Source organism: Lagenorhynchus albirostris, chromosome 10, assembly GCF_949774975.1.
Source record: "Lagenorhynchus albirostris chromosome 10, mLagAlb1.1, whole genome shotgun sequence".
NCBI classification, from domain to species: Eukaryota; Metazoa; Chordata; class Mammalia; order Artiodactyla; family Delphinidae; genus Lagenorhynchus; species Lagenorhynchus albirostris.
In genome coordinates this window covers 83,010,384-83,139,982 of record NC_083104.1, presented here as the reverse complement: position 1 = coordinate 83,139,982, position 129,599 = coordinate 83,010,384, and the positions used below count along the sequence as shown (strand labels likewise).

The following is a 129,599-nucleotide window of genomic DNA, read 5'->3' as shown; positions in this document are numbered from 1 at the left end:
AGTGGAATAAAGTCAGAACTTTGGATAGAAGAGGAGGATAGGAAAAGAAGAAGGAAAAGATACGGTGGTTTGGATAGGAATGATGAGAAGGAAAAACAACGTGTTTCTTTTTGGTTGTTCCAGATGAAAATATTGGACATTTTGAACACTGTTACTCAAGGTTTTTCTAGAGTTGATATATGCTTCTGCCAAATAAAGGACTAAAATATATGTTTGGCTAATAATTAGAATTTGAAATGAGTTTGTTTTAGCCCCATCGTAGGGTAAATAACTACTGTAGATCTCATACTATTATGAAAAATAGTTAAATATTCTGCTTAAATTTTTTCCTCCTCATATAAGAATACTCCAATAATTTTTTAGACTATTTATAGAATTATAGTGTCTTATATAATAGTGGAACAAGAAACTTTTCTTACCATTTTGACCTTTTGGGTTTCTTTACTATTTATTTCTCCCCAGTTTCCGTTTCCGTTGCTGATACAAGCTGAAAAGATTTGTATCCTTAAAGGGTCTCCAAGTGATTTTATCTATAACATAAATATGGCCTACTTTTGTGTCTTTGGCATGTCCAAATTATATTTCATATAACTACTTTGTTAATTTTCAAATTTTTTGTATACATAATATATTCATATGGTTCAAAATATTTTATGTATAAAGGCCCTCCCTATTCCTATCCCCAGCCAACCAGTTCCCCTCAGTACAGGCTACTCATTTATGTTATTAGTTTCTTGGAAAAATAGAATTATTCGCATTCTCTTTGCCAGATACCATTCTAGGTGAGGGTCTGGGGAGGAGCCCATCCCTTCCCATGTAGAGAAAAATTTGGCCACGCCCAAAGAGAGGTCTGGCCTTTGCCCTCAGCTTTTGGGAGGTAATCTATATCACATCTAATAGTAGTGTATTTGGAGGGCAGGGGGTGGTGGGGTTGGCCATTCTCTGTAGCCATGTCAGAAAAACCAACCATGTGATTTACAGGGAGGGCTTCGGTTCACTCAGTATCAGTCAGCCTAGTGAGTGAGTTCAAGCATGTGGGTGGTCAATCACTCATGCCTATGTAATGAAGCGCCAATAAAAATTCTGGACAAGGAAGGTTGAGTGATATTCCTGAGCTAGCAATAGTCTGTGTGTATTGTCACACATCGACAGCAGGAGGGTAACTCATCCTGAGGACAAGGAAAGTCTTATATTTAGAACCCTGCCAGAATCTACACTATATGTCTCTCCTTTTGGCTGATTTTAATTTGTATCCTTTTTCTGTAATAAGTCATAGCCAGTGAGCATAATAGCTTTTGGTGAGTTCTGTGAATTCTTCTAGTGAATTATCAAACCCAAAGGTGTTTTTGGGAACCCCCTCAAACTTGCAAATAGTGTCAGAAGTGAGGACAGTCAAGGGGACTTTGTTGTTTGACTAACTCCAAGTATAGAGCTAAATACCTCTTCCAATTTGACAATGCTTCCCATGCAATATATATATATTGTAATATATCAAATAAATTAAACTCTTTCTAGAACCTCTCTTTTTACCTCTTTTTCTAGGGCCTTCTGGGAAATCTCAAAGCCAGTTTTAGCTGCAAATGATGTACATTAGGACTTGATTTGAGGAAGAAAAATGTCAAAAGTTGTCAGATATTTTGAACATCTAATTAAACAGGATCACATATTATTGGAAAATGATACTTGGCTGCCTAGTTAATCAAAGTGACAATAAGATTTTAAAAGTAGACATAGAGGACTTCAAGTTTCTACCCCAATTGTAAAAAGTTTGGAAGTCATCACTCCCTACCTCACAACAACAGGAAAGCTAAGAAAAATTAAAAACTAACAACTCTTCTTAGATATATCAGAGAATTGAGTCACAGGGAAACATGCTGACAAAAAAACAGGAGAGACAGGCAGATCCCATGAATCACAGTTACCAGCGGATAGAAGCCCAGGAGCAAAAGCTCACAGCTGGAGCCAGTACTAGTTGGAGTATCCAGTACATAAACTCTAATTGATATGCTAAGAGGAGAGGAAAAAGAATCTATAAAATGCTCAGTTAAACCCAGAGAAGGCAGAAACAGAGTGGAAGACAAAGAATAAAACAAAGAATAGGAAAATGAATAGAAAGTAGTTACAAATATGGTAGATAGTAATCCAACAATAGCAATAGTCACATTAAATATAAATGTTCTAAATACACTAATAAAGAACAAAGACTATCAGAGTGAATAAAAAGACAAGATACAACTACATTGTTATCAGTTGAATTGTGTTTCCTCTGCTCCAAATTCATATGTTGAAGCCCTAACCTCCAGTATTTCAGAATGTGGCCTTATTTGGAAATAAGATAATTGCAGATGTAATGTGGATAAATGCAGATTAATTAAGTTAGGATGAACTTATACCGGAGAGGAGGGGAATCCTAATCCAGTAAAACCAATATGACATCTCCTTATAATAAGGGGAAATTTGGAAGCAGACATGAACACAGGGAGAATGCCTTGTGAAGAGGAAGGCAGAGATTGGAGTAGTGCATTTACAAGCCAAGGAACACCAAAGATTGCCAGCAAACCACCAGAAACTAGAGGAGCTCACAATTTATATTTATAACTAATCTAAATACTCTTTCAAATAACACTACACAACTTCATGGGTAGTGCAAATACCTCATAACAGAATTTTCCCAATTCCTTCCTCCCATCAATTATAACATTGTTGTTATTCATTTCAATTATCTATAAGTTATAATCAGTGAATACATTGTTGCTATTATTTTTAGCAAACTGTTATCTGTTAGATTGATTTTAAAAATAAAAATAAAATATTTGATTTTACCTTTATATATTCCTTCTGTGTTTTGGGTTGAACTGAGTTTCTCCAAAATATTTTGAACTAATAAAAATTAAAATACAACTTATCAAAAGTTGTGAGATGTAGAGAAAGTAGTGTTTAAAGGGAAATAGACAATGAATGCATATATGAGAAAAAAAAGAGAAATATCTAAAATCAATAAGCTTCCACCAGAGGAAACAAGAAGAGCAAAATTAAATCCAAGGGAAGAAGAAGAAAAGAAATGACTGTAAAAATTGAACTTTAGAACTGAAATTGATCAAATTGAAAACAGGAAATTAATGAAAAAAATCAACAAAACCAAAAGCTTGTTCTGTGAAAAGATCAATAAAATTGATAAACCTTTAGCCAGGTTAACAAAGAAAAAAAAGAACACAAAATTACTAATATTAGAAGTGAAAGAGGGGCCACGAGTACTAGATAATAAAGGAATATTACATATTATTATTTATGCCCACAAATTTGATTACTTAGATTGAATGAGCTAATTCTTCAAAAGATACAGTTAAAATCCCAGCAAGTTACTTTATGTGTATTGATAAACTGATTCTAAAGTATATATGGAAAGACAAAAGATCCAGAATAGCCAACAGGATGCTGAAGAACAAGGTTGGAGGTCTGACATTATCCAACTTCAAGATTAGTTATAAAACTACAGTGATCAAGACAGTATGGTACTGGTGAAAGAATAAACAAATAGATCAATGGAACAGAATAGAGAGTCCAGATATAGATCTAAACCAATATAGTCAACTGATCTTTGACAAAGGAGCAAAGACAACTTAATAGAGAAAAGACAGTGTTTTCAACAGATGGTTCAGGAACAGCTAGACATCCACATGCCAAAACAAAACAAAACAAAACAAAAAACAGTCTAGGCACAGATCCTATGTCACAAAAATTAGTTCAAGTAGATGATAGACCAGACCTAAAATGTAAAATATAAAACTTCTCTAGATAACATAGGAGAAAATCTAGCAGACCTAGGGTTTGGTGATGACTTTTTGCCATGCTGCATGGCTTACGGGATCTCAGTTCCCTAACCAGGGATTGAACCTGGGCCAGGGCAGTGAAAATGCTGAATCTTAACCACTAGACAACCAGGGAACTCCCATGACAATGACTTTTTTAGATGCTACACCAAGAGTATGATCGGTGAAAGAAAAAAAGTGATAAATTGGACTCCATTAAAATTAAAATCTGCTCTGTGAAAGCCCATGCAAAGAGAATGAAAAGATAAACCACAGACTGGAGAAGATATTTGCAAAACACATGTCTGATAAAGGACCAATATCCACTATATGCAAAGAACTCTTAAAACTTAGCAATAGGTAAACAACCCAATTTTTAAATGAACAAAAGATCTGAATAGACATTTCATCAAAGAAGAACTACAGGTGGCAAGTAAACGTATGAAAAGATGTTGAACATATATATTTAAGGATTTGTAGATTAATACAACGAGATATCACTACATATCTTTTAGTAGGCTAAAACCCAGATGACTGACAACATCAAATGTTCTTGAGGCTGTGGAGACAGAGACTCACTCATTGTTAGTGGGAATGCAAAATGGCACAACCACTTTGGAAGACGTTTGACAGTTTCTTACAAAACTAAACATCGTCTTTCCAGATGATCCAACAATTGCACACCTTTGTATTTACCCAAATGCATTGAAAACCTATGTCCACACAAATGTCTGCACACAGACGTTTATAGCAGCTTTATTCATAATAGTCAAAATGTGGAAGCAACCAAGATGTCCTTTGTTAAGTGAATGAATAAACGGTGGTACACCCATACAATGAAATATTATTCAGCACGATAAAGAAATGAGCTATCAAACCATGCAAAAGACATGGAGGAACATTACATGTGTATAGCTAAGTGAAAGAAGTCAGTCTGAAAAAGCTACATACTGTATGATTCCAACTATTGAACATTCTGGAAAAGGCTATAGAGACAGTGGAAAAGGTTGATGGTTGTCAGGGGTTGGTGGTTTGTGTGAGGGATGAATAAATGGAGCACAGGAGATTTTTAGGGCAGTGAAACTATTCTGCATGACATTATAATGATGGATACGTGACATTATGCATTAGTCAAAATCCATAGAACTGTACAACACAAAGAGCAAACCCTACTGTAAACTATAGACTTTAGCTAGTAATAATGTACCAGTATTGGTTCATCCATTGTAACAAATGTATCACACTAATGCAAGATGTTAATAATCGGGGAAACTCCGAAGTGGGGAAAAGATGGTATATAGGAAGTCTCTGTATTTTCTGCTCAGTTTTTATGTAAACCTAAAAATTCTCTAAAGAATAGAGTCTAGTTAAAAAAGTAAACATAGGAGGTAATGTAATTATAAATAACCTTAAGTGTTTCGAAAGTGGAAAGACTTTGTTATCTTAAATAATCAAGACATAATAAAAAGAGTGTCCTAGTAGTTAAATTCTGCCATTTTAGGAGGTAATGAACTGAATTGTTATCATAATGCAAAAGCATGTAATGGTGAGGGTTGAGGGGTGGATTTTATATTTTAACCCCAAATGCCAAAGGTAAACAAAAACTGGCAACAAAACCAAACCAAAATAGTGCTCAAACAAGGAACCAAAATCAAATCCTTACCATGCTACAACTGACACATGTCTGGAGCACAGGGTCCAGGAGCTGGACTCAGTGAGGGATCTCCAAATTGCCAGTCAGGAAAGGGCCACAGCAGGCGTGCGAGGACCCGGTGCCTGGATGGAAAAGATGGGTGTCTGAGGTGGGCTATGACTCATGGCAACAAACTGTCAAAGACAAAACCCAGATAAATGAGATTTATTTTATTCGGACTATTGCATACAGGAGAGAACTCCAGATTCAAAGATCAGTGTCTCTGCAAAGTGGTTTGCTTTAGATTTTTATAGGGAATAGTAGACGAGTTACAGGTGAAGTTATTTACATTGGGAATTGCTCGGAAATCTCAATCAGATGAATAGAAAATATTTATCTCTGGGTCTAGTTACTTTTAAGGGGATTGTACAGAAAAGGGTTAACATAGAAGCCTGAGATTGCTATTCTTAGAAAGATCAGCTTGCAAGATGGGCCCTTAGCTGGCATCTGGAAACTAAGATTTTGAAATAGTTCCCACCATTTCTTAAATGACACAAGTGGCTCACTCTGCCTAAACTGTGCAAACAATATGGTTTATCCTGAACACTTTCTTTCTGGGAGCTCTGGTACATGCTAGGCAGCTACCAATAAATATCTGCACACTGAGTCTCTAATGAATGAATTTCCCTTGTGGACATTTCCCATGTGTTGTCTTTGCACTTATATACTATATATATATATATATATATATATATATATATATATATAAAACGACTTCTATTTATAGATTAGAATGTTATTGTTGTTAATGGTGCAGTAGGTACTGACTTCGGGATTTCTCATTATTCATGGTGCTCAGTTAATTAGGCTTTAATTACAACAACTAAACATTTCTAAATATTGTATTTCCATTTTCAAATAGTTATGATAGCACTTTTCTATGTAAAATGGTGTAAGAAATAATTTTATTAGGATCAGTGGGTTCTAATAATGTCCACATCAAGTATCCGAGCTCTTTCTTCTTGATAAAGACAAAGACTGTGTCTTTGCTGTGGCTAACGTGGGTAGTATGCTGGGTAATGCTTTAGTTCTTTTAAGATGAGGTCCTAAATTCAAGCCCCTTAATATGAAATTTGAGCTTAACTTCTGCCTCTGAGAAAAATTATGTAGGACACGAAATCTTAAAACTCCCACTACAACAAGAAAGAAGGTGAGATGAATCACAGTTACAAACATCATATTTGTAAAACATGGGAGTGTTATGGAAGCAATGAAGACTGTATGAATTGGAGTTTCAGAGAATGGTAAACCCTTCTGTGGTGAGCTTATATTAACTGGATTTTTTTCTTTTGTTTTGTAACATACTGAGATTAGCTTGTAAAAGGACTGTTCTGGAGGAAAGAGAAGCCCGAAAGGATTTCGTTGGTTAAGGGAGCTGACATGATAATTTAGAAACTACAGGATACCCAAATATGATTAGTTTCCCTAATGAGACACTTGATAGACTGGGGGACTATACAAGCATACTTGGGGAGTTTGGCCAAAGGCTTCTAAGGACAGAGTAAAATCTTCCATAATCATACTGTTTAAAACAGAAAGTCCAGCTAGAGACAGGCCTCTATCTTGTACACACAGCTGCTCTCCCTTTCAAGATGTTTGCTAGATTTGAAGCTGTAGGAGATAGGAGACTAAAAACTCAAAATATCTGAGGGCCAGCATGTCATCTCCTACAGTCTTCCACAGCTAAAGAGACAAACATCTGTCAGGGTAAAACAATCAAACAAACAAACAAAAAATGCTCAGGAAATTCAAGGAACAAGAACAAACTAGACATAGTAAAGATGTGAAAATTTAAACTGCATGATTAGCCAACCTCACCAAATTGACATGTCTAAAACAATATATAGAACAGTGTTAGAATGCATATTACTTTCAAATGTACATGGAACATATATCAAAATAGACCATATAATGAGCCATGAACAAAATCTCCAAAGACTTAAGTTATGTAGTTTATACTCTCACATCACAGTGGAATTAAATTATAAATCAATGAATGTATCTAGAAAATCTCCCACTGTTTGGAAATTAAGCAAAGAACACATTTCTAAATAACACTGGGGCCAAATAAGAAATCAAATGGAAAATATAAAATAGGTAGAATTGAATGATAATGAAAATATGACATATTAAAAGTGCTGAGGTGTAATTAGAGCAGTGTTGAGAGGCAAATTCATGTCTTTAAATGTATATGTTAAAAAGAAAAGGTTGAAAATCAAATATTTAAGCTTTCATCAAAAGAAGCTGGATAAACAAGAGCAAATTAATTCTAAGAAAGTAAAATGAAGAAGATGCTAAAAATAAGAGGAGATATCCATTGAAATGAAAGCTAACACACAATAGAAAAAAATCAACAAAGCAAAAATATTAACATCTTTTTGCCAATGAAGTTAACGATTTAGATGAAACGATTTGTCACAGAGTGAAAAATGCAATTTGCCATAGCTGACACAAGAAGAAATAGAAAATCTGATCTGTCCTATATCAATCAGAGAAATAGAATCTCTAATATGAAATTTTCCTACAAATTAAACTTTAGGTCAATATAGCTCACTGGTGAATTCTTCCAAATATTTAAGAAAGAAATAATACAAATTGTACACAAATTCTTCCAGATAATATAAAAGGGAAGCTTCCCAGCTTACTTGATGAAGTTAGCATGATCCTGATATCAAAACTTGACTAGGACATTATAAAACTAGAAAATTTCAGGTCAATATATCTCAGGGAAATAGATGAAAAGTTCTAAATATTGGTAAATTGAATCCAGCAACATATTAAAAGAATAATCTATTATGACCACATGGAACTCATTCTGTAAATTTAAGAATATTTGGTTTAGCCTGTAAAAAACAATATACATTACCACACTGAATTTTAAAGGAAAAAAATTATATGTATATCTCAATAGATGCAGAAAAATTATTTAATAAGGTTCAATCCCCATTCATAATTACAATTTATACAAACTAGGAATAAAGGTATCTTCTTTAATCTAAAAGAGTATTCTGGAAAAAAAACGCTACAACTAACCTTATGCAATGGTGAAATATTGAAAGCTTTCTTTGAGACTAGGAATAAGACAGGAGTGTCCACCATAGTAACCTCTATTCAGTATTGTACTGGATGTTCTAAACAACAGGTAAGGGGAAAAACAAGTATAAAGACTAGAAAGAAGTAAAATCAGCATTGATCACACTGACATGATAGCATACATACAACCATGATCTACTAACAATTATCATTAATAAGTAAATCTAGCAAATTTACTGTATATAAGGTGGATATACAAAAATAAATGGCATGTCTCTATACTAACAATAAGCAATTAGAAAATGAAATTTAAGAAGAAATGCCATGTAAAATAGCATTGTTAAACATCAAATGCAGAGCAGTTAATCTTTTAAAACAACACTGAAAACTTCCAAACATTGTTGAGAGAAATTAAAGACTTAAATGGAGGAATCTACCATGGTCCTGGCCAAAAAATCCAATCTTGCTAAAATATTAATTCTCCGCAAACTTACTTATAGATTTTATGCATCACCAAGAAAACAAAAACCAAAAAACAAACAAAAAACTGCTAGCAGGATTTTGGAGGAGAGTGGGAGGTGGAAATTGACAGTTGATTCTAACATTTATATTGAAATAATAATTTTTTTAAAATCCAGAATAGCTATGGCAATCCAAAGTGAAAAAAACAAAACTGAGCCCCTATATTATCAGATATTATTACTTATTTTTAAGTTAAAAAAATTAAGACAGTGTAATATTGGTGTAAAGACAGACATATACCAATGGGACAGAATAGAGAGCCTAGGGAAAAAAAAAAACCATACATATGCAGTTCCCTGTTTGATGACAAGGAGACATTGCAATTCAGTGGGGAAAAGATTGACTTTTCAATAAATAATGCTGGGTCAATTGAAATCATATAGTAAAGAAAATGATTTCAATCCTTATCTCACACCATATATAAATTGAAAATGGAATATAAACTTAAATGTTAAAAGTAAAATACTTAAACTTCTAGAAGAAAACATAGAATAGCTTCATGACTTTAGTGTAGGCAAATATTTCTGAACTAGGATGCAAAAAAGCACTAACTGTAAAAATTGGACTTCATTAAAAGTCCAATTGGACTTCGTTAAAACTGAAAAGTTCAAAAAAAACCCCAAAAACTGAAAAGTTCAAAATACAAAATTAGGAGAACTAAAGGTGTGCCACAAATTAGAAGATATTTGCAACACGTATACCTGACAAAGGACTTGCATTCACAATACGTAATGAAGTACAAATCAATTTTGTAAAAACTGGCAATCAACCCAATTTTTTAAATAGGGAAAAGCATATGGGAAGATGCAAAATATCATAGTCATCAAAAATGCAAGTCAAGATCACAAAGACCTATCACTACATCCTGGCCTGAGTAGCTAAAATTAAAATAACAATATCCAGCAGTGGCTAGGCTGTGAAGCAACCAGAAGCCTCATACATTGTTTTCAGTAGTGAGAACTGGTACGTGCATTTTGGAAAACAGTTTAGCAGCACCTAATAAAGTTAAACATACATATATCCTATAGACCAGCAATTCCACCTATGTATCTATCTAATAAATCAGTGATTATGTTCACCTAAAACCATGCACAAGAAGGTTCAGTGCTTTTTATAATAACCCTAAATTGAAAACCAAATGTCCATCGACTTCAGAATGGGTAAGTAAATTGTAGTATATCCATAAAATGGAAGTCGATACATAGGAACAAACTGCTTTTAACTACTTTAGAAAACATAGGTGAATCTCAAAGACAGTATTGAGTGAAAGAAGCCAGACATAAGAATGCGGAGTCTACCTGATTCATTGTAGAAGTTTAAAAACAAATGACAGTAGATATAGTGAAAGAGTTCAGAACAGTGGCTTACTTTGCGGGGGCATCAAATCAGAGGGAGCAGGAGGGAGCATGCATGGTGACAAAGGGGTGTAAACTTGTAAAAATCAACACGCTGTACACTTAAGATTTGGGTACTTTACTGTATATAACTTATACCTTAATAGAATAGAAAGGAATAAAAAACGACTGAAAGAGTAAAAGATATTTAAGCGTCAAGCTAGAAATGATCCCAAATGATGTTGTCTTATGTATCTAGGAAGCTTACCCTTCCAACAGGAAGCTCTGAATCACCACACCCCTATAGCTATCCAATTCGTATCCTTAAGAACAATACATAAATTTTCTTTTATCACTGTTTTTTTGTTCTTCCTATCATACTCAGGAAACTTTGAGTATGTTTCCCCATTGTCTGAGTTTTTGTTGGTACAATTATTTTTGAAATGGGAAATACGTTACATTTTCAGAAAACAAGGCAAAAATTTTTCTCTTTTCTTTCTGAAATGGAAGAGGTTGTTAAGAAAAGACTATTTAAAGGGAGTAGCTGAGAAAAACCTAGCCAAGGGGTAGCCGAAATAGCTCAGTTGGGAGAGCGTTAGACTGAAGATCTAAAGGTCCCTGGTTCAATCCCGGGTTTCGGCACTTATTGAACACCCTTTTGTAATTGTGAACTAGGAGATACTGACCCAATACCAAGTGTCCGTCACCTTCAAATATATTGTCCCTAGTGCCATTTATACAGTGAGGAGTTACATACATTTACCCTTAATTTCCATGGCAAAAAGCAATTCTATGCCCATATGCATAAATTCTTCCACAGCTTCAAGTAATTCCTTGCGGTAAAGAAAAAAAAACCAAAAAAAACCCTAAAATACCCCACAAAACTTAGTGCTTTATTTAGTTTGCACCTAGATGTTATTAAAGGCATCTGTAAGAAGCAGGGCATAAGCACTTTAAATTCTCCACTTACTTACAGTAATTCTTTAGGTGTTCAAATTACTAAAACAAGCTCATTCCTTCGCGAAGGCTTTCTATGTGAACATCAGGGATCTATACACAAACTGTGGGATGTACAAGGATCTTCAAAAGCCAGAATGTGGTTGATTTTGACAAGTACAGAGGACGTGTGACTGCAGAAGAGGTGTCAGATAGATGTCTCTTCTGTGATTTTTGAGCACCTTGAAGTCTTAGCTCTTGCAACCCAAGACAAGAGCTCTTGAAGACTAGAGGAATAAAACTTAGAAGACTCTGGCGGAACTTGAGCCAGTAACGGTTGAATATTTACCACTAGAAACCCACACTTCTCTCTTGCGCCAGCGTCGGCCTAAAAATCAACAAAATCATCACTTGCTGATTCATTTAGCTTTAAATTAATATATTCGTTGAAAATTTAACTAGGGGTCAGTCAGCATGAAAGTTCGAAAAGTAGAAAAGAAATGATACAACCTCATGAAATGTAAAGGGACATTTCCCGAGGCTGCAGGAGATTCCTTCAACTTCACATGTTAAAAACTATAGCCTCACCAAGGACCAAAGAGCACATCTCACTTGTTCTATCCTCTCCGACCTAGTGCTTGGATCCTCTGCTTCTCAAAATGGAAGTTGAGTGATACAGAGAATGAACATTTGGGTGAAAATTTTAATACCGACTTGAAAAAATTAGGTCACTAAGTTGAAAGTCATTAAAGAGACGTTTGCTATTAGTGATCCAGTAGGGACATGCTTCTAAAAACCGGAGGCTCCCTTCATTCACGATTGAAAATCTCATAACACTGCTTTCTCCACAAATAAACTAGACAGCCTTTGCATGAAAATTTCTCCGTGGATTTTCTAGTCCAAATAAGAAGAATTGAAATCGTGTAGTTTCCTCATGAAAGTCTACGAATGTGGTTTGAGGGAGCGGGGGAAAAGAAGTTCCTTTTATTTTTCAAACACAAAAAATGCAAACGAATTTACTTTCTTGAAAGAGAGTAACTTTCAGAGTAGCAGGTTAGTTCAGTTGGTTAGACCGTGGTGCTAATAACACCAAGAGCGCGGGTTTGATTCCCGTAGCGGCCAGTCGAGGTGTGGTTTTGACCTTCTGGTGCCTGCCGAGTAGGCACTTAGAATCCAAAGTACGTATTAACTCCGAAACGCTGCTGCTCAGAACAGGAAGTTCAGATATTGTCTTCTTTGTGAAACAAGAAAGCTATGTATTTTCGTTTCGCCTTGGTTGTTGTAGCTTTTCAAAGTAAAAATAACTTTAAAAGTTCAAGTTTATTGAAGAAAATTGAAGGAGTAGTGTGAGAACGAGACGGTTGTGTTTTAGGGAAGGATTAAGGTTAAAAAGAGTTACGAAATGTGCCTGCTTAGTTTTTGTGAACCTTCAGGAGACAGTATTATTTTGGCGCTTTAAACGAGTTTCAATCGAGAAAAGAAAGCAAGCTCAGGGTGGCCAGCGACTGAGTTGTTTAGAGCGTGGTCCTAGTAGCAGCAAGACGCGGGGTGTGTTCCCATAACGTCTGTGCTTCGTTCTCTTTCCTTATCCCAGGCAGTTTCCAAGGTAAATGCCCGCTCCACGTGAGGTTGCACTTGGCTTTCATGGAAGATCTTCTCTCCCTTTAGCAGTAAAGAGCTGGGAACGGGATAAGAAGCTGTAAGACGCCAGTTCTCCTTTCAATCCGTTCACAGCCCAACAGACTTGGGCCCCCGGAGGCAGCGCGCTAGGTGGTTCCTTTCATTTCAGCCTCAGGGGCTCCTCATAGCGCACGTCGGCAACTTCGATAAATTTACCTGCGGTGCAGAGCGAGGATACAAGCTACACCTTCGGAAATCGAGCCACATATTAAGATGCTCTTTTGGTTTAGTTTGAGAAATGTTTCCCACCCCCCACCCCCCTCCCGCCTTGGCAGTGATTTCCCCCCAGCCTCTCTATTATGTCTCCACACAGAGAAAAGAGGCAGGTCTGTTCTTTGGAGGGGCCGCTCCAAAGCTGCCTTCCCACGTCTTCCTTACACGCTCATCTTCTCCTGGGGTATTTACTTTAAAAAAATAATGGGGAGGGCACTCCTCTTGGTTCTTCTGTCCACTGAGGTCCGGTTTCCCAGCTCCTGCCTACTTCCAGAAGATGGTCAGTTACGGCTGGTGAGGGAGGGGGAAGAGGGGCATTCGCCGGGCTTCAGAACTGAACCCTAATGGGCCCAACTGAGTGAGGCAAGGAGCCTCTCGCATCCCGCGTCCACAACAGCCGAACCTTTCTTGACTCAACCTTTCCCCAGGAGATGTCCCTTTTCTTTTTGCTAGTAGCCATGCGAGGAAAGAGCTGTGCAGGGTAGTCCTCTGTGAGTGAGGACTCTTCCCAATGGGAAAAAATATTGATGGAGAAGATACTGCCAGGAAATTTTTTTTCGTTTATTTTTCTTTAAAGTTTCTTTGATTTAAAACCCTCCCTTCCAGTGGTCTTTTTCAGCCAATATCTTTTCTCAAGTTCAAGAAGTGATGAAAGGAAGAAAATTTTCAGGATGGTCCTCTGATGCTTCTGAAGTCTCTTTCAGACTCAACTGACAGAAGGTGAAGGATCACTTCCACGAAAATACTTTCGAAAGACTTTAAAAATTGTTTCAGTATCCTTTTGAAAAAAGTACCTAGGAAGATGAAGGAAAAACTGAGCTTACCAAGTCAACAAGGAGTAGAACCTAGAACCTTCTGATTGGTAGTCAGACGTGTTAACCATTGCACCATTGGCCCCTGCTGAATGAGTATTCTCATGTTCATATTTTCATTACCATCCACAGTTTATGCCAGCTAAAAGAATGATTGCTTTTTTTTTTTAATTGAGTAAGAGGTTAAAACCAGAGACTGTATGGACTTTGGGAAAGCATGATTTCTTTTATGCTTTGGTTGCATAACATAGATTTACATAAAATGTTTTCTTTGAAAACAATGGTTAATCTTCACTTATTCTCTGACTACGCAGTTGAAAACTTGTTTGGTGCTTAGTATGCAGCAGCTCTCGTTGCTTGAACAAATCTCTATGAACTCAGTTATCTATTCACTTTTCCTCACTCTATTTCACATCCTTTCTTACCCAGCTTATATTACTGCCTGGTTTTGAGCTCTTCATTCCTTTTTTTTTTTCTCAGAATATTCATCTGCCCTCAAAATGCAATAAGGAGACAAGAATTCAACAGAAATATACATTTTAAGAATCTCATTTGAAAAATAAACTTAGAAAACAGAATAGAATTGGCTTAAAAATGTACTTAGCTGTTCAAAGTAGGCAAAATAGCTGAAAATGCAAAAGTGCTTTAAGAGTGGTTTAGTACGTTAAGAAGGAGACCAAGTTTTTGAAATTCAAGGCAAAGTCAGAAGTTAAAATGTAATATATCCTCTCTGTGCCTCAATTTCCTCGTTTGTATAAAACGCTTGTCTTAAAGAGCGTGTAGCAAATATGATGGAATATTATCTTAAATTTTTATGGCTCTCACCAGCAGCCGCTGATATCAGGACAGACACTGAAGGTTGCTGCCTGGGAATGCTTTAAAGAAGCATTCTTTATAATCGGCTCTCTACCATCACAAAGAGAAACGATTTTCCCAAATTCCGACGTCTCCTCTGTACAGTTTGCTGCTGTAATCTCTCTTAACAGATTTAATAACTTCATTTCATCGCAGCCGGTATTTTTGAGCGCGCTCTAAACCCGGTGAGGACAGTGGGGAGGCTGGGCTCAGGAGGCTCACAGAGCAATGAAAGGGATTGAAATCTGGCTGCCGCCCACGCTCTTTGAAAATTTGGGTTCTAAATCGGAACTGCAGCCTGAGGGATTTCTGTGAGGCGAGTTGGCACAGCAGTAAATTTTGCGGAAGCCACATCAAAAACGCTGTGAGCAGGATTTGAACCTGCGCGGGGAATCCCCATTGGATTTCGAGTCCAACGCCTTAACCACTCGGCCATCACAGCTCATCAGCTGCGTTTCTCTGCATCAGACTAAAGACAAGTATGTACTGTTTCCATGCAAAGTGGAAGAAGAGATAAGATCACGGACTTCTAAGTGTCCCCAAGAGAAACTTCTCCAACTCCAGGCTTGCTTATTTCACTCAGTGGCGATTTCGACTTTTCAGATATTTAGGCAAAAAAAAAAATGTTGGCAACATTTTTTAATACTTCAATTTTTCTTTCATTCCATGGATGTGGGGGAATTGTCTTGTTCTACCTATAAAATCTGAAAAACTTCTCACCACCCCAACTGCTACAGCCCTGCTCCAAGAAACCTTCATCTCTAACATGGAATGTTACACAAATCTCTCAGTAGGTTTCCCTTCTTCCACCTTTTTCATCCCTACAAAACATTCTATGAAAAGCAGTCTGAGAGATCTTTGTGAACCTAAAACACTTTATAGCACAGCTTTGCTCAAAACTGAACCGGCAACTCCTCATTTCATCAGAGTAAATGCCAAAGTCCTCACTGGGCCTACTGGACTGTCCGTGATCTCATTTCTCTGGTTGTACTCCTTCTTGCCTACTCTGCTGCCGTTAATACTGACCCTCTTGTTTTACATCGTATGCACCAGGCACATTGCTGTTTCAGGGCCTTTGCACTGACTGTTCCCCCTGCTGGTAATACTCTTGCTTTGATATATGTATGACTCAGCCCCTTATCTACTTCAGGTCTTTTCTCAAATATCACCTTATCAGTGAAACACGGCCATAAGTATAAACTCCCCTCATTCCAATGTTTCTCCTCCCCTCATTCCAATGCTTCTCCTCCCATTATTCCAATGCTTCTCCTCCCCGTTCTTTATTTTTTTTCCCATATCACTTATGATCATTTGACACACTTTAAAACTAGCTTGTTTATTTTGTGTATTTTCTGTCTCCTCTATGAGAGTGCAAACTCCAATGAGGGCAGAGATTTTTGTCTGTTTACTGCTAGACTTCCAGTACCTAGAGGAATGTCTGGTACATTTATTGAATGGATGACATTCAATAAATATTTGCTGAAAATGAATGAAATGGGTTTTAGTATCCCATTTTGCAGATGAGGAAGTGAGATGCAGAGAGGTTATTAAGTTTCCCAGGATCACAACATAATAAAACCAAGACAGAAACCCAGCATTCATACTTCCTTCCTAAAGATCTTTCTGCTCTTCCAGAGATGCCTTAAGGGTTAGGGATGAAGTTGAGGGGAGAGGATAGGGAAGCAGTGTTGGTTGACTTGGAGAAAGAGGAAGAACTACAGAGGTTGGGATGGTTCAAAACAAACAGCTTCCTCCACAAGAACCATGTATTTGACTAGAACTTCTCTGATGCTCACATTCAAAGGCAGCAATCTATATAGTGTGTCTTAGGGAACACTGTCTCAACATCAGGACCATTGTTCATACCCATTCACTTAAATGAAAAAATTCAAGTCTCCTTTGGTTCTGATATATTCATTTCCCTATTTCCTCCAGGGGAGCAATACCAATAACAAGCATAATGTTTGTGACAGTTATCTCTGGTTACTCTCCATATCCTCTGAGACTCTTCATATCTGGCTTTCTCTGCCTTCTCCCTAATCTGGTAAAATTGCTTTCATATTCTATGCTCAGTATCACCATCTTAATATCCATGTCTTTCTGTAGGCCCACCCTTCTTCTAGAAAACTGCAATAATGTGGAACACTTCAGCCCCAGTCAGTCATGGATGCAAATACTGGATCCAAATTTTACAACCTGGTGATCTTGAGCACTCCTCCTCGTCTGCATCTATAAAACAAGTAAATGATTGTCAATAATAACGGCACCTACCCCCTTACGCTTGCTTGTTAGTTTATACATGAAAAATCAATAACTACTTGATTTAATAGCTGGTAAAAAATGGTAGCTATTACTACTGTTCTAGCTCTTTCTTTCCCATTTTTAGTTTCAACAACATAACATGGGGAGGGAGTCAGAATATGCCACCCCAAAATATGCCACTTTGGCATAAGGATGGTTTTGAAGGCAATGGAGAAAAAGCAAACACAGGAAGGACTCTCAGCCCTCTTCCTCTCTGCCTAAAAGCAGGTCATTAATTTCCCTTTGTGTAGATGTTCCCCTCCCCATCTCCTGTACCAGAAGGAGGAGAACAACACTTATCACCAGAGATGGAAAGTCAACACCAAGATGACTGCACAACCAACCTTACTAAAATACCCCTTATCTTCTATTAGTTGCCCTATGTATTTACCTTCCCAGATTACTGCCTTTGGAAGCCCAAATCCCTCTTTTCTCTGTCTCTACTTCTCTATAATTTATTGCGCTTTGTTAAAACAGTATAAAATCTTTTCAGTCTAACTGCTTCTTTGGGTTTTCACTTCTATTCTGTGAAGTCTCTGTGCATGTAAAATTAAAATATTAACATCAATAAAATTTGTAAACGTTTTCTTTTAGTAATCTGTCCTTTGTCAGTTTAAATCATAGGTCCCAGCTACAGACCTAAGAAGGTAGGGAAAAAGTTTTTCCTCCCTTACACATGGCAGGTGCAAAGATCAGAGCTTTGCGACTTTGAAGAAAATACACCCACTTCCAATAGGATACTAAGGAATGAACAGGTAATGTGGAGCCAGGCGTACTCATGTCTGAGTCATAACACACACACTAGATCCACACTTAGGCCAGATAGGCAATCACTGCAAGACTCAGTATTTCAAATTACTGAGATACTGAGTCTTGCAGTGAAATTAGGAAAAGAATACCTTCCTCAGAGAATCATGGTAAGGGTTCAATCTTAACACCAGTATCTACTGAGTGTCTATTTTGTATCAGGTATATGCAAGGCAGTGTGGATTCATTGATGAGCAAAACTAGACACTGCTCTTACCCTCATGCAATTTACTACATTCCAGTGAGAGAAACAGACATTAAGAAAGTTATCACACTGATAAATGTAAAATGTGCTGGGAAAGAGAATACATGATACTGTGAGTAATACAGGACGTTCACTTAGGGATTTTAAGGAAATCTTCCCTGAGAAAGTAATAATCCAGCTGAGATCTAAGCACGAGCAAGAGATAACTAAGCAATGAGGCAAGCACAAAGTTCTTCAACTAGAGGGGACATCACGTGCAGAGAGACTGATTACCTGAAGACCCGTGAGTATGGAACACAGACTGCAAGAGACAGTGAGCTGTGACATGAGGGTGGAGAAGTACTTAAGAGTTGGTATTTGGAGCAGTTATACGTAATGTGTCATATAATATGACATCTACAACGTGTAGTGTGGTTCAGACTCTTAAAATGCTTGTTTCTGCCTCCTCTTGCCTTTATCTAGACAAAATATCCAGAATATGAGATCTGGTGTGACTTAACCTCTAAGGAAAAACCAGTTAAATTCCCCCAATAAGTTTGAAAGAATTCACCTCAAGGATCGTGAGAACCCTCCTAGAGGCTGGTAGGGGCAAATTCGGAGCCCCTGCTTCCCATTCGGAGATCTCAATCTCTGTCGCCCCCGTGTGGTCACTTCGTGCAGGCACGGATGTTAACTGAGTTGAACGCTTGCAAGACGAAATAATTTCCCTGAAGGTGGGTCTGGAAAGCGGAAGCACCCTTCTTCCTGTGTTATGTCCATTCCAAAAGAAAAAACTGTCCTCCTTAATGGTTTTTAGCAAAATATATCATAAAATATACACAAACAAGTCACCAAACTTCTCAACCCTTTCTTATTTCCGGGAAATCCCTCAAACTGCCCGAATACCTAACTGATTTCAGAAATGGTCAGGATCCTTCCTTTCATCCGGGACGGTCTCCGCCTGAGCTGGATGCCAGATGCCGAGTTTTAGGAAAAAGTTCCGTTGATTTCGCTGAAGAAAAGGAATCAACGACAAGCGAGGGCCCCGAGTCCGCCCTGAGCCTGGGGGTGGCGTGGGGGGAGGCGGTGGATCCGGCATTTCCCCCTGCGGGGGGACACCCACTGGAGTTGAATAGCCTAACATCAAGCCCCGCCGAGAAGCAGACCCAGAGGATCTTCCTGGGGTGGTGGGAACGGAGGGGAAGGGGCGGTCCCGAAAATGCGGGGAAGAGTCGCCTTTCTCCAGTACAGATACCCAGGGTGTTTTTGAGGGCAGGGGTCTTCTCTTACTCAAACCCCCCGCCCCTACTCCTCCCCACAACTCTTCTTCCCCATCTACGCCTGATGAGTTTTGGAACTACTGGATGGTATCAATAGGAATAAGCATAACTGGACAGTTGTGCGGTCGCTGCTCAGTTTCGAAGTGGAGCGCTTTTCTTCCTCTGAAGTTCAGGAGAAAGTCACTTTGCAGAAAACCCACACGTCCAAGGGAGCCGGTGTCTCCCGCGCAGCGCAGGCGGGGTCTTGTGCAGCGGGTGTCTCCTCAGGTTGACACCATTCGGGCCTCTCGGCCCTTCCAGCGGGAGGACGCCGAGTGCAGGAGGAGAAAGAGCGGCCCGCGACCTGCGCGGGAGGGGCGGCGGGGAGACCCGGGCTTCAGCGCAGGTGGCGTCGGGACGCCTTTTCATTTAAAACCCCTGGACCTCAAAAGAAGCGCAAATGTCTGTGTATGTTTTGAAGTCTGGCACCACAAAAAGGAAGCACAGGTTTCGTGCCGAAATGGGAAACAATTCAGAAGTAACAGTAGGAGAAGCCAGACCTGTTTCCGCCTGGTTTCGAACCGGAGACCTACCGCGTAGTTAGGCGAACGTGATAACCGCTACACTACGGAAAGTGGACACACATAACGAACATGTGAAGGTATTCCTTGATGCCCTAGGTCTCTGAAATTTTTCCTTTTTTTTTGAAATTAACAATATTATACATGAATAGAAATGCGTTTACCAAATATATCTACCACAATGTTCAGAAGAAATCTGTTCGAACAGCCAAAAAACTGGCATGCCCCTGAAGGCTTCCCAGAGAAAATGACACCAAATCTAAGACTTCATAGATGAAAAGAAGTATGATGGTTGTAGAGAGGTAGAAAGGGAATTTTGTTACTGGGAACTGAATGACGTGGGAATAGTTCGTGGAGTGGAGCGGGGGTGGGAATCCAAGAATTTGAAGCAAGGCATGGAAAGAAATGAGACTTAAATGGAAATATATGAGCCAGATCAGAGGGAAGAGGGACGTGCCTTCCAAAGAGGGGAAGGTAGATTTCAATCTGAATATGATGAGAGATTGGAGACTAACCTATAATTCTTGGAGTATAGACGTTATCATTGAAGGGTTTTTTTTTTAAATCAAAGCGTAGTTTACATACATTAAAATGCTCTAATCTTAAGGGTACTTATAGCTCAATGGGGAAAAAAATGTGACAACAACTCATTGATTCAATAAGTTCAGCAAATAACAACCAGGATAAACATAAAGAAAACTATAACTAGCCAAATTATGTTGAAATTCTTGAAAAACAAAGATAAAAACATCTTAAAAGAAGCTGAAGAGAAACGATACTACATGTTAGGTTAAACAAAGATTAAATGGAATAACAAATATTAATTCAAAGAAAGGTAGGAAAGGAGAAACAGAGAACAAGTAGGACAAATGGAAAAAAATTATGATGACCAACTTAAACCCAAATATAAATAATTGCATTTAATGTAAATGGAATAAACAATTAAAAGGCAGAAATTGGCAGGCTAAATAGTAAAATAAAACAAAGAAAAACAGGAGCCCTCTGTGTCCTGCTTACAAGACATACACTTGAAAAATAAGACAAAAGATTGAAAGTAAAGTGACGGGGAAAGATAAACCATGAAAACATCAACCATTAGAAAGCTGGTGTGGGTATACGATATGAGACAGAGTAGACATCAAAGTAAAAAGTCATACTAAAGATAAAGAGGAACATTTCATAATGATAAAATGATCAATTTAGCAAGAAGACATATCAATTCTTATATGAAGCAAAACTGAGAAAACTAAAACAAGAACTACAATAAGCACAATCATTGTTGGTGATTTTAAAGACCACTTTGAGCAGCTGATGAGAAATGGACAGAAAAGGGGAAATAAGTAGGGATAGAGAAGATGAACCATAGCTAGTAACCAATCAACTTGACTTAACAGACATTCAGACTACACGCAACTACTGCAGAATTCACATTATTCTCAAGTGCATATTAAAAATTCACCAAAACAAACAAGTGCCTTCAAACAAGTCTCAATAAATTTTAAAGGAATAAAACAATTTTTAAATGTTTTCTGACAATAACAGAAGTAAACTAGAAGTCAATAACAAAAAGATAATTAGAAAATTCTAATACTGGGAAACAAGCATTACACTTCTGAATGAAGTATAAGTACAATGGAAACTAGAAAATACTTTGAACTGAAAGAATGAAAATACAACATGCAACTAAACAGTGCTTAGAGGGAGATATATAGGTTTAAATGCATATATTAGAAAAAGAAGAAAGGTTTAAGATTGGGAAATTTTAAGGAGGAAATTATGTTTTGTATTTTAAGCCAGAGATTTTTGTCTGCTGTGTTGAGAATGGCTTCAGATGGCCAGTCTTGGAGACAGTGAGAACAAGAAGAGGCTGTTGTAGATTGTGGTGAAGAAGAGATGTTGAAGATCCAAATAGGAACCAACAGATGAACAGAAGGGAAGGACATCTCACATATGCTGAAGGTAAAATCAGGAAGACTTTGAGATAATTTGATTGGTCGGGTAAGGCAGTGGGAGGAGTCAAGTTTTACCACAGATTTCCAGTGGGATTGATGATCAGTTGAGCTCATGGTGTACTGTGCAAGTGGTACTTATGTGAAATGCAGGTGGCAATGGAAATATGAGTTTGATATTAGGGAGACACCTCTTTCAGACATGGATATTTTGAAAGATCAGCTCTAGGCAGGCAGCCAAGGAAGGGTCAGCTCCAGAGACTCCACAACAGAGACAAGATGTAAATGTCAGCTCTGGAGAGTGCTGAGTGCTTTCAAGTTTTCCATGTGTGATCGTGGTTTAGGTGCAAGGCTCAGAGAACTTTAAACTTAGCAATCTGTGGATGTTCAAGACTCCTAAGTTTGGTGTGCTGCTTATGTGGAATTGTAGACACAGAGAAGAAAGTATGGTAACAGGAAACAAGGACAGTTGAATCCAGAAGATCTCAGTTGAGTCTGCAGAGTAACAATGTTTGGAAGTAGTTTTCCATAGTGTAGTCGTTATCATATTCACTTCACACACCTAAGTGTGTGGGCACCAAGTGGAAACACTTCTTAATCATTTCTCTCCCCCCAACATTTTCCATCATCACCGTGCCTTACCTTCCACCTTTTTAAGGGACTTTCCATTTGAATCGGTTCACCAAACTTTATCCAGTGCCCAACACGAGAAATGAATAGCTGGCCATGAAGAAGAAAGAACCACACAGCTGGCCTAAGACAATGTCAGGCCTACACTGAGAGCACAAAAGAGGAGCTGTCCGTTTGAGGATCCCAAGCCAGGACACATTTAATGGGGGAGGAAGTTTGAATGAAGAATTGTTTAGGTCAAGAATGAAATAGCATTTCAGTTAGAGAGAAGTCCCTTTAACAAAGACACGATTGTGAATGTCCATGATTTGTTTAAAGCCGTTTTATAGAATAACGATAGTTTTATCATTTAGTACTATTAAGTAGTCAACATTTCTGGAGGTACAGAATATTACTGATTAGATTCAATTCCATTTTAAGGGGTTCTTTAAAATGTCAGTCTTCTGACACATTTGCATACCTGTTGCTCAACAAAGGTGTAATTAATCTGTTGGCCCATGACAGTGAGAAGCAAGAAGGCACTTAGGGTGCAATCATTGCTTGTAGAATTCTGTGCACATTTCTAAGTATGGGGGAGTGGGCATTTGTACAGTCTGAAAAATTATTTTAAGATATATCTTAGAATGCCAAAAGAAACTGCAGATAAAACAGAAACACATTTGTTTTTAGGATTTGATGTGTTTTTCAGAACTTTTATGTAAAAATCTGTCTAGAAAAGAGGCTAAGACTTCAGACCTCAAAATGCTTTTTATATCTGTCTCGAAACTCTTGTTAGATGCTTTATATGTTTTGTCACTAACCATTTTTCTCTTAAGATGGCATCGTATTCTTCTCTTTTCAAAAATTTCAGTGATGTCCTAGAGTCCAGAATCACTTAAAAAGTAGAAACAGCTATTACAATACTCAATTTAAAGTTTAAATTAGGGGTTTTTAGCTCTTTAATTTTTCCCCCTTACCTTCCTCTATTCTTCCTTTAGAATAGAGGTAAGAGCAAAAATGCAAGGGAAAATTGCAGGTTTACTAGGAGAAATGGTGAGTAGCAAGAATGATTCAATGGTAGAGTATTTAAACTCACCCCCATTGACCATGGGTCTCTGTCTTCAGTGCACTATCCATTGTCCCTCAAAGGTACTTGATAAATACTTCTACTTATGACCTTGAAATTAGAAAAGCCATTAGCCATTTAATAGTTCATTGTAAAAGAAAAAATTGAGTGCCAACTCTATTCGAAGTGTGTCTGAGGTTGAAAAAATAATTAAACCTCTCAGTAATCAGGCAAATCCAAAGGATATCTGAAAGGGCATGTATTTAAAGCTGTTGAATCCCCATCACTTGATCAAACAGTTGGATAAAGGGGCAAACCTCTGCTAGGCTAGGCTACCTATCCACTGCTAATATCATGATTCAGACAAATATTCAGAGTCCTTAAATTACTCTTGGTATGTATACTGGGAATGCTTCTCCGGTTATTATTCGACCTTCTACCTCTGTCCTCTTCTACAAGTAACCCGTTTTTCCCAAGCAAAGCTTAAGTCCTGAGTATTGGAAGATTCATCGGGTGTCAATTCACGTTGGAATCACCCAGAGAAAAATACTTTTTTACCACATTAAATCACTCAGCAGGGTAGGAGTAGGCCCCGCTGGGATTCGAACCCAGGATTATCCTGTTTACTAGACAAGCGCTTTAACCAACTAAGCCACAGAGCCTCACTCACTGTGGCATTTGGTTACATATCATTCGAACACAATTTTACACACCTCTGCTCTAATGAATCTAGTAACTGGTTTACCAGGTGATTAAAAAATATATATATATTTTAGAAAAGACACCTTGTCTCAGTCAAAACCAAGGAAAAAATGTTCTTTTGGAAGAATAAATACAGGGACTAGATTAAGATGACTATCTCCTCCTGGGAAATTGTTCCAGCGTGGACACCACTAGATTCACTAGACTGTAAACTCTGGCAGCAGGGGTCAAAGACTTTTGTCCCAAGAGAAAAAATGAAATGGCTTTCTACTAACCAGCATTTTGTTCAAACCACACCTGCTCTCTTCTCTGTTAGTGTGTTGAGGCGTTACTGGTTAAAGATTAGCACATGTCTGACACATGGTTGCTGGAAGAACTGTGTTTGTTGCACCTGTCAAATCATCCTCAGGATGGCAGCACTTATCTCTCCACTCCAGGAATGTTGACTTCTGATGGCTTACTACTGGGTTGGTCTCTGTGCACTGTCCTCAAGGGAAAAGAGGCACCTTGCTCAAAGTTATACCTGCCCCTGGGTGCAGCTCAAATCCAGCCTCAGTTCAGAACATTACTGAAGGGCCATTTCAGGTTCAGATATCCCAGTGAGATCAGCTGAGGCCACTGTTACAACAGCAAGTTCAACTTCTGCCTCCTCCCAATCCTACTTCCCTCACCCTCTCGCTGCTGTTGATTCTAAGAGTGTTCCCAGTAAAACTCCTGCACACAAATCTCCATCTCAATGTCTATTTTCCAGGGAACTGACCTATGACCAAAAGCAAGTGACTGTGGCCTACTATCAAAGTAAGTCTGAATGTGGCCAAATTTTCAAAAATCACTTAACCATACCAAGTACCCTAGTAAAACAGGAATGATGATAGTACTAATAATATTCTGCTCTACAAACTTTCAAAATTTTCACCACAGAACAAAACAAATGAAGACACCTGCAAGTTGATTTGGAAGATGTACAAATTTAGTGTAAGGTGCTAAAGAACCAGAAGAATCATTTACATTTATGATATTAAAAGCAAAGGATTGAAATAGAAAGTTAGAAAATAAATGGCAAATTTAGCTAGTCAAAGGATATGATTCTCATTTCTAGGGGGGAAAAAAACCCCATGAATACCAAATACTAAACACTTTATATACTAGCAGTGCATATCCGAAAGGAAACTATGTAATATATATAGATATATATGCACACATGTACTTATAAATGGCGGGAGAGAGCATAAAGAAGGCTTTTTACAATGTACACAGGTCAATTAACTTCTGAAAAATACTACTACCCCTAACTTAACAGAAATAGTCGTGGTGGGAAGGAGGGAAGAAGTAGAACCCAGCAAAGAGAGCAGAGGGTGACTCAGGAATTAGCTGCTCTACTGGCCCCTCCCTGGGTTGACACCTGCCCGCAGGTGGATCAGGGTGCACTTCGGCCTGGAAAGGGTGCATTTCTCAGTTATGCCTCTGGAAGGAGGTTTCCCGCCTCTTTCCACTGAGTTGCCCAACTGGGGCCTCGGCTTCTCCTTCCCTTTCAGATCCCAACGTTCCTCTCAGGTCCAGATAACTGACCTGACCCCTGACACGTCCTGGCTTCGACATCCTTTGTCTTTGGTTCTACCCAAGGACATGGCCGGTCAGATGCTCTTGAGAAGCCATCCGCAAGGTTCTTTCCCTCCCGCGGACCCCAGCCACTCAAGTGTTCGATGACCAGCACTGCAGCACAAAGGCCGTGACTCCCCCGCGCGGAGAGGGAGGCCCGAAAGCACAGCGGAGGACTCAGGGTCGCGGTGACCGCGGAAGGACCCCGGGGCCAGGCGGCCACAGGGTGCAGGTTCCCGGGTCCCGAGGCTTCCAAGAGGAGCTGACCTGCCTGAAATGGTCTCCAGGAGCAGAGAGGAATCTGGATCCCGCGCGCAGGAGCCGAGTCCTTCGAGGTCTGTGGCGGCTCAATGGTCAGTTCCGTGATCCACACGTCGCGGTCTCAGGAAGCCCTGACTGGGGACGTTGGCCTGAGTCTTCTCAGGCCAGAATCCGATGTTTGAGAAAGATTAAGTTTTCCCGGAAGAAGGACACTTCCTTGAGACAAAATAAGAAGATTTTTCTTCCCTCCTCATCCATTTCCCCAGCCAAAGAAGCAACTCTCTCTTCCCAGTGTAAACTGCAAGACAATGCTGTTTAAGTATCATTGGTAATGTGAAGAAAATTCATATTGATCCGGCCGGTTAGCTCAGATGGTTAGAGCATGGTGCTAATAACGCCAAGGTCGTGGGTTCGATCCCCACACGGGCCAATCCGGTTTGACCTTTTCTGTCCCCCAAAAGAGTAAACCTACCCTAGAATGCTAGAGTTCTGTACCTGGCGTCCGAACTGCAAAGAGGAAGGAAGAGTCTTTGAACGTAGTAGGACTATCACATTTCCTTCTAACTTCCTTGCTAGGGGGTTCTAGAACCTTGCTTCGGTGGAGTAAACAGACCCCCACCCCGCCCCCCGCAAGGCCTGGTACCTTCTCTAGGCTCCAGGCGCTTCTCCAACTCACAAAGCACAACAGTAGCAGAAACCTGCAGGTGAAAGGTACAACAGAGGGCCATTCTTTGTTTATTTCATTTTGTTTTGTTTTCCTGTAAGGAAACTATTTCTTGGAGAAAAAACTGGGTTATTTGATTGCTTCCTCTGAAAACAAATTGTAAAACCACCCATTCTTCATATTGCTCCCTCTGGGTCATTCTGTACTCCCCAGTTCCGTCTAAAGAAAACAAGATTTAAAAATAGAAAGAAAAATTGTCCAAAACTTAAGTAGAAAAAATGACAAAAGATCTTTGTTTTATACACTCTGCACATTTATACCAACATGAAAGGTATACATAACTTCAAACATTTTTAATTTTGTTTTTATTGCATAAATAAGACAATCACATGTTTAAAAAAGGAGAAACTAAAAATAGATACATTGGAATGTTTCGCTTCCATTCTTATCCTCCACCAGCCCTCTTTTCTCCATCACTTCGCATAGGTAAAGTCTGTCCTTAATTTTTCGTTTATCCTTATTGGTTTTCTTTATGCATATACAAGTAAACGTGTATATTGATTGTTATTTTTTCTTGTTTTTCCACACGAAAGATAGCATAATTATTTATTCACTGTTTTGCATTTGCATTTTTCTCTTAGTATATATTGGATGTCCCAAATTGCACTTTCAACTTTGTACACTGTCAAATCAGAGTTTATTTTAAAATGAGTTGGTCCTGCCAGCCAGAAGTTGACTGACTCTGCAAACTTCTTAACCATTGTACAAAGTGTAGGCTTTTCCAACCCAAGGAAGGAGGTGGTGGAGATGATAGCCATAATTTTCTCTTATAATGTGAAATAAAGCACTTTCTTAAGCCATATAATGTTCAAGGAGGTTTGAATATGGGCTCCCAAGCTGCTCAATAATCAAATAAAATTAGGTATAATTTCAACAAATATTTATTGATCTCTCTCACTTTTCAGCATGGCAATTATTGTCCTTCATGAAAAGATATGAAGGAAATATAGCTAATCGACAAATTAGAGTACAAAAAACTGTGTGCGCGTAAATATGATCTCTTAAAAAAAATACACTGCAACTGACTCTCAAATGATTCAGGGGGAAAAAATGAGTACATATGAAGAGAGAACAAAAAACCAAACAAATGTAGAAAATGTGTTAACAATTGCTGAAAATGGATATAGAGTATATAGGAGTTCTTTGTATTATTTTTGCACTTCTTCTGTAAGTCTGACATTATATATATATATGTATATGACCTTAAAAGTGTAAACTCAACGAGAATGTGTACACACATATATTAAAGGACATTCAACAAATGTGCTGACTAGTAATTCCCTGCAGATGGTGGAATTTATGGACCATATTTATTTTCTTCTTTTTGTTTAGCCACACCTTCTAAATTTTCTACAATGAACCTTTATAAATAATTGTATAATATAAAAAGAAAAAAAAACTTCAGAGTAAAACAAAGAGGGAGAAAAAAAATCAATCTCTAGGGTGTTTGCTCTCAATGTACCTCCTTTCCTTATTGGGGAACCAAGAAGAGGAAGTGAATTACTAAATAATAGAGTAAAATTCCTAGAAGGAATTACCCTGCCATAATAATGCAGTGCACATGGCTGATGCTCAGAGTTCCTTATCTGGGATAGGAGTTTTCAGGTCTATGTTACATATTCAATATTAGTGGTGAGATTAATATTAATTGAAAATTGAAGCAATTAATACCCTGGGGTATAAATCAAGATGCTATGAATTTGGTTATTTGAATAGGAGGGTCCTCAGAATGTAGTAATCCAGCAACAAAATGATGAACATGATTTTAAGAAGCAGTTTAGTGACTTAGTTAAAAGGAAGTTCTCTAGAGCTAAATGATGAGAATGCTGATTCTAAATTCTGTCCTTGGTTATTTGTAAAATGAGCATGGTTATAATACCCACCTCATAAGTTAGTTGTTATGTTTAAATATGTTAATTCATTTAAAATACATAAATAGTGTATTTTATTTAGACATATGGTACATATGTCTAAATAGTAAATGTTGAAAAACCAGAACTGCAGTATAGCATAGCAATTCTGGGATCAACCTTAAAAAGCAGGTCTATTTTATTCTCACAACACTACATTCATTCCCAAATTCAATGTATACTCTTTTCCACCTGTCCTAAGAATCAGCTGACTTCTCTCACCTCAGATCTAGTTCCTCTTTTGTTCATGCAAAGTTTTGTTCATTACTATTTCCTGGGTTCATTTTAGAGCTTTTTCACGATGAGTTTTTTTCCTAGCTCAGCCTTATTATCAAGGTCATATGCCTTTTGTTTATCACAAGCATGACATTTCCATTATTTCCTTGTGGAAGGAAGCTTTTAATTTTTGCTCAGGGATGGATGGATGGATTGCTTTAAATTAGTTGTTCTTTAAAAATACTGCTCTTATTCCTTCCAACCACACATTCTTCTCATTCCCAAAGAGTCTGCAGGTTGGAAGACTCTTTTCCCATCTCTTATCATCCTTTACTGTGGTCTCAAAGATGCAAATACATCAAAGTCCTTACAATCGAATGTTTCAATTTGCCATTTTCATTAAAAGTGGTTTTTGTACTTGTTACAAAAGAATTTGCATTGGTTCCAAGAAAGGATGTCCTGAAAGACAAGGTTCATTCTTTACCAACACAGAGCTTTCTTCTTTACTTTCTCTTTTAACGAAAAGTGGGCCTGGTGGAAATACGACTGATGAAATTCCTGTTAATGGTAAAGAAATTCCACGAAGTCAACGCTGTTAAAAATATTAACGAAGAGCCATAATGGGCATGCAGGCCTGTTAGCTCAGCCGGTTAGAGCGTGGTGCTAATAACGCCAAGGTCGTGGGTTCGATCCCCATACGGGCCATGCCTTTGATACCCCCATGGCAACCTCTGACAGTTTTCTTTGCTCATGATTCAAAAGGAAATCATAACTTCTTACAATCATGAAAGCTTGATTATGACCACTTAGATCCCTTCCCTACCTCTGAACTGATAATAGCCAGCAAGGGAACGCCTTTGCTCACTGGTTTAAACCTAAATTTGTAAATTAATCGCCTATAAAGGTTCAGGACATAGATATTTATCATAGACTAATCATGAATTGCCCCTGGAACTTAAAATGGGGGTAGAATCTCCTGAGTTATCCAGTTTATGTGCATGAGTAGTGCATATCTGAACAAAATCAGAATTATATTAAGAAGGAAAAAGGGTGAAATGGATACAAGGTAGCAACTGTGACCAGTAGTATAGACGGGCTTCCTCTACACCTCTGCCACCCCGTTGTAGTGCGCCTTCAATACACTGGGCCTGCAGCACTAAAAGCTACATTTCTCAGACCTCCTTGTCACTAGGATTCCCTGTGTCACGTAGCTTTGGCTGAGCAGACGTACTCGTGCGAGACTTTGGAGAAATGAATATTGTGAGATAAAACCTGGATAGCTCTTCTGGCATATGTCAGTCTAAATAAAGAGGTAAACTGAGGCAAGTTAAAAGGACAGAAATTGAGTTTATTTGGGAATAGCAGAGGAATTGCAATTCAAGAAACGCAACATGTAGCAAGCCACGGGTGGGTCTGTTGAGGGCTGTATTTACGGGCAAGGAGCGTAAAGGGGGGGAAGTCTAGCCAGATTAGCGGCTATCCATGGATCAGGAGATAAGTCTCTGTCTTCTGTAAATCAGGCATTTAGGGGAAATCAGTCCCTCAGTTCTTATCTTCCATTCTTCTGAGGGTGCATGTGTGAGATTCTCTATTTCATATCCTCTGGTTCAATTTTAGATTGAAATCCTTTCACACGTGCGTGGTTGTTGGGATATTTTAGTTTACCTGTAGCTACTGTCTAGGATTTTGTGGAACCAGAAGTGGCAGCAGTAAGATTTCTACCGAAGCATTTTCATGGCTGGGTGCTTCTGACAGTGTAGTATCCACACTTGATTCTGGTCTCCAAGAAACTCTGTAAACTCATAAGAAATCCCTTTTAATTTTACTTAATTAGAGTGGATTCTATTTTCTGAAACTGAGAACACTGATTAGCTATCGACATTGTCTGCTGCAGTTGTGGTAAAGATAAATGATGGGAAATAAAGGCCAAAAAAAATCCAGTTAAAAAAGCTGTGGTCCATATTTGAGGTAAAGTAAAACTTAAAGGAGTTTAGGCAATTGATGGAGTATAAGAGAAGGCCTTGACGTTGGGAACACTGTGAATGACTTCTGACTTTTTAGCTGGCTTTTGCACAGTGAGGCTTACCCATCATAGATCAGCCTACAGATCCTACTCCTTCATGGACCTTGATCGTTTTACTCATCTATCTGATTGACAGACACCAGATTTCTCTCTTTTCTTTCCTGTGCTGTCCCACAGCCATGATAATCTTTTCTCTTTACCCATTTCACTGATTACGATCCTTGTTTCTCTTTTTATATCTCTATGCTTGTCCACATTCCTTGATTTTCTTTTTGCCCCACTACTCCATCCTAGTACCATTAGCCACCGTTACCACTATCTGAGATACCTTCGCATTCTTACCTCTTTCCTACTGTCCTACTCTTTCATTCACATAAACTTCATACCCAGATATCAGCTTTCCCAAGACAGCTTTCCCAGACCGGGCCTGTTGGAAGTTTGTCGCCAAACCTTTGATGATAACATAATGCTTCAGATGATCTATGTCTATGGAATTGGTAACACATGGACCTTAGATACCTTTATCTAAGAGATATCTAAGGGATATCTTTTATCTAAGAGATATCTTTTAGCTAAGAGAGTTCTCCCTCAAGCCCCTCCTTGTTACTCACCTGTGACCTCAACAGGTTTCCAATCTGTGCACAAAAATAGGCAAAGAGTTTGCCTTTATGGAGCTTTCATTCTAGTGGGAGAGACAAACAAGTAAACAAATGAAGGATCAAGATAATTCTGAGTAGTGGTAGGTGTATTATACTTATGAGAAAATAAGACAGGGTGGTATGATGGAGAAGACTGGGTGGAAAACTATCTTAGATGGGGTGGCCAGGGAAGGGCATTCTGCAGAGGTCACTTTCAAGCTGATAAGGGAATGTGGAAAAAGTCAGCCATGAATGATTTGAGGCAAAGCACTGGAAGAGAAGGCACAGCAACTCCAAAGGCCCTAAAACCAAGTGACCTTGCAATGCTGTAGGGACAGATGGCCAGTGTGGCTGAAGAAAGCTGGTAAGGGAAAGGATCTAGTACTCTGGCTTTCCCTGCTCATATAAATCTTGGAACAATCTCTAGTTTCAGGTGGTCCAGCTGCAAAGTCTGCTGTTGTGAGGTAGGTTTGCTGATCTGTGGGCTTTGCCATTAGGAAATAGACTGAAGCTGGTGAAGGCTGGAAGAGTATGTTGGCCCCAAATATGCCATTTTGGCATAAGGATTATTTTGAGCTAAAGGCAGTTGAAAAATAGCAGCTATAAGAAGAACACTCTAATTTTCCTTCTTTTTCTTTAAAGTAGGAGATAAAATTTCCATGTGAAAGATGTCTTCCTTATACTCTGAGAAAAGTAACATTCCTATTATTAAGGATGGAAAGCTGAGGCTGAGGGAAGTCTTTACAAATTAACCCTTATCTCCCTAGTCAGTTCACCCAATTAACTATCCTAGCCCAAGCCCCTTTGCCTAGTCATGGTTTCATAATGTTACTACTCTTTTTCTGATTCAGTATATATGCATCAACTCTTAACTGCTTCTTTGGGTCTTCATTTCCTTATGAGGGCTCCCATATCACAAAAACTTAAATACATTTGTATATTTTTCTCCTCTTAATCTGTCTTTTGTTACAGGGGACCTAGCTGAGAATTTCGAAGTGTAGAGGGAAAGATTATTTTCCCTCCCCTACACTGGAGTGAGTGACTTGAGTTTTCTGATGTGTGCATTCTTAAAAGTCCCTGGGAAACAAAATCTCAGGTTTCTTCTACAAATACATGAAAAGGAGAAAGAGAGAAACTATAGTTTCAAAAAACTTGAGACATATATGTCCAATGAATTGTTTGTAAAACACATAGATATGATATATATATCTTGTATATATGTATGATTTTTATAATATATATTATAGAATATATTTACAAAATATATAAAACTGGTGAAATTTGAACAATGATTCGATACTTGATCTTATTTTTTTATTATTTTTAGATGTGATAAGGATATTGTGATTATGTTTTTCAAAAGCATCCTTATCTTTTAGAGATACTTTAGTTTCAGTATTGTGTCAGTCATATAGGAGCTAAGCAGAAGGAAAAATCAGTAATACTGATTTTCTATTTAACATACTGTACTCATTACGGATTTTTTGCATTAATTTTCATTTAAAAATATGGCTTTAAAATATCATGTGTCTATTGTTAAGCTTTTTGGCAGCCTCTTAAATTTTGTGCCCGAGGCAAGTGTCTAACTCGTTTCATCTTAGTCTAGGCTGTGTTAAATTTGCCAATGACACGTGTCTGAGATTTACTTCAAACAATGTGTCTGGAGGAATGAGGGTTGGGTTATATGTTAATAAGATTGCCGTGAGTTGATAATTGTTGAAGGTGTGAGATATGAACATCGAATTCATTGTACTATTCTATCTTTGCATATATACTTTTTTTTTTTTTTTGCTGTTCGCGGGCCTCTCACTGTTGTGGCCTCTCCCGTTGCGGAGCACAGGCTCCGGACGCACAGGCTCCGCGGCCATGGCTCACGGGCCCAGCCGCTCCGCGGCATGTCGGATCTTCCCGGACCGGGGCACGAACCCGTGTACCCTGCATCGGCAGGCGGACTCTCAACCACTGCGTCACCAGGGAAGCCCTGCATATATACTTTTGAAGTTTTTCCCAAATAATTTATCTGTGAAACCTTCCCAGCACATTTAGAACGCAAGGCCTAGGACCGAGTTAAAGGCACGTGAAGCTTTAACAGCTAGAAATAACCACAGAGACGCAGAAACCTCCCAGGTTCCTAGAGCGGACCTGGAAATGACGTCAGTGGAGGTAAACCGTCGTTTATTCAACCCCAGGGCGGAAGAGTTCGTCGTTTTGTGTTCCGGTCAGTGGGCCTCCGCGGACTCTGGAACAAACACCCTGAATCTCGTGCTCAGGCAGCACCGCCTGGTTCTTCCAGGCGGCTTGAGAAGGGCTAGGCTTCGGAGCCTCCAACCTGACAAAGGTGGGACTTGGGCAAATGTCGAGAGGCCTAAGTCTGGGACTAAAGTTGGCCCCCATGGCGCACATTCTTGGTCAGAAGCAGCAGATTTCAAAAATCAGGAGGTGTCGGGGCGGGCGGGGGATGAAGGCAAGTAAGCTCCGGCGCTTCGCCTCCTGACCCCAACACAGCCTCCGCGGATTTGGGAGCGGAACGGAGTCGACGGCTCTGCAGAGACGCCTCTGGCCAGAGAGCAGATGGCACAGGCCTGCACACTCGCCATCAATACGGTCCATCTGGAAGCGGCCTGGCCCAGCGGATGGTAATAGGTAACGAGTCACTATTTATGGGTGTGGTTATGAGGGGCGGACGCATGCAGGGAGGCATTCAGGCTCTTGAGCGACAGGTGCTGGAGAGTCCGCATGCTCTGGGTAATAATACTTGGTGGAAAACTGTTACCCGCAAGGCAGAAATGTTGCGACTGTGTTGAGTGCAGTTTGATGATTCTGGGTATCAAGTAAATATGAGCTGTGTAATGGTAAAGGGGGAGGTGTTCGTCATCAGACAGTACGTCTCTACAGCCAGCCTGCCTTCACTTTAGAACCATCTAGAGAGCTTTTAAATTTCCTAGGTAGTGCTAGTGTGCAGCGGGTGATAATAACCACTGAGGTGCTGTCAGATTCAAGAAGTGCATCTCACTCTTTACTCTCTGGGCAGAAACCATTCTTCTGACACTGTCTAGTCGAAGCATTGGGGCCTAACTAGCACTTAATTTGTGTGTAGAGGTTCTCCGAATGAAATTTATCAGCAGGGTCCAACACTTGGATAATACAGAGTAGAAGAAGACAGTTCTCATTTTATGCTGTCTAATCTGAGGCACTCAGCAATATTTTTCTATGTTTAAGCAGATATTTCTTCAACAAAAAGAAAGAAAAGCAAGATCATTGTTTAGTATAAGAATCAGGGATGTTTGAAGATATGGTTGAGGATGTATTTGCCCTCAGGTTTCATCCTTGTGGTGGCATGTGTCAGAATTTCTTTTCTTTTTAAGGCTGAATATTATTCTGTTGTATGTATATACCACATTTTGTATATCCATTTGTTCATTGATGGGCACTTGGATTGCTTCCACCTTTTGGATTGTGAATAATGCTGCTATTGCATATGGGTGTACAAATATTTCTACGAGACCCTGCTTTCAATTCTTTGGGGTATGTACCCACAAGTGGAATGGCTAGATCATATAATTCTATTTTTAATTTTTTGAGAAACCTTCATACTGTTTTCCATAGCGGCTGCTCCATTTTACAATTCCACCAACAGTATGTAAGGATTCCAATTTCTTCTCCTCCTTGCCAACACTTGTTATTTTCTGAGTTTTTTGATAGTAGCCATCCTCGTGGGTGTGAGGTGGTAGTATCATTGTGGGTTTGATTTGCATATGCCTAATGATTAGCGATGTTAAGCATCTTTTCCTGTGCTTATTGGCCATTTGTATATCTTCCTTGGTGAAATGTTCAAGTTCTTTTTCCATTTTCTATTCAAGTTGTTTTTTTTGTTAAGTTGTGATTTTTTTTTTTTAATTGAAGAACCTCCTTCATCTGCTATTCTTTGCAGGGATGGTAGATAAAAGAGAAGATACGCTCAGAAATAAGTCTTGAATCATGTTCAATTCTTCTGGCTTTTTTTTTTTTAGTATATGTGTGTAGAGAAGGTAACACTTAAAAAATGAATTCTTGTTTTCCAGATGGACAAGGTGAAGACAGAATTCCCAGGCAGCAGGATGGTAAACAGTGCAGATCTGAGAAACAGCCTGCTGACCTCTGATAACGTGTATAGCAACAGCAGGTAAGTCTGGAGAGAAAGAACTTTATAGATCATGTAGGAGACTTAGACATGCATCTTGTAGCCCAGTGCTGTCCAGTAGAACTTTGCATAATGGTGGAAATGTCCTACATCGGTGTTGTCCACCATGGTAGTCACTGGCTACTTGTGGCTATTGGACGCTTGAAATGTGACTAGTACTATTGAATTTATTTTATTGAATGTTTATTAATTTTATTAGCTCCATATGGCTAGTGGCCACCATATTGGACAGTACAACTCTAGGCAGTGGTTTTAAATGAGAAGTAGCATAACCAGATTTATATCTTAGAAAGATTACCTTATAGTCAGAATGTGGAGAATGTGTTGGACAGGCACAAGACCCCAAGCAGTAAAATCAGTTAAGAAACTCTTGAAATAATCTAGGGAAGTGTGTATAAACTTTAGCCACCTCCTCAGTTAACAGCCCTTTATTCTCTTTTTTTTCCATGTATTTGTTAGGTTGTTTATATGATTAGAACCCCAAAGAACAAGTAACAGTGGTTTAAGTAGGATAGAAAATTTATTTATCATGTGAATGTCCTGCTGAAAGGCAAGTCAGAAATTTCTGGAAGCTCTTCTCCAAAAAGTTCTCCAGTGGCCTGTGCTTTTCTTGCTGCTCTGCGATCTCCAGAGTACTATCCTTGTCCACATGGGCAAAACCAAATCACAGCCTATAGGAAAGGGAAGGAAAATATTGTGACCAAGCAACTTCCTTTTAAGCAACATGACAGAATGAAAGTTGCCCACAACACTTTTGCTCACACTCTGTGTTAAGCTAAAACTTGGGACATTCTTTCTGACATCAGAGGGGCCATATATTTAGGAAAGTGTTTGTTAGTATGAAAAGCATGGGCAAATTTTCGGCCACAGCTCAGCCTTTATATAATCGTGTCCTTGCATGGAGAAAGAAGGAAGTGGTCTTTGAATGTGAGGAATAAGAGAAAACTTTTGTACAACATCAGAGAATCCTTGCTGTACTAGTCTGCTAGGGCTGTGGTAACAAAGTACCACACCTGGATGGCTTAACCAACAGAAATATATTGTCTCACAATTCTGGAGTCTGGAAGTCCAAAATCAAAGTGTCAGCAGGGTTGATTCCCTCTGAAGGGCAGTGAGGGAAAGATCTGTTTCAGGCCTTTCTACGCTTGTAGATGGCCATCCTTTCTCTATGTCTCTTCACATTGTCTTCCCTCTGTGTCACTGTGTTCATCTTTCCTCTTTTTATAAAGACACCAGTCATATTAGATTAGGGCCCACCCTAATGACCTCACTTTAACTTTTCCTCATTTTATTTCTTTAAAGACCCTGTCTCCAAATAAGGGTCACATTCTGAGGTACTGAGGGCTAGAACCTAAATGTTTGAATTTGGGGGGAATACAACTCAACCCATAATACCTAATAAATATCCGACCAGAGTTCACATCTCCTGACACCAGGAATCCATATTCCTTAAGGAAACCATTCATAATAACATTTAACATGGTTTTATGGCAACCCCAAATAAGTTTGTCAACTGCTGCTCTGTTTTGATAGTTAAAGCAGAGGTGCCCAAAGTACAGACTTCAGTGTTTTAAACAGTTAGAAAAGAAATAAATCCAGTCCTGCCTGTCTTCTTTAAATAGTCATCCAGTTTCTTCTGTCAGGGAACCTAAATCTCCAGTTATTAATGCCAGCCTGAAATTCAGGACAGAAGAACTTAATTCTTAAGTTAATGCTCCTTGTTCCGCAACTTTATATAAATGAAACAGGAAGAAAATACACGAAGAAGCCTTTTTTAAAGAAGTATATGATCTATTTGGGAAGTCACATTAAAACACAGGCACACCGCAAGAACTACCCTGTAGGACTACTTATAAACAGGTATTTAAATAACATAAGCAGCATTTACAAGTTCAGTAGAATCTTTTAAAAAAGGAAGAGAGAGAGCAATTAAGAGGCTTCCATGCTCTCAGGTTTTTTGATTTCATGTGATGGCTGAGAGATGGAGCATGCAGAGGAGTAGACATCCTTTTTGTTAAAATATTTGGATGCTTGAGTCAAGAAATGTGGGCTTGAGAGCCATATTTTTTTGATCTTTAAATATCTAATGAAAGCTGTGGACTGACTCCTCAAAAAAATACACATACATTTGATATTTTGCATGAGTTTCTGTGTGTTCATGGATACCCTTTAGGCAGATGCTGTATATTATTTATCCTAAACTCCTTTCTTCTTTGATTTCCTCCACCATGGTAGCTAGAAAGCCAAAATCCTTCCCTTTCTTCTCTCTTGTAGTTGGGGTGGGATGTGAGCTGGGTCTGACCACTGAGATTCAAGTGAAAGTCGCTCGTGGGGGACTTCTGGAAACGTTTTTAAAATGCGAGTGACTTCTCTAAAAAAATAAAATATAAAGGGAGGGGCTGTGACTTGGCTGGCGTGCTCCATCAACTCTTTACCCTATATCCTTTGCTCTTCTCTCTCCCTGTCTGGAATTCAGACAAGATTCCTGGAGGAACAGCAACTATTATAAGTGTGATGATAAAAGCCACGGAACAAAGACAATTGAGCAAAGAAGACAGAGGGAGCCTCGGAACTTCATGACATTCTTGAACAGCGGCACCAGCCCTGGACGATTGACCTCAGGACCTCTTGCTAAATGACATATACTAACTCCTTTCTGTTTAACCCACTGGAGTAGAATTTTCTTTTGCAGTGAATCCAATCCTGACTGATAGGCTAATATGTATTAGCACCTGTTGTGGGCCAGTGGAGTTCTAAGAATGTTTATGTACTAACGTTTTTAATCCTCACAATGAATGACTTTATGAGATAGACCAAAGGTTCTCAAAGTGTGGTCCCTGAGCCAGCAGCATTAGCATCACCTGGAAACTTGTTAGAAATGCAGATTTGGGGGCCTGACCCCAGACCTCCTGAAGCAGAATCTCTGGGAGTGGGGCCCAGCAGTCTGTTTTAGCAAACCCTCCAGGCGATTCTGATGTATGCTGAAGTTTGACAACTTTATCTCTGTAGATAGGGTATTGTTGTTGTCCCCATTTTACAGATAAGTAGACTGAGCTGAATTTAAGTCACTTGCCCAATGTCACACAACCAGCAAGACTTGACTCCTAAGTCTGTTTGTAGCCACTATGTTACACATGTTAAGAACTCCTGCTCTAAAGTAGTAGTCTTCAAAATTTGAAAGCATGCTCCTCTGAAAAATTATGTACCCCCCTGTTCAATTTTAGATCAACATCTAAAAATTTCACATAAGTTCAAACAGTTGTAAAGAATCTGATTTCCAGTACATTGTAAATTGTGCCATTTCAAAATGTGTTCCATCACTCTTCTAAATGAATCTAAATACCATAGTGATTATTTTTTAAATGGACTATCATCTATTTAAAAAAATAAGTTTTCTCTAACATTTGAAATTTTACATCTTCTCTTTTGTATTTGAACTCGTATTTTCATTCCCCTACCCCACAAAAATACATTCTATTGTAACATGGCTGTTTTTGATCTACTCTGTTGTGCTCTACCCCAGGCTAACTGGTTCATATGTCAGCTCATCTCAATTTGTTCTCAATTCTTTACCAGGAGTTTGAAATGACAAACTGAAACATTATTTAAATCTCCAACCTCCCCCTCTTTATCTTCTTATTCCCCTGCAGCTGAAAATGTCAAATAGCCTAGGGGAAGAATGCTCTATGGGCAGTAAAATGTATTAAAAGAAAATCTAATCAGAAGATCCTAGCACTGTCATAAGTATATACATAGAGGGAAACAGATAAATTTAAAAATGGATACAAGGATATGTAGAAATTAATAAATGACAAAGTTGATATTTCAATTCAGTAGGTAGGCAAAATTGATTTTAAAATAAATTGTGATGCTATAACTAACTTTGCCTATTGGAGAAAACAAAGATGGACATTTACCTCTCAGCCAGTAATAAATCAAGTTCCAGATAGGTTAGTGACTTAAATACAAAATATAAAATAATAAAACATGTAGTTGCAAATAATAAAAGAACTCAGAAGAAAAATATTTACTTGGAAACTATTACATAGGAAAAGTTTGAGCAACAAAGGCTTAATAAAAATATGCTTCGATGAAAGCCTACAAAATCATAATAAGCTATCTTAAATCAGATGTACACAAATGGGAAATTCACAGAAGGAAAAAATCCACCTGAAAATTAGAAATGAATGAGTCTGAGAATGAGATGATGGTGAGGGGGCTGCTTTGGTCCATCACTTCATTGTTTTAACCAAGGACAGTGTCTTCATGCTATCTTAATTCCTTAGTCTATGAATTGCCAAATATTTTGATGCTCTTACACACTGCTTTCCAGTGGTCTTCTAAAATGTTTCTTAATAAATTTAAATCATTCTAAAGAATGTAATTGCCAGTATATGGTAAGATTTGAACATTAAAAGAGTCCAATCCATCATTGATTTTTTTCCATTGGAACCTAAGAGCAATTTGATATACCCTAGCATCCTTTAAAAATGTACTTGGTATACGTTTATTTAACAGTCGAAAAATGTTCATGAGTTATTTTTCTCTTTCAAAGGCATTTCTGTTCTATAGCTGCATGGAATTTTATCCCCATATATTGCATTTTTTATGCTTAAAGGCTGTGACTGATTATTATACTACTCCAAAACAGAAAAATATATTAAAAATGAGATATGATATTTAGTTATTTCCAATGAGTGTCTTCGTATTTTAAGAATCTCCCCCCGCCCCGCCCCCAGTTTGAGTTGTTTTCCAGTTTAATAGTAACATGTGATCAATAAAAAGTATCTCAAAGTATTTTTGAGAAGTATTTAGTATATGAAGAGTAAAATTGTATTTGAACCTAATGAAAGGGACAGGACTTTTCCCCCCAAGTTAGCTCATGTGTCTGCGGATGAAAATTTCTAGGAGCTGGAATGGGAAAGCTTCCGTAGAAATAGCAGAATTATCAGAAATTTGCAGACAGATGGATAACCAGGTAAACCTCAGGTCCACAGCGAGATTTGAACTCGGATCGCTGGATTTAGAGTCCAGAGTGCTAACCATTACACCATGGGGCCTGTTTTTGCGTAGTGTTTGCTAAATTCTTTGATGATATAGTTCTTCCTCCCTAAGTCCCTTTATCTGGTTATCTGAAAGGTATAAGCACATTTTGCTTTTCTTCCTCTAGGATTAAGTCATGGACGCTTACCTGTCACATGCCTGCATCCATCCCACAGAGTGCTCGGTTTTGTGACAAGTGTGACAAGTGTACTATTACTTCACCCAAGGCTCACAATCGCCCTGTGAGGTGGGAGGCATTATCGCTATTTTACAGGTGAAGAAACTGAGGCAGAGACCTGGTGTCTTTCACCCTACTTTATTGGATCCTGTTGCTTTCACGAAAATTCGTCTTTTTCTAGGGTGATAATCTTTCTCTTTTACGGACGCGTTACGGAAAGATTTACCAAAGTAGCAGAGGAGACATTGGTGTTTAAGAAAAAACTGAAATAAACATGCTTGGAAGACGCGGCTGGAGGAAGGATCCCTGTAGTCCTGGGAACACAACTCAGAGTTGGGGGGCGGTGGGGGGCAAGCAGAAAGGAGAAGCGCTCGGGAGTTTTCCTAGGACCGAGTCCAGCCCCACGGCCCTCCTGCTCCCCTTTCACCAACGGGAAATATGAGCAGAGGAGACTCCCAAAAGGGCACAAAGAAAATTCCCGCCCCGCCTATCACATCTATTTCCCGCACACACATAGGCGCCCACACTTTGTGAAAACCCACAAGACAAATCAGTTTCTGTGATGGGTCTTGGTGAATGTGCTGAGTCGCATCCTAATCCAGTATTCACAAACTCCTTGCGCTGGCTTTTCACTGGCTCAGAGCGCGACGATATCCTGCGCAAGTTTAGGAGTGAGTGCCTAGCAAATTCTTTAGTGGTATAGGGGAGTCCAGTTTTGCTCCAAATATATTTCCAGGATTTCAGATTTTAAGCGAAGATACGCTGGAGGCGGGCTTCGAGGACGGCTCGCCCTCTTGTGGACACAGACTATAAAGCGCAAGCCCTCCCTCCCCGCCCCAAACAAAACCCCACCAAATACCCCAAACAAACCAACAAAAAACTCCACAACCCTATAAGTATCCCTGTAAACACCAGGCTTCTTGCAGGATTCCCTTGCAGAAGGATTTTTTAAGGGTGGCTTTTACTGGAAAAATCTTAAATTGGTTCTTTTCTGGAAAGCTGGGTTGGGAGTTTTCCTCAAGCTTAGAACAGGTGGAGAATGGCCAAGGACGGTTCATTTTTTGCATAGAGTGGGTAGGAAACCCTCAGGAGAGAGGGTAAACATCCTCCACTGGAGATTCTAAACTGTCGAAACCTGGCAGATTCAAGAAAAATGTCCTTACAAAAGAGATGCTTTTAAACCTGTGCGGGGAAAGCCAGGTAGATTCCTCTTCCCTCGGCATAACCGGTCAGCGACGAATACACCAGTTCAATTACATTTTCCAACGCCACAGGGAAGAATAGTCCCAATGGCCTTGACCCTGCACGGTTCCCGATATGTTAGCAAAAGTGCACCACGTGCAGGAAGGTGCCTGTGACTTGTGCAGCAGTGGCTCCCCGTCTAGCAGAGAAAAGCATCTGTACTTCTCCAGGGCCACATCCTACAGCTTTCCCAGACTCTTGCCCCCAGGCAAACTGTGATGAGAGCAGCAAGTGAAACCCTTCTGAGTAGGGGACAAATAAGTGCAGCGTTCAGAGGTTAAGGTCTGTCTCTTTCCTGCACCCTCAGAAAGGGAAAAAGAACACCTTCAGCCTAAATCCTAGCTTTCTGTGCAGCGCTCAAAAATCTTCAGCTGAAGGACAAATGTGTAATTAGTGCTTTCCAGAGGCTAAGCCCATGGCAGGCACTGGCCTCCCTACAACCAATAGGTAACCGAAACTAGGCACATACAGACTTCAGGAAGACAGGGCAAGAATGTAGTCAAAGGAGACTTTCTTTTCAAACTCTCATTCAAAAGTGCAAAATTCAGTGCTCCAATTATACATCCCCCCCACCCAACTTTAGCTACCGCTGTGGTCTCATTAAGACAGAGTCATGGTTGACATTCACCTTCAGGGAGGCTTCTGCTCCAGTCTTGGGCAAAGACTTGTTCTTAGAGTCACTGTAGACTTGGGATCATTGAAGGAAAAGAGTGAGAAGAAATCTGGGAAGAAGTGGAGCAGACAGATTTGGAACCAAGCGGGGACATGAACTGTCCTGGGTTCTGGGATGATCAAACCAGATTAGGTGAAAACTTTATGCACTCAGCAACTTGTTTTTTGTTTGTTTGTTTTGTTTTGTTGGCCATGCATCTTGTGGGATCTCAGTTCCCCAAACAGGGAAAGCCCGGAATCCTAACCACTAGGAACCAGGGAACTCCCTGCACTCAGCAAGTATTTTTGAACTCCTAACAGGAAGCAGGGACTGTGGGACTGAGAACTGAAAGGTGAACAAGACCACAGTACTGGTCTCTCCCCTAGGAGACCTTGCTGTCTAGAGCAGAAGGGAGGGCTTATCAAACAAGCAATTAAAACGTGAGGTGGTAGGAGAAGGGGACATTCCGGTGCTGAGGAAACAGATGGGGCACGAAAGCCTAGAGGAAGGGAGTCAATGAAGTCCTCAGTAAGAAGGGCTGAAAGGGCTAAGTTAATATTTGAGGAATGAGTAGAGAATCAGACCTCATAACATGAGGGGAAATGGGAGGGCAAAAAAGTTTTGCTGGTAGAAAATGTGGAGAGGAAAAAAAAAGGAAGAATAGAAATAATTTTATCGTGGCTTGTGGCTAGAAGCTAATTTGGAGGTAAGTGTGTGACAGGAACGGTGACAAATGAGGTTGGAGATGTGGGCAGGTTAGGTCAGCAATCATTAAGATGTGGAAAGCTGCCCGAGCAAAGTGAAAAGAACTTATCCTGTCTTAGGATTCTCAAAGGTGACAACAAGGGCTGCTCACTCATGGGTTGCTACCTGCAGTTTGAAGAACTGTACCACACGGATCAACGTAATCGAAGTGCAGAGGTATTACTAACATAAGTCTAAGAAAGAATCTAAGGAATTTGCAGCTAAGATGGGTCGAGGTGGCGTGAAAGTGGTTAAGGCCCGGGACTGCTAATCCATCGTGCTCTGCCTGTGTGGGCTCGGATGCCACCCTCTGAGAAAGCTCAGTGAAGAGCAAAGCCGCGAGGGAAAGCAGCTGCTAATCAGATATTTATCACGTCTCGGTTTAGACTTCCTTTTCCAGTTTTAGGGTAATGTGGCCATTCTTTTAAAAACAGAAAGTCCATTTGCATGCGTACATAGATTCCTTTCTAGGAATAAAGCGAGGGGAGACAGTCGAGAGACAGCCCCTCCGCGCCCGGACCTGGGCACAGGTAACAGGATTGGCGCCTGCTCCCCGCGGCGCTGGTTTCTGCATACGGCTTCGCTCCAGCAGCCGGTGGGCTCCGATTTCCGACGCTTGACCAAGATACTATTGCTCATTATGACTGACGTGTGGTGGGCTGGATTACAGGGGGAAATGCTGGTTTTAAGGGACGAGATTGCAGAAATAAAAATGAAAACGAGAACACTCAGCAAGGTCCCACCGAGATTTGAACTCGGATCGCTGGATTCAAAGTCCAGAGTGCTAACCATTACACCATGGGGCCCACAAGGAAGAACTTTGGAAAGGTATCTCTTGTGACAAAGATCCATCTTTTAGGCACCGGATCCCAACTAGTAAATTTTAAACAACGTGTTCCCCCCACCCCACCAACAAAACTGTACCGCCCCCTGGAGGGGCATTTTGAAAACATGTGGGTGTTTTGGTTGTCTCAATGGCTCAGGGCACAACTGGCGTTGACAGAACAGGGCCAGAGATGCTGGAAGTCCAGCTGTGCTCAGGACAGTCCTATACCCAAGAATTATCGTTAGGACTCCTCAACTTTTGTAAAACGACATTTTCATCTGGGTTTTCAGGGACCTTTTCTAAGGGTGAAATCCCTGCTTCCAGCTTTGTACCTCCCACTTAATCATCTTATATACAACTGGCAATGCTGTGTGGGACCTGGTTAAGATTTTGACTTTTATCCTGAGATGGGAAGTCACAGCTTCTGGTTAAGTGTCCTGGGAGACTCACTTTTGGAATATATGAGAAGTCTGAACATTTTGGGCCACCACACAGTTACGAAGCCAGACCACATAAAAGTGCTCTCGCAGACAGTCCCAGCCCACAGCCAGTGTCAGTTGCCAGACATGTGGGTGAAGATGCTTCCAGACGATTCCAGCCCTCAGCGGCTGTCCCAAGAATCACAAGTCAGTGACCCTCCACCTGGAGCCCCAGACATTTTGGAGCAGACAGCCATTCCTGCTGTGCTCTGCCCTAATTCCTGATCACAGAACCCATGCACATAATAAAATGTTTTGTGCCACCGAGCTTGGGCTGCTTATTATGCAGTAACAGTAACCTGAACAACTCTAGAAACATGAATTTTCCTGATCTACTCCCTTAGTTTTACTCAGTAGGAGTGTCCCCAATTTTTTGCCACTATAAGTAATGTTTTAGTGAACGTCAGTGTCTTCTTATGGGGCTATTTAAGTTTGTCATATGTTTTCAAAAATGATGATTGTTTACAAAATTGTTGGGCTTGCGTGGAGTTTTGTGAGAGTGGGATGATTAGAGATAAGAAAACTCCCCTAAAGACACCATCTAAGTGCTATGTATGGTTATTATATTAAGCTGTAAAAAAACATTTGTTGGGGTGTCATTCACTGAGTGTACATTCCAGGCTCTGCACTTGGTGCTGGGGTATGGCTGAGAACAAGACTCCTTTGTTGGAATTCACCTCTTTCGGGATGGTTTTGCAATAATACTGTTTGCTTTCCTGGATCTAGAGCCTTGCAGAGGTGGCACCATCTCGTCTTGCTTTGCAGGGCATTTTTTTCAGCAGCTATTTAGAAAACATGCAGCCTGCCAAGGCTCTGTGCAGAAATTAAGTTGGACTAAGAGAAAAAGACACAAGAAGCTCAAAACTGCTCACCCCATAGCTCCCTTTCCCCAGCCACAACGGCCTCTTGCAGTTCCCAGAACACACTAAGTACCTGACTTGGTTACTTGTTCCTTTTGCCTGGAACAGATTTCCCCAGGTAGTGACTCAGCACTTTATGCCAATGACTCCTCCACGATGCCTTGTCTGCATACCCTCCTTAAAATTGAGATCCCCAACTTCCTATCCCCTTTCCTGCTTTATTTTTATCCAAATCACTTACTAAGGAGCTGATATATTAAGAATTTTATTAATTTATTTTTTTATTGCCTAGCTTACCCCTCCCCTCAAAGTGTCACATGAGCAGGAACTTTCACAGGCTTTTTTTTTCCCCTTTCACAGGCTTTTTTTTCCCAAGAAACTTTCACAGGCTTTTTTTCACTGTGTATCCTCCATACTAGCATAGTGCTTGTCACATAATCATAGGTGCTTAACAAATACTTGATGATGAAATAAATTAATTTCCCTTTTGCTGGCTGATTGCGTCACATAAAATCATTGGCTCTACAATGATATGCCTGATTTATAACTGGAATTGGCAATACTTTCTATATAATTCTTCTTCCCTTATTGTATGATGCTTAATTATTTCCCTGATACATATATTGTTTTATTCGATCCAAACAACTTTTTGATGAAACTGGGCTGGCTTTCTACCCCTGTTTTGCGGATAAGGAAACTGGTACGAGTTTCACTGACTTGTCTGTGATCCGCACAGTGACCAGAATGGCATTTGCCTCTTTGTGGTATTGAAGTCACCCCTCGGTGACCTCAGATCATCCATTTTCTGGTATTTTGTTTTGTTTTGTCTTGTTTTGCCAAGGAAACATGGTCTTGGTATCTAAGAGTTCTAACTCCTACCTTCATTGCATGGAGAGGGAGAGGAAAACCTGGGGGCCACTAAATGAGAGGTTGGTTGGACCTCTGCTTGGTTAAGCTTGCAGGTCTCCTTCTCACCCCTTTCCCTTTCTTCCTGCAGCACAGTTTTATAAATGACAAAGTTTTGTTTTAAAATTCTAAGTCTGTAGTCTTTTTTTGTACACACAGATATTGAGTTTCTAAATCAACACATTTGAGAGCCTGAAGGGTGCTAACCTCTCCCATATGTAAGTGCATCTTTGGGGGCTCTCATCTGGGAATTCAGTTTTATAAACCTTACGTGGGGTTCTTTCCCAGAAGTTAAAGAAAGGGTACAGAAATAGAACCTGGTCATAACAGGAGCAGGAATAGATGGATGAGGTTCTTTGAAAGCACTTCCAAATCTCTAATGTTTCTCAGATATTAAGAAATCATGCAGTCAAATGTAAAATGATATAAAAGTGAAATTCCAACAATTTAATGACAGATATGTGCACGGGAGTTGAGATGGAATGCTAGGATCTGAGCAAAGGAAAGATGAGGTGTGAGGATTGTTGGTGACCTCTACCTCAAAATCCTCCAGGGAGACAATCAATTCATGCTAGATTGCAAGTGTGACTGTTTAAGATACAATTGTACCAAGAATAAAGAGAGAGAAGTTATAGTACTATTAAAGATTTATGAAAATGTTCCTTAGGAATTAGGCTACTTCATTTACTTTCTTGACTTACTAAAGCAATTTTTGACCAACAAATTGGTCAGTCAGGCCAGGCATACTTCTCATTACAACTAATATAGTGAATTCTAGTTTGATGAGCATCTCTTGTGAGTTTTGTTATCGTGAATATATTCCTCAGATGTAAGAATCCTAATAAAGTCCCAGCTTGAAGCATTCCATTGTTACTTCCAGTTTATAACAACTAAGGCTCATAGAAACACTGGAAAGGAAAGCAGGCCCTCCTTACGCTCTATGGATTCTCGCATCTCTGTTACAACTTCTGTCTTATAAACCTGCTGAGACAGATTAAATAGTAGGTTCTCATAGAAGAATATGAGGTTATAGAAAACAAATTTATTAAAAAACTTGCATGAACGAAGGTGAGGAATGTACCTACTAAACATATGAAAATAACAAAAAACAAAGAATACCCTTATTATTGACAATAAGCCAATCTGTACAGTAGAGAGGACTTCCTGGATGGTGGAAGATAAAGCCCTTTTGAAGGATAAAATCCTCTGCAGTCTTTTTTCTGTTTTTCATGTAAAATATGAACTCAGGCCTGCTCTTTCTTATAATATTAACTACTTAAATTTCAGAACCTAACCTTAAAAATGAAAGTCTATAATTAATGATTCTCAAAAAAGTAAGATGTTCCTCTACCCTGAAATTACAGTTCCAATCCTCCTTCATAAAAGTAGTCAAAAGAATGTGATCTAAAGAGTTGTCAGATTCTCTTTCTCCTGTCTAATATGGAATTCTCTGCCGGTGTTCAAAACTACCACCGAGTTGTCTGTTCTCAGTTAATAAAAATGTGGGAGTCTCATTTGATTTGTAAGACATCTCCTAGGAAGTCCAAACATTAGACATTGTTGCATATTCCTTAGATATAGATCTATGCAGTTTGCAATTCTGATCCCTGGCTGGCTGCAAAGGTAACAATGTTGTATTTGACATCTCTTTTTAGCTTGTTAAAAAGAGGACTACTAGTTCCAAAATGGACCAATGGTACTTTCTTTTTCTCCTTCATGCTCAGGGGAACAAAGAAACTCGTATGACTGCTAGATTAATTTAACGAGTAATGTGAGAGTCTGCTTCATTTAAATAACCATACAACACTAAATTGGCATCTTGAATCGTGAATACTTCAGAATCTTATTTGATAAACGTTTCATGGTTCATACCTAGTGGTTTTATACTGAAATCCTGTCATCGTTTTGAGAAGCCCACTCCTGTAGACTTTAGTCCCACTAACCATTTCCAATGCCTTGAATGTGATATCCACTTTCTTACTTCAAGTATCCAGAATGCTGTTTTGTACCCCACCCTCCTTTATTGGTAATATTATTTATTCTGGGCTCTTTGGGCTTTCCATGCACATCTCTACTGAAGCATTTATTATCTTACCTGTGTTTTGTTTGTTTATTTATGGACAATGTGTACACATGTTTCAAAATTCAAAGTGCTTAAAACGGGCACAATTAAAAAGAGCCTCCATCCATCCCTGCCCCTAGGCCATCCAGCACATTCCGCATTCTCTGGTTAATCTCTTTTTCGTGCCTAAAATACATCTCTGAGTCCACAGCACCTTTTCTTCCCTCCAAGGGCACAGCACCTTAGGCCTCACCTTATCCAAGATGAACTCAGCTACTTCGGGAGTTCCGCCTTTGTTTGGAACAAGGAAAGGGGCAGAACGAGAAATGCGAGTCTTTCCTTCTCGAGTTTCTCTAGTTTTTAATTTGGTCCGAAGAATTCAAATAAACGGCTGCCCCTCCCGCCCCCCCGCCCCCCCCCGCCTTGAGTACACCTTTTTTCCACTGTTGTCTTTAGAGTTTCGATTTATCTGTACTCTCAACATGGCAAGGCCACGGCAAGGCGGGGAGGGGCTAGGGTTAATGGTGGTGCTAAGAGCCACGGTAAGGTCCTGTGTGCCAACATCCAGGGTATCACCAGGCCCGCCATCCGGCGCCTGGCCTGACGCGGTGGAGTCAAGTGCATCTCCGGTCTCATCTACAGAGACACGCGGGGTGCTGAAGGTCTTACTATGAAATGTGACCATGACGCCATAACCTACACCCAGCGTGCCAAGCGCAAGACGGTCACCGCTGTAGACTTTGTTCTCTCAAGCTCCAGGGACACACCCACTATGGCTTTGGCGGCTGATTGCAGTATTGCTGTTTTCAATTGTAAAAGCTCTTTTCAGGGGTACCTATCTTTTCTTTTAAGGAGTTATCTGTTCAGATCACGTATTGCAGCTGAAGTCTTGTTCCTTAGTTCCTGCACTAGTGTACGGCATCGTGGTCTGCTGCAAAGTGATACGAGAAAAAGGGCTATGCAGTGAATGGGTGTGGAGTTCCTGTGCACGTAAAAATGGCTTCCATTCACAATGCTTACAGGCTCCCAGGCGCACTTATAGAATGTGCTAAACTGCAAACATTTTAACCTGGGATTTCCTAACTGTGAAATTAAACTAGTATCTAAAGGGAACCAGTCCAGTGACTTCCTGGATTTCCCTGGCGTTGTCATTGTTGTTCTCGAGGTTTTCAGGTATTGTCTGTCCAGTCAAAACCTGGGGAGATGGGCTAGATGAACCAAAGAACATAGTGTTGACACCAGAAGTGCTCGCCAAAATGCACTTCCTTGTCTGAACATTTGTCAAATTAACACCAAATTTGGGTTAAACGTCACCTCTTCAAATATTACCCAAATCCAGCAAAGACACCTCCCCCTTCTCTCTCCCCGCCACCTTCCCCCACCCCCCGCACGGAAATGACAGGCAAGGCGCCCCAGCTCTTTCTTGAGAAGTGTTAAGTAGCTCTGAAAAGAGCCTTTGGGTTTGGTAACGCCTATAAACACATTTACTTGGAGCTGGTATACTTGGTGACAGCCTTGGTACCCTCAGACACTGCATGCTTGGCCAGCTCTCCAGGCAGCAGCAGGCGAACGGCCGTCTGGATCTCCCTGGATGTAATGGTCGAGCGCAATGCGCCAGGCGCGACGCCTCGCCCGCGATGCGCTCGAAGATGTCGTTAACGAACGAATTCATGATGCCCATGTCCTTGGACGAGATGCCATTGTCCGGATGGACCTGCTTCAGCACCTTGTACACGTACACGGAGTAGCTGTCCTTGCGGCTGCGTTTGCGCTTCTTGCCATCCTTCTGTGCCTTAGTCACCGCCTTCTTGGAGCCCTTCTTCGGGGCAGGAGTGGACTTCGCAGGCTAAGGCATGCTAAAGTACTGCGATCGAAATGAAACAAAGGACTAGGAAAGTAAAAGGCGCTTCTTTAACAACAAGGGCTTATGCAAATGAGGTGGGATAAAGGTGGCTGGTGATTGGTGATTTTTCTCCAGTGACGTCATAGCTCAATTTTTTTTTTTTGCCCAGTCAAGGTAGGCATCCTGCATAGCGGCGTTTCCATTGGCCTAAATGAAAGTAAAATGTTAGCCAATCGTACCGCTTCCTTTTCGCGCCTAGCAGGGCCTATAAAATATGCGTTTTTAAGTTTTTTGCTTCTTATCTTAGATAGCGGTTGTTGATCCCGAGCCATGTCCGGGCGAGGCAAACAAGGGGGCAAGGCTCGCGCCAAGGCTAAGACTCGCTCATCGCGGGCCGGGCTCCAGTTTCCCGTGGGCCGAGTGCACCGTCTGCTCCGTAAGGGCAACTACGCCGAGCGGGTCGGGGCCGGCGCGCCGGTGTACCTGGCGGCGGTGCTGGAGTACCTGACGGCCGAGATCCTGGAGCTGGCGGGCAACGCGGCCCGCGACAACAAGAAGACGCGCATCATCCCGCGCCACCTGCAGCTGGCCATCCGCAACGACGAGGAGCTCAATAAGCTGCTGGGTAAAGTCACCATCGCGCAGGGTGGGGTCCTGCCCAACATCCAGGCCGTGCTGCTGCCCAAGAAGACCGAGAGCCACCACAAGGCCAAAGGCAAATAGAAGTCTGGATTAGTTTAATGCAGCTCAAGTTTCTCAATCAAACCAAAGGCTCTTTTCAGAGCCACCTACAGTTTTCTGGGAAGAACTGAGCACTAGGTTTATAAAGCTTATACTCTAAATAATACTTAGGACCATTATAGGTGAATTATACCAACCTCAAAACTTGTGTTAGGAAGTGATTTCTACTCCATGTTAAAGTGTGTGAAATAACCTATAAACTTTGAACACCATTGGCAGATTTGAGGGGTTATGTGGAGTGAGTCATCCTTAAGTATTGTCACCTTCACCTCTACCCACCATGAACCTCTGGAAAGCACAAACTTCTGGTGGAAGGTCAATGTGCCTTTTTGTGGCAGTTTTAAGACATCTTTGTTTTCTGGGTTCTAGACATCCTGAATGTTCAGGGATCAAACCAAACCTGTATCTTAGGTCAAAGGCCATTTTTGGAGCCGTAAGATATCTGAGAAAGACCTAATTTCACATCAGTGTACATTACCTTTTACATTGCTGATTAAGGAATATTTAAATACTCAGGCTTCTTATTGGAAAAGTTAGCTGAGGTGCCTGACAATTATACTCATTGTTTATTATTGGGTTCTCAAGTATTTTCCAACCTCCCTCGCACCCATCCATACAAACAGATGTCTATATAAGTCGATGATCATTTGTTTCAGGATAAAAATGCTAAGTTCTAGTTTAAAATGCCGTTTTCTTAGTCTTTTTATTGTTAAAAGACCTTGTACTGATGGGATTAGATCATTTTTTCCTTAAAAAAAAAAAGCTTGCCTTGGTAATTTCTAGGCCCTGGGGGGAGGGGGAGGATCAGATGTATCAGATGCCAGGCAAGGAGGCTCTCCTAAGGTTCTGCCAGTTGCTAAGGAACTATTGGATGTAGATGCAAACCCAAGGGGTGTGTAGCTTGCGGTAAACATAGGTTACTGGTGGGGAATTAGATTGTTTAAAAACAAAGGAATTACATTCCTAAAATAGAAAAATAAATTGTGCTGCAATGGAATTGTTTTATATTAACTAACAAAAGAAGTTCATGTAAGGATGAGTTTCCCTATGAAGTTATTAACCCTTTAATTCCTCACATGCAAATCAGATTGTACTTACTGAAAAAAATTTTAAAGTTCTTAAAATTCGTGTTTGAAGGAAAACTGAGGGGTGATGGTACAACGCTGCTATTAACCAATTGTGGCCACTGATCACTGGATATGTGGCTCGTTTGAACAAAGCAGTAGACATGTAATATACACACTGGATTTCAAACTGAAAAATAAAAAAAATTAATGTGAAATATCTAACAATTATATTGATTACATGTTGAAATGAATACTTTAGATATATGGGGTTAAACAGAATAGTATTAAAAATAATTTCTTCTGTTTTTATTTTGTTCTAATGTTGCTAGAAAAATTTGTTTCTTATGTAGCTTGTATTTATTTCTACTGGAAATTGCTGTTACAGAGCAAACAACTTTACAGGAAAAATGAAAAAAAATTGAGGTCACAGATAACTGACACTGTCGGAGGATTGGGGGAACAACAAATAAAATTTTCGAGTCCTAACCAGTCCGGTTACCGGTTGGATAGTCCTGGTCTCCTTTTGTCCAATCAGCTTGTGACTCTCGCTATAAATAGGTGGCTAGGGCGCGCCTTTATGCTAGCTGAACTATTTAGTCATGGCTCGCACAAAGCAGACCGCTCGCAAGTCCACTGGCGGCAAGGCGCCACGTAAGCAGCTGGCCACTAAGGCGGCCCGCAAGAGCGCGCCGGCCACGGGCGGCGTGAAGAAGCCGCACCGCTACCGGCCCGGCACGGTGGCCCTGCGCGAGATCCGCCGCTACCAGAAGTCCACGGAGCTGCTGATCCGCAAGCTGCCGTTCCAGCGCCTGGTGCGCGAGATCGCGCAGGATTTCAAGACCGATCTGCGCTTCCAGAGCTCGGCCGTGATGGCGCTGCAAGAGGCGTGCGAGGCCTATCTGGTGGGGCTCTTCGAGGACACCAACCTGTGTGCCATCCACGCCAAGCGCGTCACCATCATGCCCAAGGACATCCAGCTTGCCCGCCGCATCCGCGGGGAGAGGGCGTGAGCCTGAAGGTCTCCCATCCACCCCAAAAGGCTCTTTTCAGAGCCGCCTACATGCACACTGAAAAAGGACTGTTTCCCTGCTAATTACTGCTACTAGCTTTGCTTGTGGGAGACAGGTGAACTTTATACATTGTGATTTTCTAAGTACCAGTTGTATGTGTTATTTCCATCTCCCAATTTAGTAAAACAAGTGGTTAGATCTTTCTTACATTCCTAATTTCTCTTTCAGTTAGAAAACATTACTGCTACGATTAGACTGTCAGATGTAATCATGCCCATTCCTTTTCTGAGGGGGCTTGTGAAATGTAGGACCTATGATTTCCACATGGGATTTAGGGTGATGCTAATATTTTACCAAGTTAAAATGATCTAATGCTTTCTACTTGGATTAACACCTTAAGCAAAAAATAATTGAGTGTCCCCTCCCAGGAATCAGCCTTCCTATGGGAAAAAAGATTTGATGGGAAGCAGTCGTACCTCACCCCCTCCCCGGGCACATCTAAGGCCAATTTCTAATCAGATTGGTATTCTTGAGTGTGTAAACAGGGCCTTCTAGCTTGAGGAACTGAGATATTAAGTCAAGAGGGGCCCACAACAGAGATGGCCCTTTCTGCTGGCTGGGTAGGGCACCCTCCCCTGAATATATGCAGTCAGTATATTGCTTCCCCAAGTAATCTTTCAGTCCTCATTATTTGAAGATTTATTCAGGGGAAATGAGCAGTCCTAGTTATGTGTACATTTCTAATTATGTGGATACAAATATTCCATGTCTCTAAACTATGTGCTGAACTCCGGTAGTGTTATCCTTCTACCTAAGCTTTTCTGGAATTTCAACATAATTTCATCATTCCATACAAGGAACTTGGATTTTTGCTATAGTAATGGCTCACAAAAATGAATACTCAAGACGCCAGACCATTTTGGCTCATGCTAATGGGTAGATGGTGATGCCAAGTACTAAGATAAGATTCACTGGGAAAGTAGTGATGATATTCAGTCTGGGATATACATTTTGAATTCGCCGGAGATCTACAAGAATATCAGAAAGTAGATGTATGTGTATGTCTGAACTTGAGATAAGTCTGGGATGGACGTAAGATTTGGAAGTCATTAGTATATATAAAGCATTGAAACCAAAGGACTGGCCTAGAAATCCCTCTGGCTCTTCCTCTCTTGCGATCACTCTGCCTTATTTGCCAGTATCGAACTTTTTGTCATTTGCCTGCACACACCACAAGCCATGAATTTGGTGACGCTCATTTTCTGCTGGAATCCCTACACTTTCCTCTATTTCCCGACTTCCTTTAATCCTCAGACCAAGTGTTACCTATCACAGATCTTATTCCTCTATGCTCCCCTTATATTCTGAGCTTACTTATCTTGCTACATTATTCTTTACTTTTGTTTCTCCCCATTAGATTTTCTTTAGGACCGGCGGCGTCTCTTTAACATTGTATCCTTAATGCCTGGTATCCAAGTGTGTGATATTTGTTGAAAATAAGCCTAAGTAACGACTGCGTATCCTGTTTTAAAACAACTCTTTAAAGGCAAATTTTAAGATGCAGGACTTACTATCTTTCTGACACCCCAAATGAGTTTGTGTATCATTCACAAAAAACCACCTCAGGGCCCCTCCAACAGATGATTTGGCTTCATAAAAACTCACTTCTGCCACTTGCCTAACTCCCACATATGGACCTAGATAGATATGAGCCAATAACCTTGTAGCTTCAGTGACTTTGACATTAGTCTAACACAAATGTCAATTTTGTTGACGACTTCTAAATAACAACTGTGAAATATGAAACAGGAAAGATGAGGATATCCTAGGACTGAAGCCTAACTAGAGAGTATCAGTACTGTACTTCACAGAATTAAAAATGTACCAAGTCGTGTCACCTTTTTTATGATGATAGAAGTGGCTCTGAAAAGAGCCTTTTGTTGCTTCCAAACTTGGTCCCTACTTGGCCTTGTGGTGGCTCTCGGTCTTCTTGGGCAGCAGCACGGCCTGGATATTGGGCAGGACGCCGCCCTGCGCGATGGTGACTTTACCCAGCAGCTTATTGAGCTCCTCGTCGTTGCGGATGGCCAGCTGCAGGTGGCGCGGGATGATGCGCGTCTTCTTGTTGTCGCGGGCCGCGTTGCCCGCCAGCTCCAGGATCTCGGCCGTCAGGTACTCCAGCACCGCCGCCAGGTACACCGGCGCGCCGGCCCCGACCCGCTCGGCGTAGTTGCCTTTGCGGAGCAGACGGTGCACTCGGCCCACGGGGAACTGAAGCCCAGCCCGCGAGGAGCGAGTCTTAGCCTTGGCGCGAGCCTTGCCGCCTTGTTTGCCTCGCCCAGACATAACTCAACACCAACCGACGCTTCCAAAGATAACTGACGCAAAAACTTTAAAGCGCACCTTTTATAGCCCCTGCTGGGCGCGAAAAGGAAGCTATACGATTGGCTAACATTTTACTTTCACTTAGACCAATGGAAACGCGACTGTGCAGGATGCTTACCTTGATTGGGCAAAACTGAGCTATGACGTCACTGGAGAAGAATCACCAATCACTAGAAACCTTTACTGCACCTCATTTGCATAAAGCCTTGTTGTTAAAGAGGTACTTGTTGGTGTCCTGATCTTTCGTTTATCCCTTGTATCGCAGTTCTTCGCCATGCCTGAGTTTGCCAAGTCCACTCCTGCCTCGAAGAAGGGTTCCAAGAAGGCGGTGACCAAGGCCCAGAAAAAAGATGGTAAGAAGCGCAAGCGCAGCCGCAAGGAAAGTTACTCGGTGTACGTGTACAAGGTGCTGAAGCAGGTCCACCCGGACACCGGTATCTCGTCTAAAGCCATGGGCATCATGAATTCGTTCGTCAATGACATTTTCGAGCGCATCGCGGGCGAGGCGTCGCGCTTGACGCATTACAACAAGCGCTCGACCATCACCTCCAGGGAGATCCAGACAGCCGTGCGCCTGCTGCTGCCCGGCGAGCTGGCCAAGCACGCCGTGTCTGAGGGCACCAAGGCTGTCACCAAGTACACCAGCTCCAAGTGAGTCACTGATTGCAGAGCGATTGATCAGACTTTCTCACACCCAATGGCTCTTTTCAGAGCCACCTACACTTTCCGAAAAAGAGCTTGTCCGTTGTTAGGTCTGTTTTGAAATGTTTCGTGTTTTCTTGAATGTGTAAGTATAGCTTTAGATTAAAAGTTTGTACGTTTTTTGGGGAGCCTTGATTCTCGTGCACTTTTGCATGTTCGTTACAGTTACCTTTCACTATTATAAGTAGATTTCGTGTACTTAGTGAAGAACTAATAATGCATGTATCCTTCAGTTTGCAGAAGTATTTGAAGATAACTCATTGCACTGCAAGTAGCCAGAGCATCGCAATAACTCCTGGGGTTTTCTTTAATCTTATCTCTGGATCCTATCCCGATAAGCTACCTAGTTTCTGGGTCCTATCCAATAAGCTACTTAGCTACTTACTGCCTATGAAATTGAAGTAAGGAATTACTGGAGGATTCAGAAGTCGAAGGTATTAGTTGACAAGGAGGCCGAATTCTCAGCCAGTGTCTGAGTGCTGCCTCCCTAAGCTGCAACGGGCCCACAACCTTATGCATTATTAAAATCTCAACCTTAATAGTTGGAAGCTGGGGTAATTTTAAGATCGAGTGCTGACAGGACTTGATGACTTAAGAGTTACGAGACAGCATAATGTAGATTGTTTCATTTTCTAGTTTCTCACCTAGTTCCCTCTCCTTTCAATGTACCCCACCTTGCCCCACCACCTCCCATACGTAACTGTAAAATGATAAGCATTGCTAAAGGGTTAGATGGCTTTTAGTCATGGAGTAAACAAGAGCAGTTTGAAATATAAACCTGAGTCCTTTCTCTTGTAAGAGAAAAGAGTTGGAAATTTAAAAATTTTTCCTTCACCTCTTCAGTTCTCTTTGAAATTATACCTTTCCTATGTTGGTAGGAAAGCCTGGTGCCTCTGAAAAACCCAAAGGCGTTTTCTTTTTTCTTGAAACAAGTTACAGTGTTTAAAACATTTTAATGGAAACACAATAGGAAGAACTAGTGTCCCCAGTATATTACAGAAATTAAAAAGGGTACTTTATCACTGGCAAATAAATCCATAAATCTTGCTTGCTGACCACTTGATCAACCAGACAAAAAAAAAATCATCTATCCCCAAATTAATTCTGAATGTAACAAATAGATTTGGGAAACCATAGTATATAGAACAGAATAGAATTTTAGTAATAGCTCCAAGTATGATGTTAAAGGCATTTCATTGGCAGAGAAAAGAATTATTTTAAAAATCTGGCTGATTAAGGAATTGTTAGGGAATTGTTTAAAACTGTGCTATGGAAAATTAATGGGAAGGAATAATAAGCAGACATTAATAACTTGTTATTAAAAACTCAAGGGAAATTGAGTTAAATACACCAGTGTAAAGAGGTTTTAAAAGGGCATATGCAGCATTGCATGCATTTTCTTTGAAAGAATATGTGCTTTTATCTATTCAACAAAATACCAAATTAGCTACCAGCAGTGATCTCTGTGTGGTGAGATAACGAGTTTTGCCCTTTTCCACAACACTAATGTTTTGCGTGCGCATTCAAAAGCAACTGTTAAAGCCTTAAAACATGGTAACAAAATAAGTTACCACAGCGTGAAACAGTACAGAGGAACAGAGAAGGCCTCTTTTTCTTTTTTTTGTCAAATTCCCCTCCCCCGCTTAGGGAGGGACTTCCCGCCTTCAGGTTCTCAGTTCGGTCCGCTACCGGACATATAAAAGCTTGCATCCGCGAGCCGTAGGAAGCAGTTTTGTTGAGCTTCAGTAAGTGTTCGTTATGTGTGGTCGTGGGAAGGGCGGGAAGGGTCTCGGAAAGGGGGGTGCCAAGCGCCACCGCAAGGTGTTGCGCGATAATATTCAGGGCATCACTAAGCCCGCTCTTCGGCGTTTGGCTAGGCGTGGTGGCGTTAAGCGCATCTCTGGCCTCATCTAGGAGGAGACTCGCGGAGTGCTGAAGGTGTTCCTGGAGAACGTGATTCGGGACGCTGTCACTTACACCGAGCACGCCAAGCGCAAGACCGTCACCGCCATGGACGTGGTCTACGCGCTCAAGCGCCAGGGACGCACCCTTTATGGCTTTGGCGGCTAGAGTGTTCAGCTTTGTGTCTGTTCTGTTAACCAAAGGCCCTTTTCAGGGCTTCCTACTTTTCGCTTGTAAGGAGCTGAGTCTCTAATTTTTTTATTGCTTGGAGATGTTAAAAAGTGTTTAATTATTGTACTTCAGCCTGCGAAGTTGTTTTGTGCTTATTGTGGGACGCGTGTGTTCCCAATCCCGCCTAGGTACAGCAGGGGTCGTTAGGATCGCTATCCAGTCGATTCCTTAAGATATATTCACGCTGAGTTGGTATGGAATCTTTAGTTGTGTAATTTGCTAAAGGAGGTAGTGGGGAAAGTCCTTGCAGATGCCTACGTTCGCTACTACGTAACTTTTTCTTTTACAGAGTAATTTTTATAGTTGAGCCACCTATTAAAAGTGGGGTAACTTGGTATCACTTAATACACTGTACCACTGGCAAGAAGTCACACATAATCTGGAGTCTGGCAGTGTTACTTGGAAAAAGTGTATTCAGATCCCAAAGTGGGAAAGTTTTATAGAAAAAGAATTCGTCTTTAAGGTTAGTTAGTGACATCTCTGCCTCTCTAAAGGTAATAACTATCTTGTCAAATCAAGCTCGCAGGCATGTTCTATGTCCCTGGAGGGATAGTCAGTAGCCTATTACTGGTCTGGATCACTTATTTACCACAAAGGATAGGGAGAACATTTTAAACTTAAATTAGTCCACTCATAGAGTCCAGTGAGTAAAGGGTTTTTTGGTTGATTTTAAAAGGCGAGGCTCATAATTAGCGCTCATTAAGTCTTAATTTATGTATTTGGTGAAGTGGTGAATGTCACTGGTGACAAGAACTGGGGAGGGACAATTATAGTAATGGATTCAGATAAAGCAAAAGTACAAAATTCCTGGTCCACGTATGGAGAGCACATATGTTTTCTTTAGACATATTTTTCTTAATTTTTTTGTCATTAATGTAAGCATGTTAATGAAAAATGTACTTGTTTTCTACTTGTGAAAAATCGTCCGACTTGGCACCGCTAAGCAGACCCACATATATTTTGGACATAAAAAATAATCTCTCTGTTTAGGATGTAAAAGATAAAAATAAATATTTTAGGAGAAGTAAATGTCCTGTTTTGTGACTTTACTACCAAAGGGATGCAAGATGGTGAAACGTTTAAGCATAATCATTAGAAGCAGATGGCTTGGGATTAAACCTATACCACCATTCTCTCTCTTGTGGTGAGAACGGGTTAAGTTACACATCTTTTCTGGGCCTTAGTTTCTCCATTTATACGACTGTGTGATAATGATATTGATACCTCGCTCAAAGGATTGTTTTGAGGATTCATGAGTTGATAAATGAAAAGTGCTTAAGAACCAGTGCCTGACAAATAGTAAGCGCAAAGTGAAGCAGTTATTACTCATCTATGCCTCATCCCTAATTGCATCACAACCACATTCCAGCTGAGATTCTCTAGTCTGTTATGGGGCCATGGGAAATACCCTAAAGTCAATATGTTTTTTGAACCAGTTTTTGCACTTGGAGATATTATCTTGATTATTCCTAAGTGTCACACCTGTTCGTTTGTACTCACATTCTGGGTGGTAAATAAAAGGCAGGAGGAACCTTCCTTAGCCTTCTGAGGATGATCACAGCATAACTGGGTAGGTTTGCTGTGATTTTTGTCTTTCTCTTTCTCACTTTCTATCAACCTCATCTCATTTTTTTCTGAATAGCCATAGAATTTAACTTCCAAAGAGAAACCCAGACATCCTGTGGACAAAAGATCTGTCTCTTATGTGAAGGCACATAAGAATTACTATGAAAAAGTTGTTTGTTTAAATAATAACTGGTCTTTCCCTAGACCAGTTAATCAGAATCTGTAGGATTGGGTCACCTCAAATACAACTCATTAGCACTTCCCACTTCTACTGGTCCCACAGGCCTTTTCAAATCTAAGGGGAAATCTCGGTGTTTTAATACCATCTTTTCATCAATTTCAACTTTAAGAGAATGCTCTCAAAGGCTGTGGAACTCTCAGACCCAAAGCTCAGACCCAAATTAATGGACAAAGGATTAATCATCCTTTGTTGCAATGAGAGGGCCTGTCCAGGAGTTCAAGTCCTTACCTTTCTCCCAAGAGAGGATTTAGTTCAAAATTCATGGGTTTATTTTATCTGTGGTTAATGGATTAAAGTTTGTTGCATAAAAAGTTCTTGCTATAAACATCTGCTAGGTTCAGCGGTTATAGAATCGAGACATCAGAAACCAAGGACAACTTCTTGGCTTTCCTTTCCAGCTGTACTGGGAAAATTACCCTTAAAAAAGAAACCGTAGGAGTTCCCTGGTGGCGCAGTAGTTGGTGATCTGCCTGCCAATGCAGGGGACATGCGTTCCATCCCTGGTCGGGGAGGATCCCACATACTGCAGAGCGGCTAAGCCCGTGTGCCACAGCTGCTGACCCTGCACTCTGGAGCTCGAGAGCCACAACCGCTGAGCCCGTGCACCACAACTACTGAAGCCCACACGCTCTAGGGCCCACGTGCTGCAACTGCTGAACCCGCATGCTGCAACTACTGAGGCCCATGCTCCTGGAACCCATACTCCACAACAGGAGGCGCCGCAATGGGAGGCCCACTTACTGCAACAGAGAGTAGCCCCCGCTCCCCTGCTTGCCACAACTGAAGAAACCCACGCGCAGCGACAAAGACCCAATGCAGACAAAACAAAAAACAAAAAACACAACATAGTCTACACTAAAACCTTAACAAATAGAAAAAAGTATCGTGACTAAATACCCTGAGAATCAGCATGTATTACTTAACACAGTTTCATTGCTTGTTCAGGACTCTAACCTAGTGAGTATACAGGAAAGCTCTCAGTCGATAGCATCAGGAATGTTAATTAATTCATTTATTCATTAATATTACTGAATGACTGCTGTGCTTCAGGCATTGTACTTGGCACTAGGGATACAGCAAGGAAAAAAAAGTCTCTTTTTACTAGGGAAAGACAGAAAATAAACTAATATACAATCATTTTTCTACATCCAATGACCAATTATTAGTCTTCATTTTTTTTGACCTATTGGAAACACTGACATAATTGACCCTACAACTTCTCTTTGATATACTTTCTTCACTTGGTTCCCTCTTACCAGAGGCTCTGTATCTATTGTTAGCTCATCTCTTCTCCCCAGACCCTTAATGTTGGGGGATACAGGGCTAAGTTTTTACTACTTCTTTTTCTGTACTCACTCGCTTGAAGATCTCACCAAGTTCAGACTTTCAATGCCATCTGTACATTAATGACTTCCAATTTTATATTGCCAACCCAGGCTTCTTTCCTAAACTCCAGACAGATATACACCCAATTTCTTTCTCTTTTTCTTTTCTTTTTTCTTTTCTTTTTTTTTTTTTGCGTAGAGGTTGGGGGCGAGTGGATTGCAGTACCTTAGTTCCCCCACTAGGGATTGAACCCAGGTCTCAGCAGTGAAAGCACCGAATCTGAACCACTGGACAGCCAGAGAATTCCCCACAGTTCCCTATATTTTTTCTTCACATGGATGTTTGACATCTTAAAGTTAACATGTCCAAAATAGAATCCTTAGTATTCCCCCCTCCCAATCTTTCATTAAAACACTCCCCCATTTAGTTGATAATTACTTCATTCTTGTCCATTCAATTCTTCTAGAAATCCTCTTGATTTTGCCTTCAAAATATGTATGGAAACATCAATTCTCTGTACCACTATGTTACCACCCTGGCTTGAGGACCGTCTTCTCTCCCCTAGGTTACTGGCTTCAGTTTCCTTAATATTTTTCCTGCTTCCACATTTGACTCCCCACTGTCCTGTGGGAAGGTACCTTGATGCCCTGGTAGCCTCCAAACACACTACCAGGCAAGCTCTCCCATGGCATAAAAAGACTCAAATTAAATCAAAATGTCGGGGATGCATGATTTTTTAAATTAATTTAAACACATAACCTGAGACAAGGGGAAAGATTGAGGTAAGTTAAGACTTAAAATAAGGTTTCAAGGAGATGGGCCACAGTAGCTGAATCATGGGTTACACAATGTTCAGATATCTTTCTGCTGCATCAAACTTCCTTACTGATGGTTTGGTTATGAAACCCAGAGTCCAGGTTTGGGCAAGAAGGTCCACAGATAGACCCTGGCCAGTACATATCAAAGAGAGATTATTATCCCTGACCACATCTGTTGCTTGCTCACCAATTTGCCTGCCAAATAGCCATGGGTTTTATTTGTGTTATCTTGGGCAAAGGACACTTGGGGGCCAGAATGGATAACCCATATCCCAAATATATTTAGTGTATCAGGAATATTTAGTGCCTCATGTATCCCAGGCATATTTAGTGTCCAGGTGTATCAGGTATACCTAGTGCCTCAAGGATCGTGCAGATCTCCTGGTCCTTTCTCCTTATACTTAACACACATGTGCTCTACTTTCTAACTACTTATCTATACAGTACTTAATACATCTTATGAGTTTCATCCATCACATTTGTTTCTCTGTAGCAGAATTAAATCTCTGCAAATAGTATAAGAAATACATATTTCATAATATTTAGGAAGCCAAGAATTTGATTAAGTATGCTCAGACCTTTAGATAGGTATTTTATAATAGAGTATTTAAATTTTTATCTTTTGTTTAACTTGGTCTGTTTTTTATTAATATGACATAGTTGTGAAAAAGGGATGAAGGCTTACTTGTTTAAGAGGAGTGGTTAGTTCTAAGCCTATATTAATAACCACATTCCTATGAAAAAGGATTCTGTATAAAATCCAATCACTCTTCTGTATTGTTTTGTAGACAGGGCCAATCAATCTATATTTTATATTTTCAAAAGTCATTGTTAAGTATTACTGTTTATCAAAAGTTCTTTTAATGGAATATTTTTCTAAAATTTGAGGAGTCAGTTTGAAAAATATAGCAACTGAAAGTATAAAAAGTTTTAGTAAAGGACCTTTAGCCACAATCAAATCAGTTCATTCAGTCCAAAGTGATTAATTCTTGGGAATTCCCTGGCGGTCCAGTGGTTAGGGCTCCGCACTTCCACTGAAGGAGACACAGGTACGATCCCTGGTGGGGGAACTAAAATTCCCTCGTGCCACGTGGCCAAAAAAAAAGAAAAGTGATTAATCGTTGCTTTGTTGATCTTGGGCTAAGCAGCCTGCTTCTAATACAGCTTGCAAAATCTTAGATCAGACCTGTGGTAGAGCCTGACAGTATCAGGTACAGTTATTTATTAAAGCTCTTTTGATGTTTCTTCTGGAAAACTCAATTTCAGATCTGTTTTGTAGTAGGGGCCTTTAGAGATAACTGTATGGAAAACAAGCAACTATCTGTTGATGATAAAAGAGAAAACGTTTGGTCAATGTATTATATTAATCAACGTTATCAGTATGGAGTAGGATAGAATCCCCGATTTAGATATGTATTATGAATAGTGAGGACATTGACATACCTCTGAGTGCCCTTTGATATATGTCATAAAGTATTTGCTATTATTGTCACCAAATGAGAAGGTATTTATACCTAGGAACAAAATCTGTTGGCAGTTTTTTGTGTCTTTTATATGCATATAATTATGGTCTACCCAACTTAAAAAGTATAACCGTTAAACATTTATATCAATAGCATTTTATCTGGTTAACTTAGGGATGTATAGTTTCCTCTTTTGACTTGCCCTCTTTTTTCAAATATTGCACAATATATAGAGAACAATTCTCACAACTGTATATGCTTCATTACAAATATAAATGAGAGAACAAACCTTACCTGTGGTCTAGTGGTCACAACTACAAAAATAACTTAGATATAAATAGATAATACCTTAATGGCTTCATTATTCAAAATTTGGGGGTCTGGATTTAGAAAAAGTAATATCAAAAAGAAATCAGGCTATGAATGTAATAAGAGATTTCTACAGCCAAATACTAAAATATTGGGTATAAGATAGCATTTAAACTATACACAGAATGCTTAGGGATTTTTTTTGACTGTTGGGTTTTTTTTTCTTTTTTAAAGAACTGAGAGACTTTTGTCAAAATTATTCGAGAAATCAGTGGAAAGCCACAAATAGTAATAGACGCTCAGAAAATGTTGGGGAAATATAATTAAAAGCAAAATCTCCCAATTCAGAAAAGCTCTCCAAAAAGGGAGTAGGAACAGAAAAGTTTTACTATTGCATAAGCATTAAACCAGAACGTGAAGCACATCACAGGCAATTTGCCAAAGGGATTGCAAAGCAAAGAAAGAAATCTCTTTTATACAGCTAAATGGGTACAACCCATTCAAACATTATGTAGGCTTAGCAATTTGGAATCTTGTGATAAGGGAAGTTAGGCCTCTTTCCAGAACAGATGTGTTATCTTCCTTGATTGTATTTCAAAGAGGAAACATTCCTGAGTTGGGAGACTGGCTAGATGAGTATTTAGCACTTGACATTATGAAGATTTACTGGTGAGGCAAGGGAATTTTTAACTTCAGCTATAAAATATGTAAATCTGGTCATTGTTTTCTCATTTTTTGTACATGTGGGCAATTGTCCTTTAGTCTGTGTCTCTGCATTAGTCAAGCTTTCACCTTTGGCTTTGGGTTTTTTCCTATAGCTTCTAAGACCTGTGGGAAGATACTAAGGCCTCCTTTGAGATTAGGTCTGGATTTCCTAATCTGTTAGGAAAAACTCTACCAAGGATCTTATTTTAATTAGTTCTCCTAGCTTAGAGGGCTGCCTGTATTTTTTCACCGTAGAGAACATTTCTGTAATGCGACCTTGTTTCTTTTATAATTTAGTTGAAATGTCTTTTAATCACATCCCACCCTCACCAACTATTCTGAGATTTTACAGTGAGCCTGTCCTTTATCAGCCTTCCATACTGGAGTGTTAAAGCCTATTTAACAGCCACGGGTTTGTTTCTTGAGCAGAGGACACATGGGGCTAGAATAGGTTATTGTGATCGAATCATTTATGTATACTAAATATGCTACGAATTAGTGAGGAGCCAGGTGCACTTCTTTTCCATCCCTTTCTAAACAATCGCTTGCACTCCATCTACAAAGAGAAATGCCACTCTGGTAAAACTCAAGTCATATGTATTTGGGTGGCCCGTTTGCTTCCAGCTTATGACCATCTAAGCTTTCTGTGCTCGAGCAAAGAAACTTTCACAGTAAAGGATGTAAGTAGTGCTTCTAAACAGTTAAGGGTAAAGAGCAAAGCTAAGAGCTTAAGGGTGTAGAGAATGTGAAGCGTGAAAAAGCAAGCTCAAAACAAACCAGCATCACGGCTCCTCAGATGAAATGATGGGGGCCCTGAAAAGGGCCTTTTGTTGAACAAAGCGCGAACACTCAGCCGCCGAAGCCGTAGAGAGTGCGTCCCTGGCGCTTGAGCGCGTAGACCACGTCCATGGCGGTAACAGTCTTGCGCTTGGCGTGCTCTGTGTAGGTGACAGCGTCCCGGATTACGTTTTCCAGAAACACCTTCAGCACCCCGCGCGTCTCCTCGTAGATGAGACCAGAAATGCGCTTCACACCTCCACGCCGGGCCAGACGGCGAATAGCGGGCTTCGTGATGCCCTGGATGTTATCACGCAAAACTTTGCGATGACGCTTAGCGCCCCCTTTTCCAAGGCCCTTACCACCTTTGCCGCGACCCGACATGCCGAAAACCTGGAAGATTAACAAAGGTTAACTTCTAGGCCTCCCAGATGCAGGCCTTTATACGTCCGTTGGCGGACCAAACTGAGAACCTGAAGAAAGCTAGCGGGAAGTCCCGCCCGGGAGGGGGGGAGGGGAATTTGACCAAAAAAAAAAAAAAAGCCTTTTTTGTTCCTTTGTACTGTGTTTCATACGGTGGTAACTATTTTGTTACCGTGTTTAAGGCTTTAACAATTGCTTTTGAATGCGAACGCAAAACATAAATATTGTGGAAAAGGGTAAAACTCGTTATCTCACCACACATAGATCATTGCTGGTAGCTAATTTCGTATCAATATTTTGGTGAACAGATAAAAGCACATAGTCTTTCAAAGAAAATGTATGCAATGCCGCAAATGGCATTTTGGAACCTCTTTGATTACATTTTAACCAATTTCCCTTATTTAAAGAGAAAATACATTTTTTATGTCTGCTTGTTATTCTTATGAATGCTCTTTAATACAGTTTTAACCAACTCCCTAGCATCCCGATTTTTTTTTAATAAATCATTTTTTTTTTCCATTTAAGAAAAATTTACTTCTTCACTCTACTTGGGTATATACTATACTGACATTTCTAATGAAGGATAGCAGAATACGCCACTCCCAAATATCCTTTAGCATAACGATTATTTTGAGCGGATTGTTTCTGAGAAAAAGCAGATACAGAAGCTCTAAAAACAGAATAGAATTTACCCCTTTTTAAGGGAAATTTACATTTATATGAGAAATCTCCATTTGTAAGGGTATCTCACTCAATGTGCCAGGAAGAGAAAGATAACTCACAAGAAACTTACCAATGGAGAAGGTGCAGGATTTAATCGGCCTCCCCTTGTTTACTGTGCTCTTCCGGGTCACCTCCAACAGCCCCCACCCCCCACACACACACAGCCATGTCTTTTGTCTTTAGCTGAAGATGATATTTAAAGTGGCGGTTCGGGCCACTTCTGGGAGTTTTACTCAGTTCCTCTCTGTTTATTCCATGTATACATGAGACGTACACAGTATTACACTTTGTTTTTCTCTTGTTAGTCTGGTTTTGTTTTGTTTTGTTTTTAATTACAGCAGGGTGTCAGCCACAGAACCAGTGAAACTGTTTTCGTATAAACAATTGAAATAGTAAGCATAAAGGTCTGGAAGAGGAGAAATTTATAAAAACCACAAAAAACAACCTTAGGGGAAAGGCATTGTTTGGGAGCCTTACAGATTCGTATTGTTGAAGGCTCCCTAATTCTCTGTACTTACTGTCTGCCCCTTGTCCAGAGTCCCTGCCTTCTTCCAAGTTACTGGTCCCCAAAATCATTCAGTGTCTTCATTATTCCACCAGGTAATTAATATTCATTAACATCAGTAGCATTTATTTAAATATGAGACTTGCTAGACTGGAGAAGGAAGTAGGAGGTACACCAAATTAATAAGGTCATGCAGATCAATTTTTTTACAGATAAATTAATATCATGAAGTGAAAAGGCAGTGTAACTCTTTACAACTGGTCTTTGCTCGTTGGACCCCTCTGATCTTTAGGCTCCTTCCTCCAGTTTAGCTACTTTGAAGTTATTCATTTGAAAATCCCTACATTTTCCTCCATGTGATCTCATCCTTGTTTAACTTTCAACTTCTTTTTTGCCTTTATTTATATCACTTATTTAGTTTATAAGGATTTTTATTATTATAGAATTAACAATTTTTGGACTATATTTTATGAGCTTGTCATTGAAATAGGGTCTGGGGATATGCAAATATGAATAAAACCCAGTCTCCACTCTAAAGGAATTTGTATACTAATGGATAAGATGCCAAAAGTGTTCAGAATGAGCTCCCCAAAATGTGCCACATTTGCACATTGATTATTTTGAGGTAAAGGCAATTGAGATCCTGCAATCTCAAGATAAACTTCTGCCCCTCCCTTAACTACTTAGAAGGATTTGAATTGGGGGTCTTTCCCACTATGAGAATTATTACCGGAGAAAAATTTTATCTGAGTGAGCCAGCTGCATGGCAGGGCAAACTAATTACCCAATATTTGATTTTCCTCTTATTGTCCATGTGAATTATCCTCTTGTGCTTGGAAGCCACTAAGCCATTCCTTAGCTCAGGAAGGCATATTTACCTTTCTGTTTTTGAACTTCTCATGTATGTGGGGTTTCCGTATGTATGAAATTAAACTTGACTTTCTCCTGTTAATCTATCTCATGTCAATTTGATGATTAGACCAGCTAAAAGAACCTTAGAAGGGTAGAGGAAAATCCTTGTTCCCCGACAATATAAAACAAATCTAATATGGGAAGATACTGTTAGGTTCTTTCATGGTAGTCCAGAGTCTGCAGAAAGGGAAATTAATGGGAAGACCAACTACAGGAATAAAGTTTAAATAATACTTTCATAAATCTTGTGCTACTAAAATTGAACTGTACCTCTTATGAAAACAACTTTACAGTGTAAACTATGGAGTCCTAAAAAGTTCTTCAGGATCTAATTGAAATTAGAAATATCTAAATTATTTTGGCAAGATTTTTTGAAAGTTTTGTTATCTCCATTTTTAAATACAAGTTTTACTTTTTTTCTGATTATGTAGATAGTAAAGAACAGTAAGTGCTTTATCCAATGAAATTGGGTTAATACTCCATTAATTTAAAAAACTCAGTTAACACGTGGAATTATAAGCAATGACATATCACACTTGAATATTTTATTTTATTTAAAACAAAAATTTATAGTCATTTATCAACTATTTGATTATAGGTTCATTGATTTTATCAATCAAAACCACATCAATAATTGTAAAGGCGTTATTTTAACAATGTGGTGGTTCTTGCCATGGGGAATAGAATGATGCAATAAGCAAGCGTTAGTAATTGCATGATCAATATCAATAACGATAACAACAGCATATTTTATTATTAAAAATTGAAAGAACTCATAGGCCTTCCTTGGAGCTGTATCACTTACTCTACTTGACCGTTCTACTTCTGAGATATAGTTGTTTAAAATATACAAACTCAAGTAATGCAGATGACTTTCTTTTCTTAATTTATTTATTTTTATTTTTTGGCTGCGTCGGGTCTTAGTTGCGGTGCTCGGGATCTTTCGTTGCGGCGCGCGGGCTTCTCTCTAGTTGTGGCGTGCCGGTTTTCTCTCTCTAGTTGCAGAGCGTGGGCTTAGTTGTCCAGCAGCATGTGGCATGTAGGATCTTATTTCCCTGACCAGGGATCGAACCCGTGTCCCCTGAATTGGAAGGCGGATTCTTTACAACTGGACCACCTGGGAAGTCCCGCAGATGAGTTTTTAAGAGGGAAAAATTGAATAATTAGATTCACTGAAATCAGGATTCGGGTCTTCCAACATCAAATAATGAAGCCAAAAAGAAAAGGGAAAAAAGGTAACATTTACGTCCTGTTTGTGATTGCTGAGGTCACTTTTATTCCAATGAATATTATTTACATGTGATTGAGGTTCAGATTTAAATATAGGATATACTGGGAATTCCCTGGCAGTCCAGTGGTTAGAACTAGGCGCTTCCACTGCAAACGGCCTGTGTGTGTGTGTGTGTGTGTGTGTGTGTGTGTGTGTGTGTTTATAAAACAAATATTTCAGGAGACTCAGAAAACCTATTCTAATGGACTAGGAATGCCATAGAAATTCATTTTCATTAAAATGTATTCATAAGAAATTGTATGTATTCATAAGAAATTCATTTTCATTAAAATGTATTCAAAATGTATTCATGAGCTGATGTGGAGAGGAATTGAAGGCCCTCTCTAGCTAGGGTGACTTGGTGATCTGACAGAAGGTGAGAGGGATGATGGTGGGGTAAAGGGGAAGCAAAAATCATTGACAGCACTAGGACTATAAGAAACTGATAAGTGATTTACAATGTCGACCTTTCCTATTTGTTAACACACTCTTCCTAATGCAGTTCCAAACCGCCTTTACTTCACCATCATTGATGTAAACAGTCCATTATGAAATGTGTCCTCTGCCTGAAGTTACTTTTAAACAAGTAGTTTACCTGTCTGGATTACTACCCCATTCCCATTTAGGAGGGTGTGTGGTGCACAGTAAGACTGAATTGAATTAGAAGGGAAGGTAGGCCAAAGTCGGATGGTGCTAAGTTTTTTTTATCTCAGATAGATGGACACTTGCCCCTGTAGAGGAATCACAGGGATGTTAATTTTGCTCATAAGTTTAACCTAAATTATGTAAGCAAATGTTTTGCTTTTTGGAAGGCATTTAAGGTTATTAAGGAAAATAACCTAGATGCAAATGACTTAGTCAAACTTTGTTCTAGGATTAATTTCCAACAGCATCTTGCTTTCCAAAACAATGTGACTTTGAAAGCACAGCTCCTTTTGTTGATAAGGTGGGTGGCTCTGAAAAGAGCCTTTTGGTTTGGAAAGATTTGAGTTGCAAAGAACGACGTACTTCTACTTGCCCTTGGCCTTGTGGTGGCTCTCGGTCTTTTTGGGCAGCAGCACCGCCTGGATGTTGGGCAGAACGCCGCCCTGAGCAATAGTGACTTTACCCAGCAACTTGTTGAGCTCCTCGTCGTTGCGGATGGCCAGCTGCAGGTGGCGCGGGATGATGCGCGTCTTCTTGTTGTCGCGGGCCGCGTTACCCGCGAGCTCCAGGATCTCAGCCGTCAGGTACTCCAGCACCGCCGCAAGGTACACCGGCGCGCCGGCCCCGACCCGCTCGGAGTAGTTGCCCTTGCGGAGCAAGCGGTGCACTCGGCCCACGGGGAACTGGAGCCCGGCCCGCGAGGAGCGAGTCTTGGCCTTGGCGCGAGCTTTGCCTCCTTGCTTGCCACGTCCAGACATACTGAAAGTAGAAACCCACCAATATGAGTTATATCTGAATAGATACTGAGAGAGCTACTCTACTTATAGTTTTCACTGGGCGCGAAAATGAAGGTGTACCATTGGCTAAAACTAGTTTTATTTAACCCAATGAAATCGGATTTTGAAATACACTTATTTTGATTGGACAAAACTGTTACGTGCTGTTTCCAGGATTCACCACCAATCAGACGCTCGACTTTACTCACTGCCTCCTTTGTTTAAGAAGCTGTGAAGGAAGAGGGCTCAGCCTGGTTCTTGTTCTTCCTGTTATTTTTGAACTGCTTGGCAGTTAACTCCGCGCCATGCCTGAACCCTCCAAGTCTGCTCCGGCCCCGAAGAAAGGCTCCAAGAAGGCGGTGACCAAGGCTCAGAAGAAGGACGGCAAGAAGCGCAAGCGCAGCCGCAAGGAGAGCTACTCCGTGTACGTGTACAAGGTGCTAAAGCAGGTCCACCCGGACACCGGCATCTCGTCCAAGGCCATGGGCATCATGAACTCGTTCGTTAACGACATCTTCGAGCGCATCGCGGGCGAGGCGTCGCGCCTGGCGCATTACAACAAGCGCTCGACTATCACCTCCAGGGAGATCCAGACGGCCGTGCGCTTGCTGCTGCCCGGCGAACTGGCCAAGCACGCCGTGTCCGAGGGCACCAAGGCCGTCACCAAGTACACCAGCTCCAAATGAGCCAGGCCGCAGCGGAGCGAGCGGTAAGGCTAGGCCCACACCCCAAAGGCTCTTTTCAGAGCCACTCAACCTTCTGAAGAGAAGTGGCACTCACTTTATGCAGCAGGTGTTTGTTATTTGGTTCAAAGTATAACAAGTTCCGCGATTCCTTTTTTTTTTTTGGTCTTTAAACAGATTTATTTTCTCGCAGTTCTGGAAGCTAGAGGGCCAAGATTTGCTGTCAGCAGGGGTGGTTTATTCTGAGGCTTCTCTCTTTGGTTTGCAGATGGTCATCTTTTCTGTCTTCATTTGGTCTTCCTTCTGTTCGCGTTTCCTCATTTTCATCTTGTTAGAAATTACTTCCACTACAATGTAGGTGGTGCTGCAGCAATACTCGAGATATTTTTATATGTTTTTATGTCGAGAAGGGGGAGGTTCATTATCAGACACACGTAGTGAAGAAGGCAAAATGCACTTTGTCCCAAAGGAAAATCCGCTCGCCTTTAAGTCTGAACCCGGCAGAAGTTTTTGCTAACAATGGCTTGAGCGCTCCATCCTTAACTTTATTTACTTATTTATTTATTTAGTGGTACGCGGGCCTCTCACTGTTGCGGCCTCCCCCGTTGCGGAGCACAGGCTCCGGACGCGCAGGCTCAGCGGCCATGGCTCACGGACTCAGCCGCTCCGCGTCATGTGGGATCTTCCCGGACCGGGGCACGAACCCGTGTCCCCTGCGTCGGCAGGCGGACTCTCAACCACTGCGTCACCAGGGAAGTCTTCCATCCTTAATTTTAACGTGTACATACCTGACTAATGAATTGCTTGGCACACAGTAAGAAAGGTACCAATCGTTTTATTCACTTATGTTTTCTTTGGGGAGAGGTGCTGGCTCTCCTCCCCTTTCCCTGGGTTTGGGTTTGCCAAATATTAAGTTAGAAAGGCAGAAGAAAAACAAATGGAAGTGAGAATCCAATTCAAATTATCGCACACATCAACCAGGTGCCACGTTTATCGATAGCCAATCCAGACGCTGCGCGCGCAGTTTGAAGTTTACCAACGGTGTCCCTCATGAGTCTATCCTAATTGGGAGATTTCTGGGCCACGCGGCTTTGTTGGAAGAACTCTGCCATTTTCTCCACTCCCTAATTTCTCTGAGTGAAATTTCTCTGTATGGGAGGGATTAGGTCCTACTCCTGCCTTTACTGTGAGGATCCTCTCCATGTTTTCTTTCTTTCTGCATGTCACTTGCATTTACTGTTTCTCTATTAATCGGAATAAAATTTTTTTTAAATAGAGAAGGGCTGTTTCCCTGTCCTCAGTTCGGGAAACCAAAATCCATCTCTTCATTTTAGGCCCTTAGGAATGAATGGCATATTTAAAACTATTTTAGTCTTTACAGGGAATCAGCATGGAAATGCTTCCCCAGAAAATTATGTTATTCTACAAAGTGACCACTTGATGCAAAAATTACCATTTGTTCATATTGCATATGAAAATACATAGGTGACCTAATATGTTTAATTTGCAGTATGCCAAGACAAATGAGTGACTAGCCATGAAAAGTCTCTTAAGGACTAAAGTCTTACGATGGAGAAACTACTTTGAATCTTTGCTTAAGGGCTTACATTCAGAATTAATAAGTATGACCTACATCTTTGCAAAGTATATTATATTATTTTTTCTAGGTGATTTATAATTTCAAATTTCTGACTTTTTATATTAGGCATATTAAAAGGAATAATTTTAATGTAGGTTATAATAAAGCATAGAGACAAAATATTTCCCAGAGGATTTCTTCATGTGCTTAGAATAAAGAAAAATATCCATTAATAAATTAAGGGTTTTTTAAAATATGTTTTAATTCTTAAAAAAATGACTTTTTATATCATGTCTGCTTTAATTTCTAACGTCCTTGCACATGTCCAAGAAAAAAGAAAAGAAAACTATAAAGTTACACCTCATTTAATACTAGGAATATGTATATGTGATGTGACTCTGGAGTTGCACCTAAAATATAGCTGAAATATATCAGTGTCTTTTACTAGTTGGTTCTTGTGGAACAGTGTTTTGAGAATATGAACTGTATAAAAATATCCCACTCAAATTTGGTACGTGACATTGTATAAATGTAACACTGGACTTTTAAAAAATAATTTTTTTAAAGAAATTTTATGTGCATAACATTGCTAAGTTTATTTTATTTTTTGCCTTATTTTCCTCATGTGTGGAATGAGACCAACAAATACTACCTCAGATGCTCATTGTATTTATTTATTTTTGGCTGATTTGGGTCTTTGTTGCAGTGCGTGGTCTTTCTCTAGTTGCGGCCAGAGGGGGCCACTCCTTGCTGCGGTGCACCGTCCTATCACTGCGGTGGCCTCTTCTGCGGAGCATGGGCTCTAGGCGCGCGGGCTTCAGTAGTTGTGGTACGCGGGCTCAGTAGTTGTGGCTCGCAGGCTCTAGAGCGCAGGCTCAGTAGTAGTGGTGCATGGGATTAGTTGCTCCGCAGCGTGTGGGATCTTCCCGGACCAGGGCTGGACCCCCTGTGCCCTGCACTGGCAGGCGGATAATCACTGCGCCACCAGGGAAGCCCCTAAAAAATAATTATTGATATTAATTTGATTGTATTAATTTGATTGTAGCTTCGTTTTAATTTACTCTTTCTTCCCCAACATTTTAAACTGATATCTTGAAAATAAACTAGTGAAATATTAAGATAACTGTATGTTTTAATGTATTTGTATTTGGCCAAATAGCTGTATTTGACCAAAAATCTTAAGAAATTGAAATTCAGTGCTGCCTGCAATTAAAATAATTATACCATAATATGAGTGTGTGCATGTATGTATATATATTTATGCATATACATATAATATACATATAAAATATGTTTTATTTATACAAACATTACTAAAATATGTTATATTTTAATTTTTCCAACACTCTTACTCCAAGAGGGTGACAAAAAATATAAAAGCATTGACTGTCTAGTGTCTGATTATTTTAGGCTCTTGGTACAGAACAGCAGTGAGATGGAGAGTATAGAGCCAAACCTTTGAGATTTTTAGCTATACCATTCCATTAGCCAGGATACACTTTATACATGCATACATATATATTAAGTTTTAATTTCTATTATATTTTAATTATATTTAATGGAATTAATAGAATAATCAGAAAGTGGAAAGTGTTGGAAAAATTAAAATTTCATTTTCTTTTAAAATAACTGGTGTACAGATGATAATGACTGGGAGAATCATTTGAGACAATGCATTGCAAAAAGAAAACATAGTAAGAGCATCCTCATGTTTATGAGCTGTGGACTATATTAATTTTTCCAAAAGCTCAAAGTGAAATATTAAAATTACTAATGTATTATGTGTATCTTAGAAATATATATCTGGATAAAAGTCCATTGTATGTTTTATAAAATTTTTAATAATACTGTTTTATAAACACATTGTTTAGATAAGCAGCCCAAACTCTAGTAAATTAACCTTGGTGAGGTGACGTTTTATATGGCAGAGAAGAGTGAAGCTATCAGCTCAAGAAGAAAAGTGAGTTTGATTGAAAAAAAAATTTATTTGGGGACAAGATAAAGCGCTTTCTGTGAAAAGAGTAACAGGCACTTAGCCTTTAAAAACAGGGTTTTTAATCTGTCATCATAGTGTTCTCAAAGTCATCTGATGCAGCCAGGTGCATGACGCAAAACCCTGGTATGGAGATTTCCACCTCTATTCAAGAAACTAAATTCCTTGAAGAGGAACTGATTACAAGTTTTGAGACAAGGGAAATTCTGATGGGTCTAGAACACCATGCTCACTGAAAGCAAGGATGATCTTCCATGTTTGGAGTAACAATAAAGAGAGTTAAGATGAGAGTGGCAAGAAAGCCTGAAAGAATCCCCACGGTGTAAGTAGTGCTAACTTGAGAATTAAAACTAAACAAACAGAACAGTTGTAGTTTACTGGAATAGATTCAGCATGTAAAAGCCATGAATCCATAATAAGCAATTGGAACAAATACTATGATGAGCTGAATAAGAAGTTTACCTGGTGTGTCTCACTATTCATCTTTTCCAAAGTCTTTGTGCCCTATGTCACTGAGATGAGCATCTTCTTCTCCAGAAAGTGCCTGGCTTTACAGTCTTAAGGTTCTGTTGTACTTATATTAGGGGAAACTCCACCTCCTGCAATGCTATAGGATCAAGTCTCAAAAAAGAGCTCCCTGAGAAACTCGCTGATGCTTTGTTCAATAAAATTTCAGGAGAGCAAATTGCATTTTAATGATTGCCATTGTTAGAAATCAATCCAAACGCTAATAACCAAGGCATTCTGAAATTGTCCTGTGTACCAGCTTCTGCCACAGCCATCCCCAACACTACCACCAACAATGTGGTTACTAAATAAATAAATAAAATGTTAGCTTTCTCTTTGTCCTAAAGGCAGTGATTCTCAAAATGTGGTCTGGGGACCCCTGGGGGTCCGTGAGATCCTTTTAATGGGTCTGTGAAGCTAAAATTATTTTCACAATTATCCTGAAACTTATTTAAAAGATACTTGCAAAATATAGAACAGTGCTAATATTCTTACTAATTTTTTAATTTTGAAAAATATAGCTATCTTCATAAAATATGTATGTTGAAAAGGGTTTATTGTAATTTTTAAATGAATTAATAAAACAAATATTCTTTCAGTTTTAACTTCTAGTAAGGTAAATATCAATAGTAGTAACCTACAGAAACACAAATTCTTTGGATCCTCAATACTTTTAAAACGTGCATGGGTCTAAAACTTTGAGAACTGCTGCCTTAATAAATTATGTCACACTAGAACTGTTTGATTTACTGTTTTTCAAATTATTTGGAAATAATTTCCTGTGTGCTTATGCTACTATCTGAATACACAGATCCATTTGCTTCATTTTGCTGTTATGTTTAGGGATTTGGCTTTTTAAAATTTAACCTTATCCTTACATAAAATATTTTTACATAGTTCCAAGGTCAACTCAAGCTATGTTCAAAGAGGTCTTTCTCTTTTAGTCTATAGCCTCTCTCATAAGTAACAATTTTTAATGTTGTAATTTAACTTCCAATTATTTGTTTGTTAATTATAAGCATGCATTTGTGTATTCTTCGTTCCCCTCTATTATATTTTTTAATATTTATTTTATATTTATTTATTTATTTGGCCGCCTCCGGTTTTAGTTGTGGCATGCGGGATCGTCGTTGAGGTATGCGGGATCTTTCATTGTGGCGTGCAGGCTTCTATCTAGTTGTGGCGTGCGGGTTTTCTCTCTCTAGTTGTGGCGCACAGCCTCCAGGGCGCGTGGGCTCTGTAGTTGTGGTGCGGGTTCCAGAGTGCGTGGGCTCTGTAGTTTGCGGCACGTGGGCTCTCTAGTTGAAGCGTGTGAGCTCAGTAGTTGTGGCGTGCCAGCTTAGTTGCCCCTTGGCATGTGGGATCTTTAGTTCCTTGACCAGGGACGGAACCAGCTTCCTCTGCATTAGAAGGCAGATTCTTTACCACTAGAACACCAGGGAAGTCCCAGTACCCCTCTACTAGATAAACAGTAACATCTTACTCATAATTTTCTCTACCTTGGGTTTGTTTTTGTTTTTGTTTTTTTTCCTTTAAAATATATACCCTGAAGATCATTCCACAATAGTATATGGAGATTTTCTTCCTTTCTTATTTTCTAGCTTCCTAGTACTCTGGGCTTTCTTCTTTTTCTGATTCTTGGCTCTGTAATTCATTTTCTTGCTAGCTGCCTGACCCTTCAATCAGATGTTTTCTAGTTGTTCTAAGCATCAGGGTTTATCTGAGTTGCCTAGTCTACTATTACTGGACATAGGATCAAGGTATAGTATTTGTTAAAATGTTTTTTTAAATGTCAACCCATAAATTACTCTAGGACTTCCAATCCTTAAAATCTTTAAAATGCAGTTGTGTAAAATTGATATGGGTCACTGCAGGCATACACTCTGGTCCAGCGATAACTCAAGTTCTTGCTAACGATGCTCAAGTTAGCACATCAGTTGCCATAGTGGGTTAGTTGTTCATGATCAAAGAAGTGAGATGGTAAATTGAATGTAAATAAATACTAGTCACAGGACTAGAGGAAGAGACTAAACACTGTATTGTTGGTTCAAGAAATCAGGTTTATAAATTTGAAGAAATCAATAACGTTTATGAAGTGTCTGTGAAGCCCAAAATTTAAACACACAGAGATTAACTGCAATACCTTATCAGTAAATGGTAATAGGATATACCTTAAAAAGTATAGGTTATATTTGAGTCAAATCTCTTGAAGTTTAGACATTTCATTCTGGCTCCATTTTTTTGCAGTGTCCATACCAAAGAGCTTAACATTCAAACACCTTCACCTCACTGTCAAGGACATTTTTATCAAAGCTACCATCTCTTCAGTCACATCTTTTTTTCCTTGAACTTTCGCTTATGCCTTGTTTTCCAGAGCTACATCCATCACTTCGTGCTTGAGAAGGGATCCTTCTGAAGTCATCAGAACAACTAACCTCATCAGAGCACTCAGAATGACATCTACTATGGATTCTCTGCTTCTGCCATCCTGACAATCCTCTGATATATTTATGTTGGAACCAAAATCTTGGTGGAGGGAAATCCCTGAACAACATCCTGACTTCTTAAGGTGGGATGCTTATCGCCTTAGGCTACATCAGACTGTAGTTGTTGCTTACTTCAAGCCTAGTGTTAAATTTTCACAGTGGCCACACCATGGAATGTAGACCTCTACAAACCACAAACCATGACTTTCAATCATTTTTCAGTTGTAATTTGATGGAGTTAAGAAATATAGAAGAATATATACCATTAATCTGCACCGTGCCCTGCTGCTCCAGTGTCCCGGACCTCAGTCCTTCCTATGTAGGAAGATGATAGCCTGCAATAGAACTTTAAGGCCACTCTCATTCCATACCTATTTTCTAGATGAACAAACTGATGCACAGAGAAGGGGAGTATTTTGTCTAAATAGCTAGAGGATCAATGACAGAATCAGTTTATAAGCCTCATGGTAGTGGCCATCAGTATACAAATGATAGATATTGTGGTCTTTTGTTATCATCAAACTAAATTCTTTCAAAACAAATGGAGATGACTCATTCATATTTGTTTTAATAGTGAAAAAGATGCCATTCTTTATTTGAAAAAAAAAAAAAAAGATTCTCCCTCTTGTTCCCAAGAACAGGAAAGAAAAAAAAAATGTCAATTTTTTTTTTTTTTCTTGGAGAATACTGGTCAAATTCTCTTTGGAGGGTCCTATAGCTCTACCCTATCATCACCGTACAATTAATAACTTTTGCCTTTCCTGTGGGAAACAAGCATGTATAGCAAAGTCTGCCTGTTGATTATAGTACTGAAATTAAGACGAACTAAGCTCTGTCTGTAACTTTTCCAGAAGACAGTGTTTGAAAATTGCAACTTATACTCACAATGCTTGCAGACAGCCTGTATTTCAATTGTTGGAAATATGTACCACCAAGGAGCAGAGAGAAACCTGCCCCCTGAAATCGCGCCACGTGAGACATGGACTTGTTGTTATATCTCTTATCTGACCATTATTTCTGCCTTGAAAGCAGTAATGAAATAGACAAGAAGAGGCCTCTCCCTGAAGCAGCAGCCCCCCCTGGGAAGACCCTTTATACTCATTCTCCCAGAGGGTCAGCAATCCAGGTTTGCCCAAGTGAAAGGCTAAAGTATCACTGTGGATGAGAACTGAATGCTGCTTAATTATTTGCAATAGATACAATGTAGTTATTTTTAAAGTAGACATTTAAACATTAACCTATCCTTATTCTTAGTTTCTTTTGTCCTCCTCATTCCAAAGAACCAAAACTAGGCCTAGTCCGGGGAAGGTAGTCATACACCCCTGATTTCTATTGGCTGTTCTATTTAAAGTAAGGCAGCTATTATGGGGAGAATTTTATCTGCCTCCCCCCGCCTCGCTAAACCCTCAGAATGTAACCATATTTAGGGATAGAGTCTTTAAAGAGGTAATTAAATTAAAATGAGGTCCTTGGAAAGTGGTTAGGTCCTACTCCAATATGACTAGTGTCCTTTTAAGAAGAGGAAATTTGGACATAGGCAAGTACAGAGGGAACACATCTGAAGATAGAGGGGGAAAGATGGCCGTCTACAAGCCAAGGAGAGAGGCCTAGAACCCAACTTTCTCTCACAGCCCTCAGAAGTAAACAGCCCTGCTGGCACCTTGATCTCAGACTTCTAGACTCCAGAACAGTGAGAAAACAAATTTCTGTTTTTTCAGCCACTCAGACTGAGGTACCTTATTATGACAGCTTTAGCAAACCAATAAAGCAACCAGTATGTTACGATAATGTTACAATCCCAATCCTCTGTCTCTTTAGCTGTAGACCAAAGATACCACTAGCACTTACCTCATTAGATTGGAAAAATAAATTAGATAATGCACAGTATCCAAAGATAGTACACACTTAATAAATGACAGCCAATAACTACTGGGATTTTTTCCCCATATGCCAAAAGCAAGATGTAAGTGCCATACAGTTTACTGCTGAAGGGCAGATCCTTGAGTGAAGAGCCATGACGTAAACTCTGACATTCAATAATCCCTCAAATGACAAAATATTAGAGCAAACGAAATGAAGAACTTCCAGATGTACTGGAGATAAGCAAGAGAAATACATGAACAGGAATAAAATGCTGAAAATAGCAAAACCAAATAGAGCACCAAAGGAAGGTCATTCTGATAATCTGAATTAATAAAGAACCTACTCTAAAGCAGCCTAAACAGGTGGAAGGAACATAGGCCCTGGAAAACCTTTTGTGACTGAAGTTCTGCCCAATGCTTGTTAGCTGGTTATCTTGGATACTACTTCGGTGAGCCTGTGTGTATGATCAGGCCACACAAGATGGCTGTTCTCTTGCTCTCTGTACATCCCCTGATCGAACAGTCCCTGCTTCACCTCACCCTACTCACAGGACTGACCTTTCCTCTTAATCATAGAGCTTATCAGTATCTGCTTAAGTGCTTGCCCCTGCTCCAACCAGAAATTTTTCTGATTCTTAGAACAGAACGGCTCCAGCATGCTGGGTTATTAAAGGGAAATATCTGCCCCCTTGATGGCTGTTAACCAAAGGGACGGTGAGGGATGTCCTCCTCTGCTGGTTTCCCCGGTAACTGATGAGCCCACCTGACATCAGTTCCCCCTATAATTGGTACACTGGTACACCCCCCCACCCAACCCCCACCATGAAGACTGCTGCCATGTCCTGTCTGCTGTTGGTACGGAGTGGGGAGTCACTCTAGAACTTTGCTTCAGACGTGTAAGATCCCCTGTTCAATAAACCATTGTTGTCTCTGTTGCTGTCTCCAGGCATTTTTTTTGGTCTCAAGGCTGGGCAATTACAGGACTTGCAGGCCTACAGCGTGCAGCCTAACACTGTGATTCTTCTGATTACCTGTAAAATGGAGATAATAATAAGGCCCCAGTTTTCTTAGAAGGATTTTATGAGATGATGTACCCTGCTTCCAAGTGTGTTCTTGGGACCCAGGTGAGGTGCACAAATAAAAGTTACTATGAAAAAGACATTACATAGATTTTTTTTCTTTCAACAAAATAATGATTAAATAATATGAGAAACAAAAATAAGTATAACTTAATAAATGTTCCACCACAAAGTGAGCTTCCCTGGGTCATATAACTTTATATTTCCTGAGTTAGACATATAATAGTGGCTCAATTAAATAGTACATTAATTAACCAGTATTTTCTCAGATCTGTACTAAGTATTACTGGGGGCATGGAAAATTATCATAAGTAGTATGTGGACTTTGGTGTTTAAAATGTTGAAACAGAGAGTGAAAATATCATTCTCTTTTCTTCTCTCTCTAAATCTTTCTGATTAAGTAACTGGGAAAGCATTAATTTGGTGCTAGCAGATCTTTAAGGCCTTGCAAACACTTGTTAATCCTTGCCCCCTTCCCCAGTCTTTCAACTTTATAACAAAGAACAAGTTTCAGACTCAAAGTAGTAGACAGCAAATAGCATATAACTGAAATTGAATAATATATACATATATTTACATATTTACATATTGTTTTATAGTTGTATTCTGTTCATGGTCAGAGGCAGGAATTTTCCACTATGGTTGTCTTTTAAAATACATTGATTTCATTTTTTTTTTTTTCTTTTTAGGCTGAGCAGCCCTGCTTGCAGGATCTTAGTTCCCCGACCTGGGATCGAACCTGGGCCCACAGCAGTGAAAGTGCAGAGTCCTAACCACTGGACTGCCAGGGAATTCCCCTAAAGAATATATATTTTTTAAAATATTAAGTAAACAATAGTATAGATTGCACCCTGATACAGAAAAAATCATAAAAGTGGAACTCAAATAACTAACTGAAGTTTGAACAATACTGAATAAAATAAGCAATGTCATAAACCAGTAAATGGCAAAATGGCACTATTGTTATATTTTATACTTCTATATAAATTATAGATCTATATATGTTATATAAATATATAAATTATATATATAGCATTAATATAACACTACTTATATATAATTGTATATATAAAATGTAATATAATTAATATTTATTATTATTACATCAAACTGTATTTAATATTAACTGCTGTAGGAATTTGGAGGGAGTAATATTATTCTGGAATGTGGCAATCTGGGAAAGTTTCTTGGAAGAGGTATAACAAGATTTGACCTTGAAAGAAAGGATCGCTAAGGTTTCAGTTGGTATATTATCAACTAAATGTGTTGGGTAACACATTGTTCCAAAACTGAACAGCTTAAAACAGCAAACATTTATTACCTCATAGATTTTCTTAGGGTCAGGAACCTGGGAGCAGCTTAGGTGGTAGTCCGATTCAAGATCTCTCACAAAGCTGCAGTCAGGTCATCTAAACTTTAGATTCTAAAGACTTGACTGGGACTGGAGCTTCTAAAGTCCAAGAAAAAGCTTGTTTATAATGCTGTTGGCTGGAGGCCTCAGTACGTCACCATGTGGATATCTCTATAAGGTTACTCATGACAAGGGCTGGCTTCCTTCCTCTGGAACAAGTGATCCAAGAGAGTGGGAGTTATCAAGATGGAAGTCTCTTATCGAATCTTGAAAGTGACATACCATTACCTCTGTCATAGCCTGTTGACCATAATGCTGGAGCAATGTGGGAAGGGCACCAGTATTAGAAGGTAGGGGTCACTGGGTGCCATCTTAGGGGCTACTTCCCACAGTGGGCACAGAAGAGTGTGCCTCTCAATCCTCACAGCCATCAGCATTAGCTGGGGAATTTCAAATACCCAAGATGTCCAGGCCCCTCCTCTGATAAATTGAATCAGAATCTCTAGGGGCAAAGCTCTGCAGTAATATATTTTTTCAAAGTTCTACCAGCAAGTTTGATGCATGATTGAAATTGGGAACCACTGGACACAAGAGGAGTGAGAAACTAGGAACGTAAAAGTGAGAGTGGCCCTTTGATTATTACCTAGTTACATGGATAATGTACCATGAGAAGAAATATGCGAGATTTCGCTCTTGTGGCTTGAGACAAGGGTGGAAATAAGGCCAGAAAAAACTAAAGAAGTTGGAGAAAGGTTAAGATTCAGGAGTGGACACATGTATTAAATGGTGGGTATGGGTTTGATGTTTGAAAGAACATTATTTGTCAGTGGCTCTTGTTTGTGTGGTCCCTGGTGACCCCCAACTGGAAACAGATTCAAAATCAGTGATTCTTCCACAGGAATTTGCTCAGTTCAGGAGGCTTTGGAGAAGAGAACTATTCTGGAACAAAAAGTAACTGTTGGGAGTAAAAGGCCTGGAGTTCCTATATCTGTAAGGAAGGATCTGGTACTTCTCTGGGGTCCCTGATGCCCTGACTTGGCCTGGTAGTCCTTCTCTCTGACCTCTCTGAGAGGTTTCAGCAAAGAGGTAAAATGACACTTCCACACAGAGCACCATGCCCGTTGTCCTTTTGAAGTCCAGGATCAGGGGTCAAAATGAGTCACAGCTGGGCTTCCCTGGTGGCGCAGTGGTTGAGAGTCCGCCTGCCCATGCAGGGGACACGGGTTTGTGCCCCGGTCTGGGAAGATCCCACATGCCGCGGAGCGGCTGGGCCCGTGAGCCATGGCCGCTGGGCCTGCGCGTCCGGAGCCTGTGCTCCGCAACGGGAGAGGCCACAACACTGAGAGGCCCGCGTACCGCAAAAAAAAAAAAAAAAAAAAAGAGTCACAGCTGATCACCCAAAACCTACAGCTTTCTGCAGCTACTAAGAATTTGAAACATATAAGAATGAAACCAAAGCCATTATACTGTCATATAAGGTCCTACACATTCTGGAAGGCCCCATTCCCAGCACCGTTTCCCACCTCCAGCTATTTTGCCACTTCAGTCCCAGTCACATTGGCCACCTGCTGTCCCTTGTCTAACACCAGGTATTTCCCCCTTACCCCACATATACATTCGGGGTCTCTTGTTCCTGCTTCCTTCTGCCTAGAAGAATCTTCCCCAGTGGCCCACTCCCTCGTCTCTTCATCTTTGTTAAAATTTCACCTTCTTGATCAGCATTCTGTGATTATGTTATTTAAAATGGAAGATAAAAAAACCATTCTTTATCTTCCTTTTCTGCTTTGTTTTCCTCCCAAATGTTTAATGTTCATTATCTTCTGACACTCTTTTTTTGTTGTTGTTTTTGTTATGTGCGTGTCTGTTCCCACATTAGAAAATAAATTGTATCTGTGCGTGACTTCCTTTCTGTTTAGTTCATTGATATATTTCTGGCACCTAGAAGAGTTTATGGGACATAATATGTGCTCAACAAATATTTATTGAAAGAAAAAATGAACTAGAAAACACTGTACGGGCTGAACTTTGAGATTCAGTTTGATAAATGAAGATGACCTTAAGCCTTTCAAATGCCAAATAGATGTATAAGATTCCTTTTTAATATATACAAAATATGTGCATAATAATTCTTAGACATTCACAAAGCAGTCTCACTTCTAGTCATGTGACTAGGAATTGCTGTTATGCCCAGTTTACAGATAGGGAAACTGTGTTTCAGAGAAGCCAAAATCTTGGCCTCTTAAAGTAAGTGGCAAACGTTTTAGGAATTGGTCTCCTAATTTCAAGTGTAGGTCCCATAGGCCAATCATAACAGTGGACACAGGTAATGTTGATTAAAAATGAATTATAAGGGAATTCTCTGGTGGTCCAGTGGTTAAGACTCTGTGCTTCCAATGCAGTGGTCGGATATCTAGATCCCACAGGCCATGGCACGCACCGCCCCCAAAAAATTGTAAAATAAAATGCTAAATACCTAGAGAATATTCTAGAAATAAATCACACTTCCTAGGTCTAATGGAGATAAAGGCATAAAGATATAGGAAAGACTGGGAGGTCCTGGTTTAAATATAGACAGGGTGTGTGTGTGTGGGAGAGGTTGAAATAAAAAGGAAAAAAACTGGAGAAACTTCAAGAAGGTAAAACAATGCAAGTTGGAATAATCAGAGAGGCGATTAGATTTGAGATTGGCTTTGCAGGACAGACAGGATTTAGATGGTAGAGGAACTGGGGCTTAACAGAAACAGAATGGAGAACGGCTATATGGTACATTTCAGGAAATAACTATCTTTCTAGGCCTGATATTAGTCATGTCTTCACTACATCAATAACAATTCTAATTTCATATTCACTGTTAATTGATGTAGTAAAGAAATGAACTAATATTAAACTCCATAAATATTCTGCATATTTCTAGTGACCTTTTTGAGGCTACGGGGAAGGCAATCACTGGCTTTTGTCTACAGTTTTGGCTTAACTCTCCTTTGTTCCTGAGCTCATAAGTTCAGCCCCAATTTTGTGCTTTCTATCCCAGAAGCCCAAGGCCTCCTGTCCTTTAATGGGAAAAGATTGAATAATATCTAGAAAAACAATAAAGATGTTGGGTTTTACCATCTTAATATCTGATAGTCTGTAGCATGCTTGGGACTTATATTTCCACACTGATTTTTGAGAATGCCTAATTAGCTCTGAAATACGGGCCTACACACCAGGAGATTGCGCTTCCCCCTTGGAGAAAAATGCCATCCTTCAGGTCTCAAAGATTGCCTTTTCATTTAGAGTTTCTCCCTTATTACAAGGGGAAAAAAGGTAAAGAGGAAACAGAGTGAGATGAAATGTGGAACTGACTCAGTAAAGAAACTGATACTCTAAATTCTTTTTCCCAATTAAAAAATTTGACCATGTAATAATAGTGAACAGAAATGCCATTCCCAAAAACTTAAGAATGCAGCAGGATCAAATTACATGAAAAATCTAAAGGGGACACTACCTGCTTGTTTTCCTTTAATCCATTTTTTGGGGTGATATTTATAAAGTATGGTGAGGGTCAGGGCATGGAATGGCAAGTGTACACTGCAGAAAAATGACGTAAGATAAGTAAACGTTCAGTTAAAGAGCATTTGAAATTTGCTAGCCACTAACTTAAAGATTGATCCTCAGAGTAAAGCTGAGCTGGACAGTAAGTGAAATAAGCACAATAAAATTCGTTTTGGGTGATGGCTGTAACATGTACAATTTGTTATCAAGATCATCTTATTTGAAATGCCACAAACCCAACATCTAATTTGTTGCACAAATTAAGCAGCATTTACTAAAGGCTTCAGATTAATATTGCTTTTGTCTACCTCTAAAGCTGTTTAAACTAAGTGCCAGTTCTCTTTGGAAAGCGTGGATGGCTCTGAAAAGAGCCTTTGGATATGACGGAACCTGATCAACTGCTTTGCAGCCAGTGGCTCACTTGGAGCTGGTGTACTTGGTGACAGCCTTGGTGCCCTCAGACACGGCGTGCTTGGCCAGTTCGCCGGGCAGCAGCAAGCGCACGGCCGTCTGGATCTCCCTGGAGGTGATAGTCGAGCGCTTGTTGTAATGCGCCAGGCGCGACGCCTCGCCCGCGATGCGCTCGAAGATGTCGTTAACGAACGAGTTCATGATGCCCATGGCCTTGGACGAGATGCCGGTGTCCGGGTGGACCTGCTTCAGCACTTTGTACACGTATACGGAGTAGCTCTCCTTGCGGCTGCGCTTGCGCTTCTTGCCGTCTTTCTTCTGAGCCTTGGTCACCGCCTTCTTGGAGCCTTTCTTCGGGGCAGGAGCGGACTTGGCAAGCTCAGGCATGGTGAAGTGGCGTTAACAAAATCCTCGAGAAACAAAGAGTGAGCAATGGGCGAGGCGAGTCCGTTTCACTTACAACTGCATATTCAAATGACACTTAGTAAAGTTCTATGTCTGATTGGCGAACACTGCTAATGACGTCATTATCAACTTTGTCCAATCAGAACGCGCATTTAAAGGACCGACACGTCTCTTTTAAAACGGAATTACTACTTTACCCAATGGAATAGCTTCTTTTTCGCGCGCAGCTGCAGCTATAAAATGTGCGATTTTCTTCTTTCACCTTAGTTGCTTCTGGTGTAGGCTTTAAAACACACCATTATGTCTGGACGTGGCAAGCAAGGCGGCAAAGTTCGCGCCAAGGCCAAGACTCGCTCTTCTCGCGCCGGGCTCCAGTTTCCCGTGGGCCGAGTGCACCGCCTGCTCCGCAAGGGCAACTACGCTGAGCGGGTCGGGGCCGGCGCACCGGTGTACTTGGCGGCGGTGTTGGAGTACCTGACGGCCGAGATCCTGGAGCTGGCGGGCAACGCGGCCCGCGACAACAAGAAGACGCGCATCATCCCGCGCCACCTGCAGCTGGCCATCCGCAACGACGAGGAGCTCAACAAGCTGCTAGGCAAAGTCACCATCGCTCAGGGCGGCGTCCTGCCCAATATCCAGGCCGTGCTGCTGCCCAAGAAGACTGAGAGCCACCACAAGGCCAAGGGCAAGTAAGGCCTCAAGAGCAACGCCTTCGAAACCAAAGGCTCTTTTCAGAGCCACCTACTTTTTCTGCGGAGGAGCTGGGACAGTAGTTTCATTTAATTCCATTGTCATTATTGCCTGGGGAAAAGAAATTACTTCATGTAATTAATTTGGCAAGCAGTTTGAGCCACTTTTCGGACTCCTAGTCATGTCCTCGGAATGTCAGGAAGATATCAAGAGCTTTGGTAAGGAAGTGAGTGCAGTGTCAAGACGCAAAATCAAAGTATCTTTAAGGGCCCCTGAGGACAATCAAAACACTTTCTCGGCTTATTTGCGGTATAACTCGACCTCTGCCAGTGCTAAAGTTATGCTCTGTGCCTTGATTCCTGCAATAACAAAAATAGATGTGTGCAGTGAATTAGGTTGTGCATAAACCGGAATAAAAACGTCCACCATTTGAACAGAAACAGTTGACCTATCTGAACGTGACGCGGGCTTTTTAATTTTAAAAAGTTCTTTGTAGCTAAACACCCAGGAACCAAAATGTCTTAAAATGGTCAACTCACATTTAACATGTTTGTGGACAATTTTGCAGGTTCCTGGATGCAGGTCAAATTTTCTAACTTTGTTGTGTTTTAAAAAGAGTATGTTTTTCGCTTTGAGTTCCAAGCAGGAGGAAAGGTGAAAACGTTTAGTGGAAGTAGAGGACAAGCAATTTTTTCTTGGCGGGCGGCTGAGAATTGTTACTCAGTGCACAGCTGTTTTCAGAGATCTCTGGGTGGCTCTGAAAAGAGCCTTTGGGGTTTGCGTCTTAAGCGCCAACTTCCTACTTCTTTTTGGGAGCCGCCTTCTTTGCCTTTGCAGCTTTGGGTTTTGCTGCCTTAGGCTTGGCAGCTTTGGGTTTCGCCGCTTTTGGCTTCACTGCCTTAGGCTTAGCGGGGCTTTTGGCAGTTTTCTTCGGCTTTGCCGCGGCTTTGGTTTTCTTGGGACTCTTGGCCACCTTTTTGACGCCAGCGGCTGCGGGCTTCTTCGCCTTCTTGGGAGTCTTCTTCACTGCTTTCTTTGCTCCCACAGCCTTCTTGGGCTTCTTAGGGGTGGCCCCTGCGGGTTTTTTCGCTTTAGCAGCCCCCGCCTTCTTGGCCTTCGGCTTGGCTTCCCCGGTGGGCGCCTTCCTATTGAGCTTAAAGGAGCCGGAAGCACCCGTGCCCTTGGTCTGCACAAGGGTACCCTTGCTCACCAGGCTCTTGAGACCCAGCTTGATTCGACTGTTGTTCTTCTCCACGTCGTAGCCGCCAGCTGCCAGGGTCTTCTTGAGCGCTGCCAAAGAAAGGCCATTGCGCTCTTTGGAGGCGGCCACAGCCTTAGTGATCAGCTCAGAAACTGGGGGCCCGGTCGCCTTGCGCTTAGCCGCGCCACCGCTCGCGGACTTCTTAGTAGACTTCTTCTTGGCAGGAGATTTCTCCACCGGCGCCGGGGCAGCCGTCTCAGCAGGAGCGGTCTCCGACATGGCGACGGAAGAAACTGCTAGAAGAAGAGAGATTCAAAACCCAAAGAGCAAGTTTTGCAATGCTACCTTGCTCGGGCCCGGGGCTTATATAAGCCGGTGCTGCCCTGTGATTGGTGGAGCGTCCGATCCACCGCCCTCAGGCAGCCGGCTCTCGTGGTTGGACTCCCAAATTGTGTTTGTTAGTCCCAAAATTTGATTAAATGCTAAAAACAGTGCTACAGAATTTGACTCTTTGAAGCTCCAAAGGAGGAAAACAGCCTCCATGTTCACATACTTGTTTGTGTTTTTATGAATCACGCGCAATTAATGAAAGATATTTTTAAAAATCCCTTCAGCTTTTCATATGTGTCCATCAGGCGTAAGGCATCGAGCTAGTTAGTTGCATTGTTGCAATAAATTTTTACTAAGTACCAAGTGAACGTTTTTTAAAAGGTTTTGTCCCTAAGTTTGGCCTTTGATTTTTGCAAGAGGAAAGACATTAGGTTCCGTGGTTTTGCCATAAACTTTGTTTCAAACTGCGGCAAGTAACACAGGCGCAGGACAGCTGGTTGCCTACAGCCCCAAATTAACCATATAGATCTTACTTTAAAAACCGGTTCTGCCTCCCAAGGAGTTTCCACGTGCCACTGTCTTTAGAGAATGGGATTTTGCCGCTAGGAAAAGTTCTGTTGCCAAAGTGACTTCTTCCAGGAGGAATAGAAATTGCTTTGGCTACAGGATCCAATGACCTTCATTCAAACAAATTTGGTTTGTTTTTGATTGAGATGCTTTCTCTCTTTAATTCCTAAGCGAATCCAATAAAATAAGAACAAAGAAAAATGCTTAACCCCGATAATGTATTTTAGAAAAAACCCTGAAACCTGCTAAAAATTATTCAAGGGCTTCCAGTAGCCCTCGAAAGTGCAAACTGTTTAGATGGCATGGGACTTTGTCCCTCTTTCACGGTGCTTTTCCCAATGCTCTCAAACTCCTTACCTCCATCAACATTTAACAAATTACACGGTCAAAACACCCTCTTTTGTAGGACATCAGTGTGGATATTTTTGTGTGTTTAAGTGAACATAGACCTGTATCTTCCAGTAAAATAATTGGCCACTGACTATAAGTGTGGACTGGCTCTTAAGGGACTGGAGGTTATAGAAGTTTAAGAGAATTCAGGAAAACATTAACATCCAAGGGAACTGAGGCAATAACCAGGAAGTGGAATGGAGGATGAAGTTTGCTATTTATTGGGAGGTGGGAGGGGGAGGCATGGACAGGATTTTGTGCCTGGATGGCGTGATGATTAGGATCTCTCATGCAATCAACAGTTCTCCCCTGTGAAAAACTGTAGGCCAATACACTTCGTCTCTTCAGGAGCTCCTGGAGTTGAAACTATAGCCTACTATGGCCAAATCTAGACAGTGGCCTATTTTTGTATGGCCGTCGAGCTGAGTTTTTCTATTTTTAAATTGTATTTTTAAAAAACTGTGACAGACTATATGTTGCCTGCAAAACCTAAAATATTTACTATTTGGCTCTTTTGCTGTTTTGTATTCCTTCTCACAGACACAGTTTATGGTGTGTTGCTACAGGCCTGCCTTTCAGAACTATGCAAATCGAGATCTAAAAAGGAGATCTTAACAAGAAAATGTTCCAACCAAGTATTTCCCACTTTTTCAATCACAAAACTTTCAGAAAATTTGGGAAGAGGTTGGGGGAAGTCATGCTTTACAGGAGAGAAGCATAGTAAAGAGAGCTAACATTCATTGAGCATTTAACTGCCAGGAACGAATCTAAGCATGCCCTACAAACCAATTTCGTCTGCTACATTTTACAGCTGTTCTAGGTGAGTCCCAGAGAGATGAGTAATTTGGCAAAGATTATACAGCTAGTAGTAAATGGCAGCTGTGAGGCTTGAACCTCGACCAGTATTTCTTTCTGCAACAGGAAGGCAAGAGGCACATTTTCTGAAGTCAAGGAGCTAGGGTACTGGGCAAAAACAAACCAAAAAACCCTTCATTTGCCATTTACACAATTATCCACAGAAACCAATAAACTTTCGCAAGGTATGGGCCAGTTTTTCTTCAGTCCCTTCGTGCAGCCAAAGGCTTAATGGTTGTATCACTTTAAGTATGCTTCCCCAGAAACAGCTCAATAGGCTGACTAGGATCACAGAATACAGTAACCTCCGTCTGCAGCTTAATCTCCAAATATGCAGCACTGAAGTGACACAGTAACAATTGAGCCCACAACAGCTATTTCATCAAAACCCTCCTGTCATTTTTCTTTTGGGGATAACATGTATCCTCTAGAATGAACAGTTCCTTTCTAGTGACAGTTGAGGGGCTCTGAAAAGAGCCTTTTCGAATGAGGTATATTAATAGGAAGCGGTGTAAGATTTAAGCCCTTTCCCCGCGGATGCGACGGGCGAGCTGGATGTCCTTGGGCATGATGGTGACGCGCTTGGCGTGGATAGCACACAAGTTGGTGTCCTCGAAGAGCCCCACCAGGTAGGCCTCGCACGCCTCCTGCAGCGCCATCACGGCCGAGCTCTGGAAGCGCAGGTCGGTCTTGAAGTCCTGCGCGATCTCGCGCACCAGGCGCTGGAACGGCAGCTTGCGGATCAGCAGCTCCGTGGACTTCTGATAGCGACGGATCTCGCGCAGGGCCACCGTGCCGGGCCGGTAGCGGTGCGGCTTCTTCACACCGCCCGTGGCCGGCGCGCTCTTGCGGGCCGCCTTGGTGGCCAGCTGCTTGCGCGGCGCCTTGCCGCCTGTGGACTTGCGAGCGGTCTGCTTCGTGCGAGCCATGCACAAGCAGCGCCAATTACTTTAACAGTAGTAACAAGACCCAGTCGTCCCAATATATATAGGAACCCTCGCGTCTTGATTGGACAATAGACTGCTGCCTCCCTCGCCTGCCCCGCCCTTCCCCGCCCACAAAATTGGTTCTAGGCTTATTCCTCAAAGAAAAGGAAGCGTTTTCCCGCTTCTACTTCGGTCATTAGGATAATGTACAGAGGAGGTATCTTATTGGCTTTAAAAGACTGCAGGATGGGCTTCCCTGGTGGCGCGGTGGTTGGGGGTCCGCCTGCCGATGCAGGGGGCGCGGGTTCGTGCCCCGGTCCGGGAGGGTCCCGCGGGCCGTGGCCGCTGGGCCTGCGCTTCCTGAGCCTGTGCTCCGCGGTGGGAGAGGCCGCAGCGTTGAGAGGCCCGCGTACCGCCAAAAAAAAAAAAAAAAAAAAAGATTGCAGGATGCATCAAAATTCTTAAGGTGCTATCTAGAGAATCTCAAAGTGCCTTGCACTATTTTAAATACAGTACAAGATGTCATGATTGGGTTCTTGACAAAAATAGTTTACTGAATAACATAAAAGGGAACCAACCAGCTTATGATAAACGGAGGCATTGAAAGTCGAAATCCAGCCATGTTCTATGCCAGTGGTCTCAAACTTCAGCGTGCTTAAGAACCTCTCAGCTTATTAAAACGAAGGTCGGCCAACTTTTTCTGCAAAAAAGGTATGATAGTATTTTAGGCATTACTCGCCATACTGTATCATTACTTTGCCCTTGACGTGGGAGTGCGAGTGCAGTCGACATAGGCTAGATGAGCCCGAGCTTACACTAAACCTCTGTAAAAACTGGCAACGCAGCTGAGTTATCAGAGAATTTGCCACTGTAGGTGGGAAGGCTGACGAGGGCTTGGGGACTGCGACAACGCGCAACTTAAGCTCAACTTCAAATTTTTAGCCCCCCCAACCCAACTACTCCAAAATACTTAAAATGCACATTAATGCCTACAGCTCTTTAACAGATTTCGTGGGTGGCCCTAAAAAGGGCCTTTAAGCGACGTTATGATGCCTTTGGAACTCTAACCGCCGAAGCCGTAGAGAGTGCGTCCCTGGCGCTTGAGCGCGTAGACCACGTCCATAGCAGTGACAGTCTTGCGCTTGGCGTGCTCAGTGTACGTAACGGCATCCCGGATAACGTTCTCCAGAAACACCTTTAGCACCCCGCGGGTCTCCTCATAGATGAGGCCGGAGATGCGCTTCACCCCGCCACGCCGAGCTAGGCGTCGGATAGCTGGCTTGGTAATGCCCTGGATGTTATCACGCAGAACCTTGCGGTGGCGCTTAGCACCTCCTTTCCCCAGGCCCTTCCCACCCTTACCGCGACCAGACATTTCACCAATTCTAATCGAACACGGTGCTCCAATTCGCAAAGGCGGTGTTTTATATAGTGGTATATCGGACCTGGTTGGGAACCGCTCAAGCCAGCTGCGTCTCTTCAGGGAGGTTCCAGACCCGAAGCCCCGCCCACGTTTTCAGCAAACTGGAAAGGGCGGTGCTTAAACTACTTGGTCAGAACCGGCGCCTAATGAAAATCCCTCAGCCTAATTTCTACATTGTGTTGCGCTCGCCCGCCCCTGGAAGACCTTTCTTTTGGTTTGGTCAGGCCTTGCTGTCCGTTTTGTTTTGTTTTGTTTTGTTTTCTGCCATCTCTTAGCGACTTGTGGCTGCTGGAATGAATGGCGCATCTCAAGAGCGATGATTGTAGGCATTTGGGAGCTTTTGTGAAACCTCGTGGCTGGCCGCCTGATTATAGCTAGCTTCCAGGTGGGGTTTTTTGTCGTTCTCAGCGTCGGTGCTCTCCCCTTTTCCTTACTCATCCTATCACCTTACTTTCCCTTCCCTCACTGGCTGCCACATTTTGCGGGGTAGTACTGGCTTTTTCAAATTTTCTTCATCTCACTTAGAAACACTTCAGGAAGCTGTTTGAGGAAGGTAATCTTTTACCTGTAGTTTCCTTTGGTGAGTCCATGAACAAGTAAAAATGCCTCTCAGGGATTACCGCCCTGCCCCCTCCCCCCCTCGCTTCTCTCCTTTGTTGAACTGAGAAATCAAGTGCACCCAAAAACTCCATGCCTTTAATTTACAAATACAGTTGCGTTGCCAATGCTTTGCCCTGGAAATATTTATATTCACATCTATGTGTCCCAAAGGTGTGATTCTCTTTGTTAAAATAATTTGTTAAGTCTCTTCTCCGACCTTCATGGAGGAAACAAACTGCAGATTTCTCAGCTTAAAAAGTTTGAGTCTTTTAATAACCTATAATGGAAAAGAATCTGAAAAAGATAGATATCTGTATGTACATAGATATATAAGTATATTTGAATCACCTTGTTGTACACCTGAAACTTACATAAAATTGTAAATCAAATATAATTCAATTAAAAAATTGAGTTTGAGAATGTTATTTAAATTAAGTACTGTTCAAAGGCTTCCTTTTTGTCTTTCTCAGCAAATAATAATGATATTGCCTGATAAATTCTTGTTGAATAATTGGGATAAATATTTAGGAGTTGTTTGTTTGTTTCTCACATTAGGAGAGCTATTCTTTTCTGAGAGAAACGTTGGCAATGCTTTACAGTCCATAGAATTCCTTTCCCCTTCAATCAGATGAATAAATGAGGTAGGTATACTTGCCTTTCCAATGTTCTGAGGGTTGCTACTGATTCACACTTGTCTGGTTGACAATTCTTAATGTTCTTAGTTCCAAGTGTTGGGCTCAATCCTTTTCATTATTACTGTATTTTCAATTTGATGTGCCACACGTTTATTTTCTTGACACTTGATTTTGTTTTCTCTGTTTTGATTAAACCTTTGGAATTAGCTGGTAGATTGTGTTTATATCTCTTACTTTTCTTTTTGTTTTTAATTTTTTTCTCTTTTATTGTTCTTTAATTGTTCTTCGTTCAAAATTAGTTTACTGACTAGTAACTAGTATCTTTCCTAATTCTCATTTCTCCTGTCCCCAAACACACACACACACTAATCCAAAACACCACTAGCCATTTGGAGTCTTTTCAACTCCATGAACTTAACCTCTCAAATCTTTCCTTCCATTCCATATATTCTTATTTCTCCACATAGATTGGCCTTTTACCAAGTCAGAACCTTAATTTGTAAAAACCTTTAAGAAACCCCTTACTTTCTCCTGAAACTCTCTCAAAACCTAAATGTATTCTCTAATATACACAGCTTTTCATGCCTAACACTCCCTCCTTGTTTTGTATAATGTCCTACCTTGTTTCCAAAATTTTATAATACCATGGTCTTTATAGTCCCTTCTAAGTGTCTCCTAATGTAGCTAGTTATCATGCCTGAAATATATCAGACAATAGCTGCCAGAAACTCTGATTCCCTTTCATTCACTTCAACTTACTAGCATCTGCAGGGTTGGATACTGAGAAGACAAGAATCAAAATGAAGGTGTGGGTCCTTTGGGGTAGGGATCCTCTACTGCCTCGCCCTCTTGGGTTTACAACAGGGACAGAGGCTAAGAACACAGTTCCTAAGCTTCTAATCTTTAAAAACAGACTGGTTTCAATAGACTGAATGTTTCTGTTCCCCCAGAATTCATATATTGAAACCTAATCTCTAATGTGAGTGTATTGGGTATTTGGAGGTAGGGTTATTGGGAGGTGCTTAGGTCATAAGTGGAGGGCCCTCATGAATGCGATTAGTGCCTCTATAAAAGAGACCCCATTGTCTCTTCCACACTGAGAAAATAGCCATCTATGAATTAGGAAGTAGGCTCTTACCAGATACTGAATCTGACAGCACCTTGATCTTGGACTCCCAGTCTCCGGAACTGTGAGAAATACATTTCTATTGTTTATAAGACACCTAGTCTATGGTATTCTGTTACAGCAGCCTGAGCAGACTAAGACACTGGCACTCTGCAAGTCATGCTTTAAAATAGTACTCATTTTTTGCCTTTGGTTTTGGTGGTTATTCTGGATTTGTTTGCTTGTTTGTTGTTGTTGTTGTTTGTTTTTTAAAATAAAGCTAGAAAATGCTGTTGGAGATCCTGGCACAGGTGTGCCCAGGTATGGACTGATTCTTGGGTTCAGCTTTTATTTTTGCCATTTATTTGTTTCTTGATCTCAGAAAAAAGAGAGATTTTCTTTTTATGTGCCCACTATATTTTATTTATTCCCTTGTATTAGACCAGTGAAGTCTGTCAGATAACTCCTAACTCTTCTTGTTTTTTCTCTTGCATCTGTTATTTATTATTGTGTAGTGAATTACCAGAAAAGTTAGTAGCTTAAAACAACAAATGTATTATCTCACACAGTTTCTGAAGGTCAGGAATCAGAGAGTAGTTTAGTTGGGTGGTTCAGGTTCAGGGTCTCCCAAGAAGTGAAAAATCAAGCTGTCAGCAGAGGCTGCAGTTACATGAGGTTTGACTGGGCCTGAGATGGCTCACTCACACGGCTGTTGGTAGTTGCCCACTGACTGTTGGAGAATGCATCAGCTTCTTATCATGCCGGTGTCTCCACAGGGCTGCCTGAATATCTTCTCAACATGGCGGCTGGGGCTCCCCCACCCCATCCCCAGCAAGTGACCTGAGAGAGAGCAAGCAGGAAACACAGCACCTTTTATGACTTAGTCTCCAAAGTACTCATTGTCACTTTGGCTTTATGCCACACCAGTCTCTAAATCCAGCTCACATTCAAGGGGAGAAGAATTAGGTTCCTTTTTTTTTTTTTCTTGGCCGCGCTGCGCGGCTTGCGGGATCTTATTTCCCCAACCAGGGATCGAACCCACACCCTCATCAGTGAAAGTGTGGACTCCTAATCACTGGACCGCCAGGGAATTCCCTAGTTTCCATTTTTTGAAGGGAAGATTATCAAAGAATTTTTGGATATTTCCTAAAACCACCTCTTCTACAATCAAATTTAGGCTTCAAATAGAACATGTCCTCATTGACCCATAGTACACTTCTGAGATCTTAAGTTCAGATCTCAAAAGACTCCCAAATCCCAGCAGATGTCCTTGCTGAGGAGAACTTCTGCCTTTCCACTTAAAAGAAATCAGGCTTTTCTGCCCAGTTCTTTCTTTCTTTTTTTTTTTAAACGATTTCTCCTCCTTTATTTTCCTAGTCATTGGAGGCTTACCCAGATCTCGTCCCCTTTCAGGGTTTGTTGAAAGAATCCCAAACAGATTTCCTGGCTTTGTCCTCCCAATACTTGGCTACCTTTAGAAAAGACAGACTTTTCTAGAGCTAGTGAAGGATTAATATGTGCCTCATCTAAACCCGGGGAGCTATTACCAAGTTCACATATGAAAAGACATGTGAAAATACTTTGGAAACTATAAAGCTTTATATAATTGTTGTCATCAGTATTATATCTACTCCCCATAGAATTCAAAAAGAATCTGTGATGAAATGTGTAATGCAGAAGGTGGGAAGCACTCAGTGACTGAGGCTATCTTGTGTCTACAAGGTTGCTTATCAGCAATACATTCATTCAACTAGAGTTTAATGAGCACCTGCCCGTGTCAGGCTTTTTCTATTCTGGAGAAACAACAGTGAACACGAAAAAATCTTTGGCCTTATATGTATATGGTGAGAAAAAAGGGGCAAAATTCGACTTTTAAAACAGGTTCACACAGAGTTGGGAGACTACGCTCCTGGAGCTAGTATTTCATACTTGTAAGTGTGACCTCATTTAAGGGATAAGGAGACACGGGGAAGTCCACACGTGGTGTGGGGGTATTACTGTCCCAAACGGGCTCACTGTGGCTTCTGCCTCAGGGAAGTCACCAGATGTTGATGGCATGCACGGTACCTGTGGATTGCTCCTCGTGCACATCTGCATTAGGAGGCTCCTGAAAGCTATCAAATAAAAAAGTGAATTTGTTAATTTTACAGTATCAAATCTTGGAATGGGTGTGAAGGAGAGTAAACAGTTCAGAGCTTTATCCCGTAGGGTTACCAGATGGTACTACTAAACAGCTAGAAATGCAGTTCTCATGAGAACAAAAATGCTTAGTTTGAACACCCTGTAGCTTCAGCCAGATTCATTCTTTCCTTTTGGAGTTGTATAAAAGAAACTGAATTAGTACATTAGAAGTCTGCCCACTATTGTTAGATCCCAGATCCCGGGCAAACCACCAACATTGTCTGGCTTAATCGAGATGTACTCTGCCCCTCCTGGGACCCTGAACAGTTCAAATCAATAATTGATTAGGGCATGCAAAGTGCTTGTCCTTCCATGCACTGCCAATACATCACAGAACAGTCAGCCAGAACTCCGCACCCCCACTATATCCGAAGTGGGGGAGGGACTGGCTAGTATTTATGCTCTGAATCCCAGTTTACTTGGTTGAGAGTTCTTTTGTTGACTGATTCCTTCTAGTGAAATCTTTGATTACTCAGGGTCCAGGTGACCTTATTGCTGGAGACACTGTTGCCGTTATAAGCTGCTGTTCAGCAAGTCCTTTTAGATAGCTAACAAAACGAACACGGCACGTGTAGCCTTGGCAAGTATTCTGTATACCCATTTTGCATGACAAATATGTAGTTCCTGAAAGAAACCCTTCTCCCGCATTTTCTAAATACCCACCCTAGTATAACAGCTACTCTCAATGAGAACAGAAGTGGCTCTTAAAAGAGCCTTTGGAAGAAAGCAAATGCGCCCAAGGCAGATTAGAAAGGACAGTTTATGCCCTCTCCCCGCGGATGCGGCGCGCAAGCTGGATATCCTTGGGCATAATAGTGACACGCTTGGCGTGGATAGCACACAAGTTGGTGTCCTCGAAGAGCCCCACCAGATAGGCCTCGCACGCCTCCTGCAGCGCCATCACGGCCGAGCTCTGGAAGCGCAGGTCAGTCTTGAAGTCCTGCGCGATCTCGCGCACCAGGCGCTGGAACGGCAGCTTGCGGATCAGCAGCTCCGTGGACTTCTGGTAGCGGCGGATCTCGCGCAGGGCCACCGTGCCGGGCCGGTAGCGGTGCGGCTTCTTCACGCCGCCCGTGGCCGGTGCGCTCTTGCGGGCCGCCTTAGTTGCCAGCTGCTTACGTGGCGCCTTGCCGCCGGTGGACTTGCGAGCTGTCTGCTTGGTCCTAGCCATGCTTCTGTGCTAATGCCGCGAGAGAAGCAACTGAGCGCTCCCAGGACCAGACTTTATACAGATGATCCGATCCTGATTGGCCAGAACTTTGAGGGAGTAACCTGATTGGCTTTTAATTCAATCCTCATTTGGTTTTTACCGCCTCTGAAAAGTTTTGTTGTCCATACTATTTTGTGATTTCTGTTTTTCGCAGGAAAGAATTATGGTCGTACTCCATCCTGAGTTTATGGTTTTCGACCAAAACGTTAAGACTCCAGCAAAAAAGGAGTCTGGTTCAGAATTTGTGGAAGTCAGCGCCTAAACTGTCCTAAAAGAAATGCATTTTTTCATTGGAGTCTTTTTTCCTTTTCAGATAATGTAGGGGGAAATTACAGCAAAATAATGTATTTGTTAGTCTCTCTAAATAGTAGTTACATTTCATAATTGCATCAGGATGTATTTTTAATGAGTGCACCAAGACCTAAAATAAAGGTTCAGAATAGACTGGCACACCGGCCTCCTGAACACAACTTTGCCCAGCGTGGTGTGGGGAAGGAGGAGCTTGATGTGTGCTTGACTAAATACTAGTAAATGACTGTGACTTCATTAATTGATTTTGATGCAATCAAATGGCTGATTGGACTTTAATATGCAAACTGTGTACTTAAGCAGGCCTGGAGTAATGATACATTTACATTGATCAGTGATTAGGTGTTTTCCTGTAAATAGGAGTAGCTCTGAAAGGAGCTTTCGAGTAGGGGCAGTTTTAGTTAACTAATGGACCATCGGGTTTTAACGGTAAAGACCCAGAAACAAGACAAAATTGGTTTAATATTTAACATTTGCTGGAACAAATAATCACCGGAAATGTGTTCCTGGGGAGGGGACAATAAATGCGGCCGCTTTCATGGTTTTACAAGAGTAAACTGCAAACTAGTTTTTACCAGATGAGTTAACGCATGCTCGGTCAAATCAATAGGACTACATATTTCAACGTACAGTACTGTAAACTTAGCCAGGGATTCGTGATAGGTTTCAGGACAGTGTTCAGTTCTTCCACATAAGTTGTGGGTGGCTCTGAAAAGAGCCTTTGTTCTTAGAGATTGGAGTATTAATTCAGATCTTACTTGCCCTTGGCCTTGTGGTGGCTCTCAGTCTTCTTGGGCAGCAGCACGGCCTGGATATTGGGCAGGACGCCGCCCTGAGCGATGGTGACTTTGCCTAGCAGCTTGTTGAGCTCCTCGTCGTTACGGATGGCCAGCTGCAGGTGGCGCGGGATGATGCGCGTCTTCTTATTGTCGCGGGCCGCGTTGCCCGCCAGCTCCAGGATCTCGGCCGTCAGGTACTCCAGCACCGCCGCCAGGTACACCGGCGCGCCGGCCCCGACCCGCTCGGCGTAGTTGCCCTTACGGAGCAGACGGTGCACTCGGCCTACGGGAAACTGGAGCCCGGCCCGCGAGGAGCGAGTCTTGGCCTTGGCGCGAGCTTTGCCGCCTTGCTTGCCACGTCCAGACATAGTGCAAAGCTTATGCACCTACGCCAAAAAAGACTAAAGAGAAAGAAAAACCCACAATTTATAACCGCAGCTGCGCGCGAAAAAGAAGCTATTCCATTGGCCAGAGTTGCTGTCCCATTTTAAACAAGACAAATGCAGTTCCTAATAATGCGCGTTCTGATTGGACAATATTGAAAAACGTCATCACTAATATTCGCCAATCCGACGAAGAACTTTACCAAACCTTATTTGCATATGGATTTGTAAATAAAAAGGACTCGACCGACTCACTATTCTCTCTTTGCTTCTCGGGAATCTTGTAATTTTTTTCATCATGCCTGAGTCGGCTAAATCTGCCCCGGCTCCGAAGAAGGGGTCCAAGAAAGCGGTGACCAAGGCCCAGAAGAAAGATGGCAAGAAGCGCAAGCGCAGCCGCAAGGAGAGCTACTCTATCTACGTGTACAAAGTGCTGAAGCAGGTCCACCCGGACACCGGCATCTCGTCCAAGGCCATGGGCATCATGAACTCGTTTAGTCAACGACATTTTCGAGCGCATCGCGGGTGAGTCGTCGCGCCTGGCGCATTACAACAAGCGTTCGACCATCACCTCCAGGGAGATCCAGACGGCCGTGCGCCTGCTGCTGCCCGGGGAGCTGGCCAAGCACGCCGTGTCCGAGGGCACTAAGGCCGTCACCAAGTACACCAGCTCCAAGTGAGCCAGCCCGCTGCCACACATGACCCAAAGGCTCTTTTCAGAGCCACCTACACTTTCAGAGAAATAGCTGGTGCACTTGCCTGTAGTCTAGTTTCTCTCGGGAGAGTAGGGGGTTGGTTTGGGAGCGGAAAACGGGGTAAAAACTTAAAAAGCCCTCCGTAAATATTCTAGTATACGCATTTATGCAGTGTCATGCAAATTTAGTGTGGATTCTTTGGCGTCCTTTGAAAAAGATTTTCAGTTTTGCCCTCAGCTGCAATAGCCAAAATTTCGCTTTTGTTTACACTTTTTCAACGCAAGGAACGCTCCCCGTCTCTGATTGGGCAGAAGCACTATTTGAAAAGCCCGCCGTGGGCTGCAATTGGCCAGATAGTCTGCCATCAGGGTTGTGCGTTTTGAAGAGATTTTCTCGAAAGTAAAAGGATGACTTGCTTTATCTGCGGAAATGCACCGGGCTCTGGAGCCAAGAGCCATAAAGCTGACAATGAACGGTACAATGCAGTCGAATCCTGGGCGAAATTAACCTCTCGGTGTCTATCTCTCATCCACTACAGAATGGGTACGGTAACATTAGACTTGCCTATCCTACGGAGATCTTAGGGTGAGTTGAAGTGATTTATGTCAAAGTGCAACGGGAATATTAAAGGTCAGGGACGTTCCTTAAGGACAAAAGTTTGAACAAGGAACCCAGCAATTTGGGAAAGCCGCGTTCTTCCAATGTTTAATCGATGTGCCGGAAGGAGATATGCCAGGACTCGCTAGGCTGGGGGAGTAGTTATCTGGCAGTGACTTTAGAGTCCACGATTTAAAATCCCGCGATAGAAGTCAGAGAACTCAGTATTTAAGAGAAGGGCGTACTTACTTAACGCATGGGCTAACTAGGAATATTAGGGAATGGAGTCTCAAGGCATGATCGAAAGTCCTTCAATTCCCCCCTCCCCTGCACCTTTCAACAATGCCTAAATTCTTTTTTTTTGCAGTTGGAAGCATTAACATTTTCCTCTACCCTGTCATCCCCTCTCACCAGTAAACGACTGCTATTGTAAATCTTTTTTTCCCCCATTAACAGCAAAATAAGCCCCTACTACCACATCCCCCCTCCAGGCTGTAACATTTCCTCTCTTTCCCTATTGTCACTTTCCTTAAAGTTGTAGGTATAGACCCTATGTCAGACGAACAGTCTTGTCCCTGTCACAGACAACAAGCCTCCAGGAATTCATGCCAACAGGTCAATGGGTCTGCAAAATATACGGGTTTGTCATTCACTCCTCTAAGATGAGATTCTTTTTCCAGTCCCTGCGCCCCTGTCATTAGGTCTTGGGAGTTGGCGACAAAACCCACAGACAAGCTACCCTACTTGGTGGAGAGCAGTCCCCTAATTTCATCCTGAACTCATCAGCATCATATTCATCCCCTCTTTCTAGTATTTGCTTTTTCCGAGATTTTTTTCTTCCACTGTTAAGAGATCAGAGGGATAATTACCTTCAGAGTGGGTGAAATAAGAAGTATTGCCCTCTTCTGCCATCTTGTGGCAAGAAAACAGAAGGACCGATCCAAGGCGTCGTGTTTTCCAGATCCAACTGAAATGCTTCCTAACTTCAACTTTTTACTAACAGTGAGTTAGGATGAGTAGAGTGATCATTTCTGTCTCCCTTTAACCGCCGGATCTGTTAGTCACTTCAAGAGTCACTTGTGCGCATGTGAGAGAGGGAGAGAGGTATTGTTTTGTGCTCTGTTCAGAGCTGTGGAAATAAAAAGGAATAAAATTTAAAAAAAGAAATCAAAATATTATGCACCCTAAAATAAATAAAAAATAATAGGGTCCTGCTCACCCTAGTTCTGGTCCTCAAAGTAATAAATACTTGAATGTTTTCTGTAAACCTAAACACCTGACAAAACAATGACACCCTGATTTTTGCTAGACTGCTCTTTGAAGATGTGTCAGGACTTGTCAGGATAATAATTACCATGTGAGTTGCAATTTTTCCACCATGAACAGGCCAATGTGCACGTGGTAACCTCAGTCATTTTGCAGCTCCCCCCTCCAACACACACCATTTTAAATACTTGTGTGTGGGGGGGGGTTTCCTCAAAGTCTGACTCTTGACCTCTTTACAGGTAGACTTTTTTTTTCCTTTCCAAACGTTTCTGTCTCTTAGTCCTGCTTTGACAGTTTCTACTGCCTAAGTCCAAACAAACATCCTATTAAAATGCTTGTATTAGTTTGCTAGCACTGCCACAACAAAATACCACACACTGGGTGTCTTAAACAACAAAAATTTATTTTCTCACAGTTCTGGAGGCTAGAAGTCCAAGGTTAAGGTGTCGGCAGGACTGGTTTCCCTCCTTGGCATGCAGCTGGCTGTCTTGCTGTGTCCTCACATACTCTTTTTTCTGTGTGTCTGCACCCCTGGAGTCTTTTCCTTTTCTTATAAAGATACCAGGGCTTTCGGATTAGGACCCTACCCTAATGATCTCATTTAACCTTAATTACCTCTTTAAAGGCCCTATCTCCAAATATAGTTACTTTGGGGTTAGGGCTCAAAACAAAGGAATTTTGAGGGAACACGATTGAGTCCATAACAGCATTTAGGCCATTTTTTCCATGCTTTGATCCCAACTTTCTATTCCAAATTGTCTTTCATTAAATGTTTACATTTAGCTTTAACTGTACCTAAAGAGACAGTTGTGATATACCCTAAACCAGAGGTTAAAAGTCAAATGCTCATGGGGGCCTAGCAGATAAAAGCAAAACTGGCTACAAGGTGCTCTTTGCTATTTTTCTTGAAGTACAAAGACTTCTGACACTGTATTTCACCTTCCCAGTTTTAGTAGCATATTTCACTGTTCTTTTAATACTACCCTACGAACAACCACAGCACAAGGATGTTGATAAATGCCAACTCACACTTGGAAACTAAGGGGACCAGTGGGAACTGCAGAAAACTGAAGGCTGCAGAGCCTATACACTATGATTTCACTTGACTGTTGCCTTGTGGGGCTGCAGGCTCAGGGTCAGTGAGTCTTTCAATTTTTTCAAGAGGATTTGCATTTTAATAAGGAATACTTGAAATTTTCCAAATTGGCAATTGTCAACAAAAAAATTAATCAATCAATCTAAGAAAGAAATGGAAACTTTTATTCAAGCCAAATTGCGGCTGATAACCCAGGAACAGTCTCTCAGAAAGTTCTGAGAACTGTTCCACCCGTTAAAGATCAAAGCACAGTTAAGTTTTTGAGACTGAGACCTGTACTTACAATGACGTGTTATTGACAGTTTACACAATCCAGATCTATGCATACAAATCAAGTAGTGGGTCAGGGCCATCATGGCCCCTTATGAGATTACCACGGAAGGTTATCTCCTAAGGAATAGTGACCCTGATGAGATTAATAAGGAATGTTATCTCCTAGGGAGATCTGGTTAATACAGATGTACCACACACACTAAAGGGGAGGGAGGAAGCCCAAATAGGCAAAGAAAAATTTTATGTTTAAAATTTTCTTGTCTTGCCATAAAATATGAATTTTATTTCATCACAACTAATAAAAAATGTATAATAGTGTGGACTAAACAAAAAATACCTGAAAGCTTCCTGAAAACCTTAATCCCACAGCTGGAGAACTCTGGACATTAACAGAGATTTCTGTGTCCATATCAAGTGTCCAGTATACTGTCCATACCACCAAAACCCAGATCAAATGCCTGGATCTCCCTATCCTCCTAAATCCTCAACTGAAAAGAATCTGTTTCGCACTTGGCAGCTCTAGACAGAGCAGAGGGTCACACACACAGCAGGCATTCAACAGCTTTTTTTTTTTTTTTGGCAATTTAAGTAAATGGATAAAAAAGTGAACTAAACAAATAATAAAAAAATTTCAGCTCCCTACCAACAATGAGGTAAAAGTGGTGAAAGTTGTTTGCAATAGTTTATTGTAGACTAAATAGTTAATAAATAAACTTATTCTTTTCTAATTATGTTATATTTGTCTTACTGTGATGTATTCTCCTCTACCTACTTTTCTTTGTTCCTTTCAAATTTTTCTCCTTTTTTTAATTTTTTTTTAGTAACTGTTCTTATTTCTCCTGTCTTACAATGAATAAAATGAAAGGGGACGGCAGAGGCGGTAAGGATCTTAGCGGAAGCTCCACCTCTTCCCTTCCTGGTTCCACTGCCTTCTGCGAATGGCCCACCCTTGTTCCCTGAACCCAGCTTGCCCCTCTCTCTCCTTTAGCTCCTTGTTTCCTCTATTTACATGAGGCACAGACTCAAATTCTGTTGAAATCAGCTCTCTAGTGAATCACTGATTTCTTTTAATATTTTTTTACTTTATTTCCACGCATATGGGAGAAGTAGGAAAAACCAATTGTCTTCTTCTGATTAACAAATATCACAAAGATAAAGATCTTGAGGAAAAAAGGAGCTGCCAATTAGCAGCTTATTACTAGGGCAAGACATTTTCTTTGCGAAAGACGATCACTTACAGACTTTTACAATTTAAATGTTACTTTGTAGTAACATGGGTCATAGTAACAATCTCTGAGGTCAATGTCTTTGAACATCATCAGAAATAGCCATTTTAGGAAGCCCTACAGGATCTGTTCCTCTCTCCAGCACTAAAAACTGTCTGCGTTTTCAAGGCTAGATCCTGGAATTCCACTGGTCAGTATAGCAATGAAAGCAGGCCTGAGAATGAAAACTTGGCATTGGAAAAGTATAAGGGGAAAGGAAGATTATTAACAGAATGTGTATGAGTTGTCAGAATAAGTTACCAAACTTGGAAGTGTGTGAATGGGATCTGTGGACAAAAACTGTCACCTGCCATATCAGTAAACGAAGGATTTTACCGCAGCCATCAAGCCATCAGCCACTGCCACGCACTGACTGTGCACCCTGAGGGGCTTCAGGATGGAGAAAAGCAGGATACTGGCCCTAGGTACTTAAGATACATATCAAAGGAACGATTTCAATGAGCCCAGACTCTTGCATCTTCCCACACATAAAAATGCGCTAAATTCATTAACTTGTGATGTCTGGTTTTCTTTAATTAGCAGTGATATTTTGATGCTAGACCACCCGGTGTTTGTTTGTTTGTTTGAACTCCTATATATCTTGGCTATTCCCTTACCTCTTCACAGCAGTCCCTCAAAGCTATCTGAGGGGCTGCAACCTGGGCTTAAGTCCTCAGCAGGTCCACGGAATAAAACATAATTCTCAACGTTTAGGTTGTGCATTTTTTTTCAGTCGACAGCTCCCAGAGAGTCCTTTCAGTGGTGCCCGGTGGGGTGGGGCCACGTGGCTGAGCCTCCAGGATTATATGATCTATGGAGGTATGCATCTTTGATTGCCTTTGAGTGATTAGGCTATTTTACAACTCAGAGATAGAATGTAAGTTGTAGATAATTAGTAAAATGCAAATGATTCCAGGTGATGGGTGTGGACAGGAAGGAGGGGGACAAAGGTAAACTGGTCCCAGTCCCATTTTCTTCCTCCAAACCTTATTGAATAGACACTCAACTCTCAGCCAGCGGATTATTGCCTCACACAAGCAGTTTCTAGGCCTCTCTAGGAAATTCTGAGATTTGGAAATCTCTATAGTCGGCATCCAAAGCTATGAAGTGAAGACTGTAATTGAAGAATAACACTTTGCGGAATCAGAAGGCTTGGGTTTTATCCACCACCCAGCCCTGCTGCCACTGCTGCCACATTCTGTGTAATTTACTGGACGGTCTCATCTTCCTGGTCTGTTCCTGAACTAAAAGTGATCTCTGAAGTCTCTCTTCCAGCAGAAATAATCTGTTTCTAAAAATAAGTCTCCTTCCTCCAGGTCACTTGAAGCTACTGCTAACAAATGTAACAGATGACAAACTTTGTTTCAATCTCGCAAAATGCTTTTTGTGGGAGATGTGCTATACACAGAGAGTGTGCTTGGAGGCCCGGCCCCACAATAAAATGACTATTGTGAAATAAAATTCACGTTTTATGGCAAGACAAGAAAAATTTAGACATAAAAAATTTTCTCTGCCGTTTGGGCTCCGCTCCCCGCGCCCCCGCCCCCACCTCCCTCCCTCTCCCCCTCCCCCTCCACTGTGCATTGTGTGTCTGCATGATGCATCCACCAAACCACTCCCATCAGCAGAAATACTGGCCTCAACCGTAAAGAACAACATTCTCCTATCACCAACAAGACAACTCCTTAAAAGAAAACCTTCCTTCTTGATCTTGTAAGGAGCCATGATAACCCACAACTTTGTACTTGCAGATCTGAATTGTGTAAACTGTCAATAATACGTCGTTTGATGTACAGCCCTCTGTCTCAAAAAACTTATATAACTGTGTTTTGACTTCTAATGGGCGGAACAGTTCTCGGAGCTTTCTGAGAGGCTGTTCCCTGGTTATAATCCTCAATTTGGCTTGAAGAAAGTTTTCCATTTCTTTCTGAGATCGGCTGATTTAATTTTTCGTCGACACTATCATAATAGAGCTCTTCTCTTTTCATTTTTATGCATGTCAATAAGAAATTCTAGGTAAGCATGAATTTGCCACTGTGAGAAGATGCTCAGTCTATGGTTACAATATCCAAGAACCGACTGAAAATTTATTTCTTAAATAGAACACAGAAGAAAATAGTGAATAATGTTTCATCTTTCTGGGCAATTTTTTCCTTTTGATTAATCACATGTTCCTCTGGTGATCTGTGAGATTAGAAAGCTTGTTACTGAAACACCTCAGATGGAAATTGTGTCTGCCATGGGCATCCATGTAAGCAAGACTGAAAATGAAATGAGATCTCGCCTGGTACCTAAAGTAATTCTTTACTGTGATAGGATTTTCATGTGGAAAAAACTTTAAATACAAAAAAAAAAAAAAATTAAATACAGTTGATAAAAGAACTTTAATGACTGGATTTCTAAAACCTGTATCGCCAGGTTCATAAAGACGTTGCCTTCACTTTAGAACCAACTGAAAATCAAATATGGCCCTTTGGCCTCTCAGTCCAGACATTTATGTAGACATTAGGTATACTCATATGTTTAGTTATAGATTATTACATAGAAATAGACTTACTGTCAATGGTATCATAAAGGAAAGCCTTTTATGTGGGCACTTTGTCAATGCTTTTGAAAATAAGCATTGTGTTTCTTAAATGAAAACTGTAATATGAGTTGTTTTCAGGCTCTTTGCAAATAAAAATTATTCATTAAAAAAAAAAAAAGGAATGGGAGATATGCACATCAAATTCATAGTAGAGTTGCCCTGAGAAAGGGGATATTAGGACTGGGTTTGCAGCTGAAGAGTACTTCAATTTTATGTTGTTGTTGTTTTCCTTAAATATAAAAGAAATTTGTAGTTTATATACCATAATGTTAAGTAGTAGATAGATTCTGTGTGGTAATTTTTGTACTCTTTTGTAATTTTTTAGAAGGTGAAAGAAGAAGGTGAAGAATAATGAAGAATAGTCATCTTTGGTGTATTAGAAATCGTAGCTTTTAACGTATTTAACAAACGAGCAACGCCCAAGATGTGACAGGCCATGTTGTAGATACTACAGGAACCACAGGGGGACTAAATACTGAATGAATAAATAAAATATACTATATATTACATAGTGATAAGTGCTAAGGAGGAAAACAGGGCAGGGGGGAGAGATTGTTGAAAACTGTCATTTTAAATAAACCCCAGCTCCCTTTAACCAAATCTCTGAAACTGAAATCAGCTATATATGGTTCTTTTTAACTCTAAATTTTAATTCTCTTTTACAATACAGTAGTAGGTAAAGATGGGCACCTTTCAGCGGATGGATGAATATTAATTCTCTGCTCCCTGAGATGGGGCACCTGACATTAGAGACTTTCTGATTTGTGAATTATTTTCGTCACAAAATTTTCTTGGGATAAAAATCTACCCCTGAATTACCCACATTTTCATGAGGTACAGAAAGAAGGGAAACAGGGTTGCTAAGACTACGGTACCTCGTTCCCCCCCCAACCCCGGAAAAAAAAAAAGAAGCACCTAGCAGAGGATGGTTTCGATCCATCGACCTCTGGGTTATGGGCCCAGCACGCTTCCGCTGCGCCACTCTGCTGAACGCGGCGACTACGGTTCGCGGTAATTCCTTTATTATATTTTTATTTAAAGAGAGCTGTTTTTATAAGTTGGAAAAAGTTTTCTTTCCATCAGAGCCCATTCGCTGGCTTTATTCATGCTTCAAACAGAAGAATGAATCCAGAGCAGATTGACTCCATATATTCTGAACACAGAAAATTGGATGTTTCTTTTAGGAAAACAGCCCGTCTCCAGCCAGCCTGCCCCTTTCACCTTGCAGAAGTGACTCCGGGTCTTATGGTCACAAAATATACGAGTAGGTCAAAATTCGAATGTATAAAGTATCCGAGTTCAAAACGAGAGCATTTTTAAAATTGGAAGGATTTTTTGAAAACAAAAGGCTCTCTGCATTGGCCGGGAATCGAACCCGGGCCTCCCGCGTGGCAGGCGAGAATTCTACCACTGAACCACCAATGCCTACACGGCTGTTTCCTGCACACTTTCCACATGGCTTTTGCCTGTTATTTTTATCGCTATATTGAAACAACCCGAATTTTCTTGCCGAAAAAAATGTTTAGTTTTTTGCTCTTACTGACTAGAAACTTGTAATGTTCCTTCTTTTCAGGAAACCCTCCCTTCCACTGCAAGCTCAGAGCGTCCCCCTGCGACACCGGAGGCTGGCCCGGGTGTGGGCGGCCCGGTCTCGGGCGCGTCTCAGCGGCCGGTAGCCGCCCCCGCGCCCCCGCCACTATTCTAGCCCCTGGGTCGCGGGCGCCCTCGAGGAGGAAGAGAATCGAAGAGAGGAAGGGAAGGGGGTGGGGAGCAAAAGGAGGAAGAAGGGGAGGAACGAGAGGGAAGGGGAAGGAGCCTAGTGCTGTTCCCCTCTGGTCACCCCAAAGGGTAGGCTGTGGGAGATTTAGGAATTCTGTGGGTTTGTTTGCCTTATGCTTCGGTTGCCATGGTTATGGAGGTGGCACTAGAAATTCCTTCCAGTCAAATAAAGAACAAAGGTCTTATTAAAGGGTAATTTTCCCCAAAAATATACAATCGTGACTCTCATACAAGTATAAAAATGAACCCCTTTGAAAAGATTTTATTTAACTCACTAACGAGGTAACTGGTGAGGTGTTACTACAATTCAAAGGAGAATTCGAAGAATGGAGGCCATTTATAGATCAGGAATATTGAAATTAAAGTGTAAATAGGGCCCAAACTGGCTTTTACACGGTTAGGGATTGGTGGGGAGGGTGGACTAGGGAGGGAGAAAATGTCCCACCAGTAGACAATTAATTTGCATGTCTATAGACAGGAGTTATTTTCTATTGCTATCATATCTACAATCTACAGAATTGTAAAATAGCTCTCACAGAATCAGATGACACAAAAGGGTGTGCTATAATTTTCCTTTGAAGCACAAATTTCCCTGACAGTCCCTTTCTTTCTCAGGAAAATTCTGCAGACTCAGCACTGACAGAAGGGCTAAACTCACAAATTAAACACACCGTTTAAAAGCTCACCATAGTTCAAAGCCAAGGGCGCTGGTCTGCTGTTTCTGACCATCTCCCCTTAAAGTCTAGGGTGGGGGATTCTTAACAGGTGGGTTCACAGATCCTTGTAAGAACGGATGAAAGATCTGGATAAACTCCTTAGAAACCTGTACACATACACACATTTGCATTCGAGTTCAGGTTTGGGGCCTAGGATAACAGTCCGTGATCCAGTAGTTCCAGGGTCTCTGCTCTCCCTCTTTTAACCTGGAAGGTGGCCTTCATTAAGTACCATCCTCTCCATACTTCTCATTCATTCATTCCTGCCATCACCCACTTCAGGAACTGCAGCCTCTCTTTTATGAAGGCCCCACTTGGGGGCTCAGCATAGTTTAGGGGTGGGATGGATGGGAGCTAATGTATAACTAGGTGTAGATTAACCTACATTCCTTAAAATCATGCCCAATGCCCTACATGCCTGCCTTACCCCCACGTACACACACGTTGTATGATTAGGCCACCCAAGATGGCTGTTCTCTTGCTCTCTGTACCTTCATCCCCTGCTCGACCAGTGCCTGCTTCACCTACACCCTACTCACCTGACTGACCTTCCCTCTTAATCATACATCCTAATCAGTAAATACCTGTGTACTTGCCCCGGCCCCATCTAGTGACTGTTCTAATCTTTAGATCGGAACTATCTCCACTTTGATAGCTTATCAAAGGAGCGGTGAGGGGCACGGCCCTCTGGTTTCCCTGGCAACCGATGAGCCAATCGGATGTCAATTCCCCCATAACCTGTAACCTCCCTCTTCCCCTGGGAGCGAAGACTATTGGCATGTCCTGCCTGCCATCTGCCGCTGGCGTGTCGCACCAGGACCTTGCTTCAGATATGTAAATTGTGGGAAGAAAATACACGGGGAAATTAATAAAACACAAGGGTTATTTTAGTGAAGTATCTTTGTGCAGACTCATCTTGGTTCTGACTTTCCATCTTCTTCATGGCCATAAAATTCCCCTGGAGAAGGAATTTATGGCAGTCCTCATTTCTCAGAATTTTCTGCTTTACTACTTGCAGCAAGTCCGGAGAACACCAGGGCTCTTTCCCAAAGCAGTGTCTCCCAGAGCAGCAAAACTGGGGAAATTTTAAGCTAAGAGTACATGCATATTCATGAAGGGGCTTGAACAGAGGAGAATTCAGCATAGAATTGCGGCAAAGGTCAGCAGGGTTCAAGCTTTAGTCAAAGTCACAAGGGTCATAAAGGGTCAACATTATCATCCCTTAGGCTCCGGTTGATCTGGTGGTTGAGCACTTGAATTTAAATTCTGCAAGCCAGCTAGAGAATGTGCTTCAGGCTAATCTTTACCACAGAAACAGAACTGGGAGTCTTTCCCACTGATTTACTATCTTTGCTATTGTTACTTCTCTTGCCTGATAACAGTCCTTTGTTCCTGCATTCTTTTGTTCCCTTTAGATCATTAATTACTGAGACCTGTTCAAGGACAAGGATCGTGACCAGGTTTAGATCAGTTATGGGCCGTTTTCAGGCAAAGCAGGGTAAACCAGGGTATGGTTGTTATGAATATTTAAGTCAGGGCCTTCTCCATTGATAAGTTTCTAGAGATTTGGTTATCTTGCTATTCCTGATACAGAGAGGGAGACACCCTTGCAAATAGAGGTTTCCCTTATAAATATAAATGTCTCTTACAAAAACGGAACTTTGACTCAGTTTTCAGATCTTCTCCTGTGTCTGCAGTTTGGTACTATTTGATAAACAAATATTTGCTAGGTCATATACATTAATATGTATAAAATAGATAACTAATAACCTGCTGTATAAGAAATAAATTTAATTAAAAAAATATTTGCTAGGTCACGCAGAGACAGTGGTCTCTGATCTGTAACACCTGCCGAGTTTCCACTCCACGCCTAGCCCATATTTGTTGCAGTGTAGGGGAGCAGAATTTGCCACCCTAAAATGTCTTTGGCATATGAATTGTTTTAAGCCGGTTATTTTCTGAGAAACAGCAGACAAGGGATGTAATTGAGCAGGACCCCATGGAGCCTTCCCAGGACAGGCCTTCCTCCATATCCTCTGCTTTAGTTCCTCTCTAAAGTACCTAGATAATAGCATTTCCTGGGTTGTTTTACAGATGTAAAAAACCTCCCCCTCTCAAACAAATGGAAGATGTTAACCACTTGAGGACCATAAACACATAGCCCCAGGCCTCCTGGAGCCTAAGGACTGATAAAGTGAACCCCTGTGACACCACCCTGCTACCTCATCATCAGCCAATCAGAGAACTGTGCACAAGCTGATCACAGACCCTGCAAACCCTTCCCCCCTCTCCCCCCCCCCCCCCGCACCACTTCCTTCAGGGAGCTTGGGGCTTTTTAGGGCATGAGCCACCTCTCTCCTTGCATGGCCTTGCAATAAACCTTTCTCTGCTCAAACTCTGACGTTTCAGTTTGTTTGGCCTCACCGTGCATCGGGCACACGAACTTGTGTTAACAGAGAAGGGCTCTGAAAATCAAGTAGAAGCTGCCCTTTCATATGGAACATTTACATTTTTAAGGGAAATCTTTATTTGTAAGTGTGTCTCCCTGCCTGTACCTGAAAAAGGAGAATGACCAAATCTCTAGAAACTTTTATCAATGGAGAAGACAATGACAAATCTCTATCACAATCACCTTTGTTTACTATGCTTTTCCTGGTAATCTCCCATAACAGACTCTCCTCACCCTCAACATCCTATTTTATCTTTAGCTGAAGACGGTATTTAAGGTGGGAACTTTGGCCATTTTGGCAAGTTACTCAGTTTTCCTGGGTTCTTCCATGTATACATGTTATTAAACTTCGATTGTCTCCTTTTTGTTACCGAGTCCAAGATCGCTCTGCTCACTGCAAGACAGGGCAATAAATCGGGAGACGAGGTGTTGAGGCAAGGAATAGCAACTTTACTCGGAAAGCTGGGCGTCTGAGAAGATGGCAGACTAATGTCCTAGAGAACCATCTCATTAGGGTCTGGATGCTAGTTTCTTTTATAGAAGGGGGTGGGGAGGCGGAGGTTAGGAAATAAAGTTAAAAGGCCATAAGTCCTGCAAAATATCCTCTGGTTTGACCAGCCTCGGGTAGGGGATGTGTTAATTTCTTCTTTCTTGCAGCCATTCACAGGTGAGCAGAGTCAGAATGTTTCCCTGTGAGCTGAACAAAAGCTGTGACAAAGCAAGAGAGAGGCATGGACATATATACACTAACAAACGTAAAATAGATAGGTAGTGGGAAGCAGCCGCATAGCACAGGGATATCAGCTCGGTGCTTTGTGACCGCCTGGAGGGGTGGGATGGGGAGGGTGGGAGGGAGGGAGACGCAAGAGGGAAGAGATATGGTAACATATGTATAACTGATTCACTTTGTTATAAAGCAGAAACTAACACACCATTGTAAAGCAATTATACCCCAATAAAGATGTTAAAAAAAGTTTACTGCGGTAATCCAAAAGAGAGATAATAGTGTTATCAACCCATATTAGGAGAAAGGATGAACACAATGCTATATTCACAAATGGAATATTATACAGTAATGAAAATGAATTTTAACTCAACAATATGGGTATATCTTAACTTATTGAGTGAAAAGAAGCAAATTCAGATTACCTATGACATGATGCCTTTCAGACAAAAACAACTAAAATTAAAAGCCTATATTGTTTGGCCATGTGTATGTATCAAGCAGAACTATCTTTTCAATAAGTAAGGGGACACAAAATACAGAGGGAGACAAGAGAAAGAGTTGTAGGAAAGGTTAGGTTATTGTCAACGTTCTGGTTCTTATAGATTTGGTAATGGATTAAAGAATGTTCACAATTTAGGGTAACGCAAAGTCTTAAACCAGGCGTTATGATTAACCCCGTTTTGCATATCTGCGGTCCACCCGGGTTAGGGACAAACCAAGGATTTGGGAAAAGTTTCCCATAAGTCCAAAGGTGAAGTTTGAGCCGCGTCCCTGCTGCGTGGGCTTCCATTTCACGGCCCCATACTGAAATGGGATGAAGTCAAGGATGAGGCCCGCATGGGAGCTATAGAGGCAAGCTTATTACTACAAAGAGAAGAAAAGACGCCTTCTCCTTCAAAGTCTGAGGACTTCAAGACCGTAGCGAAGACGCCTGGGAAATGGAGTCCCGGCTCCTGAGGAGATCCGAAGGCTTCTGGGAAGCGCAGTCCAAAGCCGGCCTGTCTCCTTCTGCGCAGCCTCAAAAGTCTCTGTGGAAGGACGCCTGGGGGCGTATTGCAGCTCCGTCCTTCCACCGGAAGTGTCCGATCGGAACCAGCCCTGTGGGAGAGGTGAGTCCGGCTCTGGGGCCTCAGATGTCCGGCCCTTTGTCCCCTTTAAACACCCAGTCCCTATCATGTTACCTTCGGGATTGCAGCAGCCCTGTGGCGCTCTGGACCGGGACCTCAGGGGAATCCCGAGGAAAGGTGGAACTAGGTTTGGCGTGGGGAGAGCGTTCGCGCCCTCCTATTTCGGGAAAGAATATGGGTTTCCATAGTTACCTCCGCCGCGCGTGACGTCATCGTTGAGGGCTAAGAGGGCGTGGTTGGGGGGGGCTCGGGCATTCCTGCTTGCGGAGATTACAGGGTCACTGGTGAGAGGAGTGGCCTGACCCAGTCGGGCAAGGCGAGGAAGGGTGGCATCTGTCTTGGATCGGCTGCGTTCTGCCAGAAGAAAACTGCCCCACGGTCCGCCTCTGACTCCTGCTTCTCATGGGAGGAGTAATCTGCCTTTTCGCAGGAAAAGTGGGGACATCCCGGCATCCTCATGAAATTTACTCACGCAGTAAATATTTAGTAAGTGTTTCCTGTGTAGCGGGGAGGCCGCGAAGCCAATATTGAAACCAATATCTCGTTCTAGAATGAGAGAGAAGACAGCAAATCAGGCAGTTGTAAGACTGTAAAGTGCCTCAATTTGAGAAACACAAGGTGCAGTGAGAGCTGTGAATCCCCTGCTCTCTGGATTTCCCCTAACTGCCATCCCTCCGCCAACAAAACTACCCCCCCACCCCCGTCCTCCTCCTACCCCAACATACACACCCAGAACCTACCCATTCACCAGGAACCTACTCATCCAACAGGAAGCCTGCACTTTACGAAACTTCCACCTTTCCCAACGTAACTAATTACTCCCTACTCTCTGTCCTAATGGCATTTGTTTACATATCTGCTTAGCTATTTTTGTAACTCTGCTCCAACACAATGATTGTAAAGCACTAGATGCTCAATAAATGTTTATTAGCTTGAGATTAGTAAGACATTTGAAACCCAGCTTTAGGGGGTATATATCAAATCCTTGAGAACTAGATGATTTTATCTAGAGTTGTGGACTGTTTTAAGTGGATGAGAAGTGATTAAACATCTGAAGACAGAACATTCAGCTATGTGAGGAGATAACATATGTTGTAGAATCAGCTGCTTAGCATGATAATTTAAGTTTAAGCTAGGAATTGTGGATTCTGTAGGCCTACTTTACTGTTCATCTTCCTACGCTAAATGGGATAATGCCCATAAAGATTTAAGACACTACCTGGTAAACATTTAACACGTCTAGAAAACATAACAAGAAGTGAACTTAGGTCTCTATATCAAAAGAATGTCCCAGTAAATTATGAAAGATTGAGACTGATATATATACCATAGCTCTAACCCCCCATTTTCCTCCTCTATCATTGCTAAATTTTGTTCTTACTTTCACCCCCTCAAACTCTGTTTTCCAAGGTTCAATCTGAGCCTGCGATCTTCATTTCATACTCTTGGACAATTATCCTCAATATTTATCTTTAACTGCCCTTTCCATGGATCTTTTCTAAATTTGTGTTTCCATTCCTAACTCCTTTCCATTAAAATCTCTTAATATCTGTTGGAAATGTTTTTCTAAGTGGACGTCTCATCATCTAAAATACAGAATATCCAAAAGACAAAGCAATTAGGAAACTCAAATTTCCTAATTTACATTTTTATCTAATAAATCAACAAATGTGGGAACTTAAGAATAAATATTAATAAATATTAATAATGCTCCTTAACCTCATGGAGCTCCAGTCAATTGTTGAAAAAAAAAGAAAAAGAAAACAGCCAAACAACTAAAAATAATACAGGTTAATATGTGTTGCATCCACAGATGTTGTTTTAGGAACTGTAGGAACTCAGTAGAGTTGGTGAATTCCTTATAAGAGGTAGTGCAATTCTTAGTCACTCCAATTACACCCTGCAAGCTGGTCTCATTATCAATCTGCTGTTCTTTCCCACTTCCTCAACTCTTTGCTCTCCCTTCCTTTTTGCCTTTCTGGATCTTTCTCATCCTTTATTGTCCAGTTTAAGCCCCACCACCTGTAGGAAATATTTGCACACATACACACACATTCCTTCCTTACCTCAGAGCTCTTAAGATATTCAGTGTCTCTACCATGCAATTTGTTTAGTACTTCGGCTTTCAACATTTATCAAACATTTTCAATGTGTGTGTCACGTGAAACTTGTTTTGTTATTTAAATGTTTTGTATCCATGTGTGTTTTATGTCATTTCTTTCCAACTATTTTGCAAACTCAAATACTATTTTTTAAATTCCTTATATCTGTACATCAGAATAGAGAATATCTAGGCATACCCCATACTAACCAGGTCAGCATATCCAGGGGCAGGGCCAAGGAATCTGTTTCTAACAAAGTTCCCACATGACAGTTAGGCAGTGAGCTCAGCTCTGAATTCAGACTTTCTTGGAAACCACTGCCATATAACTTCTAGCCCAATGCTTTGCTGTGTTAAGATTCTTAATAACATACATGTCTGTGCAAGAGTCAGTAGTCAGCTTGGTGAAATGTTGAGTAGAAGAACATGAAAGATTGGTACTTGTATTTTGCTACTGTACTCTGGGGCTTTACCTCTCAATTCCTTTATTCAGTTTTTCAGTCCAGACACCAGACTGACCATTCCAAAGTGCTGATAAGACTTGAGGAACTCATATCTTACAAAAAGACTAACAAAAGACTGATAAGCAAGTCTTGGTGCTGGTTTATTATAATTTACTGGTGATACGATAGGCCTCAATGTCCAGGACATAGACTGAGCCATGAAACCAGAAAGGCAGAGAAGGAATTGTTGGGACAAAAGGAAACCTACCTGAGACTTTTGGGGAAGAAGCTAGTTACACTGACTGAAATTGTTAACCTCTGGCTGTCAAGAAAAGTTGCCCTATTTTATTATTTAAGAGATTTATAAGTAATCCTAGTTCCACATTCTGAATAGATAATTATAACATTCTAAGCTTGTATTTCCCCCACACTTTTATGAGTATAGTAGCCTCTTTATGTTTCTATCTTTTCATATTGGTCCATCCTAGAAATAAACAATATATCTCCACAAACAGTATTTGTCAGGCCATTCTGCTCAGAAGCTTTTGTTGGCTCCCCAGTGCCTAAAAGATAAACTCTGAATTCATGAGCTTGACATTTGAAGTTTTCTTCAATAGGGCCTTTGTCTCTATAATTTCCTTATACAAACCTACTGACATTTGCTTTCCCACTTCTGTGTTCCTGCCATTAACCAGTTGTTCAAGCTGTTCCTTGCTTGTAATTTCCTATTTCTTTCTCCCACATCCTAGTCAAATCCTATCCATTCATCAGAAGGTAGTTTTTTAATTAAGCTTCTGACCATTTTAACCTACTGTGCTCTTTTCCATCTCCAACTTTATGAAGCACTTCTGTCATTTTTCTGTTTTGATGGTTATTTTCTTTATGACTAATAATTTAATTGCATGTGACAAGTTACCATTCAATATTGCCTTATATTTATATTGTCTTATATTTAATATTTGTAATTTAAATTATCTTATTTTTAAAATAAAAATTTAAGCTGCTTTTAGGTAGAAATTATGCAACAGTTGTATTCCACAAAACAGGTATTTTAGTGCTTTTAAGTGTATAATGAAGAATAAGTATTTCTATGATGTGATATTTTGTCTTCCTAGACAGTAATAACAATTTTTTTATCCCTCAGCAGAGCTCTTTAAACTAAAAAAGGCCTTTCACAGAGCAGAAGTGGGATTCTGATCATACATTTTATCTCAGGATGACAACCGAATCAAAGAAAGCTGCAGCTCAGAACCTTCAAGAGGATGAAGGACTTCTGATAGTGAAGATTGAAGAGGAAGATTTTGTCTGGAAGCAGGACACTTGCTTACAGAGAAGTGATACCCTCAGGCAGGAGCTCTGCCGGCAGCTGTTCAGGCAGTTCTGCTACCAGGATTCCCCAGGACCCCGCGAGGCACTGAGCCGGCTGCGAGAGCTCTGCTGTCAGTGGCTGAAGCCAGAAACCCACACCAAGGAGCAGATCCTGGAGCTACTGGTGCTAGAGCAGTTCCTGACCATCCTGCCAGGGGATCTACAGGCTTGGGTGCATGAACGTTACCCAGAGACTGGAGAGGAGGCAGTGACCATACTGGAAGATTTAGAGAGAGGCACTGATGAAGCAGTACTCCAGGTACAAAGGGGATGGGAGATCTAAGACCTCCAGGATGGGTAGAGTCCCACAAAGGGAGAAAAGGGCCTGAGATTGATATCTAGTGAGCTTTGTAGGAACTCGTAGTTCAGTATGCAGTTATGTCTCCTTCCATCTCTGTTTGGTACCATACTACCTTTTATAATTGAGTCAGACTTAATTCTTCCTTCCCCAGTTTTATATTATTGAGTTGGCCAAAAAGTTTGTTCAATCCGAACGAACTTTTTGGCCAACCCAATACTACAGGAGGTTCTCTTTGGTTTTGGAAGATGTTTAATTCCAACAGGGATTCTCTCGTAAGCTCAAATGTACTTTGTTTTTCTCAGATTCCAGTCTGTGGACATGGACAAGAACTATTCAGGAGAAAAGTGGCACCCCCTGGACCACCACTTAGTGTCCGGTTCCAGCCAGTGAACACCAAGGTCCTTCATGGTGCTTCAGAACCCCAACTCCTACTGGACCGTGGTAAGGGACAATACTCTCTGTGGTGCACGTCCCTGAAGAACTGGGACAGTGAACCTCCCTTCTCATGTTAGTCTTCATAACTGTAGATGGTCCTTTCCTTTATTACTTCATGAGAAATCGAGAACTTTTTTCTTGTGTGTCATTGGCCAACCAGAAAAAGAGAGAGGAAACTGTTTCTTATCCAAAATGTCTCCTTTTTTTCATTTGTTCTTTATCCATAATATTTCCAAAACATGAGATGTTTTCATGTTATGAGCAAGTTAAAGGAAAGAAAATGAATGAGTTGAGATGTCAGGGAATGAGAAAAGAAGCAAAAGGGAAAGAAACACATTCACAGAAACAAAACATGTTCATAGAGAAGCACGTACAATGATAGAGAAAAAGAGAGGCAAATATGTGATGATATACTCAGAAATAGAATATAATTCACAGATACATAGAACAAGATCCATATTGTTGCCTTTGTTTATTTTACTTTTGGTTTTACAAAGCTCTTTTATGTTTTTATAGAAAGTTGGCCATACTTGCACTGACTACCTCCACAGAATCCTCATTGCTATTCAAAAACTCATTGTTTAAAAAGTTCATGGACTTAATATCACTTTAGGTGTATAGGGTCCCAAAAATAAACCCAAGAGTAAATTACAGTAATTTTTTTTAAATTACCCAAATTCTGCTTTCAAGTTTGCTCTGGAAACATTTCCGTTCACCCCACCTAAAATTGTAAATTTTCCCACCCTAAGACCAGCACTGCCTAACCCCCTTTACTGCCTAGCTTATTCTACACAAAGGACACCCTATAACAAAGAGGGGCTGCTTGATTCCAGCATAATATAGAGTCATGAGCACAGTATATGGTTGATGAGCTAGAAGGTAGGAATTTTGAGGACTAGATCATAGTCCTGGAAACCAGTCTGAAGAGCTCAGGTGTGTCGTAGAAGAGATTAAGGGTTTCTGAGTAGGGTGTAAGAGGATGACAGGGTTTGTTGTTGTTGTTTTATTTTTGGCTGCATTGGGTCTTTGTTGCTGTGCACGGGCTTTCTCTAGTTGCAGCGAGCTGGGGCTACTCTTCGTTGCGGTGCATGGGCTTCTCATTGCGGTGGCTTCTCTTGTTGCGGAGCATGGACTCTAGGTGCATGGGCTTCAGTAGCTGTGGCACATGGGCTCAGTAGTTGTGGCTCACAGGCTTTAGAGCACAGGCTCAGTAGTTGTGGTGCACAGGCTTCGGTAGCCGTGGCACATGGGCTCAGTAGTTGTGGCTCGCGGGCTCTAGAGCACAGGCTCAGTAGTTGTGGTGCACGGACAGTTGCTCCGCAGCATGTGGGATCTTCCCGGACCAGGGCTGGAACCCATGTCCCCTGCATTGGCAGGCAGATTTTTAACCACTGCACCACTAGGGAAGTCCCAGGATGACTGGGTTTAATGACAATTAGTCTGGTAAGGGTATTTAGGATGACTGGGAAGAAGAATAGCTCAGAGTCAGAACAGCAAGGAGGCTGTTACAGTTATCTAAACAGAAAGCAGTGAGGTTCTATAGTAACAGAAATGTAAAGAAAGGGAGGTATATAGGGGACATTTAGCAGAAGTGACAGAATTTGATTATCCATGAATGATGAAGAAGAAATGGAAGGGTGGATTGGATGGATAGATGGATGGAGGTTTCTCCCACCACATACATACCTCAGAGTCATTATAACTTTACTTTTCTCAATGCATCTATGTCCTCATCTGCTCTCTTTGAGATTGTGCCTCCCTTTCATCCTCTAAGCCTAACACTAGAAATATCATAGACCCAAAGTTCCTCAAGAGCCCTCTCAGTCAGATTGCGTAGTTGTTTCTCCTTACTTTGTTCCCCACCCCCATTCTTGCTGGTGGTGATCCTCTTCCTAATCTTTTCTGTTGTATCTGCTCATCCTCGGATGTCTGTTTCCTCTCTCTGCCAACCACTGCATAAATAACTTGCTTTTACCAATTTTTCTTTCTTTTGTATCCTCATCCATCAGTCCTCTTATTCCAAAGGCCACACATTTTTAGAGTGGCCAAATGAAGTACCAATAGGTAACCATCTTGCGTGTACCTCAAAGTTTTATTTTCTATCAGCTCAGCAAACAGGTATTTACCCCTTTATTTTTTCATAATTATTTTAGATAATGAGAGTGAAAACTGTGGATCCATGCCAAAGCTGGAAATTTATGAGAGAATGGAATCGCAGAGAATTATATCAGGAAGAATTTCAGGATTTGTGTCAGAAGGATCTGCTGAGCCTCAAGACATCTGTAAGTCTACAGGCAGGTTAAAGAGACAACAGGAAAAAGAATCAGGGGAGTCTCAAAAACCATCATCAGCTCAGGATGGAGGTTTTAGTAAAATCCTCACCCACAAAAATACACTTACAGGTGAAATAATAAGCCATGATTGTTGTGAGAGAAGCTTAAATCTGAACTCAAATGAATTTTCACACCAGAAATCTTGTAAACACAGTACCTATGACCAAAGTTTCAAATGGAATTCAGATTTTATTAAGCATCAAAGAATTTATGCTGGAGAAAAAATTCACCAATATGGAAAATCTCTCAAGAGCCCAAACCTTATTAAACATGCAGCAATTTTCAGTGGAGAGAAAACCCATCAGTGTAATGAATGTGGGAAAGCTTTCAGACACAGCTCAAAGCTTATTAGGCATCAGAGAATCCACACTGGAGAGAGACCTTATGAATGTAATGAGTGTGGGAAAGGCTTTGGGGGGAGCTCAGATCTTATTAGACACCAGAGGATTCACACTGGGGAAAGACCCTTTGAATGCAAAGAATGTGGGAGAGCATTCAGCCTGAACTCACATCTTATCCTGCATCAGAGAATTCACACCAGAGAGAAACCCTATGAATGTAGTGAATGTGGAAAAACCTTCAGAGTGAGCTCACACCTTATTCGACACCTGAGAATCCACACTGGAGAGAAACCCTATGAATGCAGTGAGTGTGGGAGAGCCTTCAGTCAGAGCTCACACCTTAGTCAACATCAGAGAATTCACAAGAGGGAAAACCTATTAATGTAAAGAACTTAAATTCATAAGGAATAGAAAAACGTGAAAAACATTGAATAAAAGATAAATACTGGGTGAGATGAATGACTGTAAGACCAATGTCTCTTTATTCTCTCTCTCATTCTCAGTTTTCTGTTCTGCATATGATCTTCACCTCTATGTGTCTGCTTTCTGTGAGACAGTGGATGTACCTCTTCCGTTGACCGCTAAAATCAAACCAAAATAGCAGAATTTAGGGGAGGCTAATAAATGGGTTAGTCTATGGCAATGAAAATAAAAAAGAGGACGCTCTTGGGAAATAACCATGATTACAGTGTGGGGGGAAGAAGATTCAGGTAAAGAGACTGATCATCAACTCTAGTTAATGATTCTCCACAAGAGGAGGTAGGCTAAGCCCAGGAGTGGAATAGCTTGAGCAACGTACTGCAGAACAGTTCTTTTGGAAGATTCCTTTAAAGAATGAAGACACAGCACAACTAAATTAGACAGTCATGTCAAACAAGAGGACATATGCAGTGGTGGCATTCCAATATGTAAGCCAAAATCTGTGTTCAGAGGTCATGCCAGGAAGTGAACAACTGGAAGAGCATTTAAAGCAAGAGACCATAATCCAGAGATTCAAATAAGACAGGAGGGGAATAGAAGCAAATTAGGCAAGAGCTAGGGTTAGAGGTAAGGAAAGGTGTTCAAATTGAACTAAACCTTAGAATTTGGAGGAGATACACAGTAGTATAACTGGGATTTTACTGCCACGTACGCTGTAGGGTTTTTGGCACCTTCCTGGGTAGGTGGATAGAGAGTGTAGTTCTGGGGAGCTCTCGACAGAAATAGGGTTCTCTGGCTACTGACAATTGTGGAAGAGGGCTGAAGGAATTAGTACTAAAAATACAGGTCCTGAAACTTTATTTCATTGCTGCTGGCTGCTATTCTCTCCAAAAAAGACCTAGAGGAGAGTGTAGAAAGGGTAGGTATCTGAGAGAAGAGTGGAGAGGAATCTGCAACAAGTTGGAACTCTCTACCAATGATTTCAGGATATAAAGGTGAATCCTGCTGTACTTGTTTTACCTTTTAGATGAGGCTCATTTGAACTAATATGAGAAATAAAAACATATTTAAGGCCTAAATATTCTATAGTATATAATGCTTTTATATGAAAACTCTGGCTAGAAACAGAACTCCCATATGAGAAGTATAATCTAATGAACAAAATTTTCCACTAAGAGGCTTTATAAAAAAAAGTCTTAGCATTTATTTTTCAATGACCTTGAACTAGAAATGTCCTGATAGGATCCAAATAACCCAATATTTGTTTTAAGGTAATGTTGAACCCATAGTTTCTATTTACAGGCACTGTGCTGATAAAACGTGTCTCATGATTGTACAAATGCTGTTATTTTTACCATTTTATTTTATTTTATTTCCCATTTTATAGTTGAGAAAACTGAGCTGTAAAGTATCTGGCACAAGAACACATAGTAAATGGTGGAAGCGGGATATAAACACACATACTATTCCAGTGCCCTAGTTCTTAACCTTAACCTTGACTATGTCACTGACAGTATGACAACGGGATATAAAATTAGAAAAGACAGTACTGGGTAATTCCCTGGTGGCCCAGTGGTTAGGACTTGGCGCTTTCACTGCAGGGGGGCCGGGATTCAATCCCTGGTCCGGGAAACAAGATCCCGCAAGGCGCTCGGCACAGCAACACAATTTTAAAGTTAGGGGGAAGGGGTTTGTATATCACCCTTTTAGAACACTAATTCACCATACATTTTAAAATCAAGGCGGCAGCAGGGACCTGGTAGGCTAGGCAGCGACTTTGCCCTGAAGGCCCCGAGAGACTACCACGAAGACTACCACCCGCCTGGTTAGCGGGCATTTGGGCTTGTGTGGCCCGGGGGCTGTTGCCCAGGGTTTCAGGGCTTCTGTAGAGGTTCAGGAACAGGATTCCAGAGGTGAAGGCAGCAGCTACAGGAAGGGGCTGCAACTTCAGATTGCCCCCCCTCACACCACACCACACACATGCACACTCACACACCTGTCTATGTTGCTAGTGAACGTCTGCACACCATTTGATCATTTAGTGATCATGATCAGAAGTCTTATCTGTAGATTTATTTGTAGTAGAAAACACCAGCATGCTTGGTTTGGTATTTCTGATTTCATCCCTTTGTGGCCAAGCTTCACATTGTTTCCAAATTATAAATTGTATTGTCTTGCCAAGTTTGTGCTTTCTGTCACATGTGACAAAATTCACCAGAATTGTCAGTTTTCCTTTTGAATTAATATTTTAGTGGTTCATTCAATGAGTTTCAAGATGACTAGTCTTCTTTTAACCTCAGTTAAAGATTTCAGTAACCCTTGGCATTTCTCTATGTTAGTAATGATTTATTTTGCCTTAGGAATGACCCCAACAAATCAGCCCCAGGGACAATCCCCTTGAAGCAGAGACTGCCATATACCCCCAACCCTTGGAGTAAGAGTTTACTCAAACTGTCATAGGCCATACTGGCTGCAGATTTGACTATTAAATATCAAAAGGAACAGAATAGTCTCCTGACAGTAAAAGAGGAGGACAACACTACTGTGGGAGCAAGGCTGCAAACCTTCAGTCTCTACTCACCCTGACTAGATATATTAGTCTCCGTGTTTCTACTACCTCTTGAGGATGGAATAAGACTGTGCACATTCTTTGTCTATTGTACGCCCTGAGAACTGTTCCCTAAGATGTCTTTCTAAGGTATTAACTCTTGTTCATTCATTGAGTCTTTCACACCCCAACCATATCTTGTTTCCAGGCTGTAGCCAGTGCCTGTGGAATGGGAGTGCATTCCGAATTTCATCATCAAGCGACACAGAAGCCACGAACTATTCCTTTCCAGACTATGAAAAAGACAGCTTAAATGGGAATATCCAGAATTCCAGGCCATTCATGAGCAAGGTGAACATCAGAATCCATCTTGAGAAGAAGGGAGTGGTTGAAAGCTCTGACAGTTATCCAGGTTGAGCAGCAACAGGAACACTTTAGACATAGGAAACACCATGCTGAATCAGACTGAATATCCATCCTCTCAGGTACTGCATTCCAGCTTGGGTTGCATCAACAAAGGACATGATGCAGAATAACACAGTGCTGTCCTCCCTGTTATCAGCATCAGCAGGAAGCTATGCACCAGCTTTCCTAACTTCATTTAAAAACCTATTTCTGGTGCTTCTCTGGTGGCACAGTGGTTGAGAGTCCGCCTGCCGATGCAGGGGATACGGGTTCGTGCCCCGGTCCTGGAGGATCCCACATGCCGCAGAGGGGCTGGGCCCGTAAGCCATGGCCACTGAGCCTGCACGTCCGGAGCCTGTGCTCTGCAATGGGAGAGGCCACAACAGTAAGAGGCCCGCGTACCGAAAAAAAGAAAAAAAAAACCTATTCCTGACTGATCTCATAAAATAAAAATTATCTTTATTTAAACCTATTTGTATTTTCATCATGTGTAATTTCATAGTCTAACCTCTACTGTACGTTTAGTGCTTGCTCTGTAAAGTAAATGTACTCTTTTGTCTTAAAATTACCTTTTCTGACTCCCCTGGATCACCTAAAGCCATTTTGTAACCTCTTTCCTATTCCCTTATAATAGAAGCCACATCATCTACCTGATCTTTCAGACTCACCTAACCCTTGTTTGTTTGGGTTTTTTCCTTTAGTCCCTGTAGTCTTAAAGGGTCAGAAATGATTCTAAAATATCTCCTAGATCTGTCCTCTTCAGTATTACCTCCTCAACTGAAGAAGGGTCCTTCTTCAATTTACCAGTTACCTGGAAGTCCTGCCATTTACAACAATATGGATGGACCTTGAGGGCATTATGCTAAGCGAGGTATATCAGACAGAGAAAGAAAAACACTTCATGACATCATTTATAGTTGGAATCTAAAAAAACTGAACTCATAGAAACGTAGTAGAATGGTTGTTACCAGGGGCTGCAGGTGGGGGAACTGGGGAGATGTTTGTCAGAGGGTACAAACTTGTAGTTAGAAGGTTAATAAGTTTTAGGGATCTAATGCACAGCATTGTGATTCTAGTTAGCAATACTGTATTATATACCTGAAAGTTGCTAAGAGGCTAGATCTTAAATGTGCTCATCACAAAAAAAGATGAGATAATTATGTGAAGTGATGGAGGTATTAGCTAACACTAAGGTAGTAATCACATTGCAATATATGTGTATCAAATCCAAATGTATGCCTTAAACTCACACAATGTTGTCAATTATATCTGAATTTTTAAAAAGACAAACACAAAAGTATTTTTTAAATGTCAGTATCTTGAAATGGATTCACTCTGACATGAAACCATGTTTTCCCAAATCCCACTATTCGTATGTCATGATTATTAGCTTTTAGATTAATAATAAATAAATGAAATTTTATTTTATTTATTTATTTTTTGGTTGCACCATGCAGCTTGTGGGATCTTAGTTCCGCTACCAGGGATCAAACCCAGGCCCACTGCAGTGAAAGCACTGAGTCCTAACCACTGGACTGCCAGGGAATTCCCATAAATGAAATTTTAAATTCATGCTATACCGAAAAATTGGATTTAAAAATGACTCTTCCTTTATTCTTTTCATTTTAAACCAAAATTTCTCAGTCTCAAACGTAACTTCTTCTTATAGACCCAAGTTCTGTTTTGTTTCCTGAAATTTAAAAAAAGTCTTAAAATATTAGAGCCCATCTTTCCCATCTGAAAGCACTGCTCTCCATATTTTTTAAAGAACGAATATTTGGTTGGAAAGACAGCAACCTTTATGTCTTCTGAATGTGAAATTTTTATAAAGGCATAATAACAAATGCTCTGCAATATATACCTTAGGAAAAAATTTTGGTTTATATTCTGGAAACACAATTGTAACCTGTTTCTTAAGTGGTATTTGTAAGGGTTTTTTTAAAAAATATTTATTTATTTATTTGGATGTGCTGGGTCTTAGTTGCGGCCCGCGGGATCTTCATTGTCACATGCAGGATCTTTAGTTGTGGCATGTGAGATCTGGTTCCCTGACCAGGGATGGAACCCGGGCCCCCTGCACTGGGAGCACAAGAGTCTTAACCACTGGACCACCAGGGAGGTCCCTGTAAGGTTTTAATATATATTTTATTTTTGTTTATTTCTTTAATATGTCATACTTTTTCTGTGCGTCCATTTTGCTTTGGCAGAGCCAATACTCACCTGTACTACAACATTCTTAGACCAGCACAGGAATGCATGTATTCAAGATACCTTCCACATGATACCTTCTTTTATCCTCATAATATCCTTACTCACCACAGTTACAAGGTTTTTTTCTCCAGTATGGTTTCTCCTGTGCTTAATAAGATTTGAATTCCAGCTGAAAATTTTCCCACATTTATCACCTGTTTGTTTGAAGGCTTCTCCACAGTTGCCTTCCTTGTAAGGTTCCCCACTGAGTCTGCTAGATGGGTAGTGCTAGCTTCAAATATGTGTGACTTACGCAGTCACACAGTGCCTTCGCACTCAGAAGTGTCCTGCTTTTAGAAGGTCAAGAGCTTGGTTTAATGCCCTGTTGTCACAGTCCTGAAATTCTTAACTTTATCGTTCAAACTGTGTTTTGTAAGTGAAGTAAAACAGGACAATAGAGCATGTGCCTGAGCAGAGGATATGCCCCCGTTCACGTGCAGCATTTGTAATCCCTCATGAGCACAAAATTCCAGTGGACCCACAATTCATGAAGAGTTCAACAAGATACAAAGTGAGTATGAAGTGGAGCAGAATAGGCTACCCAAAAATGTTGCACTTTGGAATGTGGATTATTTTGAGTTGAAAACTACCAAGACCCAGCAGACTCAGGAAAACTTTTACCTCTCCCTTAACTACCGGAAATAATTTAGACTGGGGGCCTGTGCTGGAAAACGAGCTATTAACGAGATAATTTTTTTTCATTTAAAAGACGTATCTGCATGGCAGGGCAAACATCTAATTACCAAACATCTGCTCTTCTTATCATCCTGTTAATTACCCTCCTCCCCTTTGAAGCCCCAGACCCCTATCCCATTCATTAGCTTAGGATGGCATGTAAGCCTCTCTTATCTTCAGGGCTCCTAGACATAAAAAATTAAATTTGTTTTTCTTCTGATAATCTGTTTTATGTCAATTTAATTATAAGACCAACCAAAGAACCTAGAAAGGTAGAAGGAAAATTTTTCTTCCCCAACACCTGCTTCCCACTCCACTTACCAACTTAAAAAGCCTACAGAGTAGAAGTGTCCTTTACAAGATACAGACCATCAGTTGTTAAATTCTTCCAGAAGACTCTATTCTCTACCTGGGGTTCTAATTTTCCTAAAGAAAACTTTTATGGTGTCCGAGCCCTGCAGTAGTCTCATATTTTAATGTCAATACACATGATAAGCCTGGAAATTGTCATTTTACCTTGAGCAGTGGTGGTCTCTCTCACTGTGGCCACGCTGTAGGGATCCCAGGGCAGGTCTTGGTCACACATGCGTGGGGTACATCCTGTCCCTGGGCTGTGCAAACTTGGGCAGGTCACTTAAGCTTTTTGCGTGTTTCCAGGTTGTAAGTAGAACACACAGCGCCGCACCCATCATAGCGTGCC

At 41.0% G+C, this 129,599-nt stretch overlaps 12 protein-coding genes, 1 long non-coding RNA gene, 8 other non-coding genes and 3 pseudogenes across 24 annotated transcripts; 11 read left to right on the top strand and 13 right to left on the bottom strand.

Annotated features, from left to right (window-relative positions):
• The first annotated feature begins 10,960 nt into the window (after positions 1 to 10,960).
• Positions 10,961 to 11,033, top strand: TRNAF-GAA (transfer RNA phenylalanine (anticodon GAA)). The gene has a single exon. It is a non-coding gene; the product is annotated as a tRNA-Phe (tRNA).
• Positions 11,034 to 15,247: 4,214 nt separating this feature from the next.
• On the bottom strand, positions 15,248 to 15,329 carry TRNAS-CGA (transfer RNA serine (anticodon CGA)). Its single transcript has one exon. It is a non-coding gene; the product is annotated as a tRNA-Ser (tRNA).
• Positions 15,330 to 24,230: 8,901 nt separating this feature from the next.
• Positions 24,231 to 24,305, bottom strand: TRNAT-AGU (transfer RNA threonine (anticodon AGU)). Its single transcript has one exon. It is a non-coding gene; the product is annotated as a tRNA-Thr (tRNA).
• Positions 24,306 to 26,561: 2,256 nt separating this feature from the next.
• Positions 26,562 to 26,635, top strand: TRNAI-AAU (transfer RNA isoleucine (anticodon AAU)). The gene has a single exon. It is a non-coding gene; the product is annotated as a tRNA-Ile (tRNA).
• Positions 26,636 to 29,686: 3,051 nt separating this feature from the next.
• TRNAI-AAU (transfer RNA isoleucine (anticodon AAU)) lies at positions 29,687 to 29,760 on the top strand. Its single transcript has one exon. It is a non-coding gene; the product is annotated as a tRNA-Ile (tRNA).
• Positions 29,761 to 33,913: 4,153 nt separating this feature from the next.
• On the top strand, positions 33,914 to 41,399 carry LOC132527639 (uncharacterized). Of its 2 annotated transcripts, none has more exons than XR_009543032.1 (3): positions 33,914 to 34,359; positions 35,778 to 35,878; positions 41,067 to 41,399. It is a non-coding gene; the product is annotated as an uncharacterized LOC132527639 (long non-coding RNA). The 2 variants fall into 2 exon arrangements; XR_009543031.1 differs by lacking the exon at positions 41,067 to 41,399 and adding an exon at positions 38,373 to 40,575.
• Positions 41,400 to 44,489: 3,090 nt separating this feature from the next.
• TRNAQ-UUG (transfer RNA glutamine (anticodon UUG)) lies at positions 44,490 to 44,561 on the bottom strand. Its single transcript has one exon. It is a non-coding gene; the product is annotated as a tRNA-Gln (tRNA).
• Positions 44,562 to 49,370: 4,809 nt separating this feature from the next.
• LOC132527630 (histone H4-like) lies at positions 49,371 to 49,677 on the top strand (annotated as a pseudogene).
• A 695-nt stretch (positions 49,678 to 50,372) lies between these two features.
• Positions 50,373 to 50,743, bottom strand: LOC132527622 (histone H2B type 1-C/E/F/G/I-like; annotated as a pseudogene).
• Positions 50,744 to 51,061: 318 nt separating this feature from the next.
• On the top strand, positions 51,062 to 53,549 carry LOC132527588 (histone H3.1-like). Its single transcript, XM_060163488.1, has 2 exons — positions 51,062 to 51,326; positions 53,137 to 53,549. Exons 1-2 carry the CDS (start codon positions 51,062 to 51,064, stop codon positions 53,547 to 53,549), a joined length of 678 nt encoding a protein of 225 aa, XP_060019471.1.
• Positions 53,550 to 55,453: 1,904 nt separating this feature from the next.
• LOC132527608 (histone H2A type 1-H) lies at positions 55,454 to 55,907 on the bottom strand. The gene has a single exon (XM_060163513.1). The coding sequence runs from the start codon at positions 55,893 to 55,895 to the stop codon at positions 55,509 to 55,511; it is 387 nt and encodes a 128-aa protein (XP_060019496.1). The 5' UTR covers positions 55,896 to 55,907; the 3' UTR covers positions 55,454 to 55,508.
• A 301-nt stretch (positions 55,908 to 56,208) lies between these two features.
• On the top strand, positions 56,209 to 56,676 carry LOC132527618 (histone H2B type 1-L-like). The gene has a single exon (XM_060163522.1). It carries the CDS (start codon positions 56,209 to 56,211, stop codon positions 56,587 to 56,589), a length of 381 nt encoding a protein of 126 aa, XP_060019505.1. The 3' UTR covers positions 56,590 to 56,676.
• Positions 56,677 to 66,046: 9,370 nt separating this feature from the next.
• LOC132527582 (uncharacterized) lies at positions 66,047 to 93,452 on the bottom strand. Its single transcript, XM_060163482.1, is given in 4 exon segments — positions 66,047 to 66,367; positions 90,799 to 90,805; positions 91,752 to 92,081; positions 93,136 to 93,452. Coding segments are annotated over 4 exon segments (975 nt in total).
• On the bottom strand, positions 69,223 to 71,211 carry LOC132527602 (histone H2A type 1-D). Its single transcript, XM_060163505.1, has 2 exons — positions 70,816 to 71,211; positions 69,223 to 69,654 (listed from the first exon to the last, which is right to left on the bottom strand). Exon 1 carries the CDS (start codon positions 71,208 to 71,210, stop codon positions 70,818 to 70,820), a length of 393 nt encoding a protein of 130 aa, XP_060019488.1. The 5' UTR covers position 71,211; the 3' UTR covers positions 69,223 to 69,654; positions 70,816 to 70,817.
• LOC132527612 (histone H2B type 1-N) lies at positions 71,450 to 81,271 on the top strand. Its single transcript, XM_060163516.1, has 2 exons — positions 71,450 to 71,937; positions 78,365 to 81,271. The coding sequence occupies exon 1, from the start codon at positions 71,534 to 71,536 to the stop codon at positions 71,912 to 71,914; it is 381 nt and encodes a 126-aa protein (XP_060019499.1). The 5' UTR covers positions 71,450 to 71,533; the 3' UTR covers positions 71,915 to 71,937; positions 78,365 to 81,271.
• Positions 86,720 to 87,100, bottom strand: LOC132527619 (histone H2B type 1-L). Its single transcript, XM_060163523.1, has one exon. It carries the CDS (start codon positions 87,098 to 87,100, stop codon positions 86,720 to 86,722), a length of 381 nt encoding a protein of 126 aa, XP_060019506.1.
• LOC132527606 (histone H2A type 1-like) lies at positions 87,419 to 87,990 on the top strand. Its single transcript, XM_060163508.1, has one exon. The coding sequence runs from the start codon at positions 87,419 to 87,421 to the stop codon at positions 87,809 to 87,811; it is 393 nt and encodes a 130-aa protein (XP_060019491.1). The 3' UTR covers positions 87,812 to 87,990.
• Positions 88,608 to 89,297, bottom strand: H1-5 (H1.5 linker histone, cluster member). Its single transcript, XM_060163484.1, has one exon. It carries the CDS (start codon positions 89,286 to 89,288, stop codon positions 88,608 to 88,610), a length of 681 nt encoding a protein of 226 aa, XP_060019467.1. The 5' UTR covers positions 89,289 to 89,297.
• A 5,329-nt stretch (positions 93,453 to 98,781) lies between the features above and the next one.
• LOC132527594 (histone H3.1) lies at positions 98,782 to 99,192 on the bottom strand. The gene has a single exon (XM_060163494.1). It carries the CDS (start codon positions 99,190 to 99,192, stop codon positions 98,782 to 98,784), a length of 411 nt encoding a protein of 136 aa, XP_060019477.1.
• Positions 99,193 to 100,038: 846 nt separating this feature from the next.
• On the bottom strand, positions 100,039 to 100,715 carry LOC132527604 (histone H2A type 1). The gene has a single exon (XM_060163507.1). It carries the CDS (start codon positions 100,685 to 100,687, stop codon positions 100,295 to 100,297), a length of 393 nt encoding a protein of 130 aa, XP_060019490.1. The 5' UTR covers positions 100,688 to 100,715; the 3' UTR covers positions 100,039 to 100,294.
• A 285-nt stretch (positions 100,716 to 101,000) lies between these two features.
• Positions 101,001 to 101,398, top strand: LOC132527614 (histone H2B type 2-E-like; annotated as a pseudogene).
• Positions 101,399 to 109,397: 7,999 nt separating this feature from the next.
• Positions 109,398 to 109,469, bottom strand: TRNAM-CAU (transfer RNA methionine (anticodon CAU)). The gene has a single exon. It is a non-coding gene; the product is annotated as a tRNA-Met (tRNA).
• A 366-nt stretch (positions 109,470 to 109,835) lies between these two features.
• On the bottom strand, positions 109,836 to 109,906 carry TRNAG-GCC (transfer RNA glycine (anticodon GCC)). Its single transcript has one exon. It is a non-coding gene; the product is annotated as a tRNA-Gly (tRNA).
• Positions 109,907 to 115,328: 5,422 nt separating this feature from the next.
• On the top strand, positions 115,329 to 126,170 carry ZNF165 (zinc finger protein 165). 3 transcript variants are annotated; one of them, XM_060163456.1, is made up of 5 exons: positions 115,369 to 115,897; positions 118,968 to 119,450; positions 119,795 to 119,933; positions 122,081 to 122,209; positions 125,778 to 126,170. In XM_060163456.1, exons 2-5 carry the CDS (start codon positions 119,040 to 119,042, stop codon positions 125,984 to 125,986), a joined length of 888 nt encoding a protein of 295 aa, XP_060019439.1. In that variant the 5' UTR covers positions 115,369 to 115,897; positions 118,968 to 119,039; the 3' UTR covers positions 125,987 to 126,170. The 3 variants fall into 3 exon arrangements, with proteins under 3 accessions (XP_060019438.1, XP_060019439.1, XP_060019437.1); XM_060163455.1 differs by lacking the exon at positions 125,778 to 126,170 and having other exon boundaries at positions 115,329 to 115,396; positions 122,081 to 123,060; XM_060163454.1 differs by lacking the exon at positions 125,778 to 126,170 and having other exon boundaries at positions 122,081 to 123,060.
• Positions 126,171 to 129,599: the final 3,429 nt, after the last annotated feature.

What these genes read in the sequence shown, in the direction of transcription:
- LOC132527588 (XM_060163488.1), top strand. Translation starts at nt 51,062, where the DNA reads ATGTCCGGGCGAGGCAAACAAGGGGGCAAGGCTCGCGCCAAGGCTAAG. An exon ending in CCACCTGCAGCTGGCCATCC is followed by an intron (nt 51,327 to 53,136) that starts GCAACGACGAGG and finishes TGAACTATTTAG; the next exon opens with TCATGGCTCGCACAAAGCAG.
- LOC132527608 (XM_060163513.1), bottom strand. Translation starts at nt 55,895, where the DNA reads ATGTCTGGGCGAGGCAAACAAGGCGGCAAGGCTCGCGCCAAGGCTAAG.
- LOC132527618 (XM_060163522.1), top strand. Translation starts at nt 56,209, where the DNA reads ATGCCTGAGTTTGCCAAGTCCACTCCTGCCTCGAAGAAGGGTTCCAAG.
- LOC132527602 (XM_060163505.1), bottom strand. Translation starts at nt 71,210, where the DNA reads ATGTCTGGACGTGGCAAGCAAGGAGGCAAAGCTCGCGCCAAGGCCAAG.
- LOC132527612 (XM_060163516.1), top strand. Translation starts at nt 71,534, where the DNA reads ATGCCTGAACCCTCCAAGTCTGCTCCGGCCCCGAAGAAAGGCTCCAAG.
- LOC132527619 (XM_060163523.1), bottom strand. Translation starts at nt 87,100, where the DNA reads ATGCCTGAGCTTGCCAAGTCCGCTCCTGCCCCGAAGAAAGGCTCCAAG.
- LOC132527606 (XM_060163508.1), top strand. Translation starts at nt 87,419, where the DNA reads ATGTCTGGACGTGGCAAGCAAGGCGGCAAAGTTCGCGCCAAGGCCAAG.
- H1-5 (XM_060163484.1), bottom strand. Translation starts at nt 89,288, where the DNA reads ATGTCGGAGACCGCTCCTGCTGAGACGGCTGCCCCGGCGCCGGTGGAG.
- LOC132527594 (XM_060163494.1), bottom strand. Translation starts at nt 99,192, where the DNA reads ATGGCTAGGACCAAGCAGACAGCTCGCAAGTCCACCGGCGGCAAGGCG.
- LOC132527604 (XM_060163507.1), bottom strand. Translation starts at nt 100,687, where the DNA reads ATGTCTGGACGTGGCAAGCAAGGCGGCAAAGCTCGCGCCAAGGCCAAG.
- ZNF165 (XM_060163455.1), top strand. Translation starts at nt 119,040, where the DNA reads ATGACAACCGAATCAAAGAAAGCTGCAGCTCAGAACCTTCAAGAGGAT. An exon ending in CTGATGAAGCAGTACTCCAG is followed by an intron (nt 119,451 to 119,794) that starts GTACAAAGGGGA and finishes TGTTTTTCTCAG; the next exon opens with ATTCCAGTCTGTGGACATGG. An exon ending in CCAACTCCTACTGGACCGTG is followed by an intron (nt 119,934 to 122,080) that starts GTAAGGGACAAT and finishes TAATTATTTTAG; the next exon opens with ATAATGAGAGTGAAAACTGT.